Here is a 144,179-nt window from a genome sequence, read left to right as displayed (position 1 = left end):
TTGAAATCACTTGGACCGAAAACATACTACTGAGGAAGCAAGTGAGGTCATTCATTTTTCCCAGTGATATTTTCGAGGAATCAGAAGCTGCTTATATTTGCGACCCTGCTTATCCGTGTAGCGGCGGTACAATAAGCCAGATTCCTCGTAAAATGAAACCCTATTTTTTTCACTGCCAGTTTGACGCTCTTCATCAGATCGGCGATTGAACAGTCTTCCTTTTGCTCGCGAATCAGAGTCCCTCTTTCAACTGCGGCCAGCTCCTGCCAGCTGGCGGAAACCGAAGCGAGTGTGGAGCCCGCGTCGCCTAACTGCGGCGTCGCGTCCATATCGCGGCTAGCACTGCACGTGTCACTCCCACTCACTTCCAGGACACGCTCGCCCAGGCCAGCCTCCGAGTTCTGCCTCTCCCGTGCCTGCTCGCCACTTAAGTTACCTTGATCGGTCCGTGTGCCGACGCAAAGTCTAGTTCCCTCGACAGCGGGCGCGCTTTGGATCGCGTGAGGGCCAAGTACGTCACGTCGGCAAAGAATGATTTGCCCTGATCCTTCAGCAGCTGCCCCGAGCTATTTGAGAAGAGGTAGGGAAAGTGCTCCGTGAGGGCGGCCGACACAGCGGCTTCTGTGTTTAAGGGACACTAAAGGTTAACAGAAAATCAAGTGGTAGAGCAATGTTCTAGAACGTCTAAGGCGTCAATATAAACGCGAACAGAGCTTTAGTAACCGAGAAATTGAGGTAAATGCATGATACGATTTGAGACCCCCCAGCGACATTCCGGTATTAGCCCGATGACGAAAGCACTCCTCAGCAGGTCGCGCTCGTCAGTGCTCAAATCGCTGAAGTTGAGCCCAGCATCGCGAGCCAATCTGTCACTGTCAGGGTTCATTGCGACGAGCGTCGAAGTTAGCGTCATAGAATAAAGTACCGGCTTATGGTCGTGCGTTTCTCCTTCCGCTAGCCACCATACTCCCGCTTTCGCTCTGCTGTCGGCTCTGTCTTGGCTCTGTTTCTGGCCGCGCGTTTGCGTTTTGCGCAGAAAAGCCGTAGTGCCGTCTGCGGACGCCGTTCTGCTCACCGATGGCGCAACGTCACTACGAGACCACAATGTCAGTACTCTTCGATCGCATGGCGGGCAATTTGTACTGCGCTAGAAGTACGCGGACACTTCAGAACGCACTTTCTCTTAAAATAAGTCTCTCCTTGGCACGAAACATGCGTTTCGAGGTTTCTGGGTGGTATTTCAACAGTCCACGTTCACTTAATAGTAACCTTTAGTGTCCCTTTAAGTTTCCCAAATTCTCCTTCAATGATAACCGTTGCGATCGGTAAACAGACACTCTCCTCCTCGGCCACTTGCCGTATCCTAGCGCACCCTCCCGTAAAATCACTGGAGGAGACGAAAGATGGGTGGACAACGTCCATAGTTGCAGCAGAGTTCCCAAGTGCACGGCACTTCTTATCGTTTACCTTAATTTCCTGCACATATGGCTCCAATAGTCGTATGTTTTTGTGAGTTTCCTGTATTGTTGCAAAAGCAATTTCCTCTGGGCAGTTCGCAGCGATGTGCCCTTGCTTTTTGCAATTGTAGCAGGTTAACGGTTTCCGCTTTTCAAGAGAACTCGTCGTATCGTTTCGCTGTTTTGTTGCAAAAGCAATTTCCTCTGGGCAGTTCGCAGCGATGTGCCCTTGCTTTTTGCAATTGTAGCAGGTTAACGGTTTCCGCTTTTCAAAAGAACTCGTCGTATCGTTTCGCTGTTTTGTTGCAAAAGCATTTGCCTCTGTGCAGTTCGCAGCGATGTGCCCTTACTTTTTGCAATTGTAGCAGGTTAACGGTTTCCGCTTTTCAAAAGAGCTCGTCGTATCGTTTCGCTGTTTTGTTGCAAAAGCAATTTCCTCTGGGCAGTTCGCAGCGATGTGCCCTTGCTTTTTGCAATTGTAGCAGGTTAACGGTTTCCGCTTTTCAAAAGAACTCGTCGTATCGTTTCGCTGTTTTGTTGCAAAAGCATTTGCCTCTGTGCAGTTCGCAGCGATGTGCCCTTACTTTTTGCAATTGTAGCAGGTTAACGGTTTCCGCTTTTCAAAAGAGCTCGTCGTATCGTTTCGCTGTTTTGTTGCAAAAGCATTTGCCTCTGTGCAGTTCGCAGCGATGTGCCCTTACTTTTTGCAATTGTAGCAGGTTAACGGTTTCCGCTTTTCAAAAGAGCTCGTCGTATCGTTTCGCTGTTTTGTTGCAAAAGCAATTTCCTCTGGGCAGTTCGCAGCGATGTGCCCTTGCTTTTTGCAATTGTAGCAGGTTAACGGTTTCCGCTTTTCAAAAGAACTCGTCGTATCGTTTCGCTGTTTTGTTGCAAAAGCGATTTCCTCTGGGCAGTTCGCAGCGATGTGCCCTTGCTTTTTGCAATTGTAGCAGGTTAACGGTTTCCGCTTTTCAAAAGAACTCGTCGTATCGTTTCGCTGTTTTGTTGCAAAAGCAATTGCCTCTGTGCAGTTCGCAGCGATGTGCCCTTACTTTTTGCAATTGTAGCAGGTTAACGGTTTCCGCTTTTCAAAAGAGCTCGTCGTATCGTTTCGCTGTTTTGTTGCAAAAGCAATTTCCTCTGGGCAGTTCGCAGCGATGTGCCCTTGCTTTTTGCAATTGTAGCAGGTTAACGGTTTCCGCTTTTCAAAAGAACTCGTCGTATCGTTTCGCTGTTTTGTTGCAAAAGCAATTTCCTCTGGGCAGTTCGCAGCGATGTGCCCTTGCTTTTTGCAATTGTAGCAGGTTAACGGTTTCCGCTTTTCAAAAGAACTCGTCGTATCGTTTCGCTGTTTTGTTGCAAAAGCAATTTCCTCTGGGCAGTTCGCAGCGATGTGCCCTTGCTTTTTGCAATTGTAGCAGGTTAACGGTTTCCGCTTTTCAAAAGAACGCGTCGTATCGTTTCACTGTTTTGTTGCAAAAGCAATTTTCTCTGGGCAGTTCGCAGCGATGTGCCCTTGCTTTTTGCAATTGTAGCAAGTTAATGGCTTCCGTTTTTCGGGCTTCCCGGAAAACCCATCTCTCCTATCTGCTTTTTCTACGCGCACTGCCTTGCTGTGCAAGCTGCGGCGGGCGTAATACTCTTCCGCTAACTATGCTGCCTTGTTTAGCTTAATTTCCTTTAGCCTATCTTGCAGCCAGAGCCTGACATCCTCATCATTGCAACGGTAGAACTGCTCCAACGTGATGCATTCGACGATTTTGTCGCGGTCGTAAACCTCTTCGCCCTTCAGCCATTCCACCAGGTCGGCTTTTAGACGAAACGCGAAGTCAACATTCGACTCCCTGCCCTTTTTTGTATACCGGAACCTCTGCCGGAAAGCTTCGGGCAACAATTTGTACTTCCGCAGTAGCGCTTCCTTCACATCACTGTAGCTCTCAAACGCCTCTTTCAATAAGCAAGTTATTACGTCTGATGCCTCCCCAGGAAGCAAGGCTAACAGATTCTGTGCCCAGAGGGATCGCTCAATGCTATTCCGTTCGCACACGTGCTCAAATTTCACGAGGTATTTGGCCATATCCTCTCCGACGACAAAGGGTGGAAGTTGATCGCGTATTCTTGGACCGTTAGAAGTGAGCCTAGGCGCCGGCGCGGTATTTCGGGTCTCCAACTCTTTCATTTTAAGCTCGTGCTCACGACTCTCTCTCCTTTCCTCCTTTTCCTCCTCGCAACGTTCCTTTTCTCTCCTTTCCTCCCTTTCCCGACGTTCATTGATATCCGCCCAGGCCTGTTCGGCTTCCTCAGCCATTACGTCCCCAGTCCTCATGACCTCAAGGATCGCATTCTTTCTTTTGTTGAGTCCAACTCGATGCCCAACTCCTCACAAATTTGGAGAAGTTCCTTGACCTTGTACTTCTCCATCGTTCACACTGTCCTCCTGCTGTTTACCATTTTTGAATATACCTGCCGTACGCTACTATAACGCTACTAGTAAGACATCCGCAAGTATTTCACACACTGCCCTGTTTACCCCCTCAGCGTCCCCTGGTTTTCAAAGCACTTTCACTAGGCTTGAAACACACAACGTTAACACAATGCAACACCAAATCCTTCCCTAAGCTACTATAACCTGTGTCAGAGAAAGTTTGGTGTTTGAGGTAAACTTCAGGCACTCACCGCGCCGAGCTAGCCGATGCCGGTCAATCCCGTAGCTGCCATCCACTGTTACGACTTCCCACCGCTGCCACCACTGTTTCGGCATTGAGGTGGTCCCGTAGCGCTCGTCGCCCGTTTCGTGACAGAGCGTTAGTAGCGAGGACTCCGAGTCAGGCGTCGGTGAGAATAACGAAAGGGACTTTATACACTATATACAGGTCATTATACAGGACAAGATCGGATCGGCACGGGGGTCGAGAGCTCACAGCAAACGCGACTGTTCCAGCTCGGCGACGTCCGGTGAGACTGCAACGCGTGACACATCTCATTCCACTCGAGAGCGGCACTCGGCTCCCGGTGGGTCGGTGGATCCGGTTTTCCAGGCGGCGGCGTCGGGACTTATAAAGCCCCGAGAAACGATTGTTACTCAAACGGCCCAATACAAAGCAAGCACTCGACGGTCATCCGAGAGGTCAAACCAGCGACCGCGCTGGCCACCCGCTTCCAAGTTGCCGTGCGCGGTGACCTCCAGGGAAAAGGAAATACGGCGCCGGGCTGTCTAGCACTTTGTTGCACGTTTGGACATGTCGCTTGCCGATGCTTCTCCGAGGACGCCGCTGCCTGACGGCTCAGCATCTTGACTTGTCAAGGGAGAATTAGGGCGCTGTGCCTTTCGGCGCAGCCCCGGGTTTGTCCAAAGGGCGTTCGCAGGATAAGTCCTGCATCTTGTAGATTGGGATTCCGGGCTGGTGGTAATGGCACAACAGGGGCTAATCTCCAGTGTATAGCAAACGCTGTCTGGGATGTTAGCTGCCCGATCCTCTATTCCGTCTGTGTTATGCCCTATTCATTTTAGGAGCTTGCGGCCGGTGGCAGTCTGTTGGAGCCTGGAGATCTGTCCATTGAGCTGCGCTTCCGTGAGTTCTTCGAGGGTGCTGCTTAGGGCCATCTGTAACAGTTTATCGTTGGGCGTGTTTCTTGGCAGATGTAGCGCCATCTTATACGCTTTAGCGTTTCCGTGTTCTTTTTCGTGCTTGGTCATGTCGTGGTACGGGAGCGAGTACGTGACTCTGCTGACCACCAGGCTTCTGACCAGCTTGTTTGTGTCTTCTTCTCTCATTCCGCTTCTTCTTTGAGATACCCTCGTTATCATTCGGCTTACCTTTTCTGTCGATTTTTCGAGTAAGCTGATTGTGTGGCTGCATTTCTTGTTTCCTTGAATCCACATGCCTAGGATGCGTATCATGCTTCTGTCAGGTATGTTTTGTCCCTCTAGTTTTACTATTAGTTCTTCCTTGGTGGGGTTTCTTCCCACTCTCAGGATTTCTGATTTTTCGGTGGAGCACGGCAGGCCCCTTTCTCTGACATATTCTTCCACGCACTTGGCCGCTTCCTGCAGTTTTTCTTGCTTGTGTCCTAGGGAGCCTCGATTGACCCAGACCGTGATGTCGTCAGCATATATTGCATGCTGGATGCCATCAATCTTGCTGAGTCTTCGAGCCAGTCCGATCATTGCGATGCTGAAGAGTACTGGTGAGATCACGGAGCCCTGCGGCGTGCCTTTGCGTGGGGTGGTAAACACGTCACTTCGCAGATCCCCCAATCCTACCGTTGCCGTGCGTGTGGTCAAAAAGGCCCTCACGTAGTCGTGGATTCTCTTGCCGCAGCTGGCGTTGTTCAGTCCTTCCATGATGGCTTCGTGGCTAACGTTGTCGAAGGCCCCTTTATTTTCTAAGGCCATGATAACGTTTTCGCCTGCTCTGGGTGACGTGTTTATGATTTCTTCTTTTATCTGTAGCAGGATGTCCGGTGTTGACAGGTTCGCCCGGAAGCCAAACATGCTGTGCGGGTATAGCTCCTTGTCCTACAGGTGGTGTTGGATTCTTCTGGTGACTATTCTTTCGTAGAGTTTGCCGAGGCACGTGGTGACGGAGATGGGCTTCAGGTTTTCAATCTCAAGCTTTCTGCCCGGTTTAGGTATCATAACCACGACAGCGTGCTTCCATTCTTTCGGTACAGTGCCCTCTGCCCACAGTATGTTGAGGTATGCTGTGAGCTGATCTATCACCTCGTCGCTGAGTATTAGGGAGTTTCTGATCTTGTCGGTGCCCGCGGCCGTGTTTTTGGTTGTCGCTCTAATTGCCGCGTAAACTTCCTCTCTCGTAATCGGTCTGTGCATGTCGGGGTTCTATGTCGCCAGATACTCCCCGTCGTAGCCTTTGGGATTGTCTTTGCCGTAGCATTTTACACGCAGTGCCTCCAGTAGTTCCTCGTCGGAGCCTTCGTGCTGGTGGACCAGTTTCTGGATTGCTTTACCGCTTTCTCTTTTCGTTTTGGTTGGGTTCATAAGGGCTTTTACTATGCGCCACATCTTGGCTGTGCTGAGCGTGCCGTTCAGTGAGCTGCAGAACTGCTGCCACCCTTGCCTGGCCAGCTGTGTTGCGTACTCTTCTGCCTTCTTTGTGATCTCTGCTATCTTCTTCTTGAGTTTCCTGTTCAGCTTCTGTCTTTTCCAGCGTTTTGTGAGCCCGCGTATTGCCTCCCATAGGCCGATTAGCCGCCGGTCCACCTCCGGTGCTTGTTCTGTTCTATTTACTGTGTGTAGAGTTCTTGTATCTGTTTTAATTGTTGGCTCCATTCCTCTGTCGAGGTGACTTCTCTTTTTAGTTGTTCGCTGTGCTTACGGAAGGTGTCCCAATCTGTGATAAAGACTTCCTTCTTACTTTTGTACAAACAATATTTTAAATACACCTTTAATAGGGTTCCTTCTTACTTTTTATCAAGAATATTTTAATACGCCGTTAAGACACTTCCTTCTCACTTTTGTATAAGGAATATTTTAAGTACGCCCTTAAAAGACTTCCTTCTTACTTTTGCACATCGAATATTTTAAGTGACCCGTCAACATGTCTTTTTCTACGTTTTGTCTATATAACAACTTTAGTGCTCCGTCAAAAGGCTCGTTACTTTTGTGTAAAGAATGTTTTACTAAACATCATCAAGCTATCTATTTTTTTTCTGAAGGACATGTATCCTCAGTACGTCCACAGCTCGTACTGTTTGCCGAAAAGTATTTAGGATGGGAAGCAACTTGAGAGTTCTTGGTAAATTTTTCTAACACACATTAATGCCGATATATGACATACTCAGGAATCAAGCTCCTTGTTTTAAATCATAGTAACAATCCAAGTCAGTAGCGAATTGTTGACAGAGTGCTACTTGAACGTTTAAAGAAATATGTTCGTAAACTGTTAGAACTAATTTTTTTAAAGCTTCCACTGGACCACGTGAGCGTGCCGTCACGTCAGCACACTTCGAGAAAATTTGCTTGCGCTACACCAGCTGACCGGTGTGATAGCGGAGTACTGTGTAGGCGACGCACCAGTTTCACAGCTTTATCCCGGCCTTAGGGCTGGCTAATTAAATGCCGATTTACGCTGAAGCCGAGACGCGTGCGGTCGCGCAGAAAACTGCACATTTCGCACACTGGTTCACAAATTTTGGTACACACTGGGCTCGCACATGCAGTGTAAACCGAAATGTGTGTATTAGTCTGCGAAATGTGCAAATTTTCACCCGACCACATGCGTGCGGGCAGGCGGGTGGTGTGGCGTAGGGCTCGAGAGTAAATCGGCACTTACCACGCACTGCTATTGCAGGGCCACCAATTAGAATTGGAACGAGATAATCAGGTCAGTGCACTCCGCGATATAAATAGTACGCCCTAAGTGGAACGTGTCAGCATAGTAGCGTCACCATATTTGTTAAAAAGAAGAAAAAGAGCCGAAACTCAGGGTAACATGGCGCTGAAACTTTGCTGCTCAAATGTACAAAAGGCTGCAAAATACAGCTGCTGCTGAGTGAGAGCGAGTCTTGACCTTAGAAGCGCACATGTGGAATAGAAAGAAAAGCTGAACTCTTTGCAAGTAACACCTTTCTGTGAAAAAAGGATGAAATTACCCTTACTGTATAAAAAATGTAGTTTTGTACGTGTCCCTATTCGCACCCTTTCGTCCCTGCCTCCTATCGACGGCTTCTGCACTTCAAAAGAAAATAGGACGTAGCATCAAAGTGAAGGCGAAGTAACTATGTCAACTGATCTGCTTTACGGCGATGGTAGCTTGCTGTATGTGGAAACAGATTGAGAAGAAATAATTACGCACTCTTAATATTCAGTGATTTCGCTTCATAACACGGCGACAAAAGTTTGAGCTCCGACAAGGGGTCATCATGACATCCGTAATTATGGCATTCCGGATACCAAGAGCCAGGGTATCAAAGGCCATGCTTTTGCCGTGCCTCGGGCGTCTGAAAACGCTAACCTCATAGCCGCCACGCTTTGGACAGGTATTTGACTATAAAAATTCTACTACAATAGGCTTCAGCATTATTTTGCCCTGAGCGCCATGGAGCAAATTTTTGTCTTTGAAAGCGGCAAATGCTAAAGGATGTTCTTCCGCAGAATATAACCATATAATTTACCCAATATGATTTTATTTTTGTATGTTTATTACATTTGGAGAAAAAAGCCGGTTTTCAGAACAATAATTGTCTCGAAAGAAAAAACTATGCAGCCCCTAAAGGCACAACAAAATTGACCTGGCTGTCTTGTCAGGTTTTTTTTTTTCCAACCTCGGCCATGAGGTACATTCCTCCCTCTAAGTGCAGTTCTCATAAAGAGGTGCGCACACCACAGCTTTCACCGAGAGGCTATGAATATCTAAGGGTCAGTAAACCATAGCAAAGTAGGGGGGGGTGGAGGGGGGAGAGCATGTTTCAGCGTAAAGAGGGCTTTAGTTCCGCGGCGGTCAAGGCGAAGCGGGTGGATGGAAAGAATGTCACATGCCTATCTCGCGCATGCTCACAAATTTGACATTGGTCCGAGTCGAAGAAAAGGAGACCATCAGAATCGCCATTAGTTCCTTTGTGACGCCGGCATGGTAAGGTCGGAGCGATGTAGGTGTTTGGTCGCGTATTGTAGCAGTAACCAAGCTATTTTTGCTGCTGTTTATGCTTATGTTGTGTTGTGGCTAATTCATCGATGCAAGCCAACCAGCAACGTGTTTGCGAAGCCCACGGTGCTTTCTTCGTTCCGTGATGTGAGCGTTTCTGCAACTTCTCTGCCAGGTGCGATGCAGTCTCGTGTGAAGTGATTTAGTAGTGGCACTGTCCGTGCTTGAAACTGCACAAATAGCGAACAGCTGTTCCCCAAGACAGCACTGCGCCGAAGTTTTGTCTGTCTCCAAATAATAATAAAAGGTATATTCTTTCACATCATTCTTCATAAACATATTATTTTGATATTATTTTATTTCAGTTTCTTGTGCCGCATTTTGGCACGTTATTATAGCGCGAACTGTAACGACGTGAAATGTTTTAAGAACAATTTTCTTACATACTTGAACTATGCCATGTCATGTGGCTCGCTTGAAGTTGCTATAAACATGAAGCGTACAAATACTTCGTTTTCACAGCGTTCGCAATGATATAATGTCTGGTAAATATTGCCTGATCATGAACTCATTCGTTGCTCTTTCTATACTCTGGCTGTACAGGATGTGAAATAGTAAAATATCGAGCGTATAGTTTCACGGTTCACAATGACATATGTTTCACCGAATCGGTTCACAATGACATAGGTTGCACTGGTTAGGCAAGTGCGAATGTGAAAGAAAATCATTCGCACTTGTCTAACCACTGCAACCTATGTCATTGTGAACCAGTAGTTTTTGACACCGACATCTTGTTTTCGAGTAAAAATAAACGAACACGTCAAATTACAGAAGCGTTCCATATAACAAGGCGTGCCCAAAAATGCATCAGTCAGCCATTGGTTGCTATCACTGACAGAGAATTTGTATTCTTGAATACTGCTTCAAGCTTTGCAAACTGTTTATACAAAAATGGAAGACACGTTTTGCACATGCTCGGTGCTGCTAGCTGGCGCTTTTACGTTCTGTGTCTTTCCAAAACTAAACAGTTCTGAGTAAGCGCTCGCGTGTCCACCTTCTCTGCATCCGCGTCTATTGTGCTAGCTATAAATTTCATCATGAATAAACTATGTAATTGATTTTTTGAGTTAGTAAATTATTTATGCAGATAATTCGTTAGGGCAACATTTTGGGAAACTGAATTTATTCAGGCCAGAACATTGGGCGCTATAACAATAGTTTTAGGCTGCTCCCTTTATTGCGGATACGATTTTGCAGACATTCCTAATTTCAATGACACGTAGTAAATACAACGCAACAAAAAATATGCATTGCACAATGTGCCCATCCTTGCCATTTCCTCTGCAAGTAAACAGGGATGACGGTTACAATTTTAGCATTCATGTGAACTTGCATGTGAACCGTGTTGAAAAGCTGTTCTATATATGTGATGAGCTAACCTGAACATGATGTTAACGCTGACCATCTTGTTTCTGTGCAGAGTTCACTCTGCAAACATTCTGAGAGACATCATATCTGAATGTAAAAAATACATTAAAATCGATGCTTGCTAGAGATTCTGCGACAGCTGCCATGCCGTAATCAACTAAGTCATTATTCATTTATTATCTTTATTAATTTGTTGCTTCTCTAACAATTCTGTGTAAATATTATTGTGTGAATAAACTTATTTTAGTGCAAACTTGCATCTGTTTTCTATGTACATGCACCTTCTAGGTTGCATACTGCTTTTTACCAACATGTTCACACATACTGCAAATGTTTACACTATGCTAATAGGTCGTATGTGGGACAAATGTTAATAGGTGATTGGTAAGAAGTTGGCAGAACGTTTACAAACATTTTTCAATTGGAAGAATGTTAATATGGTGTACAAAGACGGCCTGTTAATAGGAGATTGGCAGGAAGTTGGCCGAACGTTTACTAACATTCTTCAATTGGAAGAATTTTAATAGGTGGTTGGTAGGAAGTTGGCAGAAAATACATGAACATTCCTCTTTTGACAGAATGTCACTAGGTTGTATAAAGACAACTGTTCATATAAAATTGGTAGGAAGCTTAAAGAAATGATATAAGCACGTTTTTATTGAGAGTTGGTGGCCAATTGTTTCCAGGATGTTACGAGAGCGTTGTTGGGATGTATAAAGACAGCTTGTAGGATTTCAATTGCCCGTTGACAGGTTCTATTAACAATAGTCTAAAGACAGTCTAAAAAAATTGCCTGTGGTTTAGCTATGGTTAACCCTAGTTAAATTGCGAAAACAAGAGCTGCATGGCTACGCTTGGGGTGTTAACTGGTGGTTAAGCGTTTGGTTTAGCTCTATTGTATAGACACGAAAGACACACTGTTCAGGTAACGACTAGGTAACGTCTACGCAGCGTCTCATTCCGACGCTCTCGAACCAGTCTCTTCCGCAGTCTCGCCGGCACGAGGCACGACTTCTTCTGGCCGCTTCGTCCCGACGCTCCTTCTCGAGTCCTCGGCCGCTGTTTCGTCTCGTTCGCGCTCTCCACAACGACTAAATACACTGAAGCGAAGCGTGTATATATATAAGCGGAGCCTTGGGGCACACCGGAAAACGTCGCTATGATCATTAGCTGTTACGAACTGAGAATACTTAACGAGAAGTGACTCAATTCATTTTATAACGTTATGATCGAGGTTTAATTTACTTAGTTTATAAAGTAAAAGTTTAAGACACACTTCTTCTTGCCGATTGCATCTTTTTAGATTTTTCTAAAGCTTTTGACAATCGGCAAGAGAAGAACGGGTGCAGTTTGTGAGTAAATGTTAATAATTGTGATTCACATGAGAATGATTTCCGAAAACAATGTTGTGATGGCCAAAAAATGAATTAGGCTCGAGAAAATCCGCAAGGTTAGTAAAAATAATATGTTTTAGCAGTTTGCAGCAGGCACTGGTTAATGATATTAGGCGATAATTTGTAGATGTTTTGCTGCCGTATTTATGCGAAGGAATAAAAATTCCTATTTTCAATTCTGACGGAACAACAGACGTGTTGAGTGATTGTTGAAAAATTTTGGGTAATGAAACTATAAGAGCAGGTGTTTTTGAGAAATTTTGCACTGAAGTTATCAAAGCCGGGTGACGAATGCATCTTCAATCAATCTATTAGTCGAACTCCGGGAACTTCAACAGTCAATTGAGGCATTGTTAAGAAGTTATAGTCCTTCAAGACTGGTAGTTCAATCTCAGCTGTGCACGAGAAACTTTTAACAAAGTTATTATTTTCATTCATTTTCATTTTATTGCCTTAAAGACCCCTTGCGGGGTATTACATAAGGGTGGGTGGTACAAAAATACAGGAGGTTGCCCACTATCTTATTTTGAAGACAGAATACTCGTCACTTCACCCACGAAGGCAGATGAGGTGGTGATGGCAGCGACGTGGTGGGGAAGGCCGTTCCAGTATTTAGCTGTACGATGAAAAAATGATGACGAGCAGGTGACAGTGCGCGCGCTAGGGCGAGCAACATTTAGTGGGTGGCCTGTGCGCAGCGATATGCGTGAAGGTGGTACAATGTAAGGTGCGTGGCGAAGCGAGCTGGTGAAGAATTTATGGAATAATGATAAGCTCGCGATACGGCGACGGTGCGCTAATGTGTCCAAACCAGACTCTACTTTTAATGGTGATACGCTGATATCATATCAGTATGTCGAGTGAATGTATCTTACGGCGCGGTTCTGTAGGGATTCTAATGCGTTGCTGAGGTAAATCTGGTGAAGATGCCATATGGGTGATGCGTATTCGAGTTTTGGCCTAACCAGTGTTTTATATGCTAGTAGTTTTACTTGTTGAGGAGCGTTGCGGAGATTGCGTTTCAGAAATCCCAAGGTTTTGTTAGCAGATGATATGATGTTAGTTATATGCGAGCACCAGTTTAAATCATGCATGATCGTAATGCCTAGGTACTTAATAGAGTTTACAGTGTCGATTGGGGTGTCATTAATTGTGTAGGTAAAGTCATGCCGATTACGGCTGCGGGAAATTGACATAGATTTAAATTTATTATTGTTTAGTACCATTAACCATTGATCACACCAGGCTGTAATGTTGTTCAGGTCATATCGAAGATAAATGCAGTCATTACTATTAGTAATAGTTCGATAGACAACGCAATCATCAGCAAACATACGAATCTGAGAGGAAACATGCAATGGAAGATCGTTAATGTATATTAGGAACAGGAGGGGACCTAAGACTGAACCTTGGGGTACGCCTGATGTTACGGGAAGAAATTCTGAGGTAGTATTATTAACACTGACGGACTGTGATCGGTTACTAAGAAATTCTTTTATCCATGCTAGGACATTGGGGTGGAAGTTCAAGCGAGAAAGTTGTAATAATAAGCGTTGATGAACTACTTTATCAAACGCCTTTGCAAAGTCAAGAAAAATTATATCGGTCACAGTGTTAGTATCGAGATTTGAGTGTAGGTCATGAAGAAATGTAGCTAATTGAGTGTCACATGACAGCCCTTTACGGAAGCCATGTTGCGACGGATGAAAAAAGTTATTACTGTCTAGGAAATTCATTACGTGTGAGTATATGACGTGTTCCATTATTTTGCAAGGGATACTAGTTATGGATATTGGACGATAATTTAAGGGTGAATTACGGTTACCTGATTTATAGACTGGAACGACCTTGCTCTTTTTCCACTCGTTAGGAAGCGTGCCTGATGATAGTGATTGGGAATACAGCAGGGTTAAATACATGGCAGAGATGCGCTTCGTGTTTTTTAAAAGCTTTGACGTGATATCGTCAACACCAACTGATGAAGATAATTTAAGATTATCAATTAGTGAGGATATTCCATCTCGCGAAAAAATAATATCCGGCATTGGAGCCATGGCAGCAACAGTGAAAACAGGAAGAGGCACGTGTGGTTCGTTAGTGAACACAGATGAAATAAACAGTTTCGCACAGTCAATATCAGGTAAGATTTCACCATCTTTCGAAATTCTGACACCACAGGATGACTGGGGATTGATAACCTGCCAAAATTTTTTTGGGTTACTGTTGAGCATGCGGGGTAGGTCTGAATGAAAAAATGAGTGCTTCTGTTGCCGGATAGCTGTCAGGTAGGCGCGTTCAGATACATAGTATTTTTTCCCAGGAGCTAGGGCTTGGCCTCAGTTTAGCGAAGCGAAACTGACGTTTCTTTTTGTTTTCCAGTTTGTTTAGTGCGTTAGTGAACCATGGTTTATTGCGATTAGAGCGAAGTAAGGTGGTTGGTATAAACTGCGCAACGAGGTTAGTCATCTTATTTTGGAAGAGTAACCAGTTTTCTTGTATTGAGCGATTTTCAAAACCTAATTCAAATGATTGATAGAATGCAATTAGTTCGCTGTTTATGGTGGTATAATTCCCTTTTTCATACAGGCGGATTGTTTTCTGATCTGAACGACGTACTGTAGGTGAAAATGAGAAAACAGCGTGGATTACTTTGTGATCACTTATTTCGCGTAGGTAGCTAATGGAGGACATGCTTTCAGGATGAGTGGTTAGTATGAGGTCTAATATGTTAGCCGAGACACGAGTTGCACGCGTTGGCTCTGTTATCATCTGGGAGAGGTTAAAACTAAGGCAGATATCTAAGAATTCTCTAGCTCCTGTCGTGCTAGTAACTGTGCTAGAATAATTTAACCAATCGATATGTGGGTAATTGAAATCCCCAAAGAGCAAGATGCAAGCGTTCGGGAATTTTTTTGTTAATTGGTTCAGGGTGTTAGTCAGATGGCGGGAGAAGTCAGGATTAGCGTTGGGGGGACGATAACAGACGCCAAGGAGTAGTAGCTGCGGATTAGCGCGAATGATAAGCCACACAACTTCTAGGTCAGTGGCCACATTAACTGTGGAGCACATTAGATGTTTTTTTACTGCGATAAGAACGCCACCGCCCCGAGTACCCTGCCTATCTTTACGAAAAACATCGAAATTCGGTAGTTCACTCAGAACTTCACCGTCAGTTATATCATTGGTAAGCCAAGTTTCAGTTAGTATGAGCAAGTCACTGCCAGACGAAGATACTAGATCTGATACTTGTTGCCTTTTCGGAAGCAAGCTTCTTATGTTAGTAAAAATAACAGAGATTGAAAAAGGATCTCGGGAGACAGGCAGAGCACGTCGGGACGAATGCTGGTGACAACGCGATAGCTGTAGTTCTTTCACGGATTGGGAAGCTGGATCAAAAATGTAGCGTTTTGAACCTATGAATAATGTTTTAAAGCGAAGAGAAAAAGGAACTGATTGGTTTCGTGCAAAAGCGACAAGATGTTTTCGCGCGTTCTGTACCGGCTTAGAAAAATCCTCACCCATGCTGTATGAAGCGTTTTTAAGCTTGCGGCCATTCGACAAGATGGATTCTTTTGTTTTAAAGCAGGAAAGTTTGGCAATGATGGGCCGGTTACGACCGGGAATGTATCGACCAAGGCGATGCGCTCGCTCGATTTCCCTTGGCTCTAAAGAAACATTTAACTGGTCAGAACAAAGCCGAATGACCAGTTCTTCTGACTGAGCAAATGATTCAGATTTGTTAGTATCCGTAATGCCATAAAAAATCAAGTTATTGTGCCGAGAGCGATTATCGGCATCATCAAGGCGAGCTTCAAGGTTACAAACCCGATGAACCGTCTCAGCGGTGTCGGTTTGCACGGTTCCGAGCTGCTGCCTCAAGGGCTCAATTTGCTGGCAGTTTGCTTCAACGCTTGTTAAGCGTCTACTGAGTTCGACCAGGGCGTCGTTAGTTGCCAGCAACTTATGTTTAAGATCCTGGACTTCCGAGAGAAGTTTAGATTGCCCAGAAGACAGTTTCTTTAGCTCCTCTAAGACTGCCGCTGTATGGGGTCCAGGATTCAGCTCAATATCGCCTGATTGCAGCAACAGGAAACGCGCAACAGCAAAGCACTCACACGCCATAGAAAACAAACACTGGGGGCTCGGCAGCTGTACCAAGAGGTAATTGCTCGTCCTTTTAGCAAATAAACTGCGTGGTGAACCAACCTGCATGGCGAAGAGCAGCGGGTTAGAGGACATGCTAGAGGCACAGCCGCTGAGCCCACGAAACGAGTCGCACAGATGCGGAGGATTTATAGCTGCCGTGAAGGCGGCTGTCGATGACGATGGTGCTTGATTGGCTTGACCGAGGTCCAGGAACAGCGAGGGCGATACCGATTGTATAGTTCCGTTGATAGTAGATGCACGAAGATGCGTCGTAATCGCCAGCGGGTCATCGTTTGAGTAGGGCCATGATGCGCACGCAACTGGCATGCACGAAGGAACGGGGACGGTCGGAACACGAAGAAGCGTCAGGATGATTGCCTCGGTAAACACCTGCATGGCGAAGAGCAGCGGGTTAATGGACATGCTAGAGGCACAGCCCCTGAGCCCACGAAACGAGTCCCACAGATGCGGAGGATTTATAGCTGCCGTGAAGGCGGCTGTCGATGACGATGGTGCTTGATTGGCTTGACCGAGGTTCAGGAACAGCGAGGGCGATACCGATTGTATAGTTCCGTTGATAGTAGATGCACGAAGATGCGTCGTAATCGCCAGCGGGTCATCGTTTGAGTAGGGCCATGATGCGCACGCAACTGGCATGCACGAAGGAACGGCGCCGGTCGGAACACGAAGAAGCGTCAGGATGATTGCCTCGGTAAACACCTGCATGGCGAAGAGCAGCGGGTTAGTGGACATGCTAGAGGCACAGCCGCTGAGCCCACCACTGAGCCCGCATTCAGGGGAGTTGCGCATATGCTTTTCGAAACAGGGTTTCCAGAGCAATTGTTAAGAGTGATTGAATCATCGGAAGGTGGATGTATGACGCGCCAAATTTTTTTTACGTTAGTTATCTATTTATTTATTATTTATTTATTTCATAATGCTGTGAGCCTTTCTCAGGCTCTGACAGGAGTGGAATGAACAATAGGTGGTACAACAGGTTTGGTGTTCAGGAACATGAATGAAAAGACAGATAAGTTATATAAATAATCGAATCAAAAGTGTGCAGAGCTGTAGAATCATACAATTCATGACTCATAGTCAAGAAAGCTATTGCTACAAAAGATATACAAAAGGGCCTGCTCTTCAAAGAAAGGTTCAACATTCGCAACAAAAACATCAAGTGACACATCATTCACGATATGACGGGGCAGGTTATTCCACAGTTCTATGGATCGAGGAAAAAAGTAAAATTTGAATAAATCACATCTAGCAGCAAAAGGCCGTATGCACATGTCGTGGTTGATTCTTTTGGAGCGGTGGTGAGGTGGCTTTAAGTACGCATCTTTAGTTATGCTGATGCAATCATGATATACCAGCAACAGAAATTTCATACATGCAGTTAGTCGTCGGCATTCTAATGTCGAGATGCTAGCCCTTTTACGGAGAAGTGTCACGCTATCGTAGCGGGAGTAACGGGAATAAATAAAACGGAGTGCTAGGCTTTGAATACTTTCAAGTTTCTTTTTCGGATAAGGCTGATGGGGGTTCCAAACTATGGCGCTGTACTCAAGAAAGGGTCTACTAGAGTCATATAAGTGTTTAGTTTTACATGCGCGGGTGCAGCTGACAATTTTCGTCGGATGAATCCAAGTTGTCGGTGTGCTTTTGAACATATGTTAACTATGTGGGATTCCCAACTCAATTTTTCAGTAGAGATTACCCCAAAATATTTTACTTCATTATTACGCGTCACATTAGATACCGAAAAAAGGTAAGTAAAATAGATGGGTGTTTTTTTTTCCTTGTTCTGGTGACAGATGACGTTTTGCTTACATTTATTTTCATATCCCAAGTCTTACACCAAGAATGAATGTTAGTCAGTGTTAAGTGCAAATTATTTTGGTCATCTTGTGAAGGAACCGCAGTGTACACAAGGCAGTCGTCTGCAAATAATCTCAGTACAACATTTGGAGTGACACAGAAAGAAATGTCATTTATATAGATTAAATAAAGTGTAGGTCCTAATACCGATCCCTGTGGAACACCAGAGCAAACGTCTAGGGTATTGGATTTGGCATTTTTTATTTCGACGTATTGAGTACGGCCCGAGAGGTAAGCTGCAGTCCAGGAAACTATGTTTAAAAAAATTATGGGGTTTTACGTGTCAAAACCACTTTCCGATTCTGAGGCACGCCGTAGTGGAGGACTCCGGAGAGAGAGAGTAAAACATCTTTATTAATAATATTTGAATGGCGAGAGCAGTGTGGGAGGAACCCTCAGTCCAGGGTCCCTAAGATGATTCCGGCGATGTTTCGAGCCCGTTGTATCACAGCTCGGGGGACCTCGGGAGGTCCATCGCGGAGGGCATCGTCCCACAGCTCTTTGTTGCGTAGGGGGTAAAGGAGAGTTGGCAAGCGAGGAAAGACATTTGCAGTGCACTCAATAGTGACGTGGAAGATTGTGGGCGCGCTGCCACAGCCAGGGCAACGATCTGCATAATAGTGTGGTGTTGTGGTCGCACCGATGGCACGAGTTGTTGGGAACTCGGCGCTGACGCCCGTTGTTGCACCTGGGTCGCAAGCCCCAAGGGTAGCGTTGGCCTGGCGGCCTGGGGTACAACTGGAAGCATCCGAAGGTCCCGGCAAAGCATGAGTCGACTGGTAACAACAAAACAACTTGTTTATTCTAACATCGCAAAGAGTTGGCGGTCAGGTTGACCGAAGTAGAGAGACGGGAGAGCACGTTACTCAACAGAAGAAATCGGAGCCCTCTTTTTGGCGTCCGGGGGCAGCTGCTTTTATACTCTCGCAGTTGAGGGCAAGAAGGAACCCCTCTATAGACGAGCACGTGACGGTGCCGCTTGGGCACAATGGGATAAGGTGGCGCAGCGTCGTGTCGGCGCCACTCGGACCCCCCCTTGCTTCACAGTTGTTGGGAGCTCCTCTCCCCGGCTGCCGCGCTTCGACAAGCGTGGGCACAATGGGAAGAGAAGGAGGAGCAGCCGTCGTGTCGGCGCCGCTCGGACCCCCTTGCTTCACAGTTGTTGGGAGCTCCTCTCCCCGGCTGCCGCGCTTCGACAAGCGTGGGCACCAATATGCACATACACTCACACACGCACATGAAGACACGTGGCATCGGAACATGCCTGGACGCGCTTGGCGGGGATGCGTAGCGGCGGCGCCGAACGGGCCAAAATGTCTGCCGCTTTGTTGCAGCCGCGCCGGCTAAACCGCGCGTCGTAGGCGAAACGTAACAGTGGGTAGAATTTATTGAGAGAGATAAGATTTGGAAAAGTTGCGGTTTGTAACTGGCGTAATGCCATTGCTTCCTCCCGCGAGAAGGATGGCGGTGGTGCGGCGTGGGTGCGACGAATGCGTGTATAATGACGGAGTACGTCTTTGTAACGGAGCAAGGGATCCCCCCACTCTGAACTAGTCGCCTCACCACGCCGAGTCGCCCGGAGGGAAATTTCTCGGGCAACCGCATGTACGCGTTCGTTACCAGGCAGCTAGGTATGACCAGGGGTCCAGAGTAAGTGGGTGCGGGGAGGTGTGGTTGGTGTATTTTGCGGGATATGTTTGAGAATTTGGTGCGCAGCTCTCGGTATGCCATGTCCTGATAGGAACGCCCGGCATGCCTGTTGCGAGTCCGTCAATATATCTACTTCCTCAGGAACACGGATGGCTTATCGAATTGCAAGAGCAACACCGAGAATTTCTCCGTAAGCGGCATTTGTTCCGCGCATCGCAGCAGAGTCTCTCAGGGATTCGGTGCCATACAAAACTACCGAGGTATAGCCCTCCTGAGTGCGTGATGTGTCCGTGTATAAAAAAATTACCGACGATTACGTTACTTCCTAATGCGAAATTTGAGCGCAGCAAATAAGCTGTTTCACCTTTTCGATAGATTGAGGCAAAGAAATCGAGCAACACATGTATGCGCTATCACAGAATTTTTTTTTTCTTTTTCACACGTATTCCTTTAACGAAGACTCCACTAACAGTTCTTGACAGTCATGAAGGAAGCTTTGTGGTCGGAGAAATAGACTGATATATGTTCGACTTGGTACACCAATGCTTGATTCTCAAAGACGAGATCTATACAAGTGCCTCGCGAGGTTGTCACAGCCGTGGGACGCGTTACGAGCGAGAGGAACGGGATGTTCTCCCGCATAAGTGTTAGGAAATTGCTGTTTGTCTTTATGTCAAGCCGCCACCGATCTGGCTCTCTGATTGCCACCGCACAGGGCGAACGGCAGCGGCAATTTCGGCTCGGGCGGTGCACATATACAGATCCGCCGCCACCGATCTGGCTCTCTGATTGCCACCGCACAGGGGTTGCATTGGAGGAGGAGCGAAGAAAGGAATTAAGTTCGAGCCGGCGCTTTGACAACCGGAGACTCGCAGGAAGAGGGGGGAGGGGGGCGGCGTGTACACCCAGCGGCAAACGATGGGGGCAGAAGCGCGCGCAGCAAGCGGACAACACGATAAAGGGAGGAGGGAATAGATAGCAGCGACTGACTGATGCCGCTGACGCCGATAGTGAGTCAACCCCAGCTGCGGAGTTGGTTTCAGGGACAACGCCGCCGATGCCGACACAAACAATATGATACCCTCGCTTCCGCAGCGCTAAGAACCAGGTCTAGCCGTGGGAAGGTGGTCACGTATTCGTCGACGTGCCGGGGCCTACGTGAAATAACCGGCGCGTCGGCAACTGAAGAGCACCCTATCCGCCACACAAGAACAGGGGGGGGGACCCTTTCCTCCTCTTTCTGCATGGCGGCGACGGTGTTCTATGCAGTCACGTTATCTTGACTCCCTAGCGGCGTCAGCGGCATCCAGCGGTATCAGTCGGTCGCTGCTAGCGCTGGGGGGATGAAAGGGGGGCGGAGCTGGTTACGAGGCCGACGACAACGCCGACGACGACGCGAAACCCAGGAACGGACGCCAAAGAGCTGCGCTCTAATATGTGTTTCCGGGATGTTTGCAAGCATGCGGCCAATGTATCGTACACGGGCTTTGCGCCGCCCTTTATCATGCTCGGGGTGCATATTACGTGGCAATGGATGAATACTGAGTGCTTGGCGTATCGCTGACGACAAGATCGTTGGAAGGGTTTCAGACTCAAGGGGTGGGACAGAGTATCCTAGCCGTGTGAGAAGATGGCGGCCAGTAGGAGTGAGTAGGAGGCGCTGGCGATGGCTGACTCAATGTGCCTCTAGCAGCTCGCCTAGTGTGTTATGTGTCCCTAAGTTAAGGAGACGGTGTGTGGATGTATAGTTCGGGAGGCCATGGGCCAGCTTCGTCGCTTTGCGAATCATTGCGTCTATGCGAAGTGGTTGCGCTTGGGTCAACCGCTGAAATGGGAGATGGTATGTAAAGCGGCTGATCACGTATGCCTCCACCAAGCGCAGCAGGTCCTCTTCTCGAAGGCCCGAGCGCCTGTTGGAGACCCTCCGGATCCTGGCCAGAATTTGCTCAATCTGTCTGGATAGAAGGGAAACAGTGTAGTTTGACCTGCCATCCGCTTGGACATGTAGGCCGAAGATACGAGCACGATTAACCTGTGGTATCGGTGTGCCATCCACGTGCACAGTGATAGGGGGGGTAGAGGAACGGCTCCGGGGGCGAATGATTATGAGCTCCGACTTTTCCGGAGCACATCTTAAGCCGCATTTTCTCGCGTACTCGGAAACTGTATCGACTGCTTGCTGCAGTCGGTCCTGGATGGCTCCGTCGGAACCCCGGGTCGACGAGATAGTAATGTCGTCCGCATAAATAGCGTGGGCGACATCAGGGATCTGGTCGAGTAGCCGGGGGAGCCCTGCGAGCGCGATGTTGAATAGAGTAGGGGAAAGAACTGAGCCCTGGGGTGTCCCACGTCCTACAAGGCGAATCGTACCGGATCGATGCGGTCACATTCCTGCGGTGGCTGTGCGATCTCGAAGAAATGCGCGGATATAGTTATACATACGAATTCCACAGTGTGAATGTGCAATATCGCGAAGGATGAGGTGATGTTCAACATTATCGAATGCCCCTTTTAGGTCTAAGGCGATGAGTGCTCTCGTTTGGGCGGACGACGGAGGTCCTATGACTTCCTCCCGCAATTGTAAAAGCACATCTTTGGCAGACAGATGAGTCGGATATCCGAATTGAGAGTTAGAAAAGAATGATTTTTCTTCGAGGAAGGGCTGCAGATGGCCGCAAGAGTACATGCTTTATAAGCTTACCAATGCAGGATGTTAGGGAGATGGGTCGTAAGTTTTCAACCTTAACAGGCTTTCCCGGTTTGGGGATCAGTGTGATGTCGGCGTGTCGCCACGCTTGGGGAAGCATGCCCTTGCGCCAGCAATCATTGAATATATGGGTGAGGTGGTTGATACCCGCGTCACTGAGGTTACGAAGGGTGGCGAATCGGATGTGGTCGGCTCCCGGTGCCGTGTTGCGGCGTAAGTCTTGTAGGACCACCCGCACCTCGTCAGATGTGATGTCTGCATCGAGCAATTCGTTCGCCTCGCCTACACAAGGATAGTCAGGGTACTGCGTCGGTGGGCCTGTGGGTATGAAATGCTTCTCTAGCTCTCTGATGAGTGTCGAGACATCGTCCCTGTACTCGTGCATTAGGATGTGCAGCTGTTGAAATGTTTTTCCCTTTGTTGTGGTGGCATCTGTGAGTGAGCGAATAATCGACCACGTTTTTGCTGTGCTCAATGTGCCTGACAGGCGATCGCAACATCCTCGCCAGTTATTCCTCGTAAGGATCTCTGCATACTCCTCAGATTCCCGTGTAATTTGATCTATACGTTTACTAATTGTTTGCGGTTGAGGCGTTGTCGTTTCCACCGTCGTGTCAACCCTCTGCGGGCGTTCCAAAGATAAACTAAATGCGGGTCTATGTCTGGTGTCTCGGTTGTGGTGCGCAGTGTGCTCGTGGTGGCCTCTAGATCTTGTGCGAGAGAGTCAAGACAGCGTTTGTACCCTTGGCGCTCAGGTGGGTCCTGGCCACGTTCCCTGAATTTCGCCCAATCCGTTATACGCACATTTCGCTCGGGCCTGCGCGCACCCCGTAATGACAAGGTGGTCGCTACAATGTAGTCGTCACTACCAAGGTGCTCCTCTAAAGGCCCGTGCGCAACGACTGGGCCAGTATTGCGCAAGAAGGTAAGGTCAGGGCAGGCATCACGAGATACGCTGTTGCGCATCCGAGTGGGGTGCTCTGGGTCGGTAAGCAGTGTGTATCTCATGTTACAGATGGCATTCCATAAGCGGATCTCTTTAGCCTGCGATTTAACGTAACCCCATGCAGCATGCGGAGCGTTAAAGTCGCCGGCCACCACACAAACCCGTCCAAACCTACCAAATTCTGTTAGTAGGTGCTGAAAACAGTGCGTTCGCGAATGGGGGGAACTGTATGCATTGAGTATAAACAGACTCTCGCTGCGTTTACCTTGCGTAATTATTTCCAATATTTGGTGCGGAATGTCAATGTTACTGGTATGCATGCGACATGTAACATGTTTCGAAACTAGGGCTCCCACAAGATGAGAGACACCCGAGAGCGTGATGTAACCGGATAAAGAAGGGGCGCAATTGACTTCCTGTACGAGGATGACATCGGGAGGGTTCGTGGATGTGGCGATATACTGCTGTAGGGAACCTCGTTTTCGGCGGAATCCCCTGCAATTCCACTGCCACACCAGTAGTTGCTCCGCGTTACGCGGCGCCATCATCGTCGCGAGAAGAAGCAGGCGGTCGCGCATAGGGATGCGGGCGCCGGGTGCCCACATTTGAAGGTTGCGGCCGAGAGCCTTGGTCGGAAAGCGCGCTTTCGTTGTTACCGTTAAGCTCAGGAACTTGCATACGTGCGAAAGTGCACTCTATACATGATTTCACTTGCTCCGTAATCCCTATTTGAAGGGCCTCCATTTGGCGTTCTATCCTGTCCAGAGCCGCATGCATACTAGTTAGTGCTCATGTCTGCCACCAGCGCGTCCATTTGTTTTTGCAGCCGCTCACAGCGCGCCTCCATGTCACGACGTAGGCGTGCTATTTCTATTAGAGGATCGGGATTTGGTAACGAATTGGTAATAGGGGAAGGGGTAGGGAGGGATTTACGGGGCGGAGCGAGCTGTGAGGGACCCTCCGCCCGACCTCGGGCGCCTCCATTGCTGTTTTCGTCTCCGGGGTCCGCTGCACCCCTGAAGGGACCAGGGTCACCTTGGCTGGGGCGTTGGTCTGCAGGGCCTTCTTGTAGGGTTGTTGGGAAGGTGGGGAAGGACGGCGCTTCTCTGGGAGGCGCACCGATGCCTCGCGGGATCGGGACCGAGACTTGAACTTGCGACGGGATCTCGAACAGGTCTCCGACCGGACTTTTCTCGTCTCCTTCGTTGGGGCGCGCGACGTTCGGGTCTCCGCCGTATCTGTGGTAGTGGTCGGGTCGCTGGAGGGTTGGAGTTCACGCTGTTCTTTCTCGAGAGCTTTCCGCACCCAAGCTTTGTTCAGTGTCTGCCTAGCACGCTGCGGGCAGTTTGGATCCGCTGTAGGGTGGTTCCCGTCACAGGATCTGCAGTGTGGGGTGCACGGATGTGAAGGGGTGGGGTTGTCAGTTCCGCACGTCGTGCAAATGACCACGTGCGGCGTAGGACAGTAATCAGCCCAATGGCCGAGCTTGTGAGATATCTTGCAAGCCAGTTGGCGGGGTCGATGGGGGTAGCAGCGGAGTTCTGCACCATAGAAACGCACGTAACGAGGCACTTTAGGTCCTTCAATTGTTACCAACGCAACGTTGGTTTGACCCATCATTCGTGCTTGAAGTATTTGAGTTCCAGGAGCCACAAGCTCATCCACTAGCTTGGAAGACGGTGTACCGGGCAAAAGGCCAGGAACAATTCCCTTGCATGAGTTGTCTGGGGCCGCAAAATATGTCGTGATGGGATAGACCCGCTCACCAAGGTTCAGCTCCCTCACCTTGTACAATGCGTCGGCTACGTGTGACTGGGGTGTGCTGATGATTGCCAAGTTCTGCTGAGGTCGCAGTCGGAATAGGATGTCATGACGATCACCGGTGGTCAAGGCGGCTGCACTCCATAGAGCACTGGCGAGTTCTGGGCGCGTCCACTTATCGAGACAAAGTCCTCCGTGAGGCCGCAGAATTATCTTTTCATCGTGCAAAGGAAGTTGAGGCAGGTTCTGATTCCGAATGCGCTTGCGTACGGTGGGCTTGGAGGCATCCGGAATGCCCAAGATGTTCTCGGAGGGTTGCGTCTTAGCGCGCGTTTGACGGATGCGTCGCTTATGTATTACTGTCTTCCAACAGCCACCTGTGTCGTCGTCGTCAGTTCTGTCGTCGTAAATGTTCGGGGCAGCATCTTCCTCCATCCTTTCCCCGGTCGGAGTGTCCACCTCGCGATATTGGGAGGGAAAATTGGCGCCGATGGGATCGGCGGCCACTCCCGCGGTATCCACCTCGGGCGTCTTCGTTGTTGTTGAGGAACGCGCGGCGGCGTTTTCCGTCGCCGATTGCGTCTTCTGCTCGATGGAAAATGACGTTGCGGTAGATAAATGATCCATCGAAACAGAGCGGTGAATTGGCCGAAGGCCCTTTGCACGCCCGTTTAGAAAATGGGCCTCGGAAGAGCTGGTCGCTTGGCGCTCTTGGTTCATGGTGTAGAAAACACGCCAAGTTAGCTATGGACCCGGCAGGGGCAGCCGCGTTGGATCTGCTTCAGAGCTGTAGAGGCGCGGGGAGCGGCAACAAAGTCCCGGGAAGAAAAGGCGGTCGGTGAAAAACGGCGAGAAAGCCGCTTCCCATAGGACTCCTGGCGAAAGCGGCCAGGGCAATGGCGGTCAAGGGCGGTCGGTGAAGGTCGCGTAGTCTCGGTGGTTGCGGAGCGCGCCGACGACACGTCCGTTCACTTCGGCCGACCGATTGGAACTCGACTCCGGAGATTTCGACCGCCTGGGATTCTTTAACGTGCACCTAAATCTAAGTACACGGGTGTTTTCGCATTTCGCCCCCAACGAAATGCGGCCGCCGTGGCCAGGATTCGATCCTGCGACCTCGTGCTCAGCAGCCTAGAAGAGTTGACTGTTGGGCTGGTTGGTCGTCCATATATGAAGTTGTAGCTAAGTGCGAATAAAACCACGGACACAACGAAGACAGACAAGGCCAAGCGCTAACAAGGGCAGCAGCCAAACACCATAGCCACTGAGCAACCACGGCGGGTGGGAAAGTATGTTTGAATTAATACCAATAATTTTAAGCTTCTGAATTAATTTACAATGTGGGACAGAATCAAAAGCCTTTGCAAAGCCAACGAACGCTGCATCCACTTGCAAACCAGAGTTAATAGCAGCCGCGAAGTCATGTGTAATTTCAAGTAATTTCGTAACTGTTGATAGTCCCTTCCTAGAGCCGTGCTGGTTTACATATAAAAGTTTGTAGCTTTCCAGGTAAGTTATGACTGCTTTGTTAATTACATGCTTCATTAACTTGCAGCAAGAGCTGGTTAGTGATATGGGCCTATACATGCTTACCAAGAGCCTATTCCCATATTTTTTAACACCGGGACCACTTTCGCACAAAGCCAGTCGGCGGGCACGGATGGTGTTTCTATGGATAAGAAGAAAATGTTTTGAAGCAGGGGAGACAGTTGTTGCGCCTATTGCTTCAGAAAAAAATTGGGTAATCCGTCGGGCCCAGGCGATTTCTTTTCATCAAGCTGTAGCAGTAAGTTAAGAATGCCGCATTCTGTTATGACAAGGTCAGGCATGCGGGAATGGTATTCCGCTTGATTGAATTCTGAGGCAGAAGTACAGGTGAACACAGACTGGAAATAGTCATTAAAGGCGTTTGCGATACAATTTGCGTCATCTGTAACGGCTCCGTCTATTTCCATTTGGTCGATAGAAGCCCCCGGTTTTGCCAGATAACGCCAGAACTTTCATGACTCGTGTGTCATAAAATTGGTCAGCGTATTTGTGAATAAATTGCTTCTTTCTGAAGAAATTTCTGCTCTGAGCATTTGCGAAAGTTCGTTTATAGCATCGACGTTGGTTTTCTTTTTACGCATTCTTTGTAATCTTCTTTTGAGGTGGATAATGCTGCGTGTAATCCAAAGTGTCTTTCTGTTTACTCGCTTTTTTATTGATGGGATAAAGTTTTCTTCACAGTACGCCACTATTCGTTTCAGCTTCAACCATAATTCATTCACGTTTTCAAATCCCGACTGTAAAAGACTATCTGGCGTTATTTCAATGTAATCAATAACACTGACATCATCTGCCCTGCTCTAGGCCTTGACAGATATACGAGATATACTGGTGATTTGGTTGGGACTGAGAATGAAGTTATCAAAAGTAAATAAAAGCATTTTATGGTCGGAGATTCCATTTGGATACTGATATCAGGGTTAAACGTCTTGGAAACGAAAGCAAGATCAAGAATGGAGCTTACTTGCCCTTGTATACGCGTTGGCTCCCTAACAAGCTGGGTTAAAGAAAAACTAAACATAAGATTCAAAAGCATTTCACAACTACTGTGCTCGTTTCTACCAATTGTAAGATTTCCCCAGTCAATCCCCATTAAGTCGAAGCCTCCGACTAAGATAAGCTTTGTACGCTCGTTAATTTGACGGCACGGAAAGTCGTGCAATTCAGCAAGATAGTTGGTGCATTTGGTCGTCGGTATACGCCACCAACGAACACTGACATTCCATTGATAGCGATACTGCACCACACACTCTCGTGATTGGGTGTTCTTTCGTCTTTCTTAAATGATAAGCCTTCTTTAATAGCAATGACAACGCCTCCTTCCCGGCTATCGCGGTCGAAACGAACGATAGAATAGGAATTGGGAAGCACCTCTGAATCGTGAATGTGAGAATTCAACCAGGTTTCAGTGATGACGATTATATCGGGGCTGTATACCAGCACTATTTCTTCCAATTTTTCGGTTTTATTGACAACGCTTCTTGCATTTAAACATAATAGCGAGAGATGAGGTGAATTTTGTAACGAGCTGGAGTGACTGTTTTCATAAGTCACACGGCTTTCGCGCTTCACGAGTGTCCTCTTATTTTCAGTGTTATTCCAGGCATACAGATCGCTGTTTATCCTCACTTTATCAAATATTAGCTTGACCTTGTCTCCTCGGGTACGATTTTCTTGGGATGAATGCCATAGTTTCCGGCGCATTTTTCGTACTGCTGGTGAGAAGTCTTCCGAGATTGATATCTTTTCGCCTTGCAAATTGGAACAGTTTAGAAGAACAGACATTTTCTCAGTGAAATCGAAAAAACGAAGGATTACTGGGCGTTCACGTGCAATATATTTCTTGCCGATACGATGAATCCGTTCAATATATTTAACTTCAACTGCAAGAATGTCCTTGAAGATGTCATTTGTCACGCGTTTTTACAATATTGCCGGGCTTTGATTGTCTGCCTCTTTGAGACCGTATATGATTAGATTGCTCCGACGACTTCTGTTTTCGCGGTCTTTTAATTTATCGCTCAACCGAGCCATCTCCCGATTCATAGTGTCAATACATTCCTCTCGCATTTAAGAATCTTTTGATTATAAAGCTGGAGAGAAGCAAGATTTGTCTCTATTTCTGTAAGCCTGATTTGGACACTCAGTATACCTGACTCTAACTGATGTTGTGATGTCTTAATTGCGGTAACAGCACTTAAAATCGCATCCAGTTTGTCGTGATCTGGTCCTGGGTTCTCTTCAATGTCACCACTGAGTTGTAGTAACACAATAATAACACGAGATAGGTCAACACTACACTGGAACAAGCAGTGGGGACTCGGCAGCACCGGTACTCCAACACAGTTACTTCTAAAAGGACTACTACAAAATTGTTTCTCACCAACCTGTACAAAGCAGAACACGAAATGCAGCATCGTGCGCCGTACGGTGCCACCGAGTCCACTGAAAGGTACGGCCGGTCGATCCATCTTTTTATGCTCTTCTGATGACTTGATTCGCCTGGGTCGTGCGCAGAACGAGGGGTCCAGTTTGAGCAGCCCTGCGCAGCTGTCCTCTTGCGGCGGGGCTTTCGGTGGGAAAATGCGTGCATCAGTAGTCCGCGCATGATTGTGCAGACACAATGCATAGATCAGCATAGATGGTAAGCTGGTTGATATAAGAATATTGCTTTAGCGTATTTGAGTGTGGCTACATAGGCGTTAGATGCTAATGTGTAGGCTTCCCGACGTGAGTCAGTGGGTGATTGCTTCGCAGAACGATACAGTCGTCTTTTTTTGTTGTTGAATAGTCGCTATAAATGATTATTGTACTAAGGCGCACGTGGGTTGGATGTAATAGCACGGGTTGGGATGCGTGTATTGATTGAGTGATTTACATCTGCCGAAAACATATGCGAGTTTGACTGCACACTGAGATTTTTAAAATCACTCAAGAATATGTTAAGAAATAGACTCAGCTTATTATTTATTGCTTCAAAGTTAGCTCTCTTATAGTCTCTAATCATTTGTCTGCTCTTCGGATGTTTCAGAGACGGAGTATTAAAGTGAATATCTAGCAATAAGTGGTCACTAATACCGGTTAAGTAATGGATGGCAGAGGCATAATCGGGACGATTGGTTAGGATCAAATCGAAAATATTTACGGAATTGGATGTTGTTTTTGTGGCTTGGGTAACTAGTTGATTTAACGAAAATATAGTATAAATACCCAAGAAACCTTTTGAATCAGAAGAAGATGACAATGAGTTAGGTGTATCGTTGTTCCAAACTATATTAGGAAAATTGAAGTCACTAAATAAGATGTGTAGAAGAAAACTTTGTGTAATGCAATTCATTTCTAATTGCGGGTAACGAGGAAAGTGGACGATAGCAAACGCCTAAAATTGCCTTCTGATGGTTCAGAGTTGCTGTAGCCCACACTGATTCCAGATTGCTGCTGATGTAAATGGGTGACGATGGGATGCGTTTCGAAATGGCAAGAAGTACGCCACCACCACGGTGCTCTGTTCGGTCACAGCGGTATATCGTGAATTGTTTGCTATCATCAAACACTTCTAAGTCATGAATGCCATTCGAGAGCCACGTTTTAGTTAGAGCTATTATATTGGCTGAACACGTGCTAATTGCGGATGATAATGAGTCGCGGTTGTTCAGAACACTTCTGATGTTTGTATAAAGGATGCTGACTTGATTATTTTGCGCATGCCCACCGCCCCTCACGTGTACCTAAGTAGGAACGTGTTGCGAGGCAGCCAAAACATGGTTGAGGCCGACGTTGCCTCCTGGCGTCTCCTGAATACTATTTGAGTTAGAATCGTACATGTAGCATTTATTGTTTAGTAGCAGTTTCTTTTAGCTGAGTTTAAACTGTGGCGAGTCTGATTGTGATTTTTCGTTTTTTACGTTGTGAATTAGTTTTTTACGGGCAAGTCGAGTTGCGGGTGCGAAGCCCTCATTAACTGCGATGTTGCTAGGTCTTAACTCTGTGCGTGATGAAAGTACTGATCCTTTGGCTTTGTAGGTAATAGTCAGTTCTGAATCTGCCGAGCCGGTGGGCTCGCTGAATTGAATTTCTGGGAAAAGAGCCAAGAGCGGCGTTAAGAGCTGAGGTTAGTTTTTCTTCTGTCGGTTGCCAAGTTTCTTTCGAGTCAGGTAGGCCATGAAATATTAATATATCGCGAGGAGACCTGTCTTCCAGATCATCCAGATGCGATAATAAGGAGCTGTTCTGAGCAATGAGGCTGTCTACGTTGTCTTTCTTGCGTGTTAGGTTAGTGTCGAAACGGTCACGGGATTTTGCGTTTTCTTCTAAATTCGTAAGCCTTTTCCTGATACCTGCTAGCCCAGTCTGTGTATTTTTCTGTCTGTTTTTAATGGTTTTGACATCCGATAGAAGTTCAGTTTGACACTTCGAAAACTAGTGAACAAGAGTGTACGTCTTCAAGCAGCTTAAACATGAACTTCATTTGGTCTGCGCGATCATCAGGCAAATAATCCAGTTCAGATAAAGCGACAGCACGTGGATTAGGTCCAGGATTAGATTCAATGTCACCGGCACATAACAATAACATAGTCGTTGCGTAGCACTGTAACAACGACTCGTGCAACACCCGTGGACATGGAAAGGCAATCAGGCAGAGTTCATAAGTTTTTTCAATGTATAGCCAGAACCGTGTAAGAAACTGCATTGCAAAAGCGTGCCGATTAAGCCCAACGCTGCCAACTTTGGTCCCGCGGCCACAAATGAGTGTGTCGGAGTGCCAGCTGTTTAAATTCGCAGGCAGAAGAGATGACATTGACGATGGCGCTGGGTAGCCTGGCGGGAGCTGTGCGACGGAAGTTGAATCCAGGAATGGCACATCGGTGTAGAAGCCATGAAGCTCGGCGACGGTGAGGGAAGGCCGGTCCGGAATTCGGGAGCTGACGAGAGTCAAGCAAGGGCTAGTGATAATACCGCCTGCATACAAAAGCGTGACGATTAAGCGCAACGTTGCCAACGCTGGCCCCGTGCCTATTGAAGAGCGTGTCGGAGTGCCAGCTGTTTAAATTCGTAAGAACAAGCGATGACGTTGCCGATGGCGCTGGGTAGCCTGGCGGGAGCTGTGCGACTGAAGTTAAGTTAAATTATGGGGTTTTACGTGCCAAAACCAACTATCTGATTATGACGCATGCCGTAGTGGGGGACTCCGGAAATTTATACCACCTGTGGTTCTTTAACGTACACCTAAATCTAAGTACACGGGTGTTTTTTGCATTTCGACCCCATAGAAATGCGGCCGCCTTGGCCGGGATTCGATCCCGTGACCTCGTGCTTAGCAGTCCAACACCATTGCCACTAAGCAACCACGGCGGGGTGCGACGGAAGCTGAATCCAGCAGTGGTGTATCGGTGTAGAAGCCATGGCTGCATTTGAAGCTCGGCGACGGTGAGGCAAGGTTGGTCCGGATTTCGTGAGCTGACGAGAGCCAAGCAAGGGCCAGTGATAATACCGCATGCATTGCCGAGGCGTGCCGATTAAGCACAACGCTGCGAACGCTGGTCCCGTGCTCACTGAAGAGCGTGTAGGAGGGATGACGTTGACGAGAAACGTGCCCACTCATAAGATAGCACGCTTCCTCGCTGATTTGCACCCTTGCGCACGCGAGGATTAGCCGTGGTCGTCGGCTCACCCTGGCATATTTTCACTCGCACGAGCATACGGCTCGTCGCAACGGTGTCATCGCCCTTGGACTTTATGCGGAAAATCATGGCGACGACGACGCCAAAATGCGTCTTGAGTGTCCATATAGTTGCTGTCGCAATAAGATGTTTTCACAGCTGGCGTTATAGACATTATACGGGCACGACCAAATAGAGAGAGATAAGGCTTTCGACACATAGGTTCAGGAAAAAAGTTATTGACAAGGGCTTTATTTAGGGACGTTCGATCAACGCGAAACAAATCTTCCATAGTGAATATGCATTTTCAAAATGAAATGTCAACAAGTTCTTTTAGGAAGATCCATAACGGTAATTCTTGAGCGAAGCTTGTTCCGGTGGTACAAAACAAATGACAAAAAAAAGAACCGTTGCTAGTAAGGCTTTGTTGAAAGATTTGGTGATGGTGGAATAAAAGCAGCCTTATGACCACGTATAGCGCCGACTTGGAGCATTGTAGGCATTAACATTAGAGCCGTCTTCGCGAAAACATAATGCCATACACGCCACATCCCCGATGCGCTTCGGTGGTAACGGGATGGGGCTTCCGTTGGGGCGTTCTTTCACCAACCGAATTGCCCCTGATCTGTGAGGGCTTACGCGTGTCACGTCGCGAAACACAGACAGATAAGCACTCAAAGAACTGATAAGGATGATAAGGAGCAATGAGAGGTTATATGAGTCTCACCACTGTTGATAATGGTTTGACGCAGATGATTGAGTTGCTAAAGAGTGGTAAGCGTAATAATGATAAGGTTAACAAGAACCGATAAAGGTTGATAAGAGTGAGATAAAGCCCTATAAGGTTAAGGACAGGTCATGGTTTATAAGTATCGGATTGATTGCGACGAGGTTGACACCGACTGACAAATATTACAAGGTTCGGATTGAGTTCGATAAGGTGAATAACCGATAATGGTTGGATCCATTCCGATAGGGTTGATCCCTACCGATAAGGTTTAATAAGAATTTATAATTGTTGGATCGTGTTTCATAACACAGAAAATGAGATTACACCGGGCTGAGTGGATATGGGCAAGTGGAGCAGTGCTTACGCATACCTAGGCAACTACCACAGGAGTTCCTGCGCGAATGTTGCTTTGGCGCCATTTTTCAAGCACATTTTTATCCCCACCTGTTAAGCGTCGTCTGTATACTGGACAGTGGGCGATAATATATGGCGGGTTTTTTTTAAATCCCAGAGGACACGTGAAGGATACAATCAATTTGCGATGCCCTTTCTGGCCTCCATATTTGTGTTGTAGTCTCGTAGATCAAGCCTTTTCTTGCTAAGTCTAATCATTTTTGGCAGCTAAAAGTCGCTGTTCTTTATCATCATCATCATAATCATCACAACCACCAGCCGTAACCTACTTTTTTTTTACCACTGCAGGACGAAATCACCCGTCAGCGGGCTAGCTGACCCCAAGTTATACCTGTTTATTCGCTCTAAGCGCAATTAAAGCTTGCAATGCACAGTAGTTTGCGCATCTTCAGAAGCCTAGAATATCTAGAGTGTGTTTTATAATTAGCATAGTAGATGTATACTTCCTTTAAGGTAGATACTGAAAATGCTGGCATTAAGTAAACTGAAATGTTATAAATTAGCGAAGTCTAGTTTAGTCTAAATACAAACTTTGTGGGTTGCGTAGGCTCGCTCGAAATCAAACTGTAGCGCACGAGGACTGTGTGTCCCTTCGAGTATGACATGATTCCATTCTCGAGCTTTCATTCCATTCCCATTTCATCTGTTGGATTGGCACCATCATTCCGTTCCCAATCCACTCCGGGTAATTGAATACGTAGAATAATTCCGGAATGATTCCAACTCCACACTTGCCACTCCGCAACTCTGCTCTTGACCACGAAGCAAGATAGGCAGGAGCGGTGACTCACCTAAGCCGTTCTAACAAGTGTCTCGACGAGGCAGATGGTTCGTGGCGAAAATAATAGGTATTGCCGTAATGTGTTGTTCATACGCAGAGCGACGTCACCTGCAGCGGCTTATGCAGCGCGAAGCATGAAGCGAGGCTAGGTGGACTTCGTTGGCCAATTTGCGTCCCGTAGAACTGCGCGCCCTTTCCAGCTGTTGCCCGCATGGCTCTCAGTGCACTTGCTTGTTAGCTAGTTCTGCTTCTCGCTTGCGGGATATTTCGTAACTTTTCCATAAATTACAATTATCGAGATGAAGCCAAACAGTGGGTCTCAATTTTTGTTAATCACGACCATATACAGCCAGCAGGCAATGGAGCCAAGGAGAGCATTGGGGTAATTAGCTTTAGTTGAAATTGAAATGTAGCAAATAATGACAAAAATTAAAGTGGACGAACAAACAAAAAGTCCAAGGACACTTAAGCACTTCTTGTGAGTAGCGAATGCGAAAGTATTAACGTCCACTAAAACGCCGCAAGCGGTCCAACGAGTTGTGAACCCCTCGCGGGCATGCAAGCGCATTGAGACACCTCCTGCAGATAACACAAGGCCAGTATACCTGGATCCGTGACGCCTGGGTACCTTGCCAGACTGCCATATAATTTAATTAGGATGCTCCCGAGTAAGCAGCGGTGAGTGTGACGTCACCCCTTTCATCAAACTGGACTTGGCAATGAATAGTTATGGGCACGTTGCAAGTGCTAGGTGGAGCCCTGTCTTTCCGACCGCTAGCGCCATCTGACGAATAGTTGCGCGAATGCGGTAGGATTACTCACGGTGTCAGCAGCTCGCGCTGCGTGTTTGGCGCCCTGTCAAACGGTAACGATGGCGCGAAACAGCGTGCCGATATTAATTTTAACCGGGTTTCGGGAATTACAAGATCTTGACAGAATTTTTCGTGAAAAGAATTTAGAGAAAGGAAGTCGTTTATGTCTACGACTCGTAAGACCTACACGAGGTATTCTAACGTTGCTCTCCCCAAACACAAATAAAGGTGAGAAACTTACTTGTGTTAGGCTACGCTGGGAAAATATTTTTGCCCAAGTTACTGAAAGTGCGATACCTTTATGTTGCGACTTTTCAGTGCGTGCAAAGGAGGTTCCAATAAACCACGTCGTCAAAAGTTTTGGTGATCTCAACTGCCCCTTAGTTGATATGCTGGGCGCAGAAGGGTGTACGCCAGCTCAGCCAGCTGCAACCCCTCCTCAAATCTCTCAGCAAGCCCTAGCGCTGTTTGAATGGGAGAGGATTGGGAAACAGTTCCACAGCTTTACTGCGGTACAGCGTGGAAACAAACTACTTTGCTTGCTGCATATCCTCGTACGCACTGCAGGTGTCCCGTTGCTGCCATCATTGCTGTAAAAGCAAATAACTCAGCGTTAACGCACTTGGCATAACGCCGGAATATAAAACAGCTTATGCCTTCGGACGAGCGCTATTCAGTGTTGACGCCGTTCTGCTTCATGCGGTCGGCTTGGAAACCTGTAAAACTTTGTTCTTTCTGAGTTGGTGTACGTGCTGTTGCAGCCCCCTACGCAACAGCCCGGATTGCACTTCGGCATTGCTCAGAAAAGGCAACAGCTACGCGCGAAACAGTGCACAGACAGGCTTTCCGAACGCAAGCGGGCCGGTCGTATCCTGCCGGTTCCGCGCTCGCCGCCGCGAGGGGCGCCCTAGTAGACGCAGGAACTACGTTCGCAACCTGCCTATGTGGAAGTAACATGATGTCCTAAAGCTGAGTACACAGGCCTGCTATCTAGGAGGCGCTTGTTTAGCCGAGTGGGTAAGACACTCGGATTCTCAGCGTGGGGCCATAGGCTCGAAACTGACTACCGCCAACGTGTTTCCGCTGGAACTTATTCCATTTTTATGCCTTCATTTCTTTATAGCGATTACCGAAACGAAGTTAGAAAGCGGGCGATAGTTTGCGCGGGCAAGGAACGCGCTGATGTGATATGGCGTCGCGGCGATACGCTCTCCCCTTACGCCACATCTGGCGTGTCAGCAGGCGTTTGAGCCATTTCATGCTTTCGCATCAAAACCTTGACGACCGTGACAACCACCGCATTACGCATGTGTTGCACTACCAGTTGTGCTACGGCGACGGTCATCAATCCGCCCCAACATCTTGGGTATTTGTGTGCACTTATATAGTCATGGGAGGGTTATGCTCGAATTTTAGTTCAAACTGCAACTTTGTTCAGATGATTATCGTGCATGTTGTTTCCAGACGGGCACAAAGAATCTTTTACTTTCCACTGCCCGCAAGCATCATCAAGAACCAATATGCCGCAATTACTCAGCCCAGACAGCGCGCTGTTATCGCCATTATCTCCGCTAAAGGAGCTGCGGTGGCAGTGACAAGTACGCCACAAGTCATGTAATCGTTTAAAAGCTGTAAGCGTTCTTTACATTTTCATTTTGGAACTGAACAATGAGGTTGACCATATTGCTGCTTGGTGTTCGATCAAAAAATTAATTATCAATCCTTCAAAAACTCAATTCATGATTTTTCGATCTAGCCGATGAATACTACCTGGCTTACCTGAGATAACTCTAGATGGTCATCACATTCCCGTCTCCGACTGTGTATCATTTCTGGGCAATAAATTGATTGTAACCTTAAGTTTTATGAACACATTGCCTTCATTAAGCTAAAGTGTACCTTCGTTATTAGAGCATTAATCAAATCAAGATCATACTTCTCTAAAGACGCATTATTAGCATTATACTTTGCCTTCATTCACAGTCACATAAATTATGGCATTGCTTCCTGGGGAAACACCTATAACTGTCATATCTCATCTATTCAGCACTTATACAAAACCAAGCAATACGCATTATCAATAACAGTGGGTTTTTCACGATTGCCACTCCTCTATTTCGTGAAAATAACATCCTTGTTGTAACATCATCATCATCATCAGCCTGGTTACGCCCACTGCAGGGCAAAGGCCTCTCCCATACTTCTCCAACAACCCTGGTCATGTACTAATTGTGGCCATGCCGTCCCTGCAAACTTCTTAATCTCATCCGCCCACCTAACTTTCTGCCGCCCCCTGCTACGCTTTCCTTCCCTTGGGATCCAGTCCGTAACCCTTAATGACCTTCGGTTATCTTCACTCCTCATTACATGTCCTGCCCATGCCCATTTCTTTTTCTTGATTTCAACTAAGATGTCATTAACTCGCGTTTGTCCCCTCACCCAATCTGCTCTTTTCTTATCCCTTAACGTTACACCTATCATTCTTCTTTCCATAGCTCGCTGTGTCGTCCTCAATTTGAGTAGAACCCTCTTCGTAAGCCTCCAGGTTTCTGCCCCGTAGGTGAGTACTGGTAAGACACAGCTATTATATACTTTTCTCTTGAGGGATAACGGCAACCTGCTGTTCATGATTTGGGAATGCCTGTCAAACGCACTCCAGCCCAATCTTATTCTTCTGATTATTTCCGTCTCATGATCCGGATCCGCCGTGACTACCTGCCCTAAGTAGATGTATTACCTTACGACTTCCAGTGCCTCGCTGCCTATTGTAAACTGCTGTTCTCTCCCGAGACTGTTAAGCATTACTTTAGTTTTCTGCATATTAATTTTTAGACCCACTCTTCTGCTTTGCCTCTCCAGGTCAGTGAGCATGCATTGCAATTGGTCCCCTGAGTTACTAAGCAAGGCAATATCATCAGCGAATCGCAAGTTACCAAGGTATTCTCCATTAACTTTTATCCCCAATTCTTCCCAATCCAGGTCTCTGAATACCTCCTGTAAACACGCTGTGAATAGCATTGGAGATATCGTATCTCCCTGCCTGACGCCTTTCTTTATTGAGATTTTGTTGGTTGCTTTATGGAGGACTACGGTGGCTGTGGAGCCGCTATAGATATCTTCCAGTATTTTTACATATGGCTCATCTACACCCTGATTCCGTAATGCCTCCATGACTGCTGAGGTTTCGACTGAATCAAACGCTTTCTCGTAATCAATGAAAGCTATATATAAGGGTTGGTTATATTCTGCACATTTCTCTATCACTTGATTGATAGTGTGAATATGGTCTATTGTTGAGTAGCCTTTACGGAATGCTGCCTGGTCCTTTGCTTGACAGAAGTCGAAGGTGTTCCTGATTCTATTTGCAATTACCTTAGTAAATGCTTTGTAAGCAACGGACAGTAAGCTGATCGGTCTATAATTTTTCAAGTCTTTGGCGTCCCCTTTCTTATGGATTAGGATTATGTTAGCGTTCTTCCAAGATTCCGGTACGCTCGAGGTCATGAGGCATTGCGTATACAGGGTGGCCAGTTTCTCTAGAACAATCTTTCCACCATACTTCAACAAATCTGCTGTTACCTGAGCCTCCCCAGCAGCCTTCCCCCTTTGCATATCTCCTAAGGCTTTCTTTACTTCTTCCGGCGTTACCTTCGGGATTTCGAATTCCTCTAGACTATTTTCTCTTCCATTATTGTCGTGGGTGCCACTGGTACTGTATAAATCTCTATAGAACTCCTCAGCCACTTGAACTATCTCATCCATATTAGTAATGATATTGCCGGCTTTGTCTCTTAACGCATACATCTGATTCTTGCCAATTCCTAGTTTCTTCTTCACTGTTTTTAGGCTTCCTCCTCTCCTGAGAGCATGTTCAATTCTATCCATATTATACTTCCTTATGTCAGCTGTGTTACGCTTGTTGATTAACTTCGAAAGTTCTGCCAGTTCTATTCTAGCTGTAGGGTTAGATGCTTTCATACATTGGCGTTTCTTGATCAGATCTTTCGTCTCCTGTGATAGTTTGCTGGTATCCTGCCTAACGGAGTTACCACCGACTTCCCTTGCACACTCCTTAATGATGCCCACAAGATTGTCGTTCATTGCTTCAACACTAAGGTCCTCTTCCTGAGTTAAAGCTGAATACCTGTTCTGTAGCTTGATCTGGAATTCCTCTGTTTTCCCTCTTACCGCTAACTCATTGATCGGCTTCTTATGTGCCAGTTTCTTCCGTTCCCTCCTCAGGTCTAGGCTAATTCGAGTTCTTACCATCCTGTGGTCACTGCAGCGCACCTTGCCGAGCACGTCCACATCTTGTATGATGCCAGGGTTAGCGCAGAGTATGAAGTCTATTTCATTTCTAGTCTCGCCGTTCGGGCTCCTCCACGTCCACTTTCGGCTATCCCGCTTGCGGAAGAAGGTATTCATTATTCTCATATTATTCTGTTCCGCAAACTCTACTAATAACTCTCCCCTGCTATTCCTAGTGCCTATGCCATATTCCCCCACTGCCTTGTCTCCAGCCTGCTTCTTGCCTACCTTGGCATTAAAGTCGCCCATTAGTATAGTGTATTTAGTTTTCACTCTCCCCACCGCCGATTGGACGTCTTCATAGAAGCTTTCGACTTCCTGGTCATCATGACTGGATGTAGGGGCGTAGACCTGCACAATCTTCATTTTGTACCTCTTATTAAATTTCACAACAAGACCTGCCACCCTCTCGTTAATGCTATAGAATTCCTGTATGTTACCAGCTATATTCTTATTAATCAGGAATCCGACTCCTAGTTCTCTTCTATCCGCTAAGCCCCGGCAGCACAGGACGTGCCCGCTATTTAGCACTGTATATGCTTCTTTCGGCCTCCTAACTTCACTGAGCCCTATTATATCCCATTTACTGCCCTCTAATTCCTCCAATAGCACTGCTAGACTCGCCTCACTAGATAACGTTCTAGCGTTAAACGTTGCCAGGTTCATATTCCAATGGCGGCCTGTAGAATGGCGTAGAGGTACAACACCCGCCTCGCGTGCAAGAGGTCCGTGGTTCGAATCCCGGTGCCGGCAATTTTCCACCGGATTAAAAAACAAAAAAATCCGCGTTTTGATAAAATTGCACAAACAGGCCTGGAGTGTGGCCTGATCCCGGTGACCAGAACCAGTAACGCACTCCCTCACCAGAGCAGGATTGGCCACCCTGGTGCAGTACTTGGCCACAACCTCCTATGAACACAACAATCAAACCCCGGCCCTCAGTCCCCAGCAGCTGCGAAGCAACTGACCACGGCGGCGGTCAGACCTGCGACGCAGCAGAGGGTGCTAAGAATCACTGGCTCCGGACAGGCCGCCTTGTTGTAACGAACTTGTTCAAATATCATCTAATAATTATGTTTTATAAATTACTTACTAAAGAGCTCTCATACCAATTCATTGATTCCAGGCACCTCATCAATAACAATAATACCAGGTTTGCACGTAACTCTAATTTTCTATTACCTATGGTTCATTCTAACTATGTAAAAATGACATCATACTTCGCTGCTATAATTAATTATGGGGTTTTACGTGCCAAAACCACTTTCTGATTATGAGGCACGTCGTAGTGGAGGACTCCGGAAATTTTGACCACCAGGGGTTCTTTAACGTGCACCTAAATCTAAGTACACGGGTGTTTTCGCATTTCGCCCCCATCTAAATGCGGCCGCCGTGGCCGGGATTCGATCGCTGCTATAAAACTGTGGAATGGTTTACCCGTTAGCATTAAATCTTCATCCTTTCATACATTTAGTCATGCTCTTAAGCTGTTTTATATGTGTAACTATGTTTACGCCATTCATTACACTATATTTGTCATTTGTATGTATTGACAGTTTTTTTATGCACTACAGGCTTGTATAAATGCAATTTGCTTTCATTTACATTATTTTTCTGTGTTGTATTTTCGCGATTGTGTTTGTTTTAGTTAGCTTGCGCTTCATTAATAGATCTCTGCATTGTTATTATTAACCGAGGTCCCATTGCAGTCTTTGACTTTGGGACCCCCGTCTGTATATTTTATCTTGCCAATGCATCGTACTTAAAGGATAATAAACAAACTAAAACTGAAACTGAATCCTCGGATTTTACGTGCCAAAATCACGATTTCATTATGAGACAAGCCGTAGTGGGGGACTCCGGTATCGTTTTGATCACCAGGGAATATTTAATCTGCTCGCAATTGACGGTATATAGCCTTTTTTCTATTGCACCCCCATCGAGATGCCGCCGGGATTTCATACCGTGAGCTCGTGCATAAAAACGCAACCCCATAGCCCCTAAATCCCCACGGCGGGTAATTCTCAACCACTGTGCTGCGCGACCATTTGATGCCAAGAGCTGGGGAGGGAACAAAGGGAGGAGGGCGCCTTGGAAAGCTTCGAATACCACGAGAGCCGAGGCCGTGAGCACGGCGAACTGGGCGCCTTTTATTTCATTACTTGGCCTCGCCAAAAGCATGGCAGGATCGGAGAGTCGGCGCTCCTGTCTTACTCCGTGCCATTGACTAACGTGTTGCAATAAACATTGAAACGCACTGTACGGTCGGACAGGCTGGCGATTGCAAGCTCTTTTGCATTTTGTGACCAGGAGAGTTGACGTGTGAAAGAAAGATGGGGACCAGCGGAAAGAGAATAAGCCCGATCCCAAGCGTTGTCCTTGAATTTTATTGCGCCATTTCATTCACATCTGATAGTACGTTCTTTTTTATGTATTCACTCGCTGCCGAGCAGCCTTGTCGTGGCAGCCGTGCGAGACCCTCTCGCGTGCGAATACAGCGTTCGCACCGTCAGTGCAGGCCGTGTATGTTCCTCTCGTGCCTCGTGGCGCTGCTCCGTTGAGTGAATGCGCTGCCACAAACCCGGCACACGTAAGGCCGCAGCCCCATGTGGGTAAGCATGTGCCTCTGAAGAGCGTCCTTCCTGGCGAAGGACAGCAAGCAGTCGGAGCACACGAACTCGTCCAAGCTCCCGAGGTGCGTCCTTCGGTGACGCGCTAGGTGCGAGGAATTGGCGAAGCGACGGCCGCACACGTCGCAGGCGCGCTCCGAGTTGGCCGGCGAACTCTGGCGGCCAGAGCTTCCTTGGCGGACGGACGCCTCGGCGCCCTCGTCGCCGGGTCTCGCCCTGCGAGATCGCAGGCATTTCAGAAAGGCAAGTTAATATTTACCGCTCCCACAACACTCACAGTAGGAAATGAACACAACGCGGCAATCATACCGCCGCACTCAACGCTCACGGTTGACCGTGCGCATTGAGTAGCTAAAGTTGACCATGCTCGCGTAGCATGCAGGAATTCTTATATACGTTGCTGACAGTGAGCATAGTGCGACGACCTTCCAAAGCTGCCTTTCTTCATCGGTCATATGGTTATTCGTACCGAAGGCAGCCTTAATAAATGCGTTTGAAATGATTGTTTACGTCCTTGAGCATTTCAGGTTTAGCAGGCCGATGCGATATATATATATATATATATATATATATATATATATATATATATATATATATATATATATATATATATATATATATATATATATTGTAACGGATACGAACGGCGCGGACAAGAAGAGAGAAGAGAAGACGAAGAGAACGAAGAGTTTGAGAGGCCGGGCTGCAGCGCTACGATCACGCTACGATAATCATCCATCGCCTGTAAATAAAACCATTTCTTCGCAACTCTTCGTAACAGTTGTGGTGGAAGGTGCGGGTTAATCGACACCCGAAGACCGAGGCTGAAGCAGAAGTTCTTCGACGGAGCTGTCGCCTTGTTGAACTCCCACCGAATCCACCGGAGTTGCATATGTTCCACGACGCAGACGAACAACGGCCCATTCCAACAGCTGCGCCAACAAGTTCCGTTCTACAACTGAGAGATGCGCGTCCCTTCGCCGGAAGATCGAACGAAGACATCGAGGAATGGCTCATCCATTATCACCGGGTGAGTGCCGCCAACAAGTGGAACAGCGCTTCTCAGCTTTCGAACGTCGTGTTCTCTATAACGGATACTGCGTTGTTGTGGTTCGACAATCACGAGGAAACGTTTACAACATGGGGAAGATTTGTTTCCGAAGTCAAAGAGCGATTCGGCGACTCCGCGACGAAAAAGAAAAGGGCAGAACAGACGCTACTGCAACGTGCGCAAGTGCCAGGCGAAACCTGCACGACCTACATTGAGGCGGTATTAAAACTGTGTAGGATGGGGGACTCCGGAATGTCTGAGGAAGATAAAGTCGGGCACATCCTGAAAGGAATTGCCGAAGACGTTTATAATTTCCTCATCGCAAAGGAGAACCTGGCTTCCGTTGCTGACATCATTCGGCTCTATCGTACTTTCGAGCAACTGAAGACGAGGCGCATCACACTGAAGTTTGGCAGGCTAGCCAACGTGACGACAGTTGCAAGCGTGGACAGCAACCAGCCCCTCGATCTGGCATCAACGATACGACAAATAGTTCGGGAAGAGCTCAGCCTGCACGAGCAAGTGACACATCCAGGCAGTCATAGCTTCCGCCTAGCAACAGATTTCGAGCCAAACGTGGCATCCTTCTCCCCGTATCCTGCGGCGAGGGGCACTGAGGATTATCAACTCGCGCCCCGACAGCAGCCACGTCTCTACGACAGAGGCCCTACTTACGACGCTCGGCCACAACGAGAGCAGCCGCGTTTTTACTCCCGAGGCCCTGTGACTTCTGTCAGGCCGCGACAAGAACAGCACCGACCCTACTACAACGACGTGACTTATGAACGACATAACGGATTTCAGTGAGCCGCAGAGACACGTTATCCACACGACAAGAAACTTTCTCGCCGCCCGCAGCAGCCTAGCATTCGTTTTGAGGAAGATGCTGTGAACCGCGACCCTCCCGTGTGTTACAACTGCGCTTCCACAGGCCATATAGCTCGGTATTGTCGCCAAGGCCGTCAATCACGAAGGACACCACCGATGTTCTCGCCACCCAGAACCCGTACTTCATATGACTTGCGGACGACCGATTTGCTTCCAATGGACCACTTCTCACACGAGACCAGACGCAGCGATTCGCCAGCATCTGAGCGGAGTTTGACGCCACCAAGTAGCCGTCCCCGTCGCTCTCCGTCCCCTCGGCACCGTTTTTCCTCCCCGCCGCCGGGAAACTAGCATCCGCGGCCAATGGAGGTGTGGTCGCCGGACGGTCTTTGCAAGAAATACCTCTGCCTGTTGTGATGTTCAAAAACAAAGTGAATGTCTCGATTGACGGAATACTGACCATGGCGTTAGTTGATACTGGGGCGACTGTGTCTGTGATGAGCCTCGCTTTCAAAAACCGTCTAGGTCACAAAGTTATGTTTTCTTGGAACGACGGCATTACCTTTCGTGGAGTAAGCGGCGAGTGGCTTCAACCCCTTGGTGTTTGTGCTGTGAGTGTTTTGTTGGTTGGGAGAGTGTTTGTGTCGGAATTCCTTGTTCTTTCTCGTTGTTCGCACAATGTTATTCTTGGTATAGATTTTCTTGAACCGTGCGGCGCTTCCGTGGACAGTGCTTGTGGCGAAATATCATTCAACAAGTTATTTATATCAGCACAGTCCGAACAAAGCTCGGGTGGTGAAGACAGGGACACAGACACTCTCAGTGTTCTTGATGAAGTGATTGCACCATCGTGGCGCCTGACGCCCGGTCGTGTTTCTGCAACTACTGTTGATGCTGATTGTGTTGACCTTGTAGTTAGGTCTCTCCGTATAAACTGTGCTAAAAAAGTTATACTTGTGACGTGCTCTGTCGTGTGCATGACGAAAGGAGTCGCCACATTGTGGGCGCTGAACTGTTCCGCCGCGCCGGTTATCCTTCCTCGCGGTATGAAAATCACTCTCTTTTATAAAGCCGGATGTAGCTCAATAGCGGCACTAACTACGGACGTTTCTACAGCTTGCTCTCCTTGCTATAATCGCCATTCTGAAGAGCTAATGCTCGGCATGATCAGCAAGGCTCTCGGCACATCGGAACGGCAAGCACTGGTACAGGTCCTTGCCAGACATGAGGCTGCATTCGACTTCACGCATGGAGATGCACCCCTTCATTCACCGTCGTCCTTCGCTCGTCACAGAATAGATACCGGCTCAGCACACCCCATCCGCCGGAAGCCCTACCGAGTGTCATCGTCCGAGCGCAAAGTTATTGCAGAGCAAGTCAAGGGACATGTGTCGGGACATAAAAAAAATTCCACTTCCAACACAACAAATGTTTAGTCTCGCTTTATTGACTTCGTTTCCGAAAACAGATTTTTCTTACACCGTGTGGTGTGATACACGCTCAAAAACAAAGGTGTCGTTCAAGAGTCGTCTACTCTATGGTCAGCCCCAGTAATCCTGGCGCTAAAAAAAGATGGCTCCTGGAGATTCTGCGTGGACCACAGACATACGCAGTGACGAAGAAGGATGTATATCCACTACCGCGAATCGATGACGTGATTGATTGCTTACACGCTGCTTCTTACTTCTCAACACTTCACTTCTTCACTTCACTTTTTATTTCCTTAAAGACCCCTCAATGGGGGTATTGCATAATGGCTGGGGTTCACAAATGTGCATTTTAATTGGTGGTCACATGAGTTCAATGAAGAATATTAGTATTAAGGTTATCAGCAAACGTCGTTGAACAGGGGATTTCGGTTATGTGACAGGGCAGGCCGTTCCAGTCGCTTGATCATCGGCAAAAGAAGCATGCAGAGAAGGTTGTAGTTCGGCTGCGTGGACGGGTTACTTGCAAGGAATGCCCTGTACGCAAGGAATGGCGAGGGGGTGGGGTCAGCACATATGGTGCATGATGGAGCGAACTGTAAGAGAACTTGCGAAAGAGGATTAACGAATCAATGCGACGCCGGGATGATAGCGTGCTTAAGGCGGACTTTGCTTTAAGTAGTGATACGCTAGTGTTGTAAGAATACGAAGAATGAATGAATCTTGCCGCACGATTCTGAATTCTTTCAAGTGCATTGATAAGGTAAGTTTGATGTGGTGACCAAATGGGGGATGCGTATTCAATTTTCGGACGTACGAGCAGGGGGGGGACACTCCGTATGGCTCCCATTGGCCGTTTTCGAGCAGACGCTCTTTCGACGCTAGCGCCAAGGTCCCCTTCAGTTACGGCCCTAACCAATGGGCGACGCAGAAGCAAAATGGCGGCGCACATGATTGCTTACGTTGTCATGGCAACAGCAACAGCAGCCGCGCGGCACCTCCTCTCCCAAACATTTTCTTTTCTTTTTTGTTTTTATTATGCCGACCCGCTACACTTCCTTTCCCCATTTCCCCATGCCCCGCGCGCCGCTTAATTTTTTTTTATCCGTAAGCGGCGCGTTTTTTTTTATAGCGCGCTTGTTACGGCGCGCCACGCGCCAGCTCGCCAGCAACGCGCGCGCTACGCCGCGCGTTGGCATTGCTTGCGAGCTGGCGCGTGGTGCGCCGTGGGCTTATGCGTTGGCACGCACGCAGTCTTGCCCCATACTAATATTACACCAGCATGTGTCGGGACATAAAAAAAAATTCCACTTCCAACACAACAAATGTTTAGTCTCGCTTTATTGACTTCGTTTCCGAAAACAGATTTTTCTTACACCATGTGGTGTGATACACGCTCAAACAATGAGCGAAAGTGAAAGGTGCATGACATGTACAAGAGTACTAAAGACAAAAGTTCACCGATGGTTAAATAACAAAAGAAAGCGCTAGAAAACGCGAAGGCCGTTTCATGTACACACATAAAAAACAAGATTCTTATATAACGTCCTCAAGACCTAAATGTAGACGAGCTCCTGATATGTGCACTAAGATATTGCACAAAATTGGACGACGTGTATGACATAGTGATGACAACTATAAAAAGGGAAAGCTCACTGGTAATGGCAAAAACAATGACACACAAAATACCTGAAAGATAGAATAAAATGCTAACATTGTTTGACTGAGAGCCATACCAAAAGAAAGCTTACTTATAAGTCTGCACGAAAGTATATGAAATGCGTGAAATGTTCATTACTGCTGAACAAATTGAAAAAAACATTGCAGAAAAAAATAACATTTTACTAAAAACTGAAACACACATTACCACATTATTTTGCACTTGGCCACAACTTGAGTAATGGTGGCAAGGGGAACAGAAGGTAGTCGGCTTTTGCAGCAGCACATAGAAAACATTCGCAGAAAGGTTTATTCCTCAATCAAAGACCAGGTAAAGCAAGCCAACACGACTTTTCTTTCTACCTGAATGCAATGCTTAGCAATAAAATTACGTCACTTAAGGCACTAAGTCGCACCTACTGGGCTCTCCTTTGTATAATAAACACGAACTGCAAAAATCTGCATGTAGGACACTTGCAATGCTCGTGCTTTCCAGAAGAAGAAAAGCGTATCATGCTTACACATGAAGGTTGCTCGCGCGGTTTTCCCATCGGGGGTTACTGAGATACTACACAAACACTAACAGTAATTTTTCAGCTGTTAGTAGGTTTGTAGAACGTGATACACAGAAAAAGCACTGAGGGCGGTATGGAAAGCTGGGCAAGTTACTGAAGTTGCAGAATGAGACTTGGCACAGAAAAACACAAGTCACAGACCAGGTGACAATGAGGAGGAACATCTATTTGTCAGCTTTCTCTACCGGGAAGGGGCAAGTGTAGCACAATCATGGCGCAACGACGTCCGGAGCTTCATGGAGCACACAAATGGACAGGGCTGTGTTCGTGTACATGCGCCTTCTGATGTCCTTGTGTCTGAGCGCTCACCTGTTGTCTTTAGGCACCCGGAACAACCTTGCAGGACTTGTTTTTGAGGTATTTGTTCACCACTGCACGATGCACGAGCGGTACGAGTCGAGCACAAGCGCACAGCTACCGAGGACCACAGAATTGGCGAAACTAGCCACATAGAGAAAGAAATTCTGGCCACGTCGGTCAACGCACAGCAGCGCACGCATCTCGATGACAGTAGATAACAAAAATGAAGCGTTACGTAGCGGAATAAGCAGCAGCCGGGCCGGCGGGGACGGCACGGCGGCGTGGGCGCGTAGACAGTCGAAGGTAAGGGAATTACGAGGGTGTTACGAGAGAGGGCGTGAGGAGAGGAGTTTAGCGGGGGGACGGGCTTGGCCACCTGGATCCGGGGAGTGGCCACCGGAAACCGGGGAGTGGCCACCGGAAACCGGGAAACCGGCGACGACAACCCCGGTTTCGGTGCCACTAGCGTGCGTCTATTTGTCGTACAAAAATCCCTCACGCGACCTGATCCTAGGTGCCTAGGGACAGCATCGTTTAGGGATTTTTGAGAAGGCGCGATGCTGGCGCCGAGCGACGCCGTGTCGTGTTCGTCCTCGGCGTGATCGTTCTCTCGACCGCGCATTGTTCAACATTGCTCATGTGATCGTGCGTGCTTGCTTGTGTGGTGGTTGTAGGTTCTGTGTTACTTGGCGTAAAGCCATAAGTAGTGGCGGTGCGGCAGTGCGGCTTTGGCCTCGGTGAGCTCTGCAATTACAGCATCTGCGTTGTGTGACCCGTGCTTTCTTGAGAACCCCGCGGTGGTAACAATTGAAATATCGAAGTGGCCTAGCGCCTCGGCAAAAAGTTCTGCGAACCGCGATGTGGCGTCGCCGTGTCCGACTTTGCTTAACGGACATCGAGGGATGTGCTGCTCGTTGTAAGTCATGTAAATGCTACTGCGTCGACCGCCCACTGTTCAGCGCTGAATGCGTGTTTGGTGCGCTGTGCTTGAAACGAGTGGTGCAGCCTGGCAGCGGGGGTAGCAGAGGAGCAGAGTGGCTTAGGGTTTGCGCGTTCACAGGCATGTGCTCCCGTCTTGGTCTCATTAGCGGCTGTCGCGGGACTGCGGTGTGCTAGCTCCTTGCCTAGTATAAAGTTTACGACGCTAACACACAGCATGTTCACGTTTTTCCGCGCTATATGTCATTTGCATGACGGCCGAGTTGGAAACGAGACATATAGTGTTATTTGCGTTTGTGTGTTGTAAATTACTTTCTATTGTGGAAGTTCTGGGAGTCTTATTACGCAAGGAGTGCGAACGTAAACATAAACACATATGTGTCTCTGAAATTTTGAATTACCCACAATACCTTTTACGACTGATAAGTGGCCTACACGGCCTGTGTGAATCGGCTACCGTATGTTGCGACGCTCTTTCGTGTGGTAGAATGATGCATGGTGCGCGTTTATTTCTGTACTGTTGTAAAAACCATTTGTTTATTCACTCAATACAAATGTACGGCTTATTCGCCGCAGTACATTATAGTTACGCGGTGAAGCATACTAAAAGTGGGAGGGGGCCGCTATCAGCCAGCATAGTATGTCCACTTAGGTGATCTGAGAGGCGGCGGGTGCGCGAGTGTATAATTAAAGAACTCTTATTATGTCCAGTGACAGTGGAGATCATTAACTGTAGCACCAAAGTAGTGGACCACTACCAGAACAAAGGCATGTAGTATGCCCATCTCAATTCTTGTGCTTATGCCAGTCTTCTCTTTTACAGCAATAGCTGCTATGGGCGAACTCCCCTGGTTGTTCTGATGTTACTGGTGTTGTCACTGGAATTCCCGAGTTTCTTGCTAGAATATTGCAAATAAAGTTCTCATTGTGCTGCGAGGATTCAAACATATGATCAAAAGAGTAGCAGTCCACAATTATACACTTTAGCCACTCTGCTGAAGGTTCAGTCGCGGTGAATACTGATCCCGGAGAGCGTGATCTAGCCAACAGGTGCCATGATTGGCTAACACCTGCTCAATGTCTGCGTACTGTATATAGAGCTGGCATCCACACCTTCAAGTTCTTACACATCACCTTCCCACTTGTGAAGGCAGTTTTATGTTAAATTTTCTTCGTACATGTGATGACAATGATTGGGTGCACCTGCTTCATTAATCTTCTTCTAGTGCTGGGCTTCTCAGATTTACTGGATGTAGCTGTTGGTGTCTTGTTTTCCTCAAGCAAAGCGCAAGACCTAGCAATGGCTAGCCCAAATATAGATTTGAGAAAACCAAAACGAATTCAGCAGTAAGAAGCTAAAGGGTTGTTTTGGTGTAGATATGAAAGAGGAGGAAGAAAAGCCGAGTCTTTCCACGTTAACACTGTGAGGCACAACTCCCACAAATAAGTACGACTCTTACTTATTTTACTTTCGTAAGGAGATTACCGACTTGCATTGGCAAGTGTTCACTTCAACAAAGACTGCATGAAGTAAGCCTCCTGCGCATATTTCACCAGTTACTGCATGATTGTTTCCCATTATGAGTGAAACTGCAATTTTCTTTATGCTACAAGTTGCCCAATTTTGTGTTTTGCAGTAGGATGTTAGCAGTGCTATTAAGGCACTTAAAACTCATGAATTGTAGTAGAGAGAAAAAAAAGTAAGAAAGCAGTGGCTTTTTGTGCGTAGACTATGCATACACCTGGTGGTCTTATGGTCATTTTTTCCCTATCCGCTAAACCGTTCTAAACAAGAAAAGTTTATACACAACTAGTCTATACACAAACCACAACTAAACCACAGGTATCGTTGGTAAGCAAAGTATACTTGTTCGGTGACATCTTCTGCAGCCCTGCTATTGGGCTTTCCTTCTTTCCTTTTCAGCTGTGCAGGTTCATTAGGAAGTGATGATACAGTTTGACAATTTTAATCGTTGAAAGACTTAGCGAAACCTTTTTCGGGTTGTTTTTCTTGGTTTCAGACTCTGCACATTGCATTTTAAGGCGTGTTTTCTGTGTTTGTTGCTTTTTCTTTATGGGTAGGGCATGTCAACATTTTTTGCACCATTTCAAGTATGTGGTGCCATAGACTGTTCTTAGACGGAGTCTTGCCCTTTCATTCTGTACAATTTGATGTCGGTTTTTTGTGTCCAAGGCCGTTTTACAGCGCGATTGTCATCATCATCAGCCTGGTTACGCCCACTGCAGGGCAAAGGCCTCTCCCATACTTCTCCAACAACCCCGGTCATGTACTAATTGTGGCCATGCCATGCCTGCAAACTTCTTAATCTCATCCGCCCACCTAACTTTCTGCCGCCCCCTGCTACGCTTCCCTTCCCTTGGGATCCAGTCCGTAACCCTTAATGACCATGGGTTATCTTCCCTCCTCATTACATGTCCTGCCCATGCCCCTTTCTTTTTCTTGATTTCAACTAAGATGTCATTAACTCACGTTTGTTCCCTCACCCAATCTGCTCTTTTCTTATCCCTTAACGTTACACCTATCATTCTTCTTTCCATAGCTCGTTGCGTCGTCCTCAATTTGAGTAGAACCCTTTTCATAAGCCTACAGGTTTCTGCCCCGTAGGTGAGTACTGGTAAGACACAGCTATTATATACTTTTCTCTTGAGGGATAATGGCAACCTGCTGTTCATGATCTGAGAATGGCTGCCAAACGCACCCCAGCCCATTCTTATTCTTCTGAATATTTCCGTGTCATGATCCGGATCCGCCGTCACTACCTGCCCTAAGTAGATGTATTCCCTTACGACTTCCAGTGCCTCGCTGCCTATTGTAAATTGCTGTTCTCTTCCGAGACTGTTAAGCATTACTTTAGTTTTCTGCAGATTAATTTTTAGACCCACTCTTCTGCTTTGCCTCTCCAGGTCAGTGAGCATGCATTGCAATTGGTCCCCTGAGTTACTAAGCAAGGCAATATCATCAGCGAAATCGCAAGTTACTAAGGTATTCTCCATTAACTTTTATCCATAATTCTTCCCAATCCAGGTCTCTGAATACCTGCTGTAAACACGCTGTGAATAGCATTGGAGAGATCGCATCTCCCTGCCTGACGCCTTTCTTTATTGGGATTTTGTTGCTTTCTTTATGGAGGACTATGGTGGCTGTGGAGCCGCTATAGATATTTTTCAGTATTTTTACATATGGTTCGTCTACACAATGATTCCGTAATGCCTCCATGACTGCTAAGGTTTCCACTGAATCAAACGCTTTCTCGTAATCAATCAAAGCTATATATAAGGGTTGGTTATATTCCGCACATTTTTCTATCACCTGATTGATAGTGTGCATATGATCTATTGTTGAGTAGCCTTTACGGAATCCTGCCTGGTCCTTTGCTTGACAGAAGTGTAAGGTGTTCCTGATTCTATTTGCGATTACCTTAGTAAATAGTGTGTAGGCAACGGACAGTAAGCTGATCGGTCTATAATTTTTCAAGTCTTTGGCGTCCCCTTTCTTATGGATTAGGATTATGTTAGCGTTCTTCCAAGATTCCGGTACGCTCGAGGTCATTAGGCATTGCGTATACAGGGTGGCCAGTTTCTCTAGAACAATTTGTCCACCATCCTTCAACAAATCTGTTGTTACCTGATCCTCCCCAGCTGCCTTCCCCCTTTGCATATCTCCCAAGGCTTTCTTTACTTCTTCCGGCGTTACCTTTGGGATTTCGAATTCCTCTGGACTAATTTCTCTTCCATTATTGTAGCATTTCGCTAAGTTTTGCCTCTGTCACCCAAGCTTGAAAGATTGCTACCCACTGCTGGTGGCATGACACACGTGACATTTCTTTTTCAATAAAAGGAAGTCTGTCACTTATCCTGTGCACTAGTTGTCTTTTGTCTCTTTGAATTGCAATTTGTTGCCTATATTTGCTCTTTTGTTGCATTTCAGATTAGGAATGGCTATCATAATTGACATTTAACCATACTGCACACAATGTGGATGATATGTAATTGCAATATATGGCCACCATAAATATAATAGAAGTTAATAATTCAGGAATAGTGCCTTTGCATGGTGGTGCAGCCATGAATTATGGCTATAAGGTACCAGCGCTGCAGATAGCACTGCTTGTGCAGAATATAGTTCAACTCTACTACTTTCAAACATCATTGTCTTTATCTGCATTTGTATAGCTCCAGTTTCTATGAACAACACACATCTGGTGGAAGAGTGGCTTGCACCTGCAGTTGGGCCCAATGAATAGCGAAATTTCTGCCCGTTTTCATGTTATTGGCATATTAGTAAAAGCAGTTGTTTATAGTAGCCTGTTTGCCCAGTGTAGAAGCCGCTGCACGGTGTCAGGATCTCGTAAACATCTTCAGCTTTGCAGGGGACACAGCATCTGGCACATAGTTTGTCACAAGCCATGTAATTGGGGGCAAGTTGAGTTCACTCACTAGCAAAGGGAGAACCAAGCTTGTTGGATATGAAGTAAACCACCTGTATACTTAGTGGCCTTTTTCATTTCGTGTGACATATGTGGTTATAGCGGACCCATGTTTTAAGCACTTCTTGTCCAACAGCGATCATTTGCTTTTGAAACACTCAGGATAGCTTTCAGCAAGCTGGACAGGAATAACACTGAAAAACCAGCAGATGTTAATTCTCGCATTTTTCATGCGAAGCTTCGTACAGTATGATGAGGGCGTAAATAAATCAGGGTGTTCCTCAAGGCCTTGTAGCACATGTCACGAGTTTGGAGCAACATGATGTATAGCACTTTTTTGATTGAGTGGTATAGGTTTAGCAGGTGTGGCCATGGTTGAAGTGCAGTGTAAGGTCAAGAAAACATATCTATGAGCAGCAACCTGGTAAAGGAGCCTCTGGGAAAACTAGTGGGAAGCCTGTTGAACATCTGGTTGACCTACTTGCTGGCTCCATCAGGCAAAGTATGATAAAGAGAAGGAAGTCATCAACACATCAGAAGGTTTTTACATATAAACACTGTGCTAAGGTCATAACATGCCAACAAGTCTTAGTGCGCAGGCTATGCACAACCAACTACATATGCCTTCTGTTCGGACATTGCTCATAGTAACTAACAAGGATGGAGTGGACAAAAAAAGAACAGCAGCTCCATTAATTTGGTTTCACTGGTATCAATAGTGTTTTGTAAGTGTACATTGCCATACTCCCCAATGCCTTCTTGGGTGACATCAGCAAGGACCAGCTTGAGGGAAGGGGTAATAGACGTCTTTACAAGCTAAAAATGCATGCATGCATGGAGAGCACATTGTGTCCGAAAAGTAGGCACTTCACAGGGGCACTGGAAAAGGAACAGGTTAACAGTGGGCAAAGACAAGCTACTAAACACCCAACACTGTTGCCATGTAACGACCTTTGAAACAATCCCTCTTAATGAGGAAATCATCTATATGTATCCATAAAGAGGGCAGATGGGCAAAGCCCCTTCAGTAATGCTGCCAGCTTCAAAAGCCCATTTTGCACATCTTGAATGCTTCCTTCTTAAGACTTTGCTGGGTGCAAGCATTCTACTGTCCAAAAGCTGTCATTGAGAGCACTGTTGGTTTGGTGGCAATAAATTTCAGAAGCGATTGCAAGAAACCTCCCTTCCGAGTTGGTCTGGAGGCTCATGGTGCTCACAAAGCGACACCATGAGATAAACAAGGTGACCAGATGCCTCCAAGCCCTTGTTCGTGTATCACACTGTTCTGTTAGTAACAACCATCAGATCTGAAACCAACAAGCTCAAGTTCAGCACTCGTGTGGTTACTGTGGAGGATCCATAATAAAAAGCACAAAACAGAAAAATCAAGGGAAAGGATAAAGCACCATTTAACACTTAGTATTGCTACAGCCCACCCCCTTCTTTTATTTTGTCTCGTCGTGCTACATCTCTTTATTATAGATAGGTATCAATTTAGGTGATGTTCTCAATCTGTGTCCAATTTTTATATACACTATGTGCTGGTTCAAATAGATTCGAAACACTGCAATGGAAGCTTCAAGTAGACAAGGTGCCAGGAAGAAAAAAAAAAGCTGTGCTGCAACCCTCTCGGCAACATCTTGTCCCTTTAATAAAAATTGTGCTTCCATATTAACTTGAGCCCTCCAGTTTAGAGTAAAGTACCAGTGCACTTATGAACAATGAATCAATTCTCAAAGAGCATGTGCACCCCAGCCAAAAGCAGGGGCAAGAATCCAAATTGCGCTCATGCATTGAAGGTGAATAACACATACCATAATGGCGAATGTGCTTTAGTAAGCTTCCCTGTAATATGAATTTGTAATGTACAAAGAATTGTCAATGAAGCTTACCACGAGCACAGATGCACTTGCAAATTATATCACAATTGAAGATAATGAGCAAACCTATGTGCCCTTTCCACTCCTAGTGTGCTTTACTGCACAATGCTTATTTACACCCCTGTATTGCGGTGTAGCAAGCTATAAAAGAAACTTTGCATAATTAGGCTTTTTAGGATTATCTTTCTCGCAATACACTAATATTTCGCGGTGAAGCCTAAGCAATGTACTGCGGTGAAGCATACTAAAAGTGAAAAGGGGCAAGAGTTCTTTAATCATACACTCGCGAACCCTCCGCCTCTCAGGTCGCCTAAGTGGACATACTATGCTGGCTGATAGCGGCCCCCTCCCAATTTTAGTATGCTTCACCGCGTAACTAAAATGTACTGCGGCGAAGAAGCCGTACATTTGTATTGAGTGAATAAACAAATGGTTTTTACAACAGTACAGAAATAAACGCGCACCATGCATCAGTCTACCACACGAAAGAGCGTCGCAACATACGGTAGCCGATTCACACAGGCCGTGTAGACCACTTATCAGTCGTAAAGGGTATTATGGGTAATTCAAAATTTCAGACACACATGTGTTTATGTTTACGTTCGCACTCCTTGCGTAATAAGACTCCCAGAACTTCCACAATAGAAAGTAATTTACAACACACAAACGCAAAGAACACTATATGTCTCGTTTTCAACTCGGCCGTCATGCAAATGACATATAGCGCGGCAAAACGCGAACATGCTGTGTGTTAGCGTCGTAAACTTTATACTAGGCAAGGAGCTAGCACACCGCAGTCCCGCGACAGCCGCTAATGAGATCAAGACGGGAGCACATGTCTGTGAACGCGCAACCCTAAGCCACTCTGCTCCTCTGCTACCCCCGCTGCCAGGCTGCACCACTCGTTTCAAGCACAGCGCACCAAACACACATTCAGCGCTGAACACTGGGCGGTCGACGCAGTTGCATTTACATGACTTGCAGCGAGCAGCACATCCCTCGATGTCCGTTAAGCAAAGTCGGACACGGCGACGCCACGTCGTGGTTCGCTGAACTTCGCTGCCGAGGCACTAAGCCACTTCGATATTTCAATCGTCACCACCGCCGGGTTCTCTAGAAAGCACGGGTAACACAACGCAGATTCTGTACTGCCAGAGTTCACCGAGGCCAAAGCCGCACTGCCGCACCACCACTACTCACGTCTTTCCGCCAAGTAACACAGAACCTACAACCAACACACAAGCAACGCACGTACAATCACATGAGCAATGTTGAACAACGCGCGGCCCAGAGAACGATCAGGCCGAGGACGAACACGCCACGGCGTCGCTCGGCGCCAGCATCGCGCCTTTTCAAAAATCCCTAAGCGATGCTGTCCCTAGGCACCTAGGATCAGGTCATGTGAGGGATTTTTGTACGACAAATAGACGCACGGAACTGGGTACTACCCAGTTCAGGACAGAAGGCGCTTTTCAGGCGTGCGTCTAATTGTCGTACAAAAATCCCTCACGTGACCTGATCCTAGGTGCCTAGGGACAGCATCGCTTAGGGATTTTTGAGAAGGCGCGATGCTGGTGCCGAGCGACGCCGTGGCGTGTTCGTCCTCGGCCTGATCGTTCTCTGGGCCGCGCGTTGTTCAACATTGCTCATGTGATTGTACGTGCGTTGCTTGTGTGTTGGTTGTAGGTTCTGCGTTACTTGGCGGAAAGCCGCGAGTAGTGGTGGTGCGGCAGTGCGGCTTTCGCCTCGGTGAGCTCTGGCAGTAGAGAATCTGCGTTGTGTGACCCGTGCTTCCTTGAGAATTGAAATGTCGAAGTGGCCTAGCGCATCGGCAGTGAAGTTCTGCGAACCGCGATGTGGCGTCGCCGTGTCCGACTTTGCTTAACGGACATCGAGGGATGTGCTGCTCGCTACAAGTCATGTAAATGCGACTGCGTCGACCGCCCACTGTTCAGTGCTGAATGTGTGTTAGGTGTGCTGTGCTTGAAACGAGTGGTTCAGCCGTGCAGCGGGGGGTGGTGGAGGAGCAGAGTGGCTTAGGGTCTCCATTTGCACGTTCACAGATATGTGCTTCCGTTTTGGTCTCATTAGCGGCTGTCACGGGATTGTGGTGTGCTCCTTGCCTAGTATGAAGTTTACGTTGCTAACACACAGCATGTTCACGTTTTTCCGTGCTATATGTCATTTGCATGACGACCGAGTTTAAAACAAGGCATATGTATCTGTTGTTTTCGTTTGTGTTGTAAATTACTTCCTGTTGTGGAAGTTCTGGAAGTCTTATTACGCAAGGAGTACGAACGTAAACATATAAACATATTTCTGTGTGTGTGAAATTATGAAGTACCCAGAATAGCCTTTACGACTGATAAGTGGGCTACACAGCCTGTGTGAATCAGCTACCTTTTGTTGCGACGCTCTTCCATGTGGTAGACTGATGCATGGTGCGCGTTTATTTCTGTACTGTTGTAAAAACCATTTGTTTATTCACTCAATACAAATGTACTGCTTCTTTGCCGCAGTGCATTTTAGTTACGTGGTAAAGGATACTAAAAGTGGGAGGGGCTGCTATCACCCAGCATAGTATGTCCACTCAGGCGACCTGAGAGGCGGCGGTTGCGCGAGTGTATAATCATAGGGTATAATTAAAGAACTGTTTTTATGTCCAGTGACATTGGCCCCTTTCAACTTTTAGTATGCTTCAACGCAGTACATTGCTTAGGCTTCACCGCAGAACATAGGTGTATTGCGAAAAAGGTAATCTTAAAAAGCTCAATTATGCAACGTTTCTTTCGTAGCTTGCTACACCGCAATACAGAGGTGAAAATAAGCATCGTGCAGTAAAGCATACTAATAGTGGAAAGGGCACATAGGTTTGCTCATTATTTTCAATTGTGATATAATTTGCAAGTGCATCTGTGCTCTTAGTAAGCTTAATTGACAATTCTTTGTACATTACAAATTCATATTGCAGGGAAGTTTACTCAGGCACATTCGTCATTTTGTAAAGCATTATTCACCTTCAATGCAGGAGCACAATGCGGATTCGTGCCTATGCTTCTGGCTGGACTGCACATGCTCTTTGAGAATTGACTCGTTGTTCATAAGTGCACTGGTACCTTACTCTAAACTGGAAGGCAGAAGTTTATACGGAAGCACAATTTTTATTAAAGGGACAAGATGTTGCCAAGATGGTTGCAGCACTGCTTTTTTTCTTCCAGGCACCTTTTCTATTAGAAGCTTCCTGTGCAGTGTTTCGAGCCTCTTTGGGCCAGCACATAGTGTATATAAAAATCGGACGCTGATTGGGAACATCACCTATGCTCTCTGCAGTAAGCTGTGCACAGGATAAGTTCCTGCCTATGTATAGAAAAAAATGTAGCAGGATCAGACAAAATAAGAGGGGGTGGGCTGAAGCAATACTAGGTGTTAAATGGTGCCTTATTCTTTCCCTTCAGTTTTCTGTTTTGCGCTTTTTATTGTGGATCCTCCACAGTAACCACACGAGTGCTGAACTTGAGCTTGTTGGTTTCAGATCTGATGGTTGTTACTAACAGAACAGTGTGATACACGAACAAGGGCTTGGAGGCATCTGGTCACCTTGCTTGTCTCATGGCGTCGCTGTGTGAGCACCATGAGCCTCCAGACCAACTCGGAAGGGAGGTTTCTTGCAATCGCTTCTGAACTGTATTGCCACCAAACCAACAGTGCTCTCAATGACAACTTTTGGACAGTAGAATGCTTGCACCCAGCAAAGTCTAAGAACGAAGCATTCAGGATGTGCCAAGTGGGCCTTTTGAAGCTGGCAGCATTGCTGAAGGGGCTTTGCCTATCCACCCTCTTTATGGATGCACAACGATGATTTCTTCTTTCAGAAGCATTGTTTCAGAGGTGTCACATGGCAACAGTGTTGGGTGTTTAGTAGCAGATAAGGTTGCCTTTGGCCACTGTCAATATTCTGTTTCTTCTCCAGTGCACCTGTGAAGTGCCTACTTTTTGGACACAATGTGCTCTCCATGCATGCGTGCATTTTTAGCTTGTAAAGATGTCGATTACCCCTTGCCTCAAGCCGGTCCTTGCTGATGTCAACCAAGAAGGCAGTGGGGAGTATGGCGATGCATACTTACAAAGCACTGCTGATACCAGTGAAACCAGATTAGTGCAGCTGCCGTTTTTTTTGTCCACTCCATCTTCATCAGTTACAATGAGCAGTTCTTTGTCCAAACAGAAGGCATATGTAGTTGGTCATGCATAGCCTGCGCACTAAGATTTGTTGGCGTGTCACAAGAGACGTGCCTGAGAACCTTAGTAGTGTCTATACGCAAAAACCTTCTGATGTGTTGATGACTTCCTTCTCTTTATCACAGTTTGCCTGATGAAGCCAGCAACTTGGTCAATTAGATGTTCAACAGGCTTCCCACTAGTTTTCCCAGCGTCTCCTTTCCCAGTGTGCTGCTCATAGATATGTTTTCTTGACCTTGCACTGCACTTCATCCATGGCCACACCTGCTGAACCTATAGTATGCGATCAGAAAAGTGCTCACGTTGCTCTAAACTCATGACAAGCTAGAAGGCCTTGAGGAACACCTTCATTAATTTCCGTCCTCATCATACTGTAGGAAGCTTCGCATGACAAGTGCGGCAATTAACATCTGCTGGTTTTTCAGTGCTATTCCTGTCCAGCTTGCTGAAAGCTATCCTGAGTGTTTCAAAAGCAAATCTGCTGCCGAACAAGAAGTGCATAAAGCAAGGGTAGCTATAACCATATATGTCACACAAAATGAAGAAGGCCACCGTGTGTACAGGCGGTTTAATTCACATCCAACAAGCTTGGTTCTCTCTTTGCAAGTGAGTAAACCCGACTTGCCCCAAAAACATGGCCTGCGACAAACTGTGCCAGATGCTGTGTCCCCTGCAAAGCTGAATATGTTTACAAGATGCTGACACCCGCAGTGGCTTCTACACTGGGCAAACAGGCTACTATAAGAACGACTGCCTCAACTAATATGCTAATAACATGAAAACAGGAAGAAATTTGGCTATTCATTGGGCCCCACTGCAGGTGCAAGCCACTCTTCCGCCAGATGCGTGTTGTTCACAGGAACTGGAGCTATACAAATGCAGATAAAAACAATGATGTTTGAAAGTAGTAGAGTTGAACTATATTCTGCACAAACAGTGCTATTTGCAGTGCTGGTAACTTATAGCTACAATTCATGGCTGCCCCACCATGCAAAAGCACTATTCTTGAATTAACTTCTATTTATGGTGGCCATATATTGCAAGTACATATCATCCACATTGTGTGCAATATGATTAAATGATGTCAACTTTGATAGCCATTCCTAATCTGAGATACAACAAAATAACTAATATAGGCAACAAATTGTAATTCAAAAAGACAACCAGTGCACAGGATAAGTGACAGACTTCCTTTTATTGAACAAAAGTCACATGTGTGTCACATGTCAACAGCGGTGGGTAGCAAACTTGCAAGCTTGGGTGACAAAGGCAAAACTTAGCGAAATGCTACACTCATACTCAAATGTAAAACGGCCTACGACACAAAAAAACGACATTATATTGTACTGAATGAAAGGGCGACTCCATCGAAGAACACACTATGGCACCACATGATTGACATGGCGTAAAAGATGTTAGCATGCCCTCTCCATAAAAAAAAGAAACTTAAAACATGCCTTAAAAGGCAATGTGCAGAGTCTGAAAGCAAGGAAAAACAACCGAAAAAAGGTTTCGCTAAGTCTTTCAATGATTAAAATTGTCAAACTGTCTTGTCACTTCTTAATGAATCTGCACAGCGGAAAAGGATGAAAAGAAAGCCCAATAGTAGGGCCACAGAAAATGTCACCAAATAAATAAACCTTGCTTACCAAGGATACTCGTTTAGTTGTCTGACTCTGCACAATAATTGCGTATGAGCTTTTCTTGTTTAGAATGGTTTAGCTGATAGCGGAAAAAATGGACATGAGAGCACCAGGTGCATGCATAGTCGATGCACAAAAAGCCACTGTTTTCTTACTTTTTTTCTCTACTACTATTCACGAATATGGAAGTGCCTTAATAGCACTGCTAACATCCTACTGCAAAACACAAGATTGGGCAAATTGTGGCATAACGAAAATTGGAGTTGCACTCATACTGTGAAAGTGATGCAATAAATGGTGAAATATGCGCACAAAGCTTGCTTCATTCGGTGTTTGTTGAAGTGAACACTTGCCAGTGCAAGTCAGTAATCTCCTTTAAAGAAGTAAAATAAGTGGGAGTTGTGCCTCCCAGTGTTGAAGTGGAAAGACTAGTTTTCTTCCTCCTCTTTCACATCCAGACTTGGTCACTGGTCTCCAGAAAAACAACCCTTTAGCTTCTTACTGCTGAATTAATTTGGTTTTCTCAAATCTATATTTCAGCTAGCCTTGCTAGGTCTCGCGCTCTGCCCCATCAACCAACCCCGTCCAGTAAATCTGAGAAGCCAAGCACTAGAAGATTAATAAAGCAGATGCACCCAATCACTGCCATTACATGTAAGAAGAAAAATTAACATAGTACTGCCTTCACAAGTGGGGAAAGTGATGAGTAAGAATTTGAAGGCGTGGACGCCAGCTCTATATACAGCACGCAGACATTGAACAGGTGTTAGCCAATCATGGCACCTGTTGGCTGGATTGCACTCTCCAGGATCAGTATTCGCCACGACTGTACCTTCAGCAGAGTGGCTGAAATGTAGGATTGTGGACTGCCAATCTTTTGATCATATGTTTGAATCCACACATCACAATGAGAACTTTATCTGCAATATTCTAGCAATAAATTTGGGAATTAGACTGACAACACCAGTAGACGTCAGAACCAGGGGAGTTTGCCCATAGCAGCTATTGGTGTAAAGAAGACTGGCATAAGAAGAATTGAGATGTGCACGCTACATGCCTTTGTTCGGTTCCACTACTTTGGTGCTACAGTTAATGATCTCGACTGAGTTCAAGGAGCAAGAATTTAGTCCAGAAAAAATATTACCCATAACAGCTGTATCTAGTTGTATCATTTGCCTATGCCGCTTTATATAACCCTGTCCACACTGCTAGGAAGGGAAGCGTAGCAGAGGGCGGCAGAAAGTTGGGTGGGCGGATGAGGTTAAGAAATTTACAGGGACAACACGGCCACAATTAGTACATGACCGGGGTTGTCGGAGAAGTATGGGAGAGGCCTTTGCGCTGCAGTGGGTGTAATCAGACTGATGATGATGATGTCCACACTTACCTCAAGCACATGAGTGGCATCCTAAACAAAATTGAGCTTTTGATATTGCTTTGGGGAAAATTAATGTGTCTCAGCCTAACAGTATGTATACATACTGCACATACCTGCATTTGGCGTACCTTATCACCAACTGTTACGTCACCTTCTTACCTCATCAGCGAATCACTCCTGCAACCAAGTGTGCTGGTCCGGGTTTTACCTGCATTTTCACCTGTGCAGTTGGTAAAAGTCTTTGGCTGTTTACTATAACTTCATATTCAAACATATGGTTGCATAAGAGGCTTTCACAACACTAATGCCTGGGCAGGCTTCACGAAAGGCCACCAGTACCTCCTCATTGCAGACTGCTCAACATCCTTCTTGGTTGGACTGTGACTAAGAACCCATACATCTTTCCTCCAAAGCGGCTGGCATTGGCGATGGTTTGATGCAGAAAGAGGCTATTGTGGTACATGTCAACCTTAGGTCAGAAACCAATCTGGCACAGGTGGAAATCGTCTTGTCTTTCCCAGATGCTGGTTCAGCCTCGCGAGGCACATTCCTTCAGTCGATATGCACACTGTCAATGTGAGTGAGACTGATCAAAGGTTGTCTATGGTGTCAGGGTTCTTGCCTGGTTTCGGTAGTGGCATCATGACCAAGTGTTTCCACTCTGTGGGGAATTCCAATATTCCAGATTTCATTGATTACAAGCAATAGTGCTTGCTTCCTTGTTTCGGCAAGATTCCTCAACATCTGAAAAATGACTCCATCTTTGCCATGTGCACTTTAAGTGTTGACATGCTCGAGAGCAACAACAGGTTCTGCCATCGTATATAGAGGCTTTCCATTCCTTCCTTGGCAAGTGGTCATTAAGGTGCGTACAACTCAGGTGACGGTCAGTCACTGTGAGGTGGTCGGGGAAAACATCTGCAGCTGGTTCCTCAAATTTCTCAGATGTGCACTAAAAATAGAGCAGCATGTTTTCAATAGTATTACAGTATTTGGTGCATCCTGTTATAGCCAAAAATGTGTTACAGCTTACTGAGGCCTATATGTTTAAATGACGCGCCCAGTAAGCTCTAGTTAGCATGTCGCTCTTTGCAGTGTGTAAAGGATGCATGTTGCTAGCGATGCTTCAACACCTTCACATTCTGCACAATCAAGTGCATCACGGAAATGGTCCCAGCCTGAAACCCCGATTTTGTGAATGTGGCACATTTTCACCCCTACATCAAGTATTATATCACATAATGGTCGCTGCCTCTTGGGGCAGAGTCGCACTGACACTCTGGATGAAGGCCCTAGTTGCCCATGCTAGGTAAGTGTACTGCCCTTCTGGTTTGAATGAAGGGTATACCAGTTGGGATAGTTGGTGTCATTTGTTAATTCGAGGTCTGTGGTGTCTGCTTCGTCAAGGTGGCATCCTCTTGGCCGTATGTCTTTGCATCCCCAGTGTGGGTGATGTGCATTGAGCTTACCTCGACTGAGTATTACGTGCTTGTGAAAGTGAATTTGAAGCTGTCAAAGCCAAGTGAAGTCGCCTTGGCTGTGGTGCCTGGTTTTGGGACAGAGGTAGACCAATGCTAAAACGGCTTTTAGCCTGCAGCACACCATCGCAACTTTCTGATGAGACATATGTTTATTCAAGCCGTTTCTTCCTTGCCCTAATTCAATAATAGCCAATTTTAGCAGCTGCAAATCAAGCTGACTTCAGAAGACTGCTGATTTTTTAGCCACTTCTAGTAGATTATTGCGTGGTTAATTTTCTAGTTGGGCATGACATGCTTCGTGCTTAAAAAATGAACTGTTTAAAGAATTATTGGAGTAATATTAGGACAGGCAACTCTGACTGAATCATCACTGCTTTTGTCGCAAAATGTGGCAATTAGCTAGGCAGATGCTGTCACGAAACCATAGGTTGTACAAGTACAGAAGAAACAAAATTGGAGTTGCGAAATTCAAAGCCATATTTTTACAGCCTCTCTTTATACTGCTGACATTAGAGAGCTTTAGATTAGTGGACGCAAGCAGCGTGTGTAAACAAGCACCATGTTTGTTTGGGCATTTCTGGCACCCATATGGTTTGCATAACCAAGCAGCACACGAGTCGCTTGCATCCTCTTATGCAGTACTATTATTTTCATTGTAAAACAACCAATATTAAAGTAAGTCTGATCAGCCTGCATCAATATGCTAGAAATTTTTAAGCACCTAAGGTGTGTTGGTTGAATGTTTAAAGCACTTCACCACACCCCTGGTCACTAGACTTGAACTTTCCAGTATTACTTGCTAATCAACTCTTGAGGTGTTTACGTTGCTTTTCTGTGCTGTAAGATTAGTTTGACAGTCCTAATAGAATTGTTAAAGTGAAGGTGTGAGCTGTTGTATTGGCCATGTCATTCTATAACTGTTAAATCTGACACTTTCAAAGCATTCGGCAACATTAATCAGCTTCACCTCACTATATATATGTATTGCGGTAGGACAATTCAGCACGTGAAAATAAAAATACCGGCAAATAGAGAGTTCGAGAGCACCTGAGATTATAGTAAAGCGGGCGGGGCAGTATGTTCAGGGTAACAAATGTGTTGCGGTGAAGTTATTGCAGACGTATATACACATTCATTCGTCCCAACTTTGCACCGAACCCTGCGTCCCGTTGCTAAAACTAAGAGCGCGAAAAACGGGTACAAATGCAGCTGAACATTACAGGGCACAGTATTAAGCTCCACCTCACTGTGCTTATCGCGCCCTTAGTACGAATAATATTAAACATCTACTCTGCATTTCGTGGAATTCTGGCAGATCATGTGACATCACTAAAGCTCCGTTATGTTCACAGCACTACGCGATAATTGTCGTAAAGCCCACGATAAAAGTAAATCACATGAAGTCACGGATAGTGCACTAGCGCTGAACACGATTGAAAACATGCGCTGCCCTATTTCAAGGATGCGTGAAAAGTTGTGAGCAAACACCACCTTAAGCATTATATTACTTACGTAAGTCGTGGCGAAAAACACGTGTAATACCTCCGCCTACGAGTCCCGTCAAGTAAAGGTGCATGTGCGATGTGATGACGCTGCCGAAAAGGGGCGAACACGACGACGCTGCTGCACAGCGCCGGTTCGCAAATTGCATTGCCGAGGCGCTACGCCACTTGAATATTTCAATCGTAAGCACCAATGAATTCTTCAGAAATACGGATCTCACACCACCAGAGTTCACCGAGACTTAAAGCTGACATGCCACACCACTACTACTGCAAGACTTTTAGCCAACAAATACTGAACCCACTGCGGAGACACACGACCAGCGGTCGGCGTGGGCCGGAGATTCAACGCACGCCACGGCATCGCGGTTCGCAGAACTTCGCTGCCGAGGCGCTAGGCCACTTCGACATTTCAATTGTCAAGGAAGCACGGGTCACACAACGCAGATTCTGTACTGCCAGAGCTCACCGAGGCGAAAGCACAGATGGCGAAAGCCGCACTGTCGCATCACCACTACTCGCGGCTTTCCCGCTAAGTACCTACAACCAACACACAAGCAACGCAAGCACAATCATATAAGCAACGTTGAACGACGCGCGGTCCGCGCGAGCCGGTGAATGATCACGCCGAGAACGAACACGCCACGGCGTCGCTCGGCGCAACCGTCATGCCTTCTCAAAAGTCCCTAAACGATCCTGTCCCTAGGCACCTAGGATCAGGTCACGTGAGGGATTTTTGTACGACAATTAGACGCACGCGTGGCACTAGGGTGCCAAGATGCCCTCCCTCGTTCCGTTTAGGGTGAGGACAACCACGTCGTCTGCTAGCGTGGCCGCCATTTTCTTACATACGCTGGTCGCGGTGCGTGCGTTGACTGCGTGACGCGCATTGATAGTGCTGGCCCCGCTAACAGTGGGGGCTTGTATGGGCCTTTAACTTTGATAATTATTCCTTTTCTATGGTAGAGGAAAACTAGGAGTAAAGATTCGGTGACGCATTCGCTATTTCGAGACGATTAGCGAAGGTACATCGGATATCTTTTTTTTACGTTAGATAAGCACAGCGGGCAACTTCTCGCCGTCGTGAACTTGCTGTCGTTGCGCTTACATATGGACATAGCGGTAAGTAGGCGAAGTACGCGAAGGAAGTGAACTGTTGCATATTCAAGTACGGCTGCACGGCATGTTTACGTCCCCTAGCAATATTCTTCACCGTGGTGACATAGGATTATCTGGCTTCAAACTGTCATGCGTACACCATGCAATTAAAACATGAAGGCTGAGATGGACGGTAAAACAATGATCTATTACCTTGATCCACAAATACATGATGATTGAAATGATAACGAACACACTTCACTGCAGTTATAATGCTGCTTACGATTACTACAACTTTTTTCTCATGCTTATGTGCATGTATGCGAAAAGTTCATACTTATTACAGCGTCTTTAAGTGAGACGAACACCAGCACAAGTTTTGCTTCCGTGACCTCCGGCACGTGTGGCTGGGTACTGACGTAAATGGATACGTAGCCACAGTCTTGTGTAGGTGGCTATCAGCATTTTACTTCTTGTTTCCCTGTAGTCTGCACATGTGTTCAGGCATGGTCGGTCTACCTTCGCAAGGTATTCCGTAAGCGATTTCGGCGGGAACTTCATCGTGTGTATATTGTTTGTACACTACGCGATAACACCCGTGAAGTGCTCCTCGTAGTTCTTTAGAGTGCGAATCAGTTCACTGCTCGGATAGCTCAAGTTCCGTCCATCACTTCCATACTCCTTGAGAACTGTCATTCATTGCTTGCTGCTCCAAGGAGGGCATCCTTGCATTGGGAACAGGATACGCGCTTTAGGACGCTGTTCAGGATGAAGCCACCAAGGTAGTATAAAATACAACATTCCGTTGACGTCAGCTCCTCGGTGAACAAAATCTCAGAGTCGTCTATTTCTTCGGACAAATTTTGTGAGCACTGCTTCTTTGCTTAAGAAAGGAGATCGACGAGGTACTCTCGATCATCAAGCTCATAGTTTGTTGTTCGCGATGTGTGGAGAAACTGGCTCACGCTCACAAGCCTCAGAGCACATATTTTAAGTCATATGCCGTTGGCACTGGCTTCATTGGGCGTACTACAGAAAAAAATATTTCCGAGGCAGTCTTGGAGTAGCCTGCTCGTGAGGAAAAATTCGTAGCGTTCATTGGCTAGGAAAACTTCTTGGAGGCGAAGGACGACTGTCGTGGATACGAGGAGCCCGGCTTGGGATGGTTTCTATTGAGATGTGGCGCCCATATTCATCCCTTGAATTGTTTCTGCTGCAAGGCGCAAGGTTTTCAGAGCAGCATAATATTTGTCCATATTGCGGTGGCTTAAAGCTAAAGTGGGATGGCGTGACATCAAGGCATACCACAGTAACTCTAGGTGGCACTAGAGTTACTGTATATGCTACCACAGGTAGCAGAGTTGCGCGTAGGTCCGCCATCTTGCCTGGGAAGCAACCAATCTGTGCGGCGAAGCCGCACTCCGTTTTTGCAGGCGGCATGCCTACCGTATCGTCGATCGACCGGTGGTGGTTTTGCATCGCTTTTGGACTGCTTGTCTGCCTAATCGCAAACAAAGCGCATCGAAACAGCTGACTGCATAAGATCGTCAAGAAAAAGGCGCCGAGATCGGTCGCCACCGAAGCTTCGGCCTAGCGTATCCGCCGAGTCCGTCTGCACGCTCTCGGCGCGTCTAGGCTCAGGAATCAAGAAGTCTAACACGGATAAATAACTCTATATTTCAGCTTTCGCATCGGTGTTCTTAAATAAACCATTTTTTCATGTTTACAGTGCCAGCACAAGTAGCGATGAGCGCCGATGTGACGCGTCATAAACACAGGTATATATGTGCTGTCGCGGAAGGCTCCCGGCACTAGCCTGCGCTTCTCTGACGAAGATATATGACTTGACAAACGTGTCGACTGAAAGGCATCACTGAACTAAGAAAACGTTGCATATCCTTCGCGTGAAGAACAAGAAACAGCTATCCAAATCAGTAGTAACAGCCCATACAGCGTCTCGGGTCGGCGGTTCATTTAGGACTTTTTTCAAAGGTAAAATGCCAGTCGCAAGTGAAAATAGATGTGGCACTTCCGAGCATGCTACTGAATACGGACAGCAAAATTTTCTTTGTGGTACAGGCGTGAGTTTTATATGCAGGGCGATTGCGCATCTACCATGACTGAGCGAGACGTCTCTGAAACTAAAACTGCTTCTCGATCCTTGACATGGCATATTATCCACTCATGTTCTCCTCTTGGCGTGCGTGGCGCAGTGGTAAAGTACCGGGCTAGGGATCTGTAGGTCCGACGATCGAATCCTGGTCGGAGCTCTTTTTTTTTATTGCACCAAATTGCTCTCTCTTGCTTTTTGTATTCCAACAAAATATATACAGTGTCCAGGCACCGCGTATTTAACGCGCTAGAGTTATTTTTCGCACCAGTACTCAGTGCCTCGGTGTACGCCGTGCCTGCCCAGCATCCAGCGCGCGGCAGTGGGCCCATAATCCGGCACTGCACTGAACACTGAATAATGGGTACTCGGTTTTGCATTAGAGATACCTGCTTATGTGCCAAAGCTCTCAACGTGTAGGCAGTCTAAAACATTACTGGTGAATCAATGACCAACCATTAGTATTTCGACACTGGTACCCCATTAGACTTGCTGTAGAAACGTACCCACCTACTAGCAGGCACTGGATATCAGCCACACTGGATAACAGCCACACCTCCAAGTACCACTCCATTATGTGCCTTTTCATTGCAGGGATTCCAAAAGTAACCTTCTGTGGGAGTGTAGTGAAGGTTTTTCTCTCACAGGATTGACATAGCTACACTGACATAGCTATATAGCTAGCTCTCCGCAGCTAGCCCGCACGTGAACAGCGAACGCCAAGGTCGGCCGGATTCGCTTTGAATTTGACTGGCGATAACTTGTGTCAATCCAGTTCGCTGCAGCGGCGGCGTCGGGAAATACAAAAATTGGCCCGAGCATCTGCTTCTCCGCAATGCACGGTTGCTTGACTACCACGTGATGACGCTCTGCCAATAGAAGCGCTAGTGGTGTGATAAAACAGACGCGCAACTCTGCTACCTGTGGTAGCATATACAGTAACTCTAGGTGGCACAGGAAATTGGCGCCATCTCTGTAATGGGCGAACGCAAAAATCCGTTTCCCTTGTATGGCCTCGTAGATCGTCGCGCGCACGCGCGCCGATCCAGGTGGCCAAGCCCTTCTCCCCGCTGAACTCCTCTCCCCACGCCCTCTCTCGTAACCCCCCTCGCCACTCCCTCACCTTCAACTGTCTACGCGCCCGCGCCGCCGTGCCGTCCTTGGCCGTCCCCGCCGGCCCGGCTGCTGCTTATGCCGCTACGTAACGCTTTATTTTTGTTATCTACTGTCATCGAGATGCGTGCGCTGCTGTGCGTTGACCGACGTGGCTAGAATTTCTTTCTCTATATGGCTAGTTTCGCCAGTTTTGTGGTCCTCGGTAGCTGTGCGCTTGTGCTCGACTCGTACCGCTCGTGCATCGTGCAGTGGTGCACAAATACCTCAAAAACAAGTCCTGCAAGGTTGTTCCCGGTGCCTAAAGGCAACAGGTGAGCGCTCAGACCCAAGGACATCAGAAGGCGCATGTACACGAACACAGCCCTGTCCATTTCTGTGCTCCATGAGGCTCCAGACGTCGTTGCGCCTTGATTATGCTACACTTGCCTCTTCCCGGTAGAGAAAGCTGACAAATAGATGTTCCTCCTCATTGTCACCTGGTCTGTGACTTGTGTTTTTCTGTGCCAAGTCTCTTTATGCAACTTCAGTAACTTGCCCAGCTTTCCATACCGCCCTCAGTGCTTTTTCTGTGTATCACGTTCTACAAACCTACTAACAGCTGAAAAATTACTGTTAGTGTTTGTGTACTATCTCAGTAACCCCCGATGGGAAAACCGCGCGAGCAACCTTCATGTGTAAGCATGATACGCTTTTCTTCTTCTGGAAAGCACGAGCATTGCAAGTGTCCTACATGCAGATTTTTGCAGTTCGTGTTTATTACACAAAGGTGAGCCCAGTAGGTGCGACTTAGTGCCTTAAGTGACGTAATTTTATTGCTAAGCATTGCATTCAGGTAGAAAGAAAAGTCGTGTTGGCTTGCTTTACCTGGTCTTTGATTGAGGAATAAACCTTTCTGCGAATGTTTTCTATGTGCTGCTGCAAAAGCCGACTACCTTCTGTTCCCCTTGCCACCATTACTCAAGTTGTGGCCAAGTGCAAAATAATGTGGTAATGTGTGTTTCAGTTTTTAGTACAATGTTATTTTTTTCTGCCATGTTTTTTTTTTCAATTTGTTCAGCAGTAATGAACATGTCACGCATTTCATATACTTTCGTGCAGACTTATAAGTAAGCTTTCTTTTGGTATGGCTCTCAGTCAAACAATGTTAGCATTTTATTCTATCTTTCAGGTATTTTGTGTGTCATTGTTTTTGCCATTACCAGTGAGCTTTCCCTTTTTATAGTTGTCATCACTATGTCATACACGTCGTCCAATTTTGTGCAATATCTTAGTGCACATATCAGGAGCTCGTCTACATTTAGGTCTTGAGGACGTTATATAAGAATCTTGTTTTTTTATGTGTGTACATGAAACGGCCTTCGCGTTTTCTAGCGCTTTCTTTTGTTATTTCACCATCGGTGAACTTTTGTCTTTAGTACTCTTGTACATGTCATGCACCTTTCACTTTTGCTCATTTGTTGAGCGTGTATCACACCACACGGTGTAAGAAAAATCTGTTTTCGGAAACGAAGTCAATAAAGCGAGACTAAACATTTGTTGTGTTGGAAGTGGAATTTTTTTTTATGTCCCGACACATGCTGGTATAATATAAGTATGGGGCAAGACTGCGTGCATGTCAACGCATAAGCCCACGGCGCACCACGCGCCAGCTCGCAAGCAATGCCAATGCGCGGCGTAGCGCGCGCATTGCTGGCGAGCTGGCGCGTGGCGCGCCGTAACAAGCGCGATAATAAAAAAAAAGCGCCGCTTACAGATAAAAACAAAAAAAGTGAGCGGCGCGCGGGGCATGGGGAAAGGGGGAAAGGAAGTGGAACGGGTCGGCATAATGAAAACAAGAAAGGAAAGAAAGCGTTTGGGAGAGGAGGTGCCGCGCGGCTGCTGTTGCTGTTTCCATGACAACGTAAGCAATCATGTGCGCCGCCATTTTGCTTCTGCGTCGCCCATTGGTTAGGGCCGTAACTTAAGGGGACCGTGGCGCTAGCGTCGAAAGAGCGTCTGCTCGAAAACGGCCAGTGGGAGCCATACGGAGTGTCCTTCCCCTGCCCCCCCTGGTACGAGCGTCTTGAATGCTAGTAGTTTGACGTGTTGCGGTGCATAACGCAGATGGCGTTTTAGGAATCCCAGTGTTTGGTTAGCGGATGCAGTAATGCGCGTGACATGAGCAGACCAGTCTAAGTCGTATGAAAGGGTGACGCCGAGGTATTTAAAAGTGTCCACTTTTTCTAAGGTAGCATTAGTAATATTATACGGTTTGATTATAACTTGATTTGCGATCGGAGTATTGACAAATACCTATGGACCCTGCCGACAAGGAAAAGACCGGTTTCGTGACTCCAGATGGCCTATTCGAATTTAATGTTATGCCTTTTGGCCTTTGCAATGCTCATGCCACCTTTGAAAGATTCATGGACACAGTACTACGTGGTCTAAAGTGGGAGATATGCATGTGTTACCTCGATGATGTTGTAATTTTTGGCCGCACGTTTGAAGAACATAACGAACGCCTCAGCCTCGTTCTCGACTGCATTGAGAAAGCCGGACTGGTTCTAAACTCAAAAAAACTGTCGGTTCGGCGAACGTAAAACACTGGTATTGAGACACTTAGTCGACAAGGATGGCGTCAGACGCGATCCTCGTAAGATTGAAGCGGTGAGCTCCTTCAAGCCACCGCAGTCAGCACGAGAACTCCGCTCATTCATTGGCCTATGTTCGTATTTCCGTCGTTTTGTTCCCCGGTTTGCCGACATCGTTTACCCGTGGACAAGTATTTTGCTACAAAATGCATCCTTCAATTGGACACCAGAATGTGACGCATCATTCTCTCGACTGGAGTTTATACGAACATCAGCACCCCCTTGCGTCACTTCGATCCATCTTGCCCGACTGAAGTTCACACTGATGCTAGTGGAATCGGGATAGGAGCGGCGCTTGTACAACGTCACAGTGGCGCAGAACATGTTGTCGCATATTCCAGCCGTTGCCTGAGCAAATCTGAACGCAATTATACGGTTACGGAACAGGAATGCCTGGCAGCCGTTTTCGCCATACAAAAGTTTCGGTGTTATCTTTACGGTAGACCATTCAATATTATCACTGACCATTCTTTATGCTGGCTGATCGGTTTGCGTGATCCCTCTGGTCGCCTCGCACGTTAGGCGCTGCGCCTCCAAGAATACGACTTTGTGGTATTGTACAAGAGTGGCCGTCGTCACGCTGAGGCAGACTGGCTCTCTCGGATTCCTCTTGCGACTATACCGACTGCGATGCTGAGAATTTTGGCGACTGTCTCGCTGCTGTTACTTCTACGTTCCCTGACGCGGCAGACTTTCAGCGAGAACAACGGAATGATGTTACCCTCGATCCGCTTTTTTTCGCCGCCCGTACTTCTAAAGGCAGCGGTCGCTTTAGTGTCCGTGATAAATTGCTCTACAAAACTAATTACTCCGGGCATGGAGCGCGTTTTCTGCTTGTTGTCGCCGAGAGTCTCCGCTCCGCCGTTCTACGCGCCATGCATGGCAATGTGACATCCGGCCATTTCGGCTTCGTACGAACGCTGCACCGCACCCAGGAGCGCTTTTACTGGCCCAAGATGTACGAAACAACCAAGCATTATGTCGCTAGTTGCGAAACGTGCCAACGTCACAAGCGACCGACTTCCGCAGCCCCGGGTCCCCTTCGGCCATTGACACCGCCCAGTACGCCGCTCGAGCAAGTAAGCATTGACCTTTTGGGTCCATTCCCGTTATCTAACAACAAGAACCATTGGATAATTGTCTGCGTAAACCATCTTACACGGTATGCAGAAACTGCAGCCATACCGTCTTCTACCACTGCTTGTGTGGCGGTCTTCCTGCTGCGTTTCGTGGTCCTTCGTCATGCCCACCACGTGTCATCATCAGCGACCATGGTCGCCAGTTCACTGCTGATGCCATTGAAGAGTTACTTCGTTTGTGCACTTCACAGTTCCGTCATTCCACGCCGTATCATCCACAGACCAATGGCCTCGTTGAAAGGACGAACAGAACGCTGACCAACATGCTTTCCATGTACGTCTCCTCCGATCCTAAAAAGTGGGACGACGTGCTTCCATTCATCACTTACGCATACAAAACGGCGAAACTCGAAACCAGGAACTATAGCCCATTTCATCTCCTGTATGCAAGGTTACCGCGAAGCCCTCTGGACACTGTCTTACCCTTCGTACTGCACAGTGACGATTCTGTATCGAAGACTGTGCCTCGCCGAAGAAGCCCGTCGAATAGCTCGTCTTCGTACTCTGGCCTCGCAAAGTCGTTCGAAAGAACGATACGACGACCGTCACGTACAAGTATCGTTGGAAGAAGGTGACTTGGTTCTTCTTCGGAAACCGCAACGCAAGCGTGGATTGTGCCAAAAGTTCTTGTCACAATATTCAGGCCCATTTGTAGTCGTGGACCGCCTGAACGAACTCACTTACTGTCATAGCTCGCCTCCTGTGCAATGGTCGGCGATCAAGCAGAGCTCAGCTGACTCACATTGCTCGCCTCAAGCCTTTCTACCCTGCTTGTCCATCCTGACTCGTCCCACGGGATTCGTCTGCTTGCGGGGAAATGTAACGGATACGAAAGGCGCGGACAAGAAGAGAGAAGAGAAGACGAAGAGAACGAAGAGTTTGAGAGGCCGGGCTGCGCTACGATCACGCTACGATCATCATCCATCGCCTGTAAATAAAAACATTTCTTCGCAACTGCAACTCTTCGTAACAATATATATATATATATATATATATATATATATATATATATATATATATATATATATATATATATATATATATATATATATATATATATATATATATATATATATATATATATATATATATATATATATATATGTATATATACATATATATATATATACATACTGTCACGTGGAAGCGACGGTAAAGACCACAGTAGTACCACTGTGAAATGCGATACTACCTTTTGCTGGCTGAACCTGTGGCCAAAAAATAGGCTAAACTTAAGAACGGCGACAACGGCACACACAGTCGGCGATCGCCGAAATCTAATCTACCGGTCAAGCGAGTCGGCTTTTATACACGAGCCATCGAACGTTCTAGAGCAATTGCTGGTGCCCGCGTGTCTTCCACAAAGATAACGTACAGCGCGAAGGACAAGGACAGCGATAGACGACATTCAGAGCGCTAACTTTCAACAATATTGTATTGCGTTGCCACATCGTGTGTATATATACAAGAAGAGGCATGCGCAGAAGAGGCATGTGTATATATATACACACGATGTGGCAACGCAATACAATATTGTTGGAAATCAGCGCTGTGTATGTCGTCTATCGCTGTCCTCGTCCTTCGCGCTGCAAGTTATTTTTGATCATGAATTACCAACTAGCCCAAGCCACCACCCTAATTCCACAAAGGTCTACACCACTCGAGTCGGGTATACATGCAATCACATTACACAAGGTTCGGTGAAAACAAAAAGTGGATAGAACAATAGATAACATTCCAGAAACTTCTGAAACATGCACGCGCGTCCCTCGCTGAGCGATAACATTCGTTAGACGGTGAAAAACGCTGACCCGATAAAGATAATTCCACGTGTCAATGCCTCCCTCTCAAAAAGCATCGTCCCGCTGCTACAAATCTAACAGGAGGGCGAAATATAAAAGGTCACTTATCAAAGCAACAAAGTCCAAAGCAACGCAGTCCAAAAAAAAAAAAAAAGAAGTGCAAAGGTCAGTGAGAAGTCCCAATGTTCACAAGCGCTTGTTGAAGACTTAAGTCGCACAACGTCGACTAATGCAGGTCGTGAGCGGCGCGGCTGTGATAGCGATATGACGTCTGGTACGGCCTCATAGTCCAGTGCGCCAATGCCTCGGCTGATCTTGTAGGTCCGAAATAGCGGTGAAAAAGCTTTTCGCTAAGTCCTCGACCGCGTATCGGGGTCCAAACCCAAACATGGTCGCCGGGCTCGTACTCGACGAAGCGTCGTCGAAGATTGTAGTGTCGGCTGACGGTCCTTTGCTGGTTCTTGATACCCAGGCGGGCGAGCTGTCGCGCTTCTTCGGCGCGCTGGAAATAAGTGGCAACGCAAATATTCTCTTCGTCGGTGAGGTGTGGCGGCATGGCGTCGAGAGTCGCCCTAGAGTTCCTGCCGTAGACCAGAATGAAGGGTGACATTTAAGTTCTTTCTTGGCTGCCGTGTTTTAAGCGAAGTTTACGTATGGCAGAACGCCATCCCAAGACTTGTGTTGGACGTCAACGTACACTGCTAGCACGTCGGCGAGGGTCTTATTCAGGAGCTCCGTAATACCACTGTCTGCGGGTGATAGGCAGTTGTCGTCCTGTGGCTTCCCGGGCTGTCTTGCAGAATGCCTTGGGTGAGTTCCGCTGTAAAGGCCCGTGATGCGAATTTCTGGGCGCCATGTGCCTGTACGATTTTCTCCACAAGGAATTTCACCACTTCAGCTGCGCCACCTCTCGGCGAAGCTTTCGTTTCAGCAAAACGGTGGGGTAGTCCGTCGCCACAACGATCCACTTATTTCCGGATGTTGAGGTCAGAAAGGGGCCCAACAAGTCCATACCAATCTGCTGAATTGGTTGGCAAGGAGGCTTGGTCGGCTGTAGTAATCGTGCTGGCCTTGTCGGTGGTGTCTTGCGTCGCTCACACTCTCGGAATGTATTGACGTAACGAGCGACGTCGGCGGTAAGGCGCGCCCAGCAATACTTTTCCTGTATTCTCGATAGCGTCGGAGAAATTCCAAGGTGCCCGGCGGTCGGATCGTCATGCAGGGCGTGCAGTACTTCTGGACGCATCGCTGAGGGAACAACAGTAAGGTAGTTAGCGCTGACTACTTAGAATTTATTCTTTACGAGTAGGTTGATTTGTAGCGAGAACGAAGAAAATCGTCTCCTCTATGCCCTAGGGACAACGTTTGTCTTCCATTCCAAATACTCGACGATACTTTTTAGCTTCGGGTCTGCTCGTTGCTGTTCAGGGAAGTCTTCCGAGCTTATAATTCCAAGGAAGGCGTCGTCATCCTCGCCATGTTACGGCGGCGGGTCATTCGAGGCGCGTGATAGGCAATCGGCATCAGAGTGTTTTCGCCCGGACTTGTAGATAACAGTGATGTAATATTCTTGCTCTCTGAGGATCCACCGTGCCAGCCATACTGAAACGTCCTTTAAGTGCGCTAGCCAACACAACGCGCGATGGTCGCTGACAACTTTGAATGGCCTGCCATATATGTAAGGGCAGGATTTTGCTGAAGCCCAAATGATAGCGAGGCATTCCTTTTCGGTTATAGAATAATTGACTTCCGCTTTTGACAGCGACCACCTAGCGTAGGCTACCACCCGTTCGAGTCCGTCTTTCCTCTCGACTAGAACGGGACAAAGGCCTAGCCTACTGGCGACAGTGTGGATTTCGGTATTGGTGTTCTCATCCAAGTGCGCAAGTACCGGCGACGACTGCATGCGTCATTCGCGTTCTTGAAATGCATCGGCCTGAGGCGTTTTCCACTTGAACTCGACATCACGTTTGGTTAGGTGTCTCAACGGTTCTGCAATGCGTGAAAAGTCGTTGACAAGGCGCCTGCAGTAGGCACACATGCCAAGTAATCTACGCACTGCTTTCTTGGCGAAGGTCTCCCGGAACTTTGTGATGGTAGTTCTTTTCTGCAGGTCGGGACGGGCTCCAGATTTGCTGATGATGTGGCCAAGGAACAGAGCTTATCGTAGGCAAAGCGACACTTTTCCTGCTTCAGAGCGAGCCCTGATGACTTGATCGCCTCTAGTACAGTTGCAAGCCGCTTAATTTGGTCATCAAAATTTTCGGCGAAGACGACAACGTCATCCGAGTATACAAAACAGGTCTGCCGCTTCAGTCCTGTTAACACAGTCGCCATCACACGCTCGAACGTTGCAGGCGCCGAGCACAGTCCAAATGGCATAGCCTTGAACTCATAAGAGGCCGTCTGGCGTGATGAAGATGGTCTTTCCGCTATCTTTCTCGTCCATTTCTAGTTGCCACTAGCCAGACTTGAGGTCCATCGACGAGAAATATTTAGCGTTGTAGATCCGATCCAACACGTCGTCTATCTGTACAAGGGGGCATACGTCCTTCGTGATTTCGTTCAGTCGACGATAATCGACGCAGAAACGTAGGGTTCTGTCCTTTTTCTTCAACAAGACTACAGGAGATGCGCACGGCTTTTTGATGGCTGAAAGATGTCGTGCAGCGTTTGGTCGACTTACTGCCTAAGAGCTTCACGTTCTCGCGTCGAAACTCGATAAGGGCTCTGGCGGAGTGATCGAGCGCATTCTTCGGTTATTATAGGATGATTTGCAACTGGTATTTGTCGAATCCTCGATGACGTCAAAAAGCCGTCTTTGAATTGTCGGGGAAGACTACTGAGCTATTGTTGTTGACTCAGGGGGAGACTTGGATTTACGTCTAAGTCTGGTTCGAGAAGTACGGTGGTCTTTTTCATTTAGTGATACTGCAATCCCAGGAAGGGATTTTCGCAGGTTGGGCAGAGTGGGCAGCGGCGGGGTAGATGCGGCAGAATCCGGGAGGACAAACTCATTGCCCGTTTCTTCAATTTCCTTGATGTATGCCATCGCCGTGCCCTTGTTGTGCTTGAACTCCTGGCTGAAGTTGCCAGCGTCACTTTCGCTTTTGCTCCGTACAGTCGAGCGATTCCTCTTGTGTCGCAATTTCCATGATCGAGCAGTAGACGTTGGTCACCCTAGATGACGCCTTCTACGTCCGCGGGTGTTTCACTGCCGACGGAAATGACAATGCTGGAGCGAGGCGGGATGCGGACATTGTCCTCAAGCACACTCAAGGCACGCTGACTGGAAGGCTTCTCCGTCGGTATCGCTTACTCTGCGGACAGAATTATCGAATTCGACCTCAGATCGACGATGGCGCCGTGTTGGTTCAGGAAGTCCATGCCGGGAATTACGATTCGCGAGCACTGTTCGAGGACAACGAGCGTTTCAGGGTAGGTCTGGTCATGAACTGTAATTCTTGCCGTGCAGATTCCAGTCGGCGATATGAGGTGTTCTGCAGCTGCCCGAATTTGAGGGCAGTCCTGTGCAGTCCTGACTTTTTTCCGCTGGGCGGTGAGGGATCCACTGATGACGTAGTAGTCGGCTCCTGTGTCAACTAAGGCGTGGGCGTCGAGAAGCACGTCTATGTCGGTTGTTCTTTGTCTTGCGTTGCAGTTAGGCGTCGGCGTCGGATCACGCCTGCATCGTGCTAACGGGTGGCTGGTACGTCGCGTCGTCAGGTCTTTAGTTGGTGCATAGTTTGCTTCTAGGCTTCATCGGGATGGCGGCGTGTCGTTGTGATGTCGTTGACATATTCTCTTCGGCGTCTTCGTCGGTGGCGGTAGATCTTTCATCAGTTCGACAAACAGCAACCGCACCTACACGATCCCTGCTTTCACTTTTCCCGGGCTGGGGCAGTGTATGGACGGTGTTGCGGCGACAGGTAGCGGCCTGGTGATGACGAACGGGATGGTCTGCGAGGGTTCCACAGAGTAGCGGTGAGGTAGTCGGCGATGTCAAGAGGGCGTTGACCTTTCTGAGGGCGTAGTGCATTGACAGCGAACTATCGCAGTCCCAAGTCACGGTATGAGTATCGGCGGTGCACCTGGCCGGCTTACCGCAATGGTAGCAGAGCGGGCGGTGGTCGGGGGCGCACAACATGTCCGTCTTCCTCGCGCACCGGCGCTGGGCGACGGGTGGACATGCTGGCGACGGCGGCGGAGGATGACGGAATTGCAGCGTTAAGGCCACTTGACTTGACGCTGCGACCTTGGGTACAACTTCTGCAGCCCTTCGCGTGCGACCGCTCTGATAGTCTCGCGCAGATTGTGGGTGGCCAGTGATTGAACTCCGGCGTAGTTTGCAGAGTTCGTGCGGCAATTGAATTGCCTGTTCCACAATTCCAGTGTCCTCTCGATGCTGGTGGCCTCACGAAGAAACTCGTCGACGATCTTCGTATCATTCCGGCGAAAAGTTCTTCCTTCGCACCACGCATGAGTAGACGGACTTTCTTCTCCTCAGACATCTCCGGGTCGGCGTGAGGGAATAGACGGCTCATGCCCTCCGTGAAAATCCCGATGTTCTCGTTAGGCAGCTGCACTCAGCCTTCTAGTAGAGCTTGGGCTCGTTCTCGGCGTACGACGCTTGTGAATGTCTGCAGAAACCCGCCTCGGAACACGTCCCACGTCGTTAAGGTGGTTTCTCGCTTCTCGAAACACGTCATCGCAGCGTCTTTCAATGCGAAACCGACATGTCGTAGTTTGTCGTCGCTGTTTCAGATGTTACATGTAGAGACCCTCTCATGCCTCTCAAGTCAGCTTTCCGGATCCTCAAATGTTGAACCGCGGAACGTCGGAGGCTCCCTGGGCTGCTGCAGCACGATGGAGGACGCTGGGTCTGCTATAGTGGTTGGCTTGGCGACGATCTTCCTAGTCGTCTCAGGCAAAAGTCCGTGCTCCGGGGGCAGTCCTTTGAGCCCCCTGCTCCCTCGCTGGTTCTTGGCGAAGTTAGTGTTGTCATCCGCGTTCGGGCTTGGGTCACGGCTTTGTGGGGGCGTCCGGTACATGAACGCAAAACACCTCCACCAGACATCACGTGGTAGTGACGGTAAAGAACACAGTAGTAATACTGTTACGGAAGGATGAATGAAGAGAGAGGAAGAAGATCGCGAGAGGCTGGCTGCTGCGTGTTGTTGGTGGTCAGCCATCTTAACTACTATGACTGATCATGTATATATATTGCAAATACAGTATTTCTCTACTCCCAACATCCCCGTAACATCAAAATATTACGGGGCGGTACTGGGTACCACGGCTGGAAACAGAGCTCCGTAGTGGACGTCGCATCACTGTCCGCACCATGAATGACGGTGAGCACGCTGGGTCAACGTCGTTGCCGCCTCCAACGTCACCGTCACCAGCTACGTCGCTGTCACCTTAGATTTTGGTTGTGCAACCCAAGGATCCTGGAACTTTCTGCGGGACCGATGGCGCCGACGTTGAAAAGTGGGTGGCTATGTCGAACGCGCAAGTGGAATCAAGAAATGGGACGCTACGCTTATACTAGCTAACTTGTTGTTCTACCTAAGAGGCACAGCAAAGGTGTGGTACTAAAACGACGAAGACGAGCGAACCAGCTGGGACCAATACAAAGAGAAGTTGCCAGAGTTGTTTGGCAGACGAGCCAGCCGTAAGATTGCCGAAAAGCAGCAACTGTCCTCCCGTGCCCAATCCCCCACGGAGTCCATTGTCTCGTACATCCAGGACGTGCTGACGCTTCGTCGTAGAGCCGATCACGACATGACAGAAGCTGAGAAAGTCGGGCACGTGCTTGAGGGAATTGCTGACGAATCCTTTAATCTGCTCATGTGCAAAAGCTGCTCTACAGTTGATGCTATAGCATTCAAGAGTGCCGACAATTCAAGCAGGCCAAAAGCCGACGCGTGTTGCAACCATTGGCCAGACTCCCAATACCTCCGCAACGTCGACGTGTGAAAATCAACCCGCACAGGAGCATGCGTCGCCATCACAGGACGTGGCGCGAATCGTTCGACGTGAACTGGATGCGATGGCACCCGCAGTTTTCTGTTCGCGTAGCCCTGATGCTAACACCTTTCCAGTTAACCTCGTACAGGGGCGTAGCCGGGGGGGGGGGGGCTTATGGGGCTTCAGTTCCCCCCCCCCCGAAATTTTTTCGTGCTGTCCATGCCCCGCCGACCAAAGCAACCCCCGGCGCCGGAAATCACTCTGGATTTTGTCTAGAATGGCTTTTTCACGCTCGAAAAGACATTTCACCGCAAACATTGCGAACTCGGGCTGGATTTCGCGTCAACGCCCATGCACCTGGAGTCACATAACACAAGGATTCCCATCCGAGCACAAAGTTTCAAGGGCGTTTTGATGGCGAGCGGGCTCGTCGCGGCGTATCGCGGAGGCCGCGGAATCTACGGAGCGCATGGATGTCAATTCTGAAACTTCACGGGTATACAGTTCTCATAAATTTTTGATGTGGAAGGTGCATTGACATTTCCAAAGTTGGGCTTTAGATATTCAATTGCGGAACTTTGTGGGTTTATTGTTGTTATAAACATTTGACACCAAAAGTTCATTGACTTTTCTAAAATCTTACATCGGAACATTCAACGAGACAAGGCAAATCAGCCCACTATCAGACAAGTTGACAAAGCACGCAGCGAGGTTCGATGAGACGAAACGTTGTGGTGGTTCATTTGTGCCGTCATGTCACGTAATAAAAATCACTTTTTTTTTCACGTACGCCAAAGCATCCATGTCAAGACACTAAAGCCAGCCAAGATAACTACATTCTTATTTATTTTTTCTCCTTTGACTTTTATTTGCGAGGACACATTGAGCTTCTTCATTTTTTTTTTGTTCTCGCAACCCTACCCACGGGCAGCCAGAGCCAGCCAGAGCGCATGCGTTTTTCTGGTGTTGCCCCGACCACCGCGCGGCGCACTTCGCTGCGCGTTCGGTTTTCTCTGGCCGAGTGGATTTTCGCCTTCCAGAGTTTTGGACGCTTTCTGGCTAGCAGACTAGAAAAAGAAACGATGGTCGCTCGCCGCCATCCCTGTGGGGACTCGACGGATTGTACTGCGTTCGCTTGAGCGCAGCCTCTCCGGAAAGTCTTGTCTCACCGGTGCAGGATACCTAGAAGTATGCGTATGGGCTCTCGATGGACCAAACATTTCAAGTTTTCTTCGATATTTCCAAGGTAGCCACATTAGGTGCACAAAGTAGGCATTCGATTGTGGCCAACATACTATGCGTTTGTTCATTTCGGTGGCCCCGCCCCTCAAAAGGAAGAAAAAAACACATTGTTGCGGCGCAGCGAATTGTCGCCTGGTGAAAGTTCGATTTTGTTACTTCTTTTGCGGAAAGTAATGGGCCACGGGACGCTTCAGTTGCCGGGTACTCTTATATTATTGCGATAGCAATTATATGGACAATCCACGCGCATTCCTGCCGTCGCCGTCGCTTTCATGCTTCGGATAAAGTCCAACGGTGATAACATCATGACATCGCGCCACATGGTGTATCTGCGAGGGAAAGCGTGGGGGGGGGAGGGTGTTGGAATTTGTGAGCCGACGATGTTGGCTCATTCTTATGTGCGCAAAGGAGAAAAGCGGGGAGCAAGCGCGCCGCCTTCCGTCGCGCGGTATACATCGGGGGAAGTGGAAGGAGGGTGGGCAGGCGTTAGGATTCTGTGATCTGTGAATCTGTGATTGCGCAACATGTTTATTTGCCTTGTTTGACACATCATAACAGTGGCTTTTTGCTTATATACGTAGATTTATTGGATACTTATACGTATATTTAAATATCTTGTTGCGAGGTTTTGTGTATACGTGCAGTGAGCTTTGTTTCCAGTGACTTTTTTGCCCTTTATCAAGCTGTATCTTCGCATTTGTATATTCCATTGTATCTTCACATTTCTAATGTACGAGGGCGAGTCAAATGAAAGTGAGCCAACCAACCCCGCGCAATAATGATTCGGTTCATTATCTGTGAGGCATGCGCGTAGCACTCAAGCATCTCCCATTTACAAAAGTGACATGCAGGTGTGAGGATAAATGTTCTTTAATGCTCTCATACACTTGGTTGAACATGGTTGTGTGACGTAATGGACCTTGCAGAAGTTGAGAAGCGTGGTGTTGTAAGGTTTTTGACAGCTGAAGGCGTTTCCTTAAAAGAAATTATTTGCCGTAGGGCTGCCGTGTACGTTGAACATTGCGTTTCATTGGCCACTGTGAAGCGTTGGAGCAAACGTTTCAAAGACGGACGTGAAAGTTACAAAAACGATCCAAGACCGGGCCAAAGTCACCGTGCAATCGCCCCCAACACAATCGGAAAGGTTGATGAGCTGTTTAGACAAGAACGGAGGATAAGCATCGATAAGCCGGCAGAGCGTACATCAGCCACGCTTCTGTTCACACCACAAATCATGAACATCTCGGTTATCGGCTCTTGTGTGCGCAATGGATGCCCAAGATTTTGAACCACCACCAGAAGAAGGTTCTGCGCTGCCTTGACTCATCTGATCCGGTATCACAATGATGGTGAAGACTTCTTGTCTGCAAATGGGATCGGGGATGAACCATAGTGCCACTACTACGAGCCCGAAACACGATGGCAAAGCTTACAGTGGAAATATTCGAATTCACCACCCCCAAGGAAAGCAAAATCATCATTTGCGCCGGAAAGGTGTTGCTGACTTTCTTTTTTTCGATCGTCAGTGGCCATTACTGATAGAATTTGCTGAGGCCGGAGAGACTAGCTATCAATCGTTTCCGTTATTGTGAAACGCTGGATCGTCTGCGTGCCGCAATCAAGAACAAACAACGTTGAAAAGTGGCGAATGGGGTCATCTTGATGATAAGCATGACCCGCCGTGGTTGTTCAGTGGCTATGGTGTTGGGCTGTTGAGCACGAGGTCGCGGAATTGAATCCAGCCACGGCGGCCGCATTTCGATGGAGGCGAAAGGCGAAAACACCCGCGTACTTAGATTTAGGTGCACGTTAAAGAACCACATGTGGTCGAAATTTCCGGAGTCTTCCACTACGGAGTGCCTCATAAGCAGAAAGTGGTTTTGGCACGTAAAACCCCATAATTAATTTTTAATTGTTTCACGACAATGCCCGTTCCCACGTCGCTGATGTGGTTAATACAAAACTGGCAAAGTTCAAGTGGGAAACGCTGCAACATGCCCCATACAGCTGAGACCTGTCGCCTTGCGACTTCCACAATTTGGGACAAATGAAAAACAACCCAAGGGAAACAGATTCGTGTCGGACGATGACGTGAAAGAGTCAGTTGCAGATTTTTCGAAGCAGCAACCCAAGGAGTTTTATGAGACGGGAAACACCCGACTCGATAGTGAATGGGACAAACGTCTCAATGCTCATGGAGACTACTTTTAAATAAGGTACCCCGTTTGTCATATATTCGCATTGGCTTACTTTCATTTGACTCGCCCTCGTGTATGTTGCAGAACGCCTTCATATACCTGATCTTTGTTGGAAGAATAATTTAGGTGCAATTACTCACGATACATGACAGGTGGCAGCTCTATGACAGCGTCATAGAGATATTTTCCTGGCCGTTGCATATCTAAAAAATGTAAACAAGGTTCTTGAATCAAGGCGTGAAACAAGGTTCTTGAAAGTTTAATTAACATATTTGTCCTCAACTTGTTCATTTTATGGCTTTTATATTTTTCATATCAGCGGCACGAACTGCTTTGCTGGTTTCAAGCTGATATAGTTCTAAAGATTGGGTGATATTTTCTTTACTTCTTAAACAGACAAAAACATGGAAGCATTGATATAAGTTATTTTGGGCACAATTTTTGGCACATACGAGCATAACTTTTTATGAAAAAATACATATATTACTTGTTTTGACAGTGCGTAGCGTTCAAGAAATCGTTTGCAGTATCTTTGGCAATGGCAATGCGATTATTATTAATGTATTTGATCCCTCGACAAATTGTGTAAGGGGAACCTTTATCTCGGGCCCAACTCCGACGCGGCGTATTGAAATACATGTAAAACGCAGAAACGCTATTCTGAGATAACCCTTAGGTCACTTTTAATGAAATTTGTTGCATTTGAGAGAGGATGTTAAATTCTAGTATCTGTGGGAAGCGGAATATTGATTTAGGGCCTGAATTTTGTTTAAAATATTTAGAAACATTGGAAAGTGCGAAAAAAATCGAAGCACGATGTTTACAATCTACTAGCCCTGCATCAAGAACAGATATTGTGGTTCTTCAAACGGCACCTATCATAAGAGTCAAAGCGGACAAATTCCGTATGTCAACTGGTATCTTACGTGAATTGGTTATGTGATGTACAAGGGTTCTGCAAAAGCCGTATTTCGATAATACTAAATCTTTTGAGATTCATTTGCAACATATCAATTTCTCCGCTGTAGATGCACTATTAGATGTGATTCACATAAGCGTATTATAATTTTTCATTGTTGAGTAAAATAGCTTCAAACATGATAGTTTTGTTTTCGGAAAATTTGCGATTTTTGCCAATTTTTAATAACGAATTGACAACCTAAATGAAGTATTCGAAACCAGAAGGCAGTAGAATTTAAGTTTTTCTTTTAAATGCAACAAACCTCGTCAAATTTTGTGCGGTGGTTGCGGAGAAAAACGAATTCACCTTCTACATGTATTTGGATAGGAGCACCCGAGGTAAAGCTTCCTCTTAAGGAGGAGGCCAAGCTGCATTATCGACGTGCTTTTGAACCGGAACGTTGCTTTTCCGCATACGCTGGTCACGGTTACTAATAACGACGTCCTTCTACCATTTCTGAATTTCAGCCTGTGCCCTCAAGTGATTCCAGCCGGCATGTTCTTGGAAAGCGTTTCTAGTGGCTCCGAATTTGACATTGAGGGTCTGAATTCCGAGAGTAGTTTATTAGCGCTAACTGCAGCTCACAGCTCTGGTTCCTTAACGGATGCCTTCGCGAAAATGATTGCACCTGACCTCACCCGTACACAAGCCACGGACATACGTCTCCAGCTTGAATCGTACAGTGACATTTGTGATTTCGGCGACAGGCTTTTAGGCCAAACATCTCTTGTTCACCACCGTATAAATATTGGAGACACAAATCCTATTCGTCCAATCAGTCATCCAATCAGAAGTGGACAAAATGTTTCGCCAAGGGGCCATCAAGCCATCAGCCAGACCTTGGGCTTCGCCTGTCGTACTTGTGGAAAAGTAGTATGCTACCTGGTATTTCTGCATCGATTATCGCCACTTAAACAAGATCACGCGAAAAGACGTCTACCCACTACCACGCATCGATTACTCCTTGGACTGCTTGCACGGAGCTAAATACATCTCGTCCATCGATCTTCGATCCGGCTACTGACAGACTTCAGTTGATGAAATGGACCGCGAGAAGACGTAGAAGACGGCCTTCATCACGCCGGATGGCTTATATCAGTTCAAACTCAGGCCTTTTGGCCTATGCAGTGCTCCTGCGATATTTGAACGTATGATGGACTCTCTTCTGTGAGACTACAAAGGAACCACCGGTCTTTGTTACCTTGACGACGTTATTGTTTATTCTCCCAAGTTCGGCAGCCACCTTACCCGACTCGCTGCCATTCTTGCGGTCTTTCGAAAAGCCGGCCTCCAACTGAACTCCACGAAGTGTCAATTCCGGCGCCGTCAGATTAACATGCTGGGACACCTCGTTGAAGCATCCGGTGTCCAACGAGATTCAGAAAAAGCTCTCACCGTACGCTGTTTCCATGTGCCACGTTCTGCTTCTGACGTGCGCTGCTTCGTCGGCCTGGGTTTTAATTTCGCCGTTTCGTTAAAAACTTCGCCAACGTTCCTCGGCCTTTGACAGATATTCTAAAGACGAACACGCCATTCTCGTGGGGCTCGGAGGAGGCTCACGCGTTCGTCGCTCTCATCGGGTTTCTGACCACCCCTAACACACTTCCCCACTTTGACCCATATGCACAGACTGAAGTCCCTACTGACGCAAGCGGCCACGGCATCGGCGCTGTTCTCGCCCAACAGCAGAATGGTACTAAGTGCGTGATAGATTATGCCAGCCGCCTCCCGAGAGAAATTCCTTTATCACGAAGCGGGAGTGCTTGGCTTTAGTTTGGGCTGTCGCTTAGTTCCGGGCATATTTGTACGGCCACACGTTTTCGAGTCGTTACAGACCACCACGCACTCTGATGGCTGTCTTCCCTCCGGGACCCGACAGGACGGCTTGGTCGCTGTCCTTTGCGGCTCCTGGAATTTTCATTTATTGTGAGTTACAAGACCGCACGCCTCCACATGGACGCTGACTGCCTCTCTCGTAACCACGTGGATGCCCTGATCCTGCTGCGCATGATCCGGTGACCTGCTTGATGGCTTTTACTGACCTAACAGACGTGCACGCTCAACAACAATGCGACGAATCCTTACACTGCATCATCGCCGAAGTGCAAACTGGCAGCACTGACGGCACATATCGAATTTTCGTATACACAACGGCATCCTCTGCCGCCGAAATCTCAACCATGACGGCCCTGAGTTGCTCCTTGTCCTTCCTCGTCAACAGTGATCAGTCGCTCTCGAAAAACTTCACGGTGCACCGCCGGCGGGTCACCTTGGAGTTTTGCGTACACACGACCGCGCACGACGCCGGTTCTTCTCGACGGGCCTCCACAGCTCTGTGCGTCATTAGGTCGCAACTTGGGAACTGTGTCAGCGCCGGAAGAAACCTCCCCTCCTACCTGTCGGAGGACTCCATCCAATTGAAGTTTTCTGGCATTTTTGCATCGTTTATCGCCACTTGAACAAGATTACGCGAAAAGACGTCTACCCACTGCCGAGCATCGATTACGCCTCGGACTGCTTGCACGGAGCTAAATACGTCTCGTCCATCGATCTTCGCTCCGGCTACTGACAGACTTCATTTGATGAAATGGACCGCGAGAAGACGGTCAAGCAGGTCAAGCAGGCCTTGACCTGCTTGACCCGTTTTCGACAACGACTAGAGGGGATAAGTGGATCGCCGTCGCTAGTAATTACGCGACACGCTACAGTATAACAAAGGCGCTGCCGACTAGTTGCGCAACAGACGTCGCCAATTTTCTCCTCCACGACGTCATTCTCCACCATGGTGCACATCGACAGTTACTTACAGACCAGCGCCGCTCGTTCTTGTGTTGAGTTGTCGACCACCTCCTCGCTCTTGTGCCACTGAACACAAGCTGTATACCGCCTACCACCCACAAACAACGGTCTTAAAGAACGTCTCAATCAAACAGTCATAAAATGCTGTAGATTTACGCCTCCAACGACCCCCGCGACTGGGACGCCACGCTGGCCTATGTGACGTTCGCGTATAACTCTTCCCGACATGACACCGCAGGACATTCAACCTTTTATGTTTTGTATGGTCGCGACCCCACATTGCCATTTGACACCATCCTCCCTTCTGTGCTACGTGTTACAACTGAGTACGCTCGGGAAGTCATTGATCGCGCTCACATGGCACGTCTAGTCGCCCGATTTCGTTTTTCAGCCTCCCAGCATATACAAAAAGAGCGTTATGACAGGGGCCATCGTGATATTAAGTTCGGGCCTGATGCTTGGGTGCTCATTTGGTCACCATGTCGTCGAGTTGGCCTCTCCCAGAAGCTTCTCTCTCGCTACACACTGCCTTATGAAGTGCTACGTCAAGTTAACGCCGTAAATTACGAGATTTCGCCGCTACAGTTTAATGCACCCTCAATTCCGACACCTGTTGACGTCGTGCACGTTTCGTGGCTGAAGCCATACTTCGCTCGCAATTCTTCACCTGCCATGCGCCGAGACGGCGCTTCACCACCCGGGGGTCCTGTTACGCAAAGAATAATGGAGAGAGGAAGAAGAAGATCGCGAGACCCTGGCTGCTGCGTGTTGTTGGTGGTCAGCCATATTAACAACTCTGACACATCTTGTATATATATTGTAAATACTGTCTTTCTGTACTTCCAACATCCCGCAACAATACTGTGAAATACGAAACCAACTTTTACTGGGCAAACCTGTGCCCACGAAAACAGGTTACACTTAAAGAACGGTGACAGCGGCCAACCTAGTCAGCGATCGTCGAAATCTGATCTACCGGTCAAGCGAGTCGGCCTTTATACTGGAACCATCGAACGTTCTAGAGTAATCGCTGGTGCCCGCGTGTCTTCCAGGACGTCCTACACCATTCGCGTCGCGAATATATGCAATCAGATTACACAAGGTTTGGCGAAAACTGACAGCCGCTAGAACAATCGATAAAATTTCAGAAATTTTCGATACATGCACGCGCGTCCCACGCTGAGCGATAACATTTGCTAGACGGTGAATAAGCACTTAACCGAAAAAGATAAGCAAATCCACGTGTCAATATGTAAGGGCGTCGATATTTGCCTGAGCTATAGCTTATACTCTTGCCTAGTACTCTATACTTAACTGGGAAAAAAGGGACAGGGAGGTAAAAGACTGATGATGATGACAGTAGACGCAGTTGAAGCTAAATATGCATGACGGGGCAGGCGCACAATATGCAAGAACGTGCTTATTGAAGCACGCAAGGAAGTGCAAGAGCGATACCGTACTTTTACTTTCTTGAGTGTTTTTGTGAGCACTCCCTTGTAGAAGGCACAATTTTGCTGTCTTTCGGCGTCACTTTGTCCGTTCTACATGACCTCACCGTTTGCAGAAAAAACTGATACAAAATCGCAGAGCTGACGCCTATTCCTAAGTTTATTTTACTAATAGCGTTTTCCTGAAAATTTTGCGCTTCGGCTATTAAAAATTGCTAGCTCTCCGGCAATCGAGAGCCAATGTGAACATGAAATGGCAACCGGCAAAGCAAATTGGTTGGAGATAGCCACAATCTTAAAATGAGTATGGTGCATGCTCGCCACGGCGCACTCCACCGCACCGCACCACGCCATACTGTACGCTGGTTTATATGAACACTGGCCAGTTAGAAGGAAACCGCCGGAAGACGGCACGATAGGCAGCGAAAGACGCTAAGGAGACAGAGCGCACTGCCTAGGGAGAAGAAAATCGCCTCAAGAAGGCGCCACACAGCGTAGCGCCATCACTCGAGGCGACGCAAAACCCCGGACGCGGAACTGATGGACCACTGGCGTTCAAAAGAACACAGGCAACCCTGTATCAGCGCCAAACGATGACAATGAAGTGTGTGGTGCCTTGTATATGCCTTTTGGACGTCGCCTATTGGAAATAAAGAATAAAACTTCAGTGTACTAGAAGCTACCGCATGAGTGATATTGTTGACAAACATCAGCAAGAACTCGGAAGTCACTTGGTAGTAACTAGAGTATGTAATTCGGGCCTGAACAAAGGATTGGGGACCAGAGGCCGCATTTTCTTAAGTTTTGACTGGTTTCCCGGGTAATCTCGTTTTGTTCTCCCAACTTGCCCCGTTCTCGTTTGAGTGCCCGGATAACGGCTCTGGCTCTTGGCTGAAGGTCACTCGAAGGCCGCCGACAATGGAAGCTAAAAGCATTTCATGTGTAAAAACGCAATGTATTTATCTTCAATTCCGTTGCACCCGCTATTACAGTCAAGCAGAAAAGGATTTTTCACTGACTTTCATTTAATTGTATCTCGCTACAGGAAAAGGGAACGAGAGTTTGGGATGACGCTGCTGAACGTGAGTCCGCGGATTCGATCCCGGCCTCGGCAGACGAACGGGAGCGCAGTCTATAGGTTCGAACAATCCATTGTTCCCCAGTATGGCGTGCCTTACAATCAGGATCCTGGTTCGTAGAACTTCAGATTTGCATCTGTCAATGCCACAACAAATATTCGAACAGGATGAAATACTTAAAGGCAACAAATACAAGATTTTAATTCATTTCTTGCTTCTAATATAATTAGTTTCTGTTTATACTTGGGCAGCGCCGTCAAAAAATGCTTGAAAGTGCAGCTCGACAACTTTCTATGCACATACAGGGCTTAAAAGCATTCGACAGCAGCGTACGATAACTATCGGGCGTAAATATAGGAGAGAACCGGTTAAAGTGGCAGAAATAATGACGTTAGACGCTAAAGGTTTAGTGATCAGGTAAGCATGTAGTCAAGCACAACACGGTGGAGAGCGCAAGCGTACGCTCGTAACAGGCACAAGCTAAAAGGGACATGCTACGACAGGGCGCTCGTTCAAGAGCAATAAAGTTTTGAAATAAACACAAAATATATGCTTTGAGTTCGCCTCTATGGGACCCTATACTCTTTCAATGAATCCACGTGTGATTACATATAAAATGGCAGAGAAATGGGTCGTTCGAAGAACTTTACGGAATTTGTGAAGATAAAAACTCAACTAGTTGCAACCTCTCCCAAGCTCTAGCATTATTTACTCTCAACTGCGGAACAGTTGCGGAACTCCCGTTCATAGCTTTGCTGTAAAACACACCACGTCCAAATCGCGAAAGCAATTGGTACTAGCAGCGCTGTTTTTCGGACAAATCCCAACAATTAAAACGGCCTCCTAGCGCAGCTTTCATCCGACTATTTGGCACTTGGGCACTGTGGATTGAATAGTTTACCTTCATGGGGAATACGTTACAATATTGCACCGGGTGTCGCGAACAGAAGCCATAGAGGGTAAAGGCAGCCGTAGCTGAACAAAAAAGGGCAGCATTGAAGGGGGAACGACAGAAGAAAGCTTCACTGACATCCCTCCGCTACTTCCCGCTTTCTGGTAGAATCCATTGTGCAACATTACCATTGCGCCTAAAGTTCAAACTGAAGTGATCGGACGTCAGCACTTCTGATGCCAACAAGGAAAAAGCCAGCTTTATTGTCTATAGGGCGTTGCTTTTATGCACCCCCCCCCCCAGGTCACAGGATAAGGAGAAGGTAAAAAACGGGAAAGGAAACTGATAGCCACCAGATACTCCGTGAGAGCTGCCGCGCGCGTTGCATGCGCGCTGATTTCGGAACAATCTTCTCCCCAGTGGTTCCCCCCTTAGAGGGGGGAACCGCTGGGGAGGCCTTCGGATCCGAGTGACCTCCTCAGAAGGGGAAAGGCATTATAGGCGTTGGCGTCTCGTAGATGCAGGCGACCCTAATGCAGGTGGGTCATCTAGTTTTTACTGACCCGTGGTGCTTTCCGACCGGATGTTGATGGGACACTGGACTGGTGAATTGGCCAATGAACTGTTCAGAAGTCGCACCTTGACTTGATCTAAGTGACGGCGCACGATCTTCCCCGTAGTGCCATCTGTCGTTGCCCGTCCGGGCGCCTTGTGTTTCCTGGATCGTGGCGGGCGTCCTGGGCTCTTCTTGTAGGAAGGTACCCACACTGGATCGCCTGTCTGCAAGAAGCCGGGTGCGTGAGTATGGCAGGGGTTACCTTCGACCGGAGCAAGAGGTACCATAGTGGTGTCCAGTCTAGAACGCGGCGGGAACGCCATCAACCGCAGGCCAACGAGGTCCTTCGGTAACTACGCAGGATCCTTGACATACGGGTTTATAAGGACCCTTGCCGGTTTTTCTTCAATCCCTGCTTTACGTTTCGCACAGCCCGTTCTGCCAGTACGTCTGACTGCGAGTGTTACGGTACGGTGCACGAGTGCACGATCTTATTCAACCGCAGGAAGTCGGCGAACTCTTTCGCTGTGAACTGAGGGCCGTTGTCCGACACGATTGTTTCCGGCATACCAAACGTGCTGACCGTGGTGCGGAAGGCCTTGATGGTTGAGCACGCTGTGGCGCCTTTCAGGGGCACAACCTTAAACTACTTAGTATGTGCATCTACCAATATCAGCAACATCCACCCTTCAACACGACCGGCGAAATCTACGTGAGGCCTCGACCAACGCCAACCCATTTTCGGCCAAGGCACCGTCTTCTGTCTAGGTAGCATAGGAGCTGCTTGCACGCAAACATGACAACTTTTTACAAGCCGCTCTATGTCAGCATCGATCCGTGGGTACCAAAAGAGTGAGCGGGCTAGTGCGTTGATCGCCCCGATTCCTTGATATGTGTCGTGCAACGTGTAGCATCGCTGTTCTTGCCTCGGTAGGCCCCACCACGCGATGGCCCAGTACATGAGTCCGTGACTAACAGTCAGCTCATCTCTTCTGTTAAAGAATACCTTTAAAGGCTCCTCCTTACCCACCAGGTGCTGCGGCCAAACTTCCTCTACCCATTTCCGCACCTTGCTTAACTATATGGCCTTCGAACTCAACGCTGCTAGCTGTATGGCCAAAATGACCCCATCGTTGAGGCTGTCCGTGGGGAGGACGTAGTCACCACCGTCGCAATCTTCAGATTTATTGGGAAGTGTCGATGTGTTACTGGAATCCGGCTGAGTGCGTCGGCTGGAATGTTGGCCTTGCCGTCCTTGTGCCGGGTGTTGTAGCTGCAGGCACTCGAAATCCGAAAACACCAATGTAGTGAAATGGCGTTGCTCAAGACCAAAGAAAAAATAATAAGTAACGTTGAGGACAAACTGTACACAATAGGAATACTTCTTGACTTTAAAAAGGCATTCGATTCCATTAAACACGATATCTTGTTACAAAAGTTAAATGAGTACGGCATAAGGGGATCTGCTCTTAACGTAATTAAAAATTATTTAACCAACCGACTACAGTACACATACATTTGTCCTTCCAAATCAGCAATGGGCGAAATCATATACGGTGTTCTGCAGGGGTCCATCCTAGGGCCACTTCTTTTTTTATTATACATTAATGACATCATAAACGTGCCTCTAACAGCTGACATAATCATGTATGCTAATGAGACTAATATCTTTTCTCTGGTGGAAACTTGCTTACTCTCCAGCAAGAAGCACATATTTGGCTCAGTAATCTTTCAGACTGGTTTAGAGCAAATAAATTGGAATTAAACACTAAAAAGACAAAATACATCATTTTTCCGCCTCGTAACAACGGTATTGACGATAGCTTAGTGTTACAATACCGTGATGAAGTCATTATACGTACTACGTTCCTTGGTGATACGTTTGAAGAAAACTTAAACTGGTCCAGTCATGTCGACAACGTTAAAACCAGCATTTCAAGATCCATCGGTATTATTAAAAAATTAAAGCGTCTATTACCTTCTCGATTAAAAAAACAATTATACTATAGCCTAGTGCTTTCGCGCCTCCAATATTGTTTATCTGTCTGGTGTACCACGACAAAACCCAACATCCATAGTTTACTAACTTTGCAGAAACGCATGATTCGGGTAATTGAAAATGCGCCCTATAGCAGCCACTCCACTCCGTTTTTCAAGAAGAATTGTATTTTAACTTTAGAAAACCTTATTAAGAAAAAAACAGCCATTGCAATATTTAAAGACGTAAGACTCAATGAAAGCGCCATTTTTAAAGCATACCTCCCGAATGAACACAAATACAACACAAGGCAATTAACTTGCAACAAAGGCAAGATCCGTACCAATTGCGGCATGCAAGAGCAGGCATTCATAGTTCCAGATTTTCTGAATCATCACCCTGGCTTACTCACTATAATAAAGGAATCACCGTCCCTACGCACATTAAAAAAAAAGTGAACATGTATTTGCTGCCGCTTCAGGTATGACTTCATTCTATTGTACACAAATCGCATCCAGTATTTCTGTTACATATTTCATGTACTTTTCTTTTTTTTGTGTGTATGTATCCACTTTGTGTGCCATGCTTTCCCTGTGTGCTTGAGTGTTTTGTGCACTGGGAACGGGTCGGGGAAGGGGACTGACACTTAGTCAGGCATTCGTGCCTTTTTGTCAGCCTCTTTGACAGAGATTCTCTGCATTTTTTTTCTGTCAAAATAAACATTCATTCATTCATTCATTCATTCATTCATTCATTCATTCATTCATTCATTCATTCATTCATTCATTCATTCATCAGGGCTCAGCGCTGGATACGGCCCGCAGCCATGGCAGGTGGAGGCTTGCCAGGATGAAAGAGGCCCACGAGCGGTATAGTCTGTTATCAAGGTGAAAACACTGCCGAGCAGATATGCACGAAATTTGAGCACACCGAATACCAATGCCAGGGCTTCCCACTCTAACTGTGAATAGTTACACTCCGCTTGGTTGAGTATGTGGAAGCGGAAGCCAACCGGGCGTAACACACGCTGGCCCACATCGTGTGGCAGCACCGCGCCGATTCCGACTGGCAATGCGTCACACTCTAGCATTAGTGGATTGTCGCCGTCAAAATGAGCTAGCCACTTGGCTTCCTTGAGCCTCGTCTTTACCTCGTCAAAGACTTCCTGCTGTGTGCGGCCCCAGCGCAATTTGACATTTGTGCGGAGAAGCTCGTACAGGGGTGCCATCACCGAGGACGCGTTCTTAAAGGACTTGTGGTAATAAGTGACCAGCCCCAACAATGACTGCAGCTCCGGTGCGCTTTGCGACTTCTTGACTTCGAGGATTGCATCATTGTTTTTCGTCGTCGGCTGCACCCCGTGAGCACTTGCTCTGTGACCCCGGAGGTCAACTTCCGATTGGCGAAATTTGGACTTGTCTGGGTGCAAACGCGCTCCCGACTCTCGCAACCGCTCCAGTATATTGCGAAGTGTAGTGCAATCATCCTTTTGTTGTGCAACAATGAGATTATCGAGATAGGCTTGCACCCCTGACAAGCCTTGGAGTATCGCCTCCCTGCGGCTCTGAAACAACGCCGGTGGTGACGAAACCCCGTATGGTAGTCGAGTGGAACAAAAGAGCCCCTTCTGAGCGTTTACGCTCGTAAGTAGCTGGGGATTCTTCATCCAAAGGCAGCTGGTTGCACGCGTTGCGGAGGTCAATCGTAGTAAAAACTTCTCCTCCATTTAACGTAGCAATTGTGTCATAAACGCGTGGAAGAGGATAGTGCGCCGTAAGACAGGCTTGCTTCACTCTGACCTTGAAATCCCCGCAACGTCTTATGCTGCCGTTGCGTTTCACCACTGGAACTATGGGCTCAGCCCATTCGGAATATGGCACAGGTTTGAGAATGCCGCCTTCTACTATGCGATTAATTTCTTCGGCTACTTGGGTACGTAACCCGTACGGCACAAAACGAGCTTTGCAAAACCTTGGAATGGCGGTTTCTTTTAGGCGAAAGTGGGCAGGAGGACCCTTGATAAGGCCCAGATCTGGTTCAAACACCTTAGGAAATTCTTTTAACAGGTCTTGGACATCGACCTTTTTTCTGAATCTATGATGAAGGGCTCACGATTGGCCAACACGCTGAAAACCGATACATCCAGTAGGTTGACCACTTTGATGAGGTCTCGGCCATACAGGTTGGGCCCTCTGCATCCGAGGACGGTCAAGGTGCCTGCCACGGAACACCCTCCTCTGGAAACGCTGAGCTTCGACGGTCCGCGCACCGGAAGTTTCCCGAGGAAACAAGTTAAGTTCAACGGGCAGTCTTGGAGCTTAGGCCAGGCCGCCCGATGTTTTATGTACGTTGTCCAAGTGATGATTGAAACGGACGACCCCGTGTCTAGCTGCATGATGACCGGAACTCTGTCCCACTCCAACGTACGCACCAGCGGCTTGACTGCCCGGAGGGACCCGGCGTAGTCATCAGCAGCCCCCAGCATGAGTAGGCCCTCAGCCTCGGCGTCGTCATTCCTCGAACCCAGCATACTGACGTTCCGATGTGACGCTCTTGGCGCGGCAGGCAATTTATCCGTGCGACGGAAGCACACCCTCGCGAGGTGCCCACGTTGACGGCACTTGCAGCCTACATCTCAGTGGAAACGGCATGTTTCTGCGCTGTGTCCCTAACCTCCCTGACCTTGACATCTGAAGCATGACATTCTGCGTCGCTTCCTTTAGAGACGCCAAAGGAAGAGACGGGGTAAGGAGAAGGGAATACGGGGGAAGGGAAAGTGATAGCCACCAGATACTCCGTGATAGTTGCTGCGCGCTGCGTGCGCGCTGACGTTAGGACAGAAACCCAGGTCGGTTACCTTACAGCATAGTCCAGGTATCTTATGACTAGTACTTAGACGAGGCACAAGGAAAATCACAAAGTGTGTTTTCTTTCTTTTATATGCTCAGAATAAGTGATACATGCAATGCTACACAATCTAAATTAAATATTCTGGATACTTGTTCGTATAAGAACCGTTATATCCTACCTGCTGTGGGAACACTGCTGCTGACTGTGTGACCTTCCCGTGTGCCCATAGCGACGATGCCTCACCAAGAATTCGGGCGAAGAGAAGCAGGCACCGCAGGTTTCACAAGTGGACACTGAAGAGACGGTGCCGGCCTCGATAAGGTCATCTGCAACGTGATCGCAGCCAAGCTGGTATAAATTCCTCTGCTGTTTACAAACTTAGGCCCTCACGGATTCCCGTTTTGCCCACTGGTAATTACCCGCTAGGTTGCAGCGGTGGCGTAGAGGTAGAACACCCGCCACGCGTGCAAGAGATCCGTGGTACGAATCCCGGTGCCGCGCAATTTTCCACCGGATTAAAAAAATCCGCGAGTTGATAAAATTGCATAAACAGGCCTGGAGTATGATGCCGGCGACCAGAACCGGTAACACACTCCCTCACCAGAGCAGGATTGGCCACCCTGGTGCAGTACTTGGCCACAACCTCCTATATGAACACAACAATAAAGCCCCGGCCCTCAGTCCCCAGCAGCTGCGAAGCAACTGACCACGGCGGCGGTCAGACCTGCGACGCAGCAGAGGGTGCTAAGAATCCCTGGCTCCGGACAGACCGCCAATGGAATATGAACCTGGCAACGTTTAACGCTAGAACGCTATCTAGTGAGGCGAGTCTAGCAATGCTATTGGAGGAATTAGAGGGCTATAATAGGGCTCAGTGAAGTTAGGAGGCCAAAAGAAGCATATATAGTGCTAAAAAGCGGGCACGTCCTGTGCTACCGGGGCTTAGCGGAGAGACGAGAACTAGGAGTCGGGTTCCTGATTAATAAGAATATAGCTGGTAACATACAGGAATTCTATAGCATTAACGAGAGAGTGGCAGGTCTTGTTGTGAAACTTAATGAGAGGTACAAAATGAAGGTTCTACAGGTCTACGCCCCTACATCCAGTCATGATGACAAGGAAGTCGAAAACTTCTATGAAGACGTGGAATTGGCGATGGGTAAAGTCAAAACAAAGACACCATACTGATGGGCGACTTCAATGCCAAGGTAGGCAAGAAGCAGGCTGGAGACAAGGCAGTGGGGGAATATGGCATAGGCACTAGGAATATCAGGGGAGAGTTATTAGTAGGGCTTGCGGAACAGAATAATATGCGGATAATGAATACCTTCTTAAGCAAGCGGGATAGTCGAAAGTGGATGTGGAGGAGCCCGATTGGCGAGACTCAAAATCAAATAGACCTTATACTCTGCGCTAACCCTGGCATCATACAACACGTGGACATGCTCAGCAAGGTGCGCTGCAGTGATCATATGATGGTAAGAACTCGAATTAGCCTAGACCTGAGGAGGGAACGGAAGAAACTGGTACATAAGAAGCCGATCAATGAGTTAGCGGTAAGAGGGAAAATAGAGGAATTCCAGATCAAGCTACAGAACAGGTATTCAGCTTTAACTCAGGAACACGACCTTAGTGTTGAAGCAATGAACGACAATCTTGTGGGCATCATTAAGGAGTGTGCAATAGAAGTCAATGGTAACTCTGTTATGCAGGACACTAGCAAGCTATCGGAGGAGACGAAAGATCTGATCAAGAAACGCCAATGTATGAAAGCCTCTAACCCTACATATAGAATAGAACTGGCAGAACTTTCGAAGTTAATCAACAAGCGTAAGACCGCTGACATAAGGAAGTATAATATGGATAGAATTGAACATGCTCTCAGGAACGGAAGAAGCCTAAAAGCAGCGAAGAAGAAACTAGGAATTGATAAGAATCAGATGCATGCGTTAAGAGACAAAGCCGGCAATATCATTACTAATATTGATGAGATAGTTCAAGTGGCTGAAAAGTTCTATAGAGATTTATACAGTACCAGTGGCACCCACGACGGTAACGGAAGAGAGAATAGCCTAGAGGAATTGGAAAGGTAACGCCGGAAGAAGTAAAGAAAGCCTTGGGAGCTATGCAAAGGGGGAAGGCAGCTGGGGAGGATCAGGTAACAGCAGATTTGTTGAAGGATGGTGGGTAGATTGTGCTAGAGAAACTGGCCACCCAGTATACGCAATGCCTCATGTCTTCGAGCGTACCGGAATCTTGGAAAAACCCTAACATAATCCTAATCCATAAGAAAGGGCACGCCAAAGACATGAAAAATTATAGACCGATCAGCTTGCTGTCCGTTACCTACAAATTACTTACTAAGGTAATTGCAAATAGAATCAGGAACACCTTAGACTTCCGTCAACCAAAGGACCAAGCAGGATACCGTAAAGGCTACTCAACAATAGACCATATTCAGACTATCAATCAGGAGATAGACAAATGTGCGGAATGTAACCAACCTTTATATATAGCTTTCATTGATTACGAGAAAGCATTTGATTCAGTCGGAACCTCAGCAGTCATGGAGGCATTGCGGAATCAGGGTGTAGATGAGCCGTATGTAAAAATACTGAAAGATATCTATAGCGGTTCCACAGCCACCGTAGTCCTCCATAAAGAAAGCAACAAATTCCCAATAAAGAAAGGCGTCAGGCAGGGAGATACGATCTCTCCAATGCTATTCACAGCATGTTTACAGGAGGTATTCAGAGACCTGGATTGGGAAGAATTGGGGATATAAGTTAATGGAGAATACCTTAGTAACTTGCGATTCGCTGGTGATATTGCCTTGCTTAGTAACTCAGGGGACCAACTGCAATGCATGCTCACTGACCTGGAGAGGCAATGCCGAAGGGTGGGTCTAAAAATTAACCTGCAGAAAACTAAAGTAATGTTTAAAAGTCTCGGAAGAGAACAGCAATTTACGATAGGTAGTGAGACACTGGAAGTGGTAAGGGGATACATCTACTTAGTACAGGCCGTGACTGCAGATCTGGAGGACCATGAGACTGAAATAGTCAGAAGAATAAGAATGGGCTGGGGTGCGTTTGGCAGACATTCTCAGATCATGAATAGCAGGTTGCCATTATCCCTCAAGAGAAAAGTTTATAACAGCTGTGTCTTACCAGCACTCACGTACGGGGCAGAAACCTGGAGCCTTGCGAAAAGGGTTCTACTTAAATTGAGAACGACGCAACGAGCTATGGAAAGAACAATGATAGGTGTAACCTTAAGAGATAAGAAAAGAGCAGATTGTGTGAGGGAACAAACGCGAGTTAATGACATCTTAGTTGAAATCAAGAAAAAGAAATGGGCATGGGCAGGACACATAATGAGGAGGGAAGATAACCGGTGGTCATTAAGAGTTACGGAATGGCTTCCAAGGGGAGGGAAGCGTAGCAGAGGGCGGCAGAAAGTTAGGTGGGTGGATGAGATTAAGAAGTTTGCAGGGACGACATGGCCACAACTAGTACATGACCGGGGTAGTTGGAGAAGTATGGGAGAGGCCTTTGCCCTGCAGTGGGCCTAACGTGGCTGATGATGATTACCCGCTCAATGTACTAAGCCAGAAGGGCAAAAGTTAGGCGCATAATATCCGAAGACCAATACTTCTGATGTTTCCTATAATTTGCGGCAAACGTGACATGCAAAATTGTGGTTACGCACAGGAGAACAACAGGCGGGCTTGTTTTAACGCACTCCTGCTACTCGCCAGTCTTAGTGCATGCAGAATTTATCGGGCTTTTTCAGCGGGCCGCAAATTCCTGTTTGTGAACAGCGAAGGAGTCTTATTTGTCTTGTCAGCATCCGTTGGTATTGGCTGTCGTCTTATTTTGAAATAATTGCAGTAGAGCCGCGTCTATTTTCCGCAATAAATGGCCTGTAAACGCAAAGCTCTAGTCAGTCTATCGCCCTTATCAGATGCAGTGGTCTTCACAGCACCACAGCTATGTCCCAGAAAACTGCGCAGAGTACATATACAACTGCTCAGCTACCTCCGAGTTCAGCGTCTTTGGCGCCAGTGCTACAATGCGGAGCGACCGATTGGGCTCTTTCAGCAGTGTGTGGATCCTGCGTGCTTTTGGCTAGTTATTGCTATCGCCCGCACTCATCGTCAGCTCTATCAGTGTGAATAAGTCTAAACGTTCCGGTTCTGTATTTTTATTCGCGCCACCATAATACTAGCGGCAACACATTCTTTCGCTAGTTCCGTAGGTCCACATCTCTCGTAGATCTTCAGAATTGAGCTGCACGCTTTATTGCCAACGACTACAACCCACTTTCCTAGCACAATAAAAATATCATTAACGCTTCCTTACATAGTCTCACAGAGATATAACAATTCTCTGCGTACTAGACCTAATATTGTACATTAACCATCTACCTACATTCCTGTTGGCGATATGGTACTTCGAGCTGCCTAAACACTAAGATATACAGTGTGCCTCAGCTAACGTTAGCCAAGCTCTTAAATATCAAATATATAAGACGACGAAACCAATGGCGTTCTGCCCGCAGTGACATCGCGCAAAAGGAGGATGTTTTTTATTGCAATGACAATTATATGGACCCCCCAGCTGTACTTCTGCTATCGTCGTCGTCGTCGTCGTGAGGTTCTGTATAACGTACAGGGGCAAATGAAGTCGTCACCGCGTGCCGCATGTGCGAGAGAGATGTTGAGCCGGCGTACGCGGCTCAACTCGTGTGTGCAGGCGACAAGGCGGGCCCGAAAGCACGCCTTCTCCTGTTGTAAGCGAGGCACGGGGGTGAAGCCTAGAACGACAGAAAGCTGAGCTAGTTGGTAAGGATTCATTATGCAAAAGAGAGGTGAGGCATGCAAACAGGACACAAGAGTAGACAAGTGGACAACACGAACGCCAACTATCAACTGAAGGGATCACTGAGGCGAAAAAAGAAAGAAGACACAAAACTCATCTGCGCAAGCTCAGGAATGGTATCACCATTTGTCAGTCGGGTACATTTGCCGGTCTACGTGAGAGATAACTGTTAAGGCGCCTAATCTCTTCCTGATGTAAAGTAATCCAAGGCTGACACGCGCATGCACTTCCACCATTATAGATATGCCATGCCGCTACCATAAGACGCGTATCTTCATTCTTATGCCTGTACAATGTCGCGCATTCATCTAACTCTGGCGCGCAGTTACAATCGTGGCAATGTAGGGAAGGATTAGAAGGCGATCCACCGGTTAACGAGCTTTTATGTTCCATTAGCCTCTGATTGATACACCGGCCCGTTTTCCCTACGTAGAACTGGCCACAGATAAGGGGAATATTATAAGCTACACCCATACGACAGTCAGTAAAACTGTTGTCCTTATTGTGCTTCACTGGACAAATATCCGTGATTATATTGCCTTTTACCTCCTTCTTTTTCCTCTGTACGGAAGCGCATATCTTACCTAGCTTATTGGGAGCAGTGAAAGCAACATTAACATCATATCTACTTGCAACTTTTTTAAGCCTTTGCGACATTGAATGAATATACGGAATAGCCACTACGCTTTTTTTGCAATTACTTCTTTCTGTAATCACGTCCGTCCCCCTCGAAACTGACTTCTTTAGGCGCTCAGCCACAGTGGCCACTGCTACACTAGGATAACCTGCTTCTAATAGGCGCCAGTCCTGCGCATTAAAACTGGCGCTTATTTTGTGCATGCAGGACCTGGTGAGAGAAGCCTTAAGGCACGACATGGCACGATGTGTCTAAAGGTCCGTTGCGCGGCCCTGGGAGACGGTCGCCATTGCAACCGCCACTACGCCCATTGGAATAGGGTACCCGTGCTTCCACTCGGACTTCCTATGGAGGATGAAACTTCCGGAGCTTCAACAAAGTAAGAGGAAACACCTTTATAATATTTCACCGTCAAATAACGTACTGGTTATTGGAGATGCCATCGTAAGTGATACCCATAGAAAAACCCTTGCTTTAGGTCCTAAACACTGTTTTAAGACTAACGTAAAGCCCGTTGACGTTTTAAGCATACCGCGCTGGATAACCAGGTTCGTCCCGGAAGAAGAACGCTCGCGCTGTATTTCAGATGGCATTGCTAGCATTAAAGAATCACAATCTCATTTTAAGGCGTCTGACCCAGTCCGATCATTAGTTAATTACATTGTGGAGCATAAACTTCGACCAGAAATATGTGACAAGGAAGGTTGTTTCGTAATAATGCCAGATGACATGTTTTCAGAAAAAGCGATTTCAGCCATAAAAAAGAATTTACAGCCAGTAAAAGTCAAGCTGTCAGCAGTTAAGCAACGTGCGGCTGACCTCATGTCAAGACATAATCTTGATAGGGTTGTCTCTAATGTCAAGAAACAAAATGCCTCACCTCAGAACTGTTTTTCTCGGCGAAGACCCATAAGCAAGAAATTCCTTTTCGTGCTATAGTGTCAGAGAAAGCGACGTGGCAGGGAAAGGAACATGGCAGGTCTGTGTCGCTAGGTACCTACAGAACTGCTTAGCTTCACTAATTTTTTCAGACCCCTTTTGCTTGCGCAATTCTCAGGCACTAGTGCAGTATTTGAGAGAGGAAAATCCTGGTGATTGTAGAGCTTTTAGTATGGATATCGAAGACCTGTATTATTCCTTGCCGCATGACGGGTTGCTAAATTCAGCAAATGAGTGCGTTAAAGAACAAGTGCAAGAGTAGGCTTTTACTGACATATGCGTTGTTCCCACACGAGCTTTTCTAGAAATTCTTTCGATGTACTTGAAGTCGACGCTGACTGGGTGGAAAGATGGCGTTTTTCTGCAGAAATCAGGTATTTGTATTGGCTCAAAGGTTGCCCCTATTCTTAGCAATATTTACCTCAGTAAGGTTGACAGCTGCTCAGACAAAGCCTTAGGTGATAGCGTTATCAAGATATTTCGTTACGCTGACGATTACCTGATTTTCTTCAATAGGCAAGAATTCGATTCCGCTGCTACCTCAGTAAGTGAGCAATTTAATCTTTATGGAGGAGGATTAAAGTTTACCAAGGAATTTCCTCAGCGACGCGTAATTCAGTTTCTTGACATTTCCTTGGTCTTCGAACAAAATCACCTTTGTTGGCAGTACTCCCCAAGTTCTTCGAAGCAGTTGCTAAACATTCAATCCAAGCATTCCAAATTAGTAAAAGACGGAATTGCCATGTCGTGCCTTAAGTCTTCTCTCACCCGATGCTGCATGCAGAAAATGAGCGCCAGTTTTAATGCGCACGTCCGGCGCCTATTAGAAGAAGTTATCCTAGTGTAGCAGTGGCCACTATGGCTGAGCGCCTAAATAAGTCGGTTTCGAGGGGGACGGACGCGATTACAGAAAGCAGTAATTGCAAAAAAAAAAAAGAGTAGTGGCTATTCCGTACATTCATTCAGTGTCGCACAGGCTTAAAAAAGTTACAAGTAGATAAGATGTTAATGTTGCTTTCACTGCTCCCAATAAGCTAGGTAAGATATGCGCAGCCGTACAGAGGAAAAAGGAGGAGCTAAAAGGCAAAATAATAACGGATATTTGTCCAGTGAAGCACAATAAGGACAACAGTTTTACTGACTGTCGTATGGGTGTGGTTTATAATATTCCCCTTATCTGTGGCCAGTTCTACGTAGGGTAAACGGGACGGTGTATCAATCGGAGGCTAATGGAACATAAAAGGTCGTTAACCGGTGGATCGCCTCCTAATCTTTCCCTACATTGCCAAGATTGTAACTGCGCGCCAGAGTTAGATGAATGCGCGATAATGCACAGGCATAAGAATGAAGATACGCGTCTTATGGTAGAGGCATGGCATATCTATAATGGTGGAAGTGCATGCGTGAGTCAGCCTTCGAATATTTTACATAAGGAAGAGATTAAGTGCCTTAACAATTATCTCTCACGTAGACCGGCACATGTACCCGACTGACACGTGGTGATACCAATCCTGAGCTTGCGCAGATGAGTTTTGTGTCTTCTTTCTTTTTTCGCCTCAGTGCTCCCTTCAGTTGATAGTCGGCGTTCGTGTTGTCCACTTCTCTACTCTTGTGTCCTGTCTGCACGCCTCACCTCTTTTTTGCATAATGAACGGGGGTGAAGCTGTTGGCGAGGCGAGGGCGGTGGAGCGGGGCGGTCTCCTCCAGCGGTGCTCTCGGCCGTGCGGGCGCCGTATATTGAAGGACAAAGTGCGCGCCCGCGGAGGCCTCCTCTTCAACGCGATCTTCGACGTTTGCACAGTGCGCGTATAGTGCCAGTAGCTTCGCAGGTGCTGTGATTTCGAAGTTTCGTTCGTGCTGAAGCGAGATGCACGAATGTCAATTCGGTCGCTGCTGCTGCTGGGATTCCTGACTCCAGCATTTTGACAGCGAGCTTCCGCGGTCATCGAGGAAGATGTGTTCATGTTTACCTATGCGAGCGTGACCCGGTGCTTTTCAATTTAGTTAAAACACCTTGGCGGGCTAGTTGAATTCAACTCATCATAGAATGCGTAAGCGCGACAGAACGAGAAAGTAGAAATAAATAGACACACAAAGACAGCGCTGTCTGTGTGTGCTTGTTTTCTTCTACATCCTTGTTCAGTCGCACTTATAGGTTACAACATTGTTAATTTACTTAGTAAGCAAACGTTTACAAGTTTATATGGTGATAAAACTACTTTCCTTAGCATGGCTATCCACTAACTTGCTATAGCGATCAGTCCTTCGCCCTTCGCGCGAAACTGCGACTTCTTCATAATTCAACTATCCCTAATTAGATTAGATTAGTTAACAAACTTCGTAATTACTGAACTGAGGGCACGAATCTCTGAAGAAAACTAACAATTGTGTTTTGGAAGACCCCGTTCAGTTGTATTGAGGGTCGTATGTCTGGCGTTATTATTTTTTCCGCGATTTGAAGAAAACGAGCGAAAGACTTTAATAGCTTAAAGGATATTGCGCGACAAAAAACAACACGGACGTGAGAGAAGACGACACACCAAGCGCAAACTTCCAACCAAGTTTATTGTGCCACTGCGTCGATTTTATACACGGGAGGCAGGGTATACCGCGCATGCACTTACAAAAAAATGAAGTGCGAATAGTTATCCACTCGGATTCTGCTGTATCTACCCCGAAGACCATAGTTCCCGATTCAGACTACCACATCAATCCAAGTCTCCCCAGATGTCTTTTTCGACGATACAGACTGCTTTACGTCTTCATCGAGAATTCGACAAACACCAGTCGCGAAGCATCGCCTAATAACCGAAGAGTGCACTCCACCAGAGCCTTTGCTGACTTTCGACGCGAGAACGTGAAGCTGTAAGCAAATAAGTCGACAAAATGCTTTGCGACGACATCAGCCAGGCGCCGAAAAGCCCGTGGCCATCTCCTGTTGTCTTGGTGAAGAAAAAGGACGGAGCCCTACATTTCTGCGTCGGTTATCGCCGACTGCACAAGATCACTAAGAAAGACGTATACCCCCATCCATAGATATACGATGCATTGTATCGGCTCTGCAACGCTAAATACTTCTCGTCAATGGATCTCAAGTCTGACTACTGGCAAATACAGGTCGACGATAGAGATCGCGAAAAGACCACCTCCATCACGCCAGACGGCCGCTACGAGTTCAAGGTCATGCCATACGGGCTGTGCTCGGCGCCTGCGGCGTTCCAGCGCGTCGTCGACACGGTGTTAGCAGGATTCAAGCGGCAGACATGTCTTTACTTGGATGACGTCGTCGTCTTGACCGAAAATTTGTGGCTTTCGACAGCACTAGAGGCCATGAATTCATCAGGCCTCACTCTGAAGCCAGAAAAAAGCCGCTTCGCGTAAGATGAGCTTCTATTCCTGGGCCACGTCATCAGCAGATCTGCAGTCCGCCCCGACCCGCAGAAGACAGCCATTGACCCACCGCCGTAACTGGACGAGGATGAAGACGCCTTCCATGGAATAATAAGCGCGGAAGACTTCCCTTAAGAGCAACGAGCAGAGCCGGAGCTAAAAAGCGTCGTCGAGTATTTGGAAGGGAACACCGACGTTCTGCTTAGGGCATTTAAGAGAGCATTGTCTTCGTTATCGCTTAAAAACGACCTCCTCGTAAAGAAGAACTCACCAGTTCGCGCCAAATACATTCTTGTTGCTTCCTCCGTGCTGCGTCTAGAAGTACTACACGCCCGATGTCTACGCTAGATGACTATCCGACCGCTTGACATCTCGGGTTCTCCTAGGCGCTCTCAAGGATACAGGAAAGGTATTGCTGGCTGCGCATTACCGCCGACGCCGCTTGTTACGTCAAGACATGCCGAGAGTGTCAGCGACGCAAGACACCACCGACAAGGCCAGCAGGATTACTGCAGCCGATCTTGCCGACCATTTCAGCAGATCGGGATGGATTTGTTGGGACCGTTACCGACGTCAACATCTGGAAATAAGTGGATCGTCGTGGCGACGGACTATCTCACCCGCTTCACAGTAACAAAATCTTCGCCGAAAGGTTGCGCAGCCGAAGTGGCGAAATTCTTTGTCGAGAACATCGTACGGGGACATGGCGCCCCAGAAATCCTCATCACTGACAGAGGAACGGCCTTTACAGCGGAGCTCACCCTAGCCGTTCTGCTATACAGCCAGGGAAGCCACAGGAGCGCAACTGCCTGCCATCCGCAGACAATGGTCTTACGTAGCGCCTGAATGAAACCCTCGCCGGCGTGCTAGCAATCTACGTCGACGTCGAACACAAGACGTGGGATGGCTTCCTGGCGTACGTAAACTTCGCTTAAAACACGGCGGCCAAGAAAGAACGTAAATGACGCCCTTCATGCTGGTTTACGGCAGGAAGCCTACGACGACTCTCGACGCCATGCTACCACACGTCACCGACGAAGAGAGTATTGGCGCCGCCACCTATCTCCAGCTCGCCGAAGAAGCCCGACAGCTCACCCGCCTGCGGATCAAGAACCAGCAAAGGACGGACAGCCGACAATACAACCTTCGACGACGTTACGTCGAGTACCAGCCCGGCGACCATGTTTTGGTTTGGACCCCAGGACGCCGACGAGTACTTAGCGAGAAGCTTTTGCGCCGCTATTTCGGAGCCTACAAGATCATCCGATGCATTGGCGCACTCGACTATGATGTCGTACCAGACAACATTTCGCTATCACAGCGGCGCCGCTCACTACCTGAAATAGTCCACGTTCTGTTCGGGTGCTCCTATCTAAATACATGTAAAAGCAGAATTCGTTTTTCTCGGCAACCACTGCACCAAATTTGACGAAATTTGTTGCATTTAAAAGAAAAAACCTAAAATCTAATGACGGTTTGTTTGGGATTTTCGATTTAGGTCGTCAATTTTTTATTAAAAATTGGCAAAAATCGAAAATTTTCAAAAAACGAAACTGTCAAGTTTACAACTCTGTAACTCAGCAACGAAAATTGATAATAAAATTCCGTGAACTGCATCTAATAATACATCTAAAGCGGACAAAATTGATACGTTACACATGAATGTCAAAAAATATAGTAAAATGGAAATATAGGCTTTGAAGAACCCAATGTAAACAACGTAACAAATTCACGTAAGATATAAAATGACGTATCGAATTTGTCCGCTTTCAATGATCTGATGGATCTCGTTTACAGAACCGCGATATCTGCTCTTGATGCAGAGTTATGAATTTGTAAACTTTGTGCTTCTATTTTTTTAAAACTTTCGAATTTTTGAAAATCTTTTTAAAAAAATTCAGGACCTAAATAGAGATTCCGCGACCAACAGTCACTAGAATTTCACTTGCCCTCTCAAATGCAACAAATTTCATTAAAATCGGTCCGGGGGTTATCTCAGGAAAACGTTTTTGCGTTTTTACATGTATTTGAATAGGCCGCGTCGGAGTTGGGCCCGAGCTAAAGCTTCCTCTTAAGGCGTTCTACAAGCGCTAATGAAGTTTGGGTCATTGCGTAGCTTACCTTTGGACTATGTTACTTTGGACTTTGTTTCTTTGATAAGTGTCCTGTTGTGTTTCGCTCTCCTGTTATATTTGTAGCATCGCGAAGATGCTTTTTGAGAGGGGGGCATTGACACGTGGACTAACTTATGTTTCTTGTGTGAACGCATTTCACCGTCTAACAAATGTTATCGGTCTGCGCGGGACGCGCCTGCATGTATTAGAAGTTTCGAGAATGTTACCGATGGTTCTATCCGGTGTCTGTTGTCGCCGAACCCTGTGTAATCTGATTGCATGTATAAGCGACGCGAATGGTGCAGATCTTTCTGGAAGACACGCGGGCACCAACGATTGTTCTGGAACGTTCGATGGCTCGTGTCTAAAAGCCGACGCGTTTGACAGGCAGATCAGATTTCGACGATCGCCGACTGTGTTCGCAGCTATGGATGTGCTTTAAGTGTAGCCTGTTTTGTAGACACTGGTTCGCCCAATAAAATTTAGTTTCGTCATTCACAGTATTGCTACTGTGTTCTTTACCGTCACTGATACCTGACAGTATTAATGAACAGAAACGTAGTATGCATGGTATGCGCGGAACACCGACGCGGAATCTCGACGGCGTCTTTTATTGCCATAGCAGTTATATGGACACTCCAGGAGAATTTCCGTGATGTTCTGTGTAGAGGCCAAGAGCGATAAGATCCCGGCGGCAAGTGCCGTTTGCTTTGGGTGCGAGGGAATACCATGCCACGGTGACAAGAGATGGATGGTGGCTTGGTGCGCATGGCGAGGCCGAGGGAGGTCGCGCGCGTCCGATCTTGCAGTTAGTTTCTGAAGTGGGTTCGACGGCTCGGGACAGCTGATGTGCTTCGTGTACGCTGCGCTGCCGCCCGCTTAGTTTGCGCTGAAGCAAGAAGCCGCGGGGAGGAGAATTCGCTGGCCGCTGCTGCCGTTTTTCATGACGTCAGCATTCTGAGGGCGAATGTCCGCGGTAGCCTAGTGAGATGAGTTCGTGTTCGCCTGTGCGCGAGTGGTAGCGTGCTTGTTGATTTAGTTAGCAAGCGAATGTTTATAACAGTTTACACAGCTAATAAAACTACTAACGTTACTGCGTATATCTAATATGCAACATCTAATAACCTGCTACCGCAATCAATGCTGCACGTTTCATGCGAAATTGCTACATTTTTTGACGGGCATGGATGGTTAAAACATCTCTAGAGACGCGCAGTGCCATTGGCTCTGCGCGTCCGCAAGCCTTGTGCACACACCGCCAGGCTGATCTCATTCGGATACGCCTTGTTTTGGCTTCAGTTGTAGCGACACGTGTCGTGAAAACACTGTAGCCTTGATTCTAGGCAGGCGAGGCACACCGCGGTGCGTACGCTGGTCTGAGTAGAACGAACAGTAAGCGTCTAGATAAGTCTTCTATAATAACAATTTAGATCACGGAAGTAAGTTAACACATATGCCCAAAGCGCTTCATTTCATACGCGGCAAGCAGCCAAAGATCCTCGGTTTCTACGCTCACAGTGCCCGTGCGCAGTCTAGACCAAACGTCGTAATCTTAACACACACAAATCTGACAAATCCGCTACACACAGACCACACCCTACAGCTAAGACGAATAACAAGGAGGGGGCTCACCTTCGGTCACACCGGTGCGCCCAACCTTTGGGCTGGCGAGTCGGCTGTCGCATTCCTCCCCTGAAGTATGCCGGCGCATCTCATGCAAGCCTTCTCCGGCAGACATAATCAGGCGCGGTAAAGCCGACGCACAGCAGCGGGTTTACCTCTTCTTCCTCTACTTCTTTGCCACTACATAATATGGCACGTACCCACTGTCGAACATTGGCATTATGTCAAATTTCTTATGTAAATTGTGGCTAAAGATCCTTGGCAAAAAATATTTTTTTAACAAAACTCTGGTACTGTTGAATATTCCGAATACAATTGAAATTGTTCGTCTGCGTAATGTGGACGCGCGCCACGCGCTGCGCAGTTACGCTGTGCTAGAGATATGTGCAAGTCACGGTGCAGTCAGCGTTAGGCGCGAGAGTAGCACATATCCTCTCTCACGCCGGAACCGCTAGACCGCAGTGCATCGCGCGCTAGCTTGGCAGGAATGGTGGCTTACACTCTGGGTGCAATGACACGAGGAGCGTGCGCACGCTTGGCGGAGCGTCTATGGTCGAACGAAACAGCGTTCGCGCGCCGCCTACTAGTGCGCACGCGCTCCGGCAGCTGCTGATCGCCGCGTTGCTGCGGGTCACGTTAAATATACCCGAACTCTACCAGGGAAAAAATTTGCGCTGATCCTGGCGTCGCCCGTGTGACGTATTGTGCGTCATAGTGACCACGCCGGACAATATCGGCGCCTTAAGCGGCTTCATACCGGGCTAGCCAGGCTCCTCCTTTATGCGCGGCACATTTTATAGAACTGCAGTCGCTTGCACGCACGCGTGCTTCTCGCATGCTTTGAGAGCGCAGCTCTTAGACGCCCGTTCCAGCGCTGAGCGTCGGAGTGCCTCGGCGTTTAAAACCCCTCAATTTTTCAAAAGTAGCGCCATTCTTAGATCTTTCCGCCACCCCGCTCACCCTGGCGCGTCCTCCTCCACGCCTCCTGTCTCCCCAGCCTCCTCCGCTCCCCCATTGGCCAATCTGTGTCACGTGGAAGCAGGCACCACGCTTTTGTATATTTTTTCTTTCCAGCGCGCGCCGACCTCCATTGTTGGGCCTGCGCGACGAAAGTACGACAGGCGGACTAACGGAATGCGTTAGCGTAATAGAATGTGCAGGGCCGAGAACATAATTGCGATGCCATGCTGCTGCGCCTTCGGTTGCCGCAACAGACACAGCGAGGGCAAAAAGCTTTTTGCTTTGCCGTCCGGCGGGCGCAATGCAAAAAGAAGTGTGGAGTCGCAGGATCGGGCGGGCTGACTTCGAGCAAGTGGCAAAGAACGCACGGCTTAGTGAATTAAGGGCCACGGCTACTCACAACCTCTTATTTTGAGCCTAGTTCACGCCTTCCGTTCGAAAAAGTGTGTGTTCATGCTCTGCGTGGTTTTTAGCGCGTTGTTTGACATTGTTTTTCGAATGTGCTCTCTTTGTTTCATGTAGTTTCGTCTTGCAGTGAAATGCGCGCATCTGCAGCTGGCCTGCGACATAAAAGCGACTTTATTCAGGGTGTGTTTTGAGCTCCACACATTCTCGACGCTGCAGGGCGTGTTTGAGTTAGCACATTCTCGACGCTACAAGGCTCACTATGACTTACGATGCAGTCTTTTAGCTTCGAATGTACGCCCGCATGTATTGATTTGGTTTGTGGTGATTAACGTTTTTAACGTTCCGAAGCGACTAAAGCTAGGAGGTCGTAGTGGATGGCTCCAGATAACTTTATCTAGCTCGCCTGGGGATGTTTAACGTGCACTTTGATCGTGGAGTCGTATGTGGGCCGGTAAATTCCTCGTTAGCGTTTCATAATACTCGCGCGCTAGCGCTGCTTTAGAAGTTGGCGCCTCGGCGCGATTGTATTTCTTCAATATATTTTATTTAATAGTTGTAACAACTTGTCATTATTTCGTATTATTGACGGCGCCTCCAGGGCACCAAAGCGGCAACGGGAACACCAAAGCTAGAACCAGGGCTGGATGGGGCTCGCCGAAGCCTGTGCATGCCAAGGGGGTATAAGATCGCGGACAGCCAATTTTGTATGCGAACACTCCCTGTGACGCCTGCATTAGTGTAATGTTACGTGCTCTTCAGAGGCCTCCGTTAGCCATTACATGTGCACTCCTGGAGCAGTACTTGTAAAAAAAAAACAATATATCGTCATGATTACCAAAGCACCCCGCAATGAAAAAAAACGACCCTGTTGCCAGGCACTGTGACCGCACACAGCCGGAATCTCTCACGCGCCGACAGAACAAAAGTGTCCTGCAGGTACGTGAATGAACCTACGAAACCACGTAGACATACTTTCACGCTGTAAACACCTGAAACTTTGGTAATTACGCGCGTGTTTGAGTGCTTGCCTCGTGTTTCAGCAACACGAACTCTCAACGTCACGCGCTTTACGCCTTAAATACGCCTTGAATAATGGTCATTTTCTCTATTTCTTCCGCAATTCCAAGACGAAATTCTAAAGGCCAGTTACTGACTGACGAAGAAAGATCTCGATTGAAAAAACTGCTCCGCAGGGCTCGAACGAACTTTTCTGCGGATTTCCTCCCGTAGCGTGTTAGCCGTCGTCTGCTACGGCAGGCCCACCACCGGCGGCGCCACCGTCGAGGCCGCGCCGAGCGGAGGAGGAGGGAAGCGAATGGCGCTACTTTGGGAGATTGAGGGGTTTTATCGGCGTTGTGCTTGGGCGTAACCGGGTATAAGACGTTCATATGAGGGATCGCCAGCCGTTTGTGCGCAGGCGCGAGAGAGAGGGGGGCGAGAGAGAAAGTTTGGGGGCTTTTGTTCCCTGAATATATGACTCTGCCAAGGCACTACCGAGGAGGTTTCCTAGCGCGTGTTGAAGGCCTTTGTCCTTAGGCGTGCCGGCATGGCGTAGTGGGGCACTATAGTAGTATGGTCGAGTTTGTATGCGCTCGGGCGCTGGCCACCGGCGCGGTAAATTAGGTGAAGCAGCGGGCACTGACGCCCGATTGCGCGACCGCTGTGTCCGACAGACTGTCTCGCACCTGCAGCGCTCGTTCCAAGACAGTCGTACCGGATCATAGCTTTCTCAGGCCTTATGGCGATGTACCCTGTAAATAATATAGCAGATGCTTCTGTTGGAGCAGTAGCGACCGTACTAGGGCCCGGGCCGCATGTATTCAAAATCTAGAAGGAAGAGCGCCCTAGCAACCGCAGTTGAACACAAGTGGCGGAAAGGCCGCCAGTCACGATGACTGATTCAGTACCAGCACCGCAGGCGCGAGAAAGTCTGTCTGACGTACCTTCAGAGGCAAAGTTCTGACTGTTGTTGCAGCAGTCGCATGGCGCGGTAGTGCTGAACTTAGCGTCGCAAGTTGGCGGATGGGCGTATTTATATTTATTCAAGCCTGTATTAGAGCGCAGCTCTTTGGCGTCCGTTCCTGGGTTTCGCGTCGTCGTCGGCGTCGGCGTCGTCGTCGGCCTCGTAACCAGCTCCGCCCCCCTTTCATCCCCCCAGCGCTAGCAGCGACCGACTGATACCGCTGGATGCCGCTGACGCCGCTAGAGAGTCAAGATAACGTGACTGCATAGAACACCGTCGCCGCCATGCAGAAAGAGGAGGAAAGGGTCCCCCCCCCCTGTTCTTGTGTGGCGGATAGCTGGGGTTGACTCACTATCGCCGTCAGCGGCATCAGTCAGTCGCTGCTATCTCTTCCCTCCTCCCTTTATCGTGTTGTCCGCTTGCTGCGCGCGCTTCTGCCCCCATCGTTTGCCGCTGGGTGTACACGCCGCCCCCCTCCGCTTCCGCTTACTGCTGGTTGCTCTCGACGGCGGCGATGAGCCTCCGCTTCGGCGGCGCGCACTGCAGGGTCTTCTTGGCGGCGGCGAGGAGCTTCTGCTTCAGCCTCGCTTACTGCTGGTTGCTCTCGACGGCGGCGATGAGCCTCCGCTTCGGCGGCGCGAACGGCAGGGTCTTCTCGGCGGCGGCGCTTAGCCTCTGCTTCCCCCACGGCTGTGACAACCTCGCGAGGCACTTGTATAGATCTCGTCTTTGAGAATCAAGCATTGGTGTACCAAGTCGAACATATATCAGTCTATTTCTCCGACCACAAAGCTTCCTTCATGACTGTCAAGAACTGTTAGTGGAGTCTTTGTTAAAGGAATACGTGTGAAAAATAAAAAAAAAATTATGTGATAGCGCATACATGTGTTGCTCGATTTCTTTGCCTCAATCTATCCAAAAGGTGAAACAGCTTATTTGCTGCGCTCAAATTTCGCATTAGGAAGTAACGTAATCGTCGGTAATTTTTTTTTACTAATTGTAACAACGTGTCATCATTTCGCGTTATTGGCGGCGCCTCCAGGACACCAAAGTGGAAACGGCGACACGAAAGCTAGAATCCGGGCTGGTCCGTGGGTTGGGGCTCGCCGAGGTGTGCGCGTGCCAGCGGTGTATAAGATTGGACACCTCCAAGATACTTGCCCTTGGGTGCCCTGGAGATCCTGCGCCTCCTGCTTTATTATAACCTCAGGTGCTCTCCTGAGGCCTTTGTTTGCCGGTTACAAGTGCCCTCCTGGAGCAGTGCTTCTAGAAAATCCGATCTATTGTCGCGACGAAGAAAGCGACCCGCGACTTATACAATACCAGTCAGAACCTCGTCCCTTGACACATAGCGAAAACCAAATTGGGCGCCCGTGCCCACTGCCTCACCGTGCGGCCAGCCAGTGGCGGAACGTAAACACGATCGCACTCCGCAATCGCGGCATGTCTAGGGAACAAACGCCTACAACACGCGCTGAAAAAACCTCCTCCGTAGTGCCTAGGCGCAAAAGCCCACAGATTTTTTCTCTCGCGCCCGCTCTTACTCGCGCCTGCGCAAAGAAGGCTGGCGATTCCTTAAATGTACGTCTCGTTAACCGGGCGGCGTATTACGCCTATTGCCCCTCCTATTAGCCCCGAGAACGAACTACAGGGGCGCTGCGAGCGCCGCTCGCATGACGTCAGGGCAAGGACTCGCGCCTGTCGTCTGCTACAGTTCGGGCGTTGTCCGGGCGCTTTCTGCGGTGCTTTGTTTGTTCGCCCTCGTTCTCTCTGCTTGTATACTTATGGTGGTCGTCTCAAATATATTTTTACGACGTCTTCCTTTGCGAACATTTATTCAAAGAGCTAATTTCTTAGACAACAATGCAGCTGTCAAAGGCAACGCTACAGTGCCAGCCGAAGAAGCACAAAAGAGCCCATTGCGGGTTGTTCATGCGGGGATGGACAATCGCAATAACATAGCATACAGGAATCCAGTTATGATACCAAACCTGCCTCGGTGCAACAAGTATGTCACAAACTCTGCTGTATATGACTTCTACAACAGTTACGTTGATTTTAATCCCTTAAAACAGGTTTGCTCACGACGAGTAGTTCATGGTTTAATATCGAATTTTTGCATTTCTTTACAGAAACGCTCGGCAGTAACACGGGGACTTAAATATTACTGGAGTTTAGATTCTACAAGCACTACTTGCTTCTTTAACTGCTTGTCAACATTAGGCGGTTCTTCCCGTGTTTATTTTAAACGGCGGAAATTTGAAGTAAAGTTAACGAAGGCTTACAGCTATTTACAGAATACAAATAGGAATGTACCAATATATATTTCCTTTTCCGTGATACACGTTCAACTCACTTGAGAAATTTATTAATGCTTGTTGCTTGAGAAATATACATGACGAATCTGTTTGGCGAACTGACGCTGCTCGGCCCAATTTTTTTAGTGAAGTATGCCTGTTGGACTGCATGGCTGCCGCCAGAAAGAAGTCTAAGCGTCAATCATTAGTAGTATGGGACATATTGAAGACATCAAAATTCCCCTCCCTGCCCTTCCCCCCCCCGGTGGAGGGTCAGAAATCAAGTGAAAGTATATGCAAGGCTTGTGGTGCTTTCCTTATGAATGTTTGCGATTTGATTAGAGCAAACTTTATTTACCCTGCAGTTGGGCAAGGTTCTCTGTTATGTACCGACGAAGCGAATAGTTATCCGTTTGTATAATTAAAGAACGCTGGATGGAGACATGGTGAGACAGAAGGTGCTTGAATTTTCCCTTTCTAGGCAATCCAAGCTGCGCTGTAGTAGCTCGAAAATACTTTAGCCATTCCAGTTGGCGCTGTAAAAAATTCTTTAAGGTTTCAATACGAAGTTGTAGTGAACTGATGGGTTTCGCGAACATAGCGTGCCTCGCCATACCGACAATCGATTGTTACCGTTACGTGATCAAGGGTGTGCCATATTGTCGATAAAGGCTACTGAGGGCCACTATGAAACATTTTATCATTTTCAATTGATTCGCTCTCGATCTTAACAACGAAACTTTTCTCTCGGGTGATTGCTACTATGGTGTTTGTGAATTAACTATGTAAATACTCTACATGACGCGCCGTCGTGTTAGCAGCCATGTACAGTTCGTTTCTTGGAGGCCTGTTTCAGAGGAGGATGAAAGTAGCAGCAAACTTTTTCATAAGAAATGCGCACCTATTTTTTTTACTCATTAATGAATGGCCATATTTGAATAGAACAACACACCAAAGTAATAAGAATCATGATTACAGCTTCGCAGGGCAGTGTCTTTCTAACATCGGATAACATGCTGACGCCAGTTACCAAGATTTTTCTTCCATGTAAAATGCAATGTCTCTCATAGCTAAATACTAAGGGAATGTTAAATGCTTAGCGAGGCATCATACACAACTTCGCGTGTTGAATTTGCAGCCATTCTTTTTACGCTAAATTCACAGTAGACCCCTTTAACACTACATAGCTTGCGATATCCAAGCCGCAAAGTTTCTCGACTCACGCGCTATTGAAGAAGAAACTGTGGTTAAGGCATGGCAGCTGAAAGAAGCCGACGTATCCTTCAATACGTACGGCTCGAGCCAAGCATACACGAAGGGAACGAGCGCACGCGGCAGCCGAGCGAGCCGGAGCGAGCGGCGTCCTGTCCGTGACGTCACTCGCGAGAGGGCGCCACTCCTAATTCTCGCCGCTAATAGAGGCGCCACTGATAGCCACCTAGAGGGTCGCTTGAGATTTCGTGGCGGTTGGACGTGCTTTTTGGGGCTCCGTGGTGGCGACGAAATCATGTTTTTGAGCATGCTTTCAGCTTGCTTCTGTTTTTGATATGCGTTTTTTAGCCTTTAAATAATAATTCCGTAGTTTTGTCTATGTTTTGTCTGTTTTTGTTTCGTGTGCGCGGGTTTATTTAGTGTACATTTGGTTTTGCAGGACAGTCAGAACGTTCTTTGGAGCCACGTGCTTGAGCACGTGCAACCAGGTGCGACGTTGAGTTTTTATAGCCTTCAAATAGTAGCTTGAAAGTGGCAAGACTAATTGCTATTACTGGTTTTACTGCGTGTATGCTGGTAGGAAAGTGAGAGCGTGGCCGCGTGGTTGAACACATGCGAAAACGTGCCATCCCTTAAGTCTCTGTGGCATTGATTGCCTTTAAAGCGGTTAAAATTACTTTGCGACATTTTAAGGATTTAGATCCTCTGTGTGTCGGTTTTCGCCAGAAGGCACGTGCTCTGCATTATTATAGTATCATAGTATTTGCATTAGAAAAAGCCGTGCAGTACATGGTAAGAAAACCGAGATAGCGTGAAGTGTGCGGGGGGTCCCTCAAGGCAGATGAGAGGACGGACGAGAATGGAGAGGTAATCGAGTCAATCGGCGCACACTGTGATATCGATGGTAGGCTAAAGAAAACAGAGGCTTTCCAGGAAGAACTTGTCAAACAGTGGAAGAGCTCAAAAATGAGCTAAATAGGGAGCGTGATGCACGGAAGCTAGTGGAAAAAGGACTTGACGCTGCCGAGGAAAAGCTGAAGGGGGCGCCTTGGTGAACGAGAATGGCCGTGACAATGGAACACGACGTGACAAGAGAGGTGCCAGAAAAGTACGTGGAATGCGTGCAACATGGTGAGGGGTTAGCTGGAAAGAGCGGCACCTACCTTCAGGCCGCCACGCGGAAAAAGCAGGAGCGCATGGGTAAATGCCCCTTGTCAAGTCCGAATCACGAGGGAAAGGACAAAGGGAAGCAGGGAGAAGTAGGAGAGAGTGAAATGGTGATTATCGCCGGTGAATCACACCTGGGTAGGTGCTCAGAAGCAATTGTGGAAAGGGGGTAAAGGCGATCAAAGAGTGGCGGTAGGGACGTTTCCGGGGCGGACGCTGAGTTCTGTCATGGAGCGAGCAAAAGCAAAGCTCGCGGAAAATGCCCACGTGCGCAACCTTGTCATAGTAGCAAGTGGGCTACATGACGTCCTAAACAGGGAAGGGACAGCACTAGCCCAGCGCTTGGTGAAGGGGGTGGACGGCTTGCGTGAGCTGTCCCCTCAGGTGCACATCGTGGTGTGCACGATGTCGGAGGTGCCTGTACGTGACAGTCACGTAGAAAGAGCGATAGTGGCTGCTAATGAGGCGATATGGAAAATGAGCAGAGATGAAGGCTTGGAGATTGTCGAAGCAAACAGGGAAGTGAGAAGGTGTGGTGGTTTTAAACGAGAGGGAATCAACTTCAATTACAGGCTGACACCAGAAGTAGGCTGGCGGTTTGGCGGTCGCGCTGTTGCTTTTTTAGGGGGTCCGCGGGCGCTCAGGAGGCCAGAGTAGGCAGTAATGAACAACGTCCCCTAAGGGAACCTGAGTATAGCATCGCCGTCAATAACAGAAAAGTAGGAAAGCAAGAAAGAGAGCTCGCCATGCAATAGGCAATATGAACATGTGGGGCGGCAGAAGAAAGGAAAAGTGGGTGGAGATTGAGGAGCAGTTAAATAGAGAACAAATAGGGGTGTATTCGGTTAGAGAAACGCACCTTAGAGACCCGGAAGAGCCGCCAGTGATTGAGAATTACGTATAGGAAGGGTGCAGCAGAACTAAGTTGGAAAGAAAGGCAGATGGAGTCGGAATGCTCATCCATCAGGGAGCCAAATAGAAGAGCAAATTCAAAATGTCAAGAGCATCTTTGGTTATCAAGTACGATGAGTGGGAAAAAAACTTGGCTGGGCGTTACGTGTTTGCGGACCGGAAATAATTGCACAGAGAAGAATAAAGAGTTAGTGGAATGCATAAGCCCTGATAATGAATAAAGGGAAAATCAAACATCCACCCTTTCGTAGCAATTGCTACAAAGGAAACCCATACGGGTTTCTCGAAAGAAAAGCCTCATAGTTCAAGAAAAATTCGTCCTGGTCCGGGACTCGAACCCGGGACCACCGCCTTTCCGGGGCAGCCGCTCTACCATCTGAGCTAACCAGGCGGCTAGCCGATGGCAGGGCGAAGTCGAATTTGTCGACAACACGAAGCAAAGGCAAGAGTCTCTTTGCTCTAGCCTTTGCTTCTACACTTTGCTTTACTCTTGCCTTTGCTTCGTGTTGTCGACACATTCGACTTCGCCCTGCCATCGGTTAGCCGCCTGGTTAGCTCAGATGGTAGAGCGGCTGCCCCGGAAAGGCGGTGGTCCGGGGTTCGAGTCCCGGACCAGGAGGAATTTTTCTTCAACTATGAGGCTTTTCTTTCGAGGAACCCGTATGGGTTTCCTTTGTAGTAATTGCTACGAGCGGGTGGATGTTTGATTTTCCCTTTATTCATTACTTCTCTCCACCTTGCGGGTTTCCGCAGAACTATTACGTCATAAGCCCTGATAATAATGGTTTCGGGAATGATGCCGAAGTTACCCTATTAGGTTACATGAATGCCCACATACAGGATTTAGATGGCTATACCGACAATAAGGGGAAGTCAATGCTAGATCTTTAGGAGCAACATAACCTCGTTATCGTGAGTACAGGGCCTAAGTTTGAAGGGCGAGATCACGTGGAAAGTGGGAAACCGGCAATCGATCAGTGATTTTTGTCTGATGGCAGAAGGAATTCATGATAAGTTAAGAGCAACGGTAATTGACGGGGAAGGCTATAGCACCATAGACAGTGACAATAAACGCATCATTTTGGAAATGAGATATGTAGTTGGGAAAGAGAGCAAGGAGTGCAAAATGGCCAGTCCAAATTTGAACGCTAAACAAATAACAAATATAGTCACTAGAGTCGAGGAAGAACTTGGCAAATGGCCAAGTGAAGAGTGGGAACACAGTCAACTTCTAAGTGTAATAACGACAGAAATATGGAAAGAGAAACAACATGTTCGTTGGAAAGGAAGAAAAACCGAAGAGCTGGTAGAACAAGGAGATATGAGAAGCGATCACCGAGCGACAGAGAGCATCCCGAGAACACAGGCCGGCAAAGAAGGCGCAGTTGCCGCAGGATGAAGTAGCCAGTAAATGGGAAATATACCGTGAGAAAACATCTCTGGTTCAAATACTGGTGCAAGCCAAGATAAAAGGTGAAAGTGAACGTTGGTTGTCAGAAATACGTCAGAAAAAGGAGGCCGCAACTAGAATATTTTGGAACCACATAAAAGTATTAGGCAGGAAGGCAACAACAATGCAACAACATATCCTAGACGAAGATGGAAACAAAGTGGAAGGGAAGCGGCTTTAAATTACATCCGAAAAATAACAGCCGAATGCAATGGCGAGGTTGTGTTTGAAGAAAGAAAGAGCATGAAATAGACTCATGTGGAAAAGAAGCTGGTGCTGACAAATTTCAACAGGAAGAAAGGCGAAGAGAAAATTCGTAAACGCACAGTCACAGGGCTACGCGAGTTTCCCGTTAGGCTGATTAATGAACTAGGACCAAAAGTAAGCAAGCTCTGGTGAAAGCAGTGGAAAAAACTTTAAAAGATAGACGAATACCAGACAGTTGGCGACAAAGTAGAATGAATTTAATTTATAAAGGTAAGGGGGTGAAAGACAGGAATCACTCGTATAGACCGTTGACCATTACATCGGTAATATACAGGCTAGCAATGCAGGCAATCGAATTAAAGCTTCAAGCATGGACAGAGAATAATGGAACATTTTGGGAGAGCTTCAGAATGGCTTCAGAATAGGTAGGCGTTTGGATGATAACTTGTTTGTTCTTACTCAGTGTATTGAAATATCGAAAGCAGAAAGCAGACCGTTGTATGTGGCATTTTAGACATTACAGGAGCCTACGACAACGTAGACCGCAACATCTTGTGGGATATTCTGGAAGGGGAAGGCTTAGGTAACGATTGTATACAGATTTTGAGAGAGATTTACCTAGAAAATACCGTTTGCGTTGAATGGGAAGGGATGAGGAGCGAGGAGAAAGTTCATATCAACAAGGGACTGAGGCAGGGGTGCCTTTTATCCCCGCTGCTGTTTATGATGTACATGGTGAGGATGGAGATGGCGCTAGAAGGAAGTAATATAGGGTTTAATCTCTCATACAAACAAACGGGTACAGTAATAGGGTAGCAACCCCCAGGTTTATTTTATGCGGATGACATTGTGTTGCTAGCTATCAAGCAAAGTGATTTGCAACGTCTGGCTAATATCTGTGGACAGGAAGGCAACAATTTAGGCTTGAAATTTAGTGTTAGAGAATAAGGTGTTATGGTATTCAATGAAAACAGTGAACAGACGGTGGAGATACAGGGCCAAGAAATACTTCGGGTAACAGAATATAAATACCTTGGTATATGGATAAACGAAGGCAATGGATATCTGGAAACACAGGAATAAACCATAACAGTAAAGGGGAAGAGAAGTGCAGTCATAATGAAGCACGGAGCGCTATGGGGATACAATAGGTACGAGGTCCTCCGAGGTATGTGGAAAGGTGTAATGGTTCCAGGACTTACTTTTGGAAATGCGGTTGTTTTCTATAAATCAGGGGTACAATCAGGACTCGACGGGAACCAAAGGTCAGTGGGTCGCCTTGCATTGGGCGCTCACGGGAAGACTACAAAGGACGTTGTGCGGGGTGATATGGGCTGGACTCAAGTGAGGGAAGCTCGCAGTAAAATTGAGTATGAAGAACGACTGAGGAATGTGGAAGAAAGTAAATGGGCTGAGAGAGTGTTGAGGTATCTGTACAGGAAAAACATTGATTCACAGTGGAGGAAAAGAATTAGGAAGCTTACCAGCAAGTATCCGGCCGGTAGGGTGGGCAACACAGGAACAAAGAACGTCAAGCGGTAAGTCAGAGAGGTTGAAATAATCTCATGGGTGGCGGCAATGGAAAAGAAACCTGACATGAGAGGAAAAAACGAAATCAGGGAAGAAACAATTTATGATAACTGAGAGGTAAGCTCATTACTTTTCGAAGCGAGATCGCGATGCTTTAGAACGCACACCTATAAAGCGCGATATAACAAGCAAGAAGAAGCATGTGCTTGCTGCGGTAAAGCTAGGGAAACTATGGAGTATGTTTTATTAGAATGTGAAGACGTCTACCCAGCGGTCGATTTAGGCACCACCGGCCTCCTTCAAGCCCTTGGATTCAGCGAGAGCAGTGGAAAAGTAAACATGTCCGCAATAGGCATCAGTAAGAGGCGATTAGAGGATTGGTGGAAGACAAGTAGGGAAACGACAAAAAACGGAGACGCACAAAAGCAAAGTTCGCAATAGGGGATCAGAAAACTTTGTTGTGGGACTTCATAGTGTTAGTATTTCCTTTTTTTTCTTTTTAACCTAGGTAGGACATTAGGCTGTATAATAGCAAGAACTTGGTGGTGCAACCCACCACCCCATTCCAAAGGGGACGCTCAGAACATCCATCCTAGAGGGTGCTTCCTACAGTACGCGCGGGAGCAGTACGTAGCAGACGACAACCCTTTGCAGCAAGGATGGCTGAAATTCGAGGCGGCGATTTCTCCTTTGTTCGACTGCTTCTTCTGCGGAGACAGCTGTAGGCAAGACGCTGACCTCTGTGGGAACGGGTATGAACACGATGTCACCTGCGTTTGGGACATGGTCCACGTACGTGTCAGGTGCTTCCCGCAGACAAACGCCATTTACATGAAGTGGAGCTCATGTTAACTAGCCGATAAATTTTGGTCAGTAATGCGATGTCACGATCGTTTTCTTTTAATTCTACCCTTGCGGTAATGATACGTCTGTACCTGAACAATAAGCACCCGTCGTTAGCGCAGACTTATATCGAGCAAATCCGAACGGTGCGATATCACCATATGCCATTGCGATTTTTCTGGCTATAAATACATGTGACATCACCGAATAAGTGCAGTCAAAGTCGCCTCAAGAAGAGTGATAGCGAATTTATTGATGGAAATGCGTACACTAGTCAACGAAGTCACCAAACGCACGGGTTAATAAAAGCGCGTGTTAGCGCTGTACCGTCAATGCAATTCTGCTGCATACGCCAATGAATTGCCGTTCCCGCTGCAGTTCTTGCAGTTCTTACCTATAGAAGCTGCTTGAGAACGTACAAAGCTAAAGCCTGACTAACTTTTCAGTGCTGTTTTAAAGTTACTAGCGAGAAGTGCCACATGATTTATTTAAAGGGCCCCTGGTACGGTTCGGAGAAATTTTATGGATGCGTAGGGTACAGCTAAACATAATCATTCGCACCACAATTTGAAACGTGTCATATTAAGAGAGCTACGGACGATTGCAAGTTACCCTTCTCCATAGTCATGCATTTTGTCCTCAACTCGTTCGCCGAGTGATCGGGACTAAGCTCCGCCTTCACTGGCTCTACATCATGATGGTACGTCGTGTCGTCGACTTCCGGTTCTCTAGGAGCGAGCGCACGAAGCCTCTCCATACTCTCCGCCAGCTGCTTGGCCGTCGACCCCAAGCGAGAGCTATTGAAGCAGGGTGCGTTGTGAGCAATCTGTCGCAGCGCCGAACGTGTCTGTCATTCCGGTAACCACAGGTGAGCTGGGCATTTCAAGGGAACGTTGGAGGCATAAACTCAAGCTGATGAAGGAACTCTAGCGTGCACGTACGTGCGCGACCTGATCGGCCTGCACGGTTCAGCCGCCTGTTGGCGCAGAGCTTAACCAGACAAATAAAGCGATATTATTGCTATAATTAAGTGTAAAACATTTTAAACTTTTACAAAAACAACGTGCTAACCATTACACTCCTGCGAAAAATTTACACCAGTAGCAAAGAAGAATACATTTAGTTACTGCTACTGTGTGGGGTTGAGCTCTGTGTCATCAGGTGGCTGCACCGTGCCGACCATTCACATTTGCGCTTCTTCTCATCCCGCGAAACAATACGCAAGGGGACACGGCCATGCCCTGCCCCCTTGCGCTTGCGTTTACCGTAATACCGGACTCGCGAAACGCTTTCGCGTTAGTAATCTTCCGGTGTAAAGTGATGGCCGCAAACTGGCGAATCCTGGTGCCGATCGGATAGTGCAGTCCGATGTGCTGCAGCCAGTCCGCGCGTCTGCTGCCTTGCACAGGGACATGATGTCCCAGCTTGACATATTGCCAGTACGTACGTTTGCAATCCACAACGCAACAAAGTCGAATCACAGTGCTCGCGAAAAGATTGAGACCGGCTCTGACCGCGGAGCTCTCGTCAAAATGGAGCACGTTGTAGCACAAGCAGACAACGCTTGCTGTGGGCCGAAAGTGCTTAAGTGAAGTGAGAAATTCTTCTTGTGCATTTTCTTTCTGTTACTTTCTTTTAATAGAAACAAATTAACTAACATCCCAACTATTACGAACATCATTTTTTCACCATAAAGGTGGAAAAATTATCCATGATGCGCCCTGGGCAGCCAATCGGATAGCTCGCCCTACTGACGTCCATTGGGTGATTTACGTCATATGGGTAGGGGCGGCTGGAAATTCCGCCTAGCTGTGTGCTGTGATCGGCAGCAATGTACATTTTATTTTTAAAACTTTATAATAAATTACACACTTTACGCGGAACACTTAGATACATCAATATAATGATCAGAAAAACCTACTCCAACGAGTCAGTACGTTTGTACAAAATCGTCAAAATTGTTTCAGGGTCCGCCAGTCAAAGTAGATGAGCGCTGGCGGCAAGGTCGGGTTTAGTTCTCTGCGGCGTAAGCATAATAAGAAAGAGGTCAGTTCAGTACAAAATTAACATGCAAGGGACCTACGTTGTGAAACAAACAAAACCCTCGGCGTATTAAGTCTGCTGAGACAGCATCGAGGTGTGATGACTTCCCAAGCGTGAAGTGAACTTTTTAGATAAAAATGGAACAAAGGTGCCATATGCAGCAACTATTGGCAATTCTCGCCCCCCCCCCCCTCCCCAACTACCTATTTTCTAAACACAATTTCCAAAAAAACCACAAAATCTGAGATGCCAACGGGCGAAAAGAATAAAGCTGTTAAAGAAACTCTTGCTTGGTATCATTCCGATAAGACACAGCGTGATTTATACCCTTTACAGACGAGGTAGGGTGAAAACCTCACTGCTCAAAAGAATCAACAAGAGTTGCGCATGAAGCAACGAGTAACAGTTAAACATGTGCGAAACCACGCATAAAACAGATGTAAGAACATGAAGTGCGCGACAACTAGTGCGAGGATTTACCGTGCCAAATAAAACCAACAATTTCAGTTCTTGCAAACTTCAGTAGCGTTAAAGTACAACACAATGCGCTCGTGTAGTCGTGCTGCCTGGCTAGCGCAACGCAGTAAAGAAGCGGAAAACAATATAAGCGGCAAATGGCATTCCGAATAATAATAATATTTGGGGTTTTACGTGCCAAAACCACTTTCTGATTATGAGGCACGCCGTAGTGGAGGACTCCGGAAATTTTGACCACCTGGGGTTCTTTAACGTGCACCTAAATCTAAGCACACGGGTGTTTTCGCCCCCATCGAAATGCGGCCGCCGTGGCCGGGATTCGATCCCGCGACCTCGTGCTCAGCAGCCCAACACCATAGCCACTGAGCAACCACGGCGGGTGATGGCATTCCGAACTTTCGGGAAAGCCTTTAAACCGCATGCTGCACTGCAGACGAACTTGGTCGCTTACGCGTCTAACTATGATCGAGTGGGAAATAACACCGACGCGACAAAGGAAAGGATAGGAACAAGAAATTTCCCGCCGAAACGACGATCCGTTGCTACCGTTGCTCCCGCTGATGAGGCCTTGCGGGGAATGATTAGAACCGCATCGCCGGCACATTCTCGCCAGTGTTTGAGCCCTCCACCCTGCAACAATTCTTCGCTCTTACACTCTAAAAACAGTTGCACCTTTTCGGGTGTATATTTGCCGCGGAACAATAATCGTCATCTGTCTTACCCGCCCGGCACTTCCCCGTAACGAACGGCATGCGCGTTATCAGCCTGACATAGCATTCCCGACCCGAAAGTAACGAGCGCAGCGTTTCCACGAAAGGAAACGCAAGCAAGACAGATGACGATTCTTCTTCCATGGCAAATACACACCCCAAAGGGTGCAACCGCTTTTACACTCCTAAAACGATTGCACCCTTCGGGGTTTATATTTGTCCCTCAACGATAATCGCCATCTGCCTTGTTTGCGTTTCCTTTCTTGAAAACTGGGCGCTCGCTACTTTCCTGTCGAGAATGCTGCGTCACACTGATAACGCGCAGCCGTTCGTGACTGGGAAGTACCGGGCTCGCAGCGTTAAAGCAAGGAAATATGTTATGAAAATACTTGTATCGTCTGCGTATAGAATAAATTTTGTGTTACTGTCTATGTTTACTATATCGTTCACATATATGTTGAAGAGTAATGGGCCTAAGATACTGCCTTGAGGCACACCAGCACGAATTGGTTTTACTTAAGATAGAAAACCACTAACACTGGTTTGCTGCCGACGATGATGAAAATAGGACGTGAGGAGTGTTAGGAAAGTGCCTCTAAAGCCATAATGTTCCAGTTTCGCAAGACTGGTGATTAATTGAATCAAATGCTTTAGAGTAATCAACGAATATGCCTAGTGTGCATAGTCGATTTTCAAAGAACTGCAAAATGTGCTCTTTTTGGCTAAGAAGGGCCGTTTCGGTTGAGCAGCCTCTCCTAAAACCGTATTGACATGGCGTGATAATGCTGTGTTTTATTGTAAAGCTGGACATGCGTTCATATACCAACTTTTCAATGCATTTTGAAAACACGGGAGTAATTGAAATTGGCCTGTAATTAGAGAAGTCGTTAATGTCACCGCGCTTGAAAATCACTGATACTTTTGATGTCTGAAGTCCTTTGGGGAAAGTGCCGCTGGAAAACATAAGGTTGACTACATGTTCTAAAATCGGTGCGATTATATTGACGGCATATTTTACAGGTTGTATCTGGAAGTCATCAGCATCGGTACACATACTATTCCTCAGGGACATGACTGAACTTACAATTTCGTGCACTGTAGTGGGAAAAAAAAATGCACTATCCATTATTCGTGTTGTTAAGCAGTCAAGGCATTTGGAATCGTGCTTACTCTTGACTAATGATGTGAAGTACTCGTTAAAGGAATCCGCTAAATGGGTATCTGTTAATGTCTCGCCTCCATTGGTGATTGATAAAACTGATTCCTCTTTGGAGTCGCCTTGCAGCACGGTGTTTAGTCGTTTCCAGACTAGGTAGGGTTTCCTGCACACTTCGGGAGAAAAAATTGGAGGACGCTTAAGCTTCGCCTTCAAGAGTGGAACGCGACAGCGTTCCCGTCGACCCGCCAAGGGGTGTAAGACAATGGGCTACGGCGCAGCGACTACGCGCCCCGCATCGGACTCGGTGAGCGTCGAGCAACGCAGCGTTCGGCGCGACAACGAAATGTGCGCCTGACCAAGGGATGCACGCCTGAGCCTTAGAAACAGCGCGTTTCTAAGGCAACACCGCGTTCACTAGAGGCGCTTTTGTACCGCTTTGAAGCATCGAAAGAAAAAAAAAACTCGTGGCTCAGTGGTAACGTCTCCGTCTCACACTCCGGAGACCCTGGTTCGATTCCCACCCAGCTCATCTTGGAAGTTGCTTTTTATTTATGAAGTGCCTGCCGTGATTTATCGCTCACGGCCAACGCCGCGGACGCCGACGCCGACGACACCGGCTTTTCTGCGACACGAGCTCCTTAACGCTATCGCGTTAAAAATATTGGTCATGTATATCCGTTTTGCATCTCGGAGCTGTTTGTTTAGATTGTTTCGGAAACGCTTAAAAACCTGCAAGTCAGTCGGGTGTCTTGTTTTCATGAAACGCTGGTAGAGCTTATCTTTTTCTTTCATAATCTGCAGGTGTTCCCATGTGACTCATGGCTTACGGGCTTTCCGAGTTCGTTTTCTTAATTTGCACGGAAAACTTTGGTCATATGCCGCCTAAAAGACCCTTATTAACTTTGTATAGGATCCTTCTGGTTCAGTAGAATCTATGACTTGGCTCCAATCAGCGAGACGCAGATTACAGCAAAATGATTCCAGTGTACAAGAATTTATCTGTCTGTAAGTTTTGGCAGGCTGTGGTTTAAATGTGTTGGATGGTTTAGTGTACTGCGTTAAAAGAAAAATCGGGAGGTGATCGCTCATGTGAGAGCTGATGACACCAGCACTTAGATGCTTGGAGGTAATATTGGTAATAAAGACGTCAAGTAGGGTCGATGAAGTTGGTTGCACTCGTGTCGGTAGGCTAATTGCGTTGATGTAGTTGTTCGCATGCAGGATTCTACAAAATTCGTTATGATTTGATGATTGTTGCGAGCAGTCGATGTTCATGTCACCTCCAAGGATCACAGTGTCGGCCATATCGTTAAAATAGCTTAGGAAGGTTTCCAGAAATGCAAAGAAATTGGAAACATTCGCGTTGGGTGGACGATACATTACGCTGTACACTCTCGCACCGCTTTTCATGGTGAGTATCTCGAAGTCACGGGTAATTTTCGAGAATGCCTGTACGATAACACAGCTGATGTTACATTTAATTAGCATCATAACTCCGCCCCCATCTTTAGAGCCGCAGTTTAAAAAGTAGGAAGTATATCCTGGAATTTGCAACACTTCTGTAGCATATCGATACCATGTCTCAGTCTCAGAATGAAAGGTTCACAAAAGTATCGAGCAAGTTACTGCAATGCTGCGCGCAGCAGTACAGCGATACAAGCGAGCATCGTGAATGGAAAGAAGTGGACGGCAAGGGTCCCCATGGCCTCCGCATCGTGCATTTGTTTCACATCTCGTTCGTTGTACAAACATTTCTGTCATCTGTAGCCTGAGTTAACAGTAACGTCGTCGACCGCCTTGGCTTGTATTGAACTGTAAATGCGGCACGAGTCCCGAAGCCAAGCGCACGTAACGGCACGAAAACGCTGGCGTTAGCAATGAAGTGCGAGTAAACTTAACGTTAAAAAAAAAAAAAATGCGGCGGCACCACCCTGCAAGTGCATGCATGCTGGTGAAGCAACACTTTGCCGATCGAGCGAAGCATACTCTACGGCGAAGCCTACTCCACGCAATAACTAGCCTCCTATCTTATATGATTGCACATGTCAACCGGCACCTTCTGCACTTAGCGATAGCGCTTGCTCAGGTTGTCAATTTTCAGCCGCAGCTGCTTCATGTTGCACGGCGCTTCTCCATGCGGCAGCCCGGCGTTAACTTCCTCCAGAATTTTTGCGTATATGCGCGCATTCCTCGTATTCGAGCGCAGCGCCCCGAGGTGGTCCTCCCTAACGCATACAAGCGCCATTGTCGTCCCGTCGGACCAGTTGCTGCGCCTTTGGCTCATTGGCATTTCGATAGACGCTGGGGCACACGCAACAGCCATGGCGTCCGCCATCTTGCCTGTTTCTCGGTTTGCGAGAGTAAACCTAGGTTGCTAAGCTCTGTTTGCGATAACCATGGTTAGGGGACTAACTACGGTTACCTCTGCCGTGTGGCTACCGGTAACTGCGGTCAACCGTAACCGTAGTTAGCTTAACCTCGGTTAAGGCTGTCTGTGTAACAGGGGCATAAAACGTGGGGCCAGCAGCAGCATGGGGTGGCCTATACGGTGTCCCTTTGTTAGCACGTGGCGCAGGCCACTGACGTACGCGGAGGGGAGCGTTCCCGGTCTCCAATTCATTGTCGCCTTTGTGCGCTGGATGTGCGAAGACTCTAAGCGGCGTCTCTTATACGGATTATGCTCCACGGCCAAGACGCTCACCTCTTCGAAAGCGATTCTGTCGTCGGCGCGCTCGCAGTGCTCGGCGAGGGGGTTGCCTTCCGAGTTCAACAACCAGACGTCGTTCTTGTGTTGCCTTATCCGCTGGGGGAGGTTTTTTGTTTCGGCGATGTATGAAGCTGGGCACATGGAGCACGGGATTTTGTAGGTTACACCTGGTTGTTTTTCTTAGGAGAAGCGGTCTTTGGGTTGAGGTATGAAGCGGCCGATTGTAGAAACGGGTTTGTAAGATACGCAGATATCGTACTTTTGTAGGATGCGTGTCAATGCTTCGCTGGTGCCCCTCACGCATAGAAGCACAACCCGAGCGCGTTTTGTTGTTTCCGTGGTGGCTGGCCTGCCTGCCCTCTTATGCTGACAGCGGGAAACGAGTCGAATAAAGCGGTGTGTGCAGCCATTCTTCTGTAGATCGGCGAACACGGTGGCTTCTTTTATTTCTCTGCTTCGGAGCAGATGGACCTTACTCTCCTCAGAGGAGAGGAGACGACGGATGCCTTGTGGTTTACAGGGTGGTTAGAATTAAACTTTAGGTAGCGGCCGGTATGAGTTGGCTTCCTATACACACCGAACTTTAGGTCGCCGCCTTGTCTTCTTACAAGGACGTCAAGGAATGGCAACATCTTGTTTTTTTCTGGTTCCATTCTGCACAGGGATAGAGGGCTCGACCGAATTGAGATGTGCAAGGAAGTTTTCCGCCCCTGATGTCTTTAGGATGCAGAAGCAATCGTCAATGTATCGAACGAAAAAAAGGTTGGTTTTTCTTGGAATGACTGCAGTGCTTTCTCTTCAATGCCCTCCATCGTCAAGTTGGCTGCAGTCACCGAGATCGCGGCGCCCATGGCAGTGCATTTGGTTTGTTTGTAGAATTCCCCTTTGAAGGAGAAAGCTGTGCTGCTCAGGCAAAGCTCCAAGAGCCAGTAGAGTTCATCTGGTGTCAGGCTTGTCCTGGCGCCGAGGTCAGCGTCCGCCTCTAGGGCTTGTTTCGCTACGCAGACGGCAAAGGACACAGGAACGCTGGTAAAGAGCGAGATCACGTCGAACGAAACCATGCACTCATTTTCTTCTAGTCGTATGCGGGAAAGACGCTCGGCGAAGTGGCTGGAGCTGCGCACCTGCGTTCACGTGTCGCCAGTCGGGGGCAGACGACTCGACGGAGGTAGGCCGCGAGGGCACCAAGGAGTGAGGTGGTAACGTCGACGATGGGGCGTAGTCAGGTTCATGAATTTAATGGAGTCCGTAAAAGGCCCCGTGCCAAGCCGTTCCAGCAGATCAGGCGTGAGTAGAGGTGTTCTGACTCCGGGTAGTGCTTGAAGATGGTCGCTAAATGTCTGTTCACTGTGCTTTGAAGTTGCGAAGTCGGATCCTTTCTTAGTTTTTCGTAAGCTGGGCCGTCGAGGAGTGTTTTAACTTTTCTCTCGTCATCCTGCCTGTCAAGGACCACCGTTGAACTTTCTCTGTCGGCCGAGAGGATGACGGTGTTGCTTTCCCCACGAAGTTTCCGGAGAGCTGACCTTTCTCCTTGGGAAATGTTCCGCGGCTGGCGGCCATGTATCTGGGAAAGGATCCCGATCGCTTTTAGCCGAACTTCTTCACGGGCGGAAAGTTCAACTTGCTTAATACCGTCCTCCACGGCTGCCACTAGTTGTGCGAGGGCCGCTTTCGTTGACGTGGTGTTGAAACCGTGCCCTTTAGCCAAGGCAGAAATTTCATCTGCAGACAGTAATCTTGATGAATGTTTATGACAAAGTTAGAGACGTCACAAGGCGGTCTACTTGCCTCCTCTGTTTCCTTTCGCAACTGGGACAGTTTCACTGCGTGACGTAATTTCTGTTTTTCCGTGATGGTGGAGGAGACACTTTCGGCGAACGCTTCCAGTGAGCCGAAGACAACCGGCAGTCGGTGTTCAAGTTGCCGACGCAAAAACAGGTCCATCGGAGGCCTCGTGCAACCAGTTGCATATCACGGCAGGTCTTGGCAAAATCCAGGTGGGTCTTGCATGTGGCCACATTCTTTCAGCAGGTGACAAAGCATTTGGCCAGCAGTGCTGTCTACTGGCCGAAGTCAAGGCGTAAAGATTTGAATGAAAAGATATTCGACGGAAGTCCTCACCTCCTCGAAAGCGATTCTGTGGTTGGAGCGCTCGCAGTGCTCGGCGAGGGGGTTGCCTTCCGAGTTCAACAAGCGGACGTCGTTCTTGTGTTGTCTTATCCGGTGGGGGAGGTTTTTTTGTTTCGCCGATGTATGAAGCTGGGCAATTGGAGCACGGCATTTTGTAGGTTGGCAATAGCTACGTGCTTCCTGCAAGTGTGTTTTTTTTAAACTTTTTGTAAGAGCTTAAAAGTCAACTTCCCAGGTTGTAAATAAGCTTCCGCTTGCCATGGATCGCAGGCGTAAAGAAGAAAGAATAGGAAAAGGTACATGCCCTTTCAAAGCAAGGCAAGCGAATGAATACGCACATATCATAACCTACCTCCAAAACACAGGTCTCCGACTATCTCCATTCAAATCGGAGCTGCTCGTCTAATGCCCGCGCCGCCGGCCCAAGCCTACAGCCGAATCGCGCCAATGTGACGACATAATCCTCTATACGCAAGACGGCTCCTGCATTCCCCAAGTCCCGAAGATACGCATCCTAGGCATGCATATAACAGCCAACAGGTCAAACATAGAAGCTATTCGCAAAATCGAAGGCAAGGTTACAGCGGCTACCCGCCTGATCAAACGCATTACAAACAAGCACACGGGCATAGAGGAGGGCAGTGTCATGCGCCTCATACACTCTTTCGGAATCAGTCACATCACTTATGTGGCTGCCTTCCACAACTGGAATGTCACCGAAAGGGAGAAAATCAACACCGTTATATGCAAGACTTTAAAATCGCCCTTGGCCTACCGGAGTCCATAAGCACTGCTCGTCTGCTACAGCAGGGGGTATACAACACGCTTGAGGAAATCGCGGATGCGCAGAGAGCCTCTCAACTCGAACGCATGTCTCTGACTGCCACGGGCCGGTACATCCTGCAGAAACTCGGCTTCAACTGCCACGTCCATCACGGTCAGAAACAGGTCATTCCACCCGACCTCAGCGACACGCTGATTGTCGCCCCTATCCCTCGAAACATGCACCCTGAATTTAATCGGGGGGCGACGACAGGCCCGTGCCAAGGCACTGCTGCGCTCCTTGGGTGGAAAGAGGACTACGCGCTTTGTAGACGCCACAGAATACACACGAGAACATCGATTCACGGCGGTAGTCGTAGACGTTAGCTGCCGGCTTACGCTTGCGTGTAGTGTCGCAACGGAATACCCCGAAACAGCGGAAGAGGTAGCGATTGCGCTTGCGCTTACCGACCCCCTCTGCGAGGTAGTTTTTAGCGACTCACAATCCGCAGCTCGCAACTACGCGCGGGGGCGCATTTCCTCCGAAGCTCTCCAGATTCTAAGGAAATCTGGTCGACAGCACTTCGATAGCACCGCGATCATGTGGTTTCCAGCGCAAGTCGCCCCTCCTCCCCCCCCCCCCCGATGAGGGCCCCCCTAACTAGAAGGAGGTAGCACACCGCTCTGCGCGAGAACTGACCCGCCGCGCAGAATCTGAGACCGCCTCTTCGAGTTCGGAACTCCTGGTTGAAAACACACGAGAACGATTTGTCAGGTACAATGACATCACCAAGCCCTACCAGCTAGGCAGGCGGTTGCTGCCCTCTCCGCCCCCCCCTCACCCCATGCTGAAACGTCGCCAGGCAGTCGTCTGGCGACAATTGCAAACACCAACCCTTCCCAGTCACGTGCGATTGCAGCACATTTTCGCCGCGCAATACCCGACTGACCTTTGCAAATTATGTCACGAAACGAGAGCGACGCTGTCACACATGTTGTGGGAGTGTCGTTTTACATCAGCTACAATGGCAGTAGCTCCGGAGGCTCTTGCGTCGAAGTGGGCCGCCGCTATGCGCAGCTCCAACCTCAAGACACAAGAGTGGGCTGTCCAGCAAGCCCGAGAGCCGGCGACGAGGCAAGGCCTCGAAGTCCCCTCATGGGAGACCTGAGCCCGGGTCGGCAAATTTGCCAGATTCAAAATAAAGTTGTTTCCATCCATCCATTATGTTTAATAGGCAGCGATGGCCAGTTTTCGAAAATACTCCAACCCTGTAAGTAAATTTGTTTTGAATTAGTCACGGCATGTATTCATGCACAAATATGCCACACAATAGTATCAAGATAGGTGTGCAGTGTGTATGAGGCATCATGGTAGGTGTGCATTACGTCACAGTGTCAAGATATTCTTAAATGCATATTAAAGAGATGCGCGTATTTTCAAAATGAATATGCACGAATGCTTTTTTTTATGTAAAAAGAAAATGTTGTAGAAAGTCATGTATTGGTTTAACCATAGTAGCTGACTGGCAAAACAGCAAGACGGTTCTCCCTAAGACATTCTTTAATCTAATTTCACTCTAACGCTTTCTTTCTATGAGAAAATTCTGGGGCGTTATGTACAAACCGTTACTACCATTTTACTATAAGGCACGCCGCACTGGGGGACTACAGATTAGTTTTGTTCACAAGGGTATCCTTAACGTGCCCGTATGCACGGAACAGAGGAGTTATTCCATTTCGCCCCCATAAAAACGGGGCCGCCGCTGCGGGGATCTGCTCCCGCAACCTCGTGCTTTGCAGCGCATCACCATAGTCGCTCAGCCACCACGGCGAGTGTTGTTTTGCTATAAACCAAGGAACGAGATATTTCATGGAGCCATGCGCCACAAAGACGAGGTGGCAGCGCTAACACTATGGTAACTGATGCTACAAAACGGACCCAAGCTATAGTTTCTTTGGTACAGAAATAGAAAAGTGACTTATTTTAAGGCGAGAAAAACTGACGGACTAATAAGCAACATGGAAACAAAACAGAAGCAGCGAACCTCTTACTACATTGCATAAAAGAAACAGCTTATCAAACCATAATGGTGCTGAAAAAAAATCGAAGTGGCCTCGGCATTACGTTCACGAAGACTTCTGCTTTAAAGCTCAGTCGTGAAGAGACCTGATTATGGAGACAACTTTTGGTGCAAGGCCGTGCTGCTTACCTGGGCGCTGGACCTTGGTTCCTCTCTGACGGCGTCATTCCGCGACTGACCTGAAAACAACAGTGGTGCTTTATTATACATATAGCAGTAGCATGATTGTACAGAGCTGTGCCTGTCCGTCGTACATGCTCTTCATTTAGTCGCCGTCATCGTAGCGCTGTTTTTCTTCAAGTATGTTACACCAATTCACCCACATCAAGCTCGGGCTGCTCAGTGAAGCACTGTAGCACAAAGCTTTTTTCGGGAAGAGTGGTCAGTGGAGGCTTGCATTGTGTGCGTATCTGAGTACTATTTATATATTATATAACCCTTTATAAAGTAATGTTTATATCAGCCGGACAATCTTTTCGTTTCTAACTGCAGAATTTTAGTACGTGGCCAGTCAGTGGCGCCGTAAACACTTTGAAAAAAACAGTAGTCACATTGGGAAAAAATGTACGCGCCCCCCTCGACACACACACAAAACACACGCACACAACCCGTACGCAACACAAACATGCACGCGCACACAGCGCACGCACACAACACAGGCACAACTCCATGTTGGTGGTAGCTGTCCGCTTCAAAAATGCAGAAGCCTATACAGACCATTGCACTGACAAGATATGTTTTATTTTTACCAATATGCACTAAACTAGCGGGTGAGAGAACCTCAGGTTGATTGAGGCGTCTGTGGTTCTCTTTTCTTTAAGTACAGTTAAGAATACAAAGGACACACATTCAGAATGAGTGTTTCATTTTAAAGGAACAACAGTCATTGAATACAAAGAAAGAACGAAATATCGGCTTGTGCCCCACCGGTTCTGCTACAAGTGTCTCTGCCACATTCCCAATATATTGGTTGTTTTGTTGGTTTAGTTTTTATGCGTGTCACCTAATCATCCCAATAATAACATACCGTCTGTGCAACTATAGTTGAAAAATGTTTTAAACCAAGCAGGCAGTCAGAATGTGATATTAAAAAGGAATATGCTCATTCTCTCATCACTTCCTATTTTATAACTCTTCTAAACCAATCTCTCTATTCATTTGAGAGCACATGTTGAAATTGCTGAATTGAAGCCTATCACTAGAGAGGTGATGCAATGACCTGATTACTTCTTAGCCTCAATTTGCGAAATTGTACGTGTTCTTCAACTATAATACTTACGAAGTTGTTCATGGAACTGTTTTAATGGGCAACAGGAACATTGCAATCTGTCGATCAAGTCCATTTCTTCACGTTATCCGTGTCAATAGGCCAAATTGTGCTATATGCTACATGCGCTTTTTAGAGCGCAGCTCTTTGGCGTCCGTTCCTGGGTTTCGCGTCGTCGTCGGCGTTGTCGTCTGCCTCGTAACCAGCTCCGCCCCCCTTTCATCCCCCCAGCGCTAGCAGCGACCGACTGATACCGCTGGATGCCGCTGACGCCGCTAGAGAGTCAAGATAACGTGACTGCATAGAACACCGTCGCCGCCATGCAGAAAGAGGAGGAAAGGGTCCCCCCCCCCTGTTCTTGTGTGGCGGATAGGGTGCTCTTCAGTTGCCGACGCGCCGGTTATTTCACGTAGGCCCCGGCACGTCGACGAATACGTGACTACCTTCCCACGGCTAGACCTGGTTCTTAGCGCTGCGGAAGCGAGGGTATCATATTGTTTGTGTCGGCATCGGCGGCGTTGTCCCTGAAACCAACTCCGCAGCTGGGGTTGACTCACTATCGGCGTCAGCGGCATCAGTCAGTCGCTGCTATCTCTTCCCTCCTCCCTTTATCGTGTTGTCCGCTTGCTGCGCGCGCTTCTGCCCCCATCGTTTGCCGCTGGGTGTACACGCCGCCCCCCTCCCCCCTCTTCCTGCGAGTCTCCGGTTGTCAAAGCGCCGGCTCGAACTTAATTCCTTTCTTCGCTCCTCCTCCAATGCAACCCCTGTGCGGTGGCAATCAGAGAGCCAGATCGGTGGCGGCGGATCTGTATATGTGCACCGCCCGAGCCGAAATTGCCGCTGCCGTTCGCCCTGTGCGGTGGCAATCAGAGAGCCAGATCGGTGGCGGCGGATCTGTATATGTGCACCGCCCGAGCCGAAATTGCCGCTGCCGTTCGCCACTGCGAAATTATCTGCCAGTTCTTTCTGAGCCATGAGCGAGACGACCGATGGAAGTCCTCCTTCTGCTGCTGCTAAACGAGCTGCCAGAGCAGAGGCCCAGCGCCGTCGCCGTCAGAATCCAGAGGTGCGTGCCGCCGAAGCAGAAGCTTACCTAGTGGAGTCTTTGTTAAAGGAATACGTGTGAAAAATAAAAAAAAAATTCTGTGATAGCGCATACATGTGTTGCTCGATTTCTTTGCCTCAATCTATCGAAAAGGTGAAACAGCTTATTTGCTGCGCTCAAATTTCGCATTAGGAAGTAACGTAATCGTCGGTAATTTTTTTTTGTTTTCGAAATAGTTCTTGATCCATGATACTGTTTTCTCGTGTACACCAATGGCAATTAGTTTAGTAATAAGATCTGGATGAGGGAAAACATCAAAGGCCTTTGAAAATTCTAAGAAAATTGCATCTATTTGGCTTCTGTTACTTATTGCGGTAGGTACATCACGGGTTAACTCAGCTAACTGAGTAATAGTACTTAGACCTGAACGGAATCCATGTTGCTGGCTGTATAGTAAGTTATTATTCCCTAAGTGCAATATTATGGCCTTATAAATAATATTTTCGAACAATTTACTGGATGCACATGTTAATGAAACAGGTCTATAGTTACTTACGTCGAGTTTAGAGCCAGATTTGTGCACAGGTAATACTTTGGCCCTTCGCCAGTCGTCAGGTATCACTGAAGTTTCCAAAGATCGCCTGTAAATTACGTATAAGTATTTTGACGTCCAAACTGCATGTTTTTGCAAAAATGCATTTGATATAAGATGAGGGCCACAGGGTTTCTTGACATCCAGTTTTTGTAAGAGTCGAAAAATTCCTTGCTGGTCGATATCTATTTCAGGCATTGGATTCTCGAACTGATACCGTGGAGAGGGGCCGTTCAATGTAGTTCTGTTAAACACAGATTGAAAAAATTCATTCAATTTGCTTCCTATAACTATGCTAGGCTGAACAACCGTCTCGTTCGAAACAGTAATCTGCGATACGGTGTGCCGTTCCCTCGATAGGTAGCGCCAAAATTTTGTGGTTTATTTGTCTTTCGAAGTAAATAGAAAATCGCATTTTAGCCCGCCAGGCTCGAAGCATCGACTGCGATAGCAAATTAGTAGACAGCTATACGAAAAGTAAGGATAGTAGATTTATTGGCCGTATAAACTTGCCTACATTCCCTTACTAAGTGAACTAGCAAGCGCGGTGTCAGCGCACACAAATAAACATGAACACAACACACTCGTTGAGCGCAAACACTTGTTCTCAAAACGCAGGTATGAACAAGCGCAGCAGCAGCACCGAGCGACGCGACCTTTGTTCAATTTATCGCTTCGACGCAAGTGCGGCGAGAACACAGCGCGCACAAAGATATCAACCGTCTCTAGATCCCATTCAAGGCTACGGCGCGCAACTGCGCCAGGCCGAAGCCGCACCCCCCCCCCCCCCCCCTTTCCTCCGCCCGCGAGATTGCGTCGCGATCGTCAGTTTCTCTTGCGGCCGGCCACGAGATGCGTAATTGGTGCCTAAGCAAGACACCGTCCCCCCGCCTTCTCACCCCCCCCCCCCTTGCACCACCCCACGCTCTTTCGCGCGACGGAAGATGGCGTGTTTTCTCTGCGCTTTCTTCCTTCGCGCGAGCCAGATTGAGCCGCGATTGTCGGCTTCCCTCGCGTGCTTTCACTCGCACACACAGCATACGACGCGCGACGACCATGTTATCGCCCTTGAACTCCATACGGAACATTACGGTGACGCCGACGGAGAAGGCGATGGTAAAATGCGCCTGGAGTGTCCATATAATTGCTATCGTAATAGAGGACGAAGAACACGGTGTACCCCCTGCATAGACGCGGAGCTGGCTCTATCCCGCAATTGAAATCTAATTGTGAAAGGGAAGCGTGCATTTGCGTAACGCAGGCTATCTGCTGTGAAAGCAAGTGGCAGCCGACAAGCATGACGGGGTCGCGGCGTCTGCGCGACGGGCTGGATGCACATGCGTTCCGCATAGTGCGTAGACGTGCTAACGACTTGGATGGAGGAGCAGAGTCTGCCCCACCATCTTTCCCTATGGACGGACGCCTGCGCTATCAGCGCTGAAAATTCCGCGCAATAGCACAGGACATGAAAGCCAAAACTATATTCGTCGTAAACCCGTTGTAGTCCGAGCTCGTGTGTTGTCTGCTCTGTACGTCCCGTCTACAGTAATGTTGAACAGCAGAAACGGGAAAAAAAATTCGGAATTTACTTCAGTCGCAGATATGTACAGCATTTACTATTTATACAGCAGCGACACGACCCTTCGAGTGTGTGCACCGGACGTACGCAGCAAACACATCGCACCTCGCATTTTTGTAGCAATGTCAATCATAGTGGCACAAGGTAGAAAATAGTCTTGATAATTTAAAGCGGTGGACACATTACATTTACTGTTTAGTATTAGTTACGTGAAACAATGACACATATTACACATATGCAGGCGCTTTTAGTTTTTTTACAAAATGTTTTGCTCAAGTTGAATTTATGGAAATTTTGAGCATTTGCTTCTTATTATTGCAGTCCATCATCCATATATTTAGTTATTCTTTGTCAGAGTCAGGAACTGACGCTATGCGAGCGATGTCTTGTGGCCACGAGGTTGACAAAGCATATCATCGCGGCTCGGGCACTAGCACCTTCTGTGCTGAGCTTTCGAAATGCGCCGACAGCAAACCAAACCCCGCCGCCTAGTGTTCCCGCTAACTATTTTGAAAATGAAACGACATGGTCAGTGGCCAGACAGAATGGTTTCCCAATGGTAACGCCCTAAAACACTGGGCGAAGCGACAAAATGAATACTGCATGACATGTGCCATCACATGCGGTGGGTTCACATCCCAGCATCAAAGCAAGTAAAATATTACACAAGAGAAAAAAGAAGCACTTTCCGATCAATTCAATAGATGAAGTACTTGATCGTAGCTAACATCGCTCAGCGAGCTTTGTTGAGAACTCAGGGATGTTTCTTTTCCTTCTTCTTTTCTTTCTCGCAGCCTCAGGAAAAAGAAGTACATATCGAAAGGCAAGAACAGACAATAATAGATTTGTCAAGCCCTACGGCTAGACCTACGCATGCTATAACGAAAAACTAAAGCTAAAATTACATCCAAATCACACATTGCCTCAGAAAGCGCCACTTACACTTGAATGTCGGAGCATGTAGATGGTAAATTTTGTCATTGTCTGCCTGAATTTTCTTTGCGGCCTACATTCTAGTCCTGTTCTATGATAAGCAGACGGAAAATATTGGTTGAAAGAATACGTCGTGCGCTGTCTGTAGCACACTTGAAAAAAAAAAAACCGTTCACCTTTTATGATTTTCGAAAGATGAAACGAAGCAGTGCCGACATACTTTGACTCGGACAGCAGCCATTTTGATTATGACACGGGGCATCAAACTGGTATCAGAAACAGGGTGTCGTGCGTGCGATATGGAAAAAACGGCGTGTATGAAAAGAAAGAAAGCTATAAGATGTTATTAAATTTTTATTATGCACTTACAATAATCTAGAGCGGTTATATTTTAGTTTTGAATCGATTTATCGGTTGGTAATCAAGGAGAACATAAAATGTCTATTTTTTATTTTAACAGCTTTCTGTCCCAGAGCATTCACCAAAAATTTCTTTTGCGGTACAAGAAGCCTTCTGTAATTTTTTTTAATTAGCAGCTTTTTTTTACAGTGTAGAGTGACAACATATGAAATGCGTTTCTTTACTACGCATACTCCGCTTAGACAGCTAGGATTGTCATTTGTGACTTCTCGGGACACCCTGTAGTGGACCATGCGAGGGATTCTCCATGCACGCGAGCGTTGCGGAGAACGCGTGACGCCAGGAAGTTCCTGCCTTAACTAATTGTCAGCTCGCGCAACTTGCATCATGCCCAGTTTTTTTCAGAACTCTATTGGCGGCGAGCTCCACCACTGGAAAAGCTGGCGCCACCGTCGGCGTGACGTGGCATGAGGAATCACGTGGACACAGCGGCCGCGTCAACTGCTTCGGAAGCGCCGAAGCGAGCTGAAAACGAAAGTTTAAAAGCCCCACCTGTGCCGCAGTTCTGACTAAGTGGTGAGGCTTTACCGCCTTGGATGTCAACTTTGCAACATCTGAAACTACTATACTAGGTAGTGGCTGCCTTTGGAGGCGTGCAGCATGGTAGGCTACTGCTCGGTGCCGCAGTGCCGGAAGTACGCAACGGAGCCCGGTGTCAGCCTCATTCACACGTAGCGGCAGGGTAACGAGCTGTGTGAAGCTTGGCTGGCGAAACTTAGAACCGCCAGACAGCCATCGGCTTCAACTCGGGTATGCAGCAAGCACACACGCGAGGAAGATTTTTGCTACGGCGTCGAGACTGCGCTGTTCGGTGAGTAGCAGAAAACGCGTACTGAGACGCTCGCCGCGCCTGCTGCCCGGCTAATGTCATGACGGTTTGGCCTATGAACTTGTTGATGCTAGATATTGGCAAGTTCACTGGAACGGAAAGGGAGCGGTAAGACGCACATTAAGAAAAGGCATGGCATATAGTGATGCTTGTGTTATGAATTATTGCACTGGATTACGAAAAAGAAGCAGAGGGAAATCGCACGCTGAGAGGACCGGTAAACATACAGTGCGACGCAACTTGAGAAATATTGAAATGTCCAAGAATTTGAAGACAAAAAGGATTGAATCGTCGCGACGGCACATCACAGTCGCCGTAGCTACGCGTCGAAGTCTCTATAACAAAATTATTTTTGAACAGTTCTGATCGCGTCCACGCAACAATGGTTGCTTGTGTACTGTAAGATGCTCATATGCTGCAGCCTAAAGCTCACGACACGGTGCGAAAACACGCTCACAGCGAAAGCAAAACATTGTGCGCGGACATGCATGCAGACGCGTAGTCGGTCGCTGCGAACTCGTGCGATTGCTGCATTGAGGCTTTATTCTGTTATGCTCCATTTGGTTATGCAGACAACCCACTATGAGAACATATTTCACATAGTTTACTCTCAGCGTTTGCCTACCTTTCACGCAAGAAGCCGGTTCGGGAGACTCCATCGCGGCGATCGCGCGCAGTGGCGGTCACTGTACGTATTCGGTAAAGATAGCGTCTGTAAGCGATTCTGTGCTTTAAGCTTGCCCAAGATTATTATATCGACAGTCAAAAACTTCCCTCGTTTTGAGAGTACTCACACAAATGTTCAGGAGGGCGGCCGCGTGGTGTTTTTATTGAGCGCCGTAAGCGATACCTATGAGGAGTGCGCCGCGTGATCCCTCATACTAGGGAAGGGAGGCATTTCCGAGAGATGGCGACTCCGCAACTCTCGCCCCCAACATTCGTATTCGAAAACACACTCATCCTGCTACATTTAACCTGCAGGCGAAGGAGAGGTTCGGATAACGTATTATAACCAGCCGCGCCGAACGACTCGTCTCCCGTAGGCTACCTCTGTCCAGAGATAGCCTCCACAGCGTTGAAGCCTCAGTATTTTATCATTACCAGAAATTTAACTAAATGTCTTACATGCATAACTGTCGTAGACAATCTCATGATATTGATCTTTCTCGCACGTGCAGAGCCACATCAATCATCATCAGCAGTAGAACGCTGACTTCAATTTTAAAGTCTAGGCGGAATCCCCAGCCCTGTCACGCGAAAAGTTTAATTCCTTGCATCTGCCCAAAATTGCGTAATTTGCAAGCTTAAGACATTTAATCGTTATGATAGTGTAAGTGCAGATGACTGGTAGCTTTTAAGCGATTAGGAACAATTTAAAGCAGAGTAATATCACATGCGCAACGGCCGTGAACTCGGCTACAGTAGGATATAGGCGTTTCGACGACCTCTGACAGCAGCTAAAACGAGGAGGAGGCAAAACAATGGTGGAACTGATCGCTTATCTATCCCGAGAGGTGACGAGACACGAGGAATTTCCATCTTGTGCTGCGTCAAAAGGCTGAGTCGTCGAGTGTGGATAGGCTGTACACATACACATACGAATATATGCGCGGAAACTTTCGCTCACGAACGAATCGGAAGACTCGGCCACCGGTTTCTGTGCGACGCGGAGCCCATATTGCTACTCGCGTCTAAAAATAATAATAACGCGCACGATGTGCTCGCGTCGATCACAAAAAACCCGCCGTGGTTGCTCAGTGGCTATGGTGTTGGGCTGCTGAGCACGAGGTCGCGGGATCGAATCCCGGCCACGGCGGCCGCATTTCGAT

The 144,179-nt window shown here is 47.5% G+C and overlaps 1 protein-coding gene across 1 annotated transcript; it reads right to left on the bottom strand.

Annotated features, from left to right (window-relative positions):
- Positions 1–41,578: 41,578 nt before the first annotated feature.
- On the bottom strand, positions 41,579–111,142 carry LOC142567657 (uncharacterized). Its single transcript, XM_075677838.1, has 3 exons — positions 110,677–111,142; positions 97,260–97,407; positions 41,579–42,076 (listed from the first exon to the last, which is right to left on the bottom strand). The coding sequence occupies exons 1-3, from the start codon at positions 110,780–110,782 to the stop codon at positions 41,740–41,742; spliced, it is 591 nt and encodes a 196-aa protein (XP_075533953.1). The 5' UTR covers positions 110,783–111,142; the 3' UTR covers positions 41,579–41,739.
- Between the last annotated feature and the right edge of the window lie 33,037 nt (positions 111,143–144,179).

The sequence above is a fragment of the Dermacentor variabilis genome, unplaced genomic scaffold (assembly GCF_050947875.1).
Source record: "Dermacentor variabilis isolate Ectoservices unplaced genomic scaffold, ASM5094787v1 scaffold_14, whole genome shotgun sequence".
Lineage (NCBI taxonomy): Eukaryota > Metazoa > Arthropoda > Arachnida > Ixodida > Ixodidae > Dermacentor > Dermacentor variabilis.
The sequence above is the reverse complement of the archived record's forward strand: the minus strand, read 5'-3'. Positions and strand labels throughout refer to the sequence as shown.

Bases quoted from the DNA above. Each gene is read 5' to 3' on its own strand.
- LOC142567657 (XM_075677838.1), bottom strand. From the start codon at position 110,782: ATGTCTGCCGGAGAAGGCTTGCATGAGATGCGCCGGCATACTTCAGGG. The intron at 97,408-110,676 runs GTGAGCCCCCTC...ATCACGTTGCAG, and splicing joins GCGCACCGGTGTGACCGAAG to ATGACCTTATCGAGGCCGGC. The intron at 42,077-97,259 runs GTAGGATATAAC...GCGATCTCGCAG, and splicing joins CAGCAGTGTTCCCACAGCAG to GGCGAGACCCGGCGACGAGG.